General features: G+C 34.8%; 1 protein-coding gene across 1 annotated transcript; it reads right to left on the minus strand.

Annotated features, from left to right (window-relative positions):
• Positions 1–14,227: 14,227 nt before the first annotated feature.
• CFH (complement factor H) lies at positions 14,228–111,443 on the minus strand. The gene is made up of 21 exons (XM_063113730.1): positions 111,331–111,443; positions 87,312–87,497; positions 86,859–86,964; positions 83,641–83,717; positions 81,999–82,190; positions 79,922–80,092; positions 74,642–74,815; positions 70,775–70,969; positions 70,141–70,317; positions 57,021–57,203; positions 55,547–55,723; positions 47,162–47,338; positions 46,169–46,351; positions 43,257–43,439; positions 22,731–22,913; positions 22,056–22,265; positions 21,230–21,403; positions 20,363–20,539; positions 19,137–19,313; positions 15,301–15,483; positions 14,228–14,550 (listed from the first exon to the last, which is right to left on the minus strand). The coding sequence occupies exons 1-21, from the start codon at positions 111,386–111,388 to the stop codon at positions 14,351–14,353; spliced, it is 3,543 nt and encodes a 1,180-aa protein (XP_062969800.1). The 5' UTR covers positions 111,389–111,443; the 3' UTR covers positions 14,228–14,350.
• Between the last annotated feature and the right edge of the window lie 10,453 nt (positions 111,444–121,896).

Consider the following 121,896-nt stretch of genomic DNA (forward strand, 5'->3'; position numbering starts at 1 on the left):
TCCTGGAGATAATTTGCTACACTTTTCAGTTTTTTTCTGATTTTACAGTCATCTTCTTGTTTCTTGTTTCTCCCTTTTAAAAAGCAGTCATTGCTATTGTGTGTGCTATGAACCAACAGCTTCAGCATAACTAGAGAAAGTTCTAGATATACAAATATTGAAACCCCAACTTAGACCTGCTAATTTAGTAACTCTGTGGAATAGGTCAACAATATATGCTTAACTGGCCTTTCACGTGATCCTGATGCAGGCTGAAGTTTGAGAACCACTGTCCCAGGCCCTTGTTATGATGTGTCATACTTATGTCTAGCTATTCCAAGAAAAAATAAAATGATTGAAATGGTAGGCCAGTATATTAGTGTTGAATCAACATGATTACAGATCACATCATTAAAGTATGATTCCTTGGAGAGGAATCTGTTAACACTGTAAAAGAGTGGACTTGAACATGATTATGGCCTAAAAGGAAAATATTTAATAAAAGTGATTGATAAGAATGACAGATTAGGGACATGTACCAAATTTATGTGGACTTCAGAATGATTTTTCCAGAAGAGACTACTTGAAATTTTTGTGAGAAAAAAGGAGAAATTATTTAATTGGATGTTGATGAGATCATTTATAATTTTTTCAAATTATACAATCAATATTAAATAGCTTTACTTTAGGTGTTGATTGATTGCTGAGTACCAGGTGGACAGATGAAGAACTCTCTTCTGAGGCCTGTGTTGTCTCATTCATTGGTGTCTATGATTCATGTGATTACTTAGGAGAAAATCTGTACAAATTCAAAACTGACACGACAATGGAAATAGTAATAACTATGCCCCAGGAAGTTTTTGTCACTCAAAAAGAATAGGATATGCTTGAATTCAGTCATATCCAATTGCAGACTTCTGTCAAAAGAACCCAGTTTATTAGGATTGCTTGAGTGGCACAAATGTGAACAAGACTCAGTAAAAATTTTAATCCATTGTAAACTCAGTTTAAGTCAATACTGATAAAACCTCCAGAATTGCTGAAGAGATTCTACACTGCATTTGTACAATGTGAGGAGGTGGAATGGGGCTGTTCCTAGTCTTAACTGGTTTGAGATCCATGGAAGACTTTAAGCGGATCGATAAATTGACCAGATGAAGGCTCATTAATTTATACCAAATGTTTATATCAAATTCTTATTGTTTTGTCAATGGAAATATTTAGATTTTCTTTCTCAAGTGAGTAAAAGTGGATATACAAATTTCTTGATAGGATTATGGCAAAATAAATACACCTATCAACAGATATTTGTCAAGAATACAGCAAAAGAATTTGAATACAATGTGTACTTGTTGGTTGACTTGTCATATTATTATATACATTGAAATCACTGAATCATTTTACTCTAAATCATTATAAAAGTAAGTGTAAAATAGATAATAAGTACAATGATAGCCAAAAATGTCATATCACTATTTCATGTATTGAAATAGTGATATGACATTTTAACAGCAAAGTCATTTGTCTCTGAGTTTCTCTAGGATATAATAACTAGGAATGGGTTTTATGGGACCTTAGGCAAGTTCTTATACTTTGGATAAATTTAGAACAATTCAATGTAATTAAGTCAAAAACTGCTAACATTTTGTAAAGTCTCATAAAAATAGTGGTTCCTTGGTTCTATACATAGCTATTATTTTAGAATAGAATTACTGTATTAATATATTAATACTTAATAGTATTTTTAAAGTTTAATAAACAAATACATATTCTTTCAGAAACAGACTGTTATACTTTACCCAATTTGGCAATGTCATATTCCTAGGACAGAAGATGTCCTATAGGTCAGGAGAAAAACTGACTTATAAATGTCCAACATATTCTCAATTGGATGGATCCAATATTGTAACATGTATTCATGGCAAATGGGTAGGAAGGCCAAAATGCAAACATACTTTGATGAACTTTAAAAATTTATTCAGTAGTGCCTTAGGCAATAAAATGTAGAATTGTTTCTAGCATCATTAAAAAATGGACATAGATTAATTTTAGGCCAGGACAAAGTAGATTTATTACTAAAAATACAAAGATGAAATTGAAATCCAGTGGTTAATCTTACAGCCCAATGGTTCTCAAAATGTGGTCCCTGGACCAGCAGCATCAGTATCTTCTAGGAAATGGTTTGAAATGCAAATAAAAATGTATGGGTTCTATTTACCCATACTGAACCAAAAACTCTAGGGATGGGACCCTGAAACTATTTTACGCAGTCCTGCAAGTGATAACATGAACACCTCAGTTTGGGAACCATTGTTATAGCCTATCATTACTATTCATGCGTCTGAAATTCTCTGATGAACTGCACATTGTTCAGCATAATAAACTTAAATATTTGCAAATAAATTCTTAAAGATACATTTTTGTAATTATTGGCTTATTTTTTTGGTTTTCTCATATCTCCAGTTTGGATCCTTTGATTGATCATCTTCCTCTTAACTATGCTGTTCTTCAAAATATGTTCTTAATTCTTATTCTCTAAGGAAAGGCCTCTTTGTGCTATTTTCAAATGCTAAAATTAAAATTAATAATCAGCATGATTGCAAATCAAACTGATGCTGCATAATATCTTTATTCTGATGTTTATCTCTTTTCTAAATTCATGTTGAATCTATAGAACTTATAATATTTATTCTACTAAACTCAAAGGGAAGGGTTCAAAAACATTCATTATTACAGGCCTCTGAAAGGAAAAAAAAGTCTCGATCAGTGTTTTGTGAATGTTCAGGGAGAGATTCAAGACCATGGAAGTTTAAATATTACAAAAAATATTGCTTTATCTCCTTTTCCTCAACATTATATGCATGTTTGTTAAAATCAACAAAGTCTCCAATGACAGATTATCTGTTGATTTAAATTCCCCTTAAATGTATTTGTGATCCTAAATGAGGATACTAGGTGGAGACACTTTTTTTCTTTCTACACAAATGTTTCCTGTGATGACCCACCCAGAGTGGAAAATGCTATTATAGTATCCATCAAGATGACTAGATATCCATCTGGTGAGAGAGAACGTTATGAGTGTAAGAAACCTTTTGACCCCCTTCAACCTGGAGGGAAATACCAGTGCTCGCAGCAGGCCCCACTGAGGTGAGCTGAGGAGACCCATGTGGCACAGGCAGCACCTCCCCTCTTGGATCCTTAGGGAAATGACAGCACCCGCAGCAGGCCTAGGTGAGTTGAGGAGACCCACGTGGCATGGGTAGCCCCTCCCCCCTTGGACCAGGAGAGAAATGCCAGCACCCGTGGCAGGCCTCATCCAGGTGAGCCAAGGAGATCCGTGTGATGCAGTTGGCTCCTCCCTCCCTCCCCCAGAGGGAAACTCCAGCACCGGCAGCAGGCCCTGCCAAGGTGAGCAGAGACCTGCTCGGTGCTGGGGCCTCATTCTACTGCCACGGATTCTGAAAGAGAACCCAAGGTGGTATAATATAGCCACTACCACACCTACTGTCACCACCACAGTAGCAGCCAGAGCCACTCTACAGGTAACCTACAGCCCACTCGACTACACTGATATAAGAAGAGTCACCAGTAGAGCCTACAAATAGAGGAAGAAATCTTTATCCTCATAGCCAACCTCAGAGTAATAGAGGAAGCAAACCCTCTAACAAATGACCAAACATCAATGAAAAAATACTAGAACTACAAATAAACAAGGAGATATGAAACCACTGAAGGAATACAGTAATACTCAAATTTCAGACTTGATGGAACAGGGAATCCTTGAAATGTCTGAAAAATAATTCTGAGCAATGATCTTAAGACAACTGGAAGAAATCAAGAAGACTCAATTAGAGAACACAACAAAACAAGAAAATGAAGGAGGAAATTTACAAAGAGATTAATACCTTTAAAAAGAGCATAGCAGAACTACTAGATATGAAAGATTCACTCAATGAAATAAACACAACAGAGAGTTTGAACAGCAGGCTAGAGCAAGAAGAAGGAAGACTTTCAGATCTCGAAGATGGTCTTTTCAAAATAACCCAGGCAGACAAAAAAGAAAAAAGAATTAAAAATAATGAGGACAATCTAAGAGAGCTAGCAGACAACCTCAAGTGCTCTAACATCCGAATTGTGGGTATTCCAGAAGGGATGAGAAAGGAAAAGTCATAGAAAACCTATTCAAGGAAATAGTAAAAGAAAACCTCCCAGGTTTAGGGAGAGATTCAGACATTCAGATACAGGAAGCTCAAAGGTCCCTGAACAGAGTCATCCAAAAAGATCCTCCCCAAGACATATTATACTTAAATTTGTAACTCTCAAAGACAAACAGAGAATTCTAAAAGAAGCAAGAGAAAAGTGTCAAGTCACCTATAGGGGAGCCCCCATCAGACTAACAGCAGACTTCTCAACCAAAACTCTATAGGCCAGAAGAAAGTGGAAAAATGTATTCAAAATACTAAAACAGAAAAATCGCCAGCCAAGAATTCTATACTCTGCAAGGATCTCCTTTAGAAATTATAGGAAAGTAGTGTATTTCCCAAGCAAACAAAAGTTGTGGGAGTTCACCATCACACAGCCAGACCTGCAAGAAATTCTCAAGGGAGTCCTTCACCTGGAATCAGAATAATGACCACTAGCACAAATACACGAGAAAGAGCAAAACCCACCATTAAAACAAAAATGTCAGTGAGAGAGAGAAAGAAGCCGAATCATGCTACGCTAAATTTCCAACTAACATTGAAGAAGAGAAATAAAAGGGGAAGTAATGATCAAGAGATATTTAAATCATCTTAATAAAAAGCAATTAAATGATAGGAATTAAACAATACCTGTTAGTAACTACCCTAAATATGAATGGATTAAACTCCCCATTCAAAAGACACAGACTAATTAGATTAAAAAGCTAGATCCAAGTTTATGCTGTCCTCAAGAGACCCACCTCTCCTGTAGAGACAGGCACAGACTAAAAGTGACGGGATGGAAAAAGATATACTACGCAAATGGAAACTGAAAATGAGAAGGAGTAGCTATTCTTATACTGGACAAAATAGACATTAAACCAAAAAACATGAAAAGAGATAAGACCACTATATAATGATAAAAGAATATATCCAGTTAGAAGACATAACAATCATAACTATATATGCACCCAATACTGGAGCACCCAGATATATAAAGCAAACACTCTTAGACCTAAAGAAAGAAATAGGCTCCAATACATTAACAGTGGGTGATCTGAACAACCCTCTCTCAGTATGCAACAGATCTTCCAGGCAACAAATCAACAAAGAGACCAAGACTTAATCTACATCTTAGACCAACTGGACCTGGCAGATATATACAGAACCTTTCACCCAGCAACTAAAGAATATACTTTCTTCTTATTAGCTCTGGAATATTCTCCAGGATAGACCACATATTAGGTCACAAATCTAGTCACAACAAATTTTTAAAAATTGAAATCATTCAATTATCTTTTCAGACCACAATAGACTAAAACTGGAAATTGATAATGAGCAAACTCTGGAAACTATATAAATTCATGGAAACTAAACAATAGGCTCCCGAATGACCTATGGGTCCAAGAAGAAATTCAAAAGGAAATCAAAAAATTTCTTGGAACTGATGAAAAGAAAGATACATCATACCAAAACCTGTGGGATACTGCAAAAGCAGTACTAAGAGGCAAATTTATTGCAATAAATGCTTATATCCAAAGAATGGAAAGACTTCAAATAAACAACCTAACATTACACCTCAAAGAACTAAAAAAATAACAATAATCCAATCCTAAAGATAGAAAATGGAAAGAAATCATTAAGATCAGAGCAGAACTAAATGAAATAGAGACCAAAAAAAAAAGAAAGAAATAGAAAAGATCAACAGAACAAAAAGTTGGTTTTTTAGGAAAATAAATAAAATAGACAAATCATCAATAGGTTAACCAAAAAAAAAAAAAAGATAGAAGACCCAAATAACAAAAATCAGAAATGAAAAGGGAGACATTACAACCATTACCACAGAAATACAAAGAGTCATTAGAGACTATTATAAACAACTGTATGACAACGAATATGAAAATCTGGAAGTAATGGATAAGTTTCTAGACACATACAAACTACCCAAACTGAAACAAGAAGAGATAGAAAACCTGAACAGACCAATAACAAGCATCGGGATTGAAGTGGTAATCAGCAATCTTCCAACAAAGAAAAGTCCAGGTCCAGATGGCTTTATAGCTGAATTCTATCAAACATTTAAAGAGGAGTTAATACCAATCCTCCTCAAACTCTTCCAAAAAATTGAAGCAGAAGCCAGTCTCCCAAACTCATCCTATGAGGCCAACATAACTCTGATAACAAAACCAGATAAAGACACAACAAAAAAAGAAAATCACAGGCCCATATCCTTGATGAACATACATGCAAAAATCCTCACTGAAATATTAGCATTCAAAATACAGCAACACATTAAAAAAATTTTACACCATGATCAAGTGGGATTCATCCCAGGGTTATAAGGATGCTTCAACACATGAAAGTTAATAAATGTGATACATTACATCAACAAACTCAAGGACAAAGTCCATATGATTATCTCAACAGATGAGGAAAAATCATTTGACAAAATTCAACATCCCTTCATGATAAAGACTCTCAACAAATTAGGTGTAGAATGAAAGTATCTCAGCACAATAAAAGAGCCATCTATCACAAGCCTACCACCAGCATCACTCTGAATGGGGAAAAACTGAGGGCTTTTCTCTTAAGAACAGGAATAAGACAAAGATGCTCACTCTCATTATTTCTATTTAATATAGCACTGGAGGTACTAGCCAGAGCAATCAGGCAAGAAAAGGAAATAAAAGGAATCCAGATTGGAAAAGACAAAGTCAAACTGTCTCTATTTGCAGATGACATGATACTATATTTAGAAAAAAGTAAAGACTGTATCAAAAAACTCCTAGAGCTGGTTAATAATTTCAGTAATGTTGCAGGATACAAAATAAATGCCCCCAAATCTGTTGTATTTATATACTCCAATAATGAGCTAACAGAAACAGAAATCAAGAAAGTAAGCCCATTTACATCAGTCAAGAAAAAAAAATACTTAGGGATCAATTTAACCAAGGAGGTGAAAAATCTCTACAATAAGCACTACAAACCACTACTAAAAGAAATTTAAGAAAACACAAAATGATGGAAAGAAATTCCATGCTCTTGGATTGGAAGAATTAACATTTAAAAATATCTATACTACCCAAAGCAATCTACAGATTCAATGCAATCCCCATCAAAATACCAATGACAATCATCACAGAAATGGAAAAAACAATCTTAACATTCATATGGAACAACAAAGGACCCTGAATAGCCAAAGCAATCCTGAGCAAAAAAAATAAAGTCAGAGGCATAACACTACCTGACTTCAAATTATACTAAAAGCTATAGAAACCCAAACAGCATGGTACTGGCATAAAAATTGATTCTTGGATCAGTGGAGCAGAATAGACAACCCAGAAATCACCCCTCAGGTTTACAGCCATCTGGCATTTTGGCAAAGGCAACAAAAACATACATTGGTGAAAAGACTGCCTCTTTAATAAGTGGTGCTGGGAAAATGGGATCTCCATATGCTGAAGAATTAAACTAGACATGCATCTCCCTCCATATTCTAAAATAAACTCAAAATTGATCAAAGACTTTAGTATAAGACCCAAAATTGTAAAATTACTTATTGACAATGTAGGCAAAACACTTTAGGAACTAGGTCTGGGTGCAGACTTTATGAACATGAGTCCAAAAGCACAGGCAACAGAAGAAAAAATAAACAAATGGGACTATAGCAAACTAAAAAGCTTCTGCACAGCAAGGGGAACAATCAACAGAGTGAAATAACAACCTACAGAATGAGAGAAAAATTTCGGTAACTATGCATCTGACAAGGGATTAATATCCATAACGTACAAGGAACACAAGCAGTAAAAAAAAACAAATAACCCAATTAAAAAATGGGCAAAGGAGCTGAACAGACATTTTTCAAAGGAAGACATACAAATGGCCAACAGGTATATGAAAAAATGCTCAGCATCGCTAGTCATCAGGGAAATGCAAATTAAAACCACATTGAGATATCACCTCACCCCCGTTATAGTGGCTATAATCAAAAAGATGGAGCATAACAAATGCTGGCGAGGGTGTGGAGAGAAGAGAACCCTCCTACACTGCTGGTGGGACTGTAAGTTAGTACAACCACTATGGAAAACAGTATGGAGGTTTCTTAAACAACTACAGATTCATCTTCCATATGATCCAGCAATCCCACTTCTGTGTATATACCCAAAGGAATGGAAATCATCATGTTGAAGGGATACCTGCATTTCCATGTTCATTTCAGCTGACAATAGACAGGATATGGAACCAACCTAAATGTCCATCGATGGACAATTGGATAAGGCAAATGTCGTATATATACACCATGGAATACTATTCTGCCATAGAAAAGAATGAAATTCTCCCACTTGCAACAACATGGATGAACTTGGAGAAACTTATGTTGAGTGAAATAAGCAAAGCACAAAGGGATAAATACCATATGTATTCACTCATAAGTGGGAGCTAAGAGAGAAAGAAGGAAGGAAAGAAAGATCACAATGGTGTATTGGACTTTCAGAGGGAGAGGGCACACCTAGGGATACAAAGTGGGGTGGAACAAAGGGACAGGTGGAGGGAGGTCAGGGATAATTGGTTGGAGGACACGGGGTATAATAGCAATTTGTAGTAACGGGCATGCTATGCTGCCAGTATGGATCTGGCCATCACCTCTTGGGCACTAGTGGTGACAATCAGCTTTGTATCTCATGAATTTTCATAACAAATTAAAAAAATGTACTATGCAAAAAATAAATAAACAAATATATAAATAAATATAAAGAAACGTCTTTTGTAACAAATACAAATTACAGAAACTTCATTTAGTCTAGGATAAGAGTTTGTAAATACAATTCCCACTATATATCTTCTAAAAAATCAATACAAGGAAAACACGTAGGTCAAAAAGGAGAGCAAATAAATCATGTTCATGTTTTTAACTCATGTTCATGTTTTTAACATGATGAATTATTCAGGATGCTTACTTCAAACTAGCTGTCAGTTGAGAGGTCACCACAAATTCAAGCAGAACTAACTGGATGGTCATGCCACAACCTTGTATAGAGAAGGTGTAGCTTCCAATAAGACTCTGTAGAAAAGATAAGAAGGGAATGCAGAGCCTACGATTTATAGAAAAGCTAGATCACCTGGGGAAAGACAAAGTCCTGCTGGAAGTGTGAATATTTTGAAAAAGGAAATGGAACTAATAAAATAGAGGACAGATGACAAGGAAAGATCTCAAATGTGTGCAGGACAGGAGGTGGTGCTTCCGAAAGATAAGGTAGCATGGACCCGTTATCAATTTGTTGCCTCTCAGCTTTGAATCCACCCTTCCTTGCTTGTTTGCTCTGTGATAATAGGACTTGACTCTGTAAGAATGTGTCCCTTGTTTACTGGCAAATATTAAGCTTCGTTAGGAGGAGGATTACTGGAGAAGGATGGAATTTTTCTTCTTGAGTGTTTCTTCAGACTTTTGCAATGAGATTCGTTTTTCTGCAATAATTGGAGGCTAGCAGTATGCATCATATTGCCATGGGCAGCTTCCCCTGACATTCTCTTGGGTGGCCTTGCAGTGATGTGCCATTGGGTGGTCACCTAGGGAAGAAAAATTCTACAGCTGGGCAAACCAATAGAGTCACAATGCAAGTACCCAAACAAACTACAACTACAAATACTGGTGGGATCAGAATCCACATGACTATAAGAAGTATTGTAAGAAATGCCCAGTTTTCCAAATATATATTGAAACTTGCAAAGAAATAGAAAAATGTGACATAAAAAAAATTCAATAGAGAATCACTAAGAGGGCCTAAGTATTGAACTAAGCAAAAATAAAATGTAAAGCAGCTATTATAAATATGCTCTAAGAGCTACAAACATATTTAAAGAATTAAAGACATGTATAATGACAATGACTCAGCAAGTAGAACATGTTAATAAAGAGAAAGTGATTATAAAAACTATTAAATAAAAGTTCTAAATTTGCCCAGGTGACAATCTCAACTGACAATTCAATATTGTTGTGTCTCTTGGTGAAATGATTTCTCTCTTTAGAACTAAGACTATTAGACAAGCAGAGTATAAGATCATAAGGACAGGAGGAAACAATTTTGCTAGTGAATCACTATGAGTAATGAGTGGAGCCACTCTCATTCCCACCCCTTGATTCCTGGACCTGCAAATCTTAGCTCGGAATGAGGCAGCACCTTATATTGGATACTGACGTGAACAGCGACAACCTCCTCAAGCACCTTGCCCCATAGCTTAAAGTTTTTGCCACTAAGCTGACACTGTAACTAAGTCTTCCAAAAACCATCTCATCACACTATCAAATCAGCTGCTTTAGGATGCTGGAAAACATAAGAGCACTGAATTCCAAAAGCATGAGCCATTTGCTGTACTTTATATGCTGTGAAGTGAGATCCTTGAGCTAAAGCAATGCTGTGTGAAATATCATGATGGTTAAAAAGGCATTCTGTAAGTCCACAGATGGTACTTTTGGCAGAAGCATTATGTTCAGGAAGACAAATTAATATCCAGAGTAAAGGTCTAATCCAGTAAAAACAAAACATTGCCCCTTCCATGATGGAAGTGGTCCAACATAATCAACCTGTCATCAGGGACCTGGCTGATCACACTGAGAAACGTCATATTGGAGACTCAGGGTTAATTTCTTTTATTGGCAGTTTCAGCACGAAGCAGGCTGTAGACAGGTTGGCTTTGGTGAGTGGATGTCTATGTTGCACAACCTCCACCCCTGCCACCATGGTCACTTTCATCATGAACTTGTAGGGTGATGACAAGGGTGGCTGCAGAAAGAGGCTGACTGTGATGCACAGAACGGGTCATTCTGTCCACTTGGTCATAAAAATCTTTTTCGGTTGAGGTCTCCCTCTGGTGGCCATTCACATAGGACACAAATATCTTCAAATTTTTGCTCATTCAGAGAAATCTGTCTATACACCTCTTCTCCCCATGTTCTTTTCACCAATTATCCAGTAACATTTCTTCCAAGTCCCTGACCACCCAGCCAAATAGGCCACAGCCAATGAACCTGTAAACAATTTTATGTCTAACCATTTCTCCTTCCGAGCAAAATTTACCACCAGGTGCACTGCTCAGATCACTGCCTTCCCGGAGGATTTCTCTTCCCCAGTGACATTCAGAGAAGTCCCAGAAAGGGACAATATTGCTACAGATGTCCACTGTTAAACCACGCCTGCATATCACTCAGAACCATCTGCAAACGAGGCCTGAGTTTTCTCTCCCTCTGTCATCCAGTCCTAGGAACCTCCCCATGAGGCTTTAAGTGCAGGCTGGGAGAAGAAGGTCATGTGGCAGGAGCGAGGACAAGGAACGTTTAGACCACTCCGTCACGTACCTTGTGATATTACGCACTGCCCCCAAAATCTGACGAGGCCTGCCAGGCATCGTGCCTCTTTTTTGGTTGTAAGAGTATCCTGTTATTTCCTTTGGCGTAGTTTGCTCTTTATTTTCTAGTTCCTTGAGGTGTAAAGTTAGGTTGCTCATTTGAGATCTTGTTTCCTCATGTAGGCATTTATAGGTATAAACTTCCCTCTTAGAACTGCTTTTGATTCATCCCAAAAGTTTTGGTATGTTGTGTTTCCATTTTTGTTGGTCTCAAGATTTTTTTCATTTTTTTGTTTGTTTCTTCTTTGATGCATTGTTTGTTCGGGAGTATGTTGTTTAATGTCCACATATTTTGAATTTTTCAAAATTCCTCCAGTTATTGATTTCCAGTTTCACTTGTTTGGGAAAGACAGTTAAAATGATTTCAGTCTTTTTGGAAATTTTAAGATTTGTTTTGTGGCTTAATAGGTGATCTATCCTGGAGAACGTTTGTCTGAGTGCAGTGCTAAGATAAAATATACTCCAGTCTTTGAAGGTGCGTTAAGATAGAAGAACCAAGCAGGCAACTCCATATAGTTTGCAAGTTTACTATAGAGAGATTTACGTACAAGGGAAGGATTGGGCGGCTATTCATCTGGGTGCTACGCAGCTGCTTCTCCACCGGTCAGCAGAGGGGCACGGGAAGGAATTGAAACTTTTAAGGCACTTAGAGATAAAGGTGAAGTTCTGCCAAAGAGAGAGAGTCGTAGAAGCAACAGGTGTGCAGCCACATATTGCTTCCTTTGGGGGTTGCTGGTGTCACCCCACTTATCTTACACAAACATAGCATTCCATTCATTTCCCTGCCTCAGTTGCTAAGTAACCTGTGAAGGAAAAGATTGTAACTATTGAAACCAGAGCTCTGAAAGCCATTAGGATGGAGTAAGTTCTGAGCAGCATCCCCACAGCACTCCTTGCATGCTTGAGAAAAATATATACTATACTGCTTTTAAATGGAATGTTCTGTACATTTCTCTTAGATCTCTTTGGCTTAAAATGTACTTCAAGTCCAGTGTTTCCTTACTAATTTTCTGGCTGGCTGATCTATTGTTGAATATTGGGTATGAAGTCTCCTACTTTTATTATATTGCTGTGTATTTCTCCCTTTGGGTCTTCTAATATTTAGTTTTTATATTTAGCTGTTCCCATGTTGGGTGCATATATATAATTACAATCATTATATCCTCTTGATGAACTGACCCCTTTATAACTACATAGTGACCTTCTTTTTCTCTTTTTTACAGTTTTGACTTAAATTCTATTTTGTCAGATAAGTATAGCTACACCTGCTCTCCTTTGGTTTCTATTTGCATGGAATATATTTTTCCATCCATATATTACACTATGTTCTGAATGTTTGTGTTCCTCCAAAATTCATATATTGAATGTTAAGCACCATGGTAATGGTTATTAGAAAGTGGGGGCTTTTTAGGTGATTAGGTCATGAGAGTTTCATCCAAATCAGTGGCCTTGGAAAGAAAGCCCATGGAGCTTCCTTGCCCTTTGCACCTGGTGAGGACTCAGTGAGAAGGCGCAACCTATTAATCAGAGAGGAAGCCCTCGCCAGACACCAAATCAGCCGGCGTCTTGATTTTGGGCATCCCAGCCTTTAGAAATTTATGAAATAAAGTGGTGTTCTTTATAAGCCATATAGGTTATGGTAATTTATTACAGTGGCCCAAATGTACCAATACAAGTATATTCACAAGTGTTAACATTAACCACAAAGATAACTTGCCAATTTTAACAATTGTCCTTTAAATTTGAGAAATATGTCTGTCCCCAACACAATTTATTTAAATCAGGATCACTAACAAGGGGTTAGTCTTAGAACATAAGCCACCAGATTTTATGTGATAAGAAGAAACATGTTAAAATATCTTTTTATTATTATTTATATCTTTATTTTTATAATAAAGGTTTCACCTTTTTTTGAAATTAAAAATGTTTCTAGCCAAAAGTGATTTTAACTAATTAATGCTGTTTAAAATGTATGAACATAAAAACTACATTTTAGGATATTGTTATTGAAATTTCCAAAAGTTTCTACATGCAAAATATCATTAAAATGTTAATAGCCTTGAGATCATTACCAGTGAAGTCTTTATAGTTCTCAACATGTACTGACTTGCTTTTAGACATCATTTTCTTTTTTAAATAAATTACTATTCTAATTTAAAAGTGATACCCTCATACACTAATGGTAAAAAAAGTTGTAGAATAAATATAACAATAAAGGGGTTAAACAATTCTGACCCCTATTTTCACTAAACACAAATATAGTATTTTCATATTTAATGGCATTTCCCACCCATCTTTTTTTATAAACATTATTCAAAGCACAAAGTAGTGTGTGTGTGTGCCTGCCCATGCATACGGGTTTATAACATATGGGATTTTTCTCTTTTTTGTAGGTCAATATTTTCATAGTTATATACCCAATTAAGTGTTAATTCCTCTTTATGATTTGTTTGCATTGCTAAGTGTTCTAGATTGACATATTCTAGAGGTTCATTCATTTCATCTTTTTAGGTATATTTATTTATTGATAAGTAGTGGTAACATATATCTTATTATTAACATAAATTATAACAGTTTGGCTTTTATATGTTTGTTAATAATGTAATATTGAAAAAGAAGACAACAACATCATTTTCATTTATTGTGAAACAAAGAATCTCAGAGACAAAACAAAATCTTATTTATGAATAAAGTTAAGCAACACTCGCAAAATAAAATTGAGAACTCAACTGAATTAATAATAAAAATTTTGAATAAAGATGCACATTTTAACCAGAGTAACCCCTTTATTTTTCACAACGAGGATACTCAAGTTTCCCATCCTGACACCTTGTTCGAAATGAATGAGATGATGCTGCTTTATTATATCCACGTTTACATATAAATTCAACATACTCCCCAGTTTTGGAATAAAGCTTTTTTTCAGATAACCACCTTAACATAATGTTGTATTTTTCCATGATTTCTTCTGATATTACACATGCATCTGAAAGTAGAAAAAAATTATCATAGAACATTGATTCGTATACAAACTTTCCTCATACGTTTTCAGGTTCTGAAGTAGAATGCCATATAATAGTTCAAAAGTTCTTTTCAAAACACTTTGCAAACAGACTGTAAAAAATGTCATAGAGATTAAGGGTAAAACGATAAATGATATAAAAATGAGATGCTATGTTGAAAGTGTGAAAGTTAGGTGTTATTATCAAAGATTCCTAACATCATTTTAGAACCTATCATTGCTGGTTTTGTGTAAGATGTTTGCCAAAGGGTACAAACTTTCAGTTATAAGATGAATGGATCTGAGGATCTAATGTACAGCATGCTGTCTATTGTTAATGGTACTGTACTGTGTTCTAGAAATTCGATGAGAGATGAAAGAGAATAAATTTTAAGTGTCCTCGATACCCATGAACAAACACACCCATACACACACATGTTAACTACAGGTGGTGATGAATGTGTTCATGAATTTGATTGTGATACCCGTTACATTATACATATATCGAATTGTACATTGTGGATATATATAATTTTTATTTGTCAACTAAATATTTTAAAATAAAACACAATAGTTAAAAACAATTTTCTAAATTTTATTTTATATATTAATATTTGGTATATGAGTGTTCAGCATAATGGTTGTTTTTTAATCTGTGAAAATTCTAATTTAAACAGCAAAGTATTCTCATTACATTTATTTTTTCGGAATCCATGAGCATATTTAAGTACTCACGTAAGCATATTGGTGGTTCAGACCACTGCCCGTCTCTACACGTTATTGTCTTGTCGCCCTCAAGTTGGTACAGGGACTGGCACTGATACTGAACGGAAGAGCCTGAAGCATAGACTCCTAATGGAAATGAAGTGATGTCTCCATTGTCGATAGCCGGTGGGGCCCCACATTTTCCTTTGGACTCTGAAAAATATCATTTGATTTATAGAGGGACCAACTCAAAATACAGATTAAAACAAAGCGAATACAAATCCAGCGGTATTTGAATATCAAGACTTTTGTGAATTCTGGTGACAGAGATGATTGCTTAAAGAAATGTTAATCGTAGAAACTGAAAGCTACATTTCCAAGCTCCCCCTGTCACCTCATTGAAAGCAAATGTAAAGCTTAAAAAACTATGCCTGCTTTGCTGTGTTCCAGTATCTAAAAAAAAATCTTTCTTAATGAATAAATGCTGAACAGATAGATACCTAAAACAAAGTTGTTTTGTTCTTACACACAAAATACTATGGTGTTTATTGTGTCTGTAGTCATTTTTCTGATTTTCATTTCAAAAGAAACATCAACTTTTAAAAATTTTTCAAAGAAGACAAATGTAACTTTGGGGTAAAAAGGAATTTGCTTTCTGATATGGGCAAGATGAGGGGAAAAAAACATTTCTATATATGCCTTCTGCTAAGTACAACTAAAGATCCTGGACATAATATTTTTAAAAAACCGACATAAGTGGATTTTAAAAGATATAGAGAATTTGACCCGGTTGGGGACTTCAGGACTCAAGGAATGAAAGAACAGTCTCTCCTCCTATGTAGCCTGGATGGGGCACTGGAGGAGACTGCAACTCAGAAATGATATCATGTTCAGTCAGAAAAGGAAAATCCCAAGAAGAGCCTAGTCTCTTTAGTCAAAGGTCCAGCAAAGGAGTAGTCTAGCAAGACCAAAACCTTTTCTATTTAACAATATTTGACATAAACTAGAAAAACATCCTAAGAAACCAATGATCACCCTCTGCACCTCCTGACAAACAGAAGGCAAATGAGAAACCTAGACAACCACTCTCATGTTGAGCTCATGACACCTCTCCCCTTTCCTGTGGTGTCACCAGAGGCCAGGTAGGAAACCAGGACTTTCCCCTAGCATGGCAGTAATGAAACTTGCTAAACAAGAGATTTAGATAAAAGCCAGAGTATCATAATATAATACTCTATATATCCAGAATAAAATTAAATATTCAACATATTAGGTACTAGAAAACCTCAAAAGAGAAAAGACAATCAACAAAAGACAACACTGAGATGACACAGATGTTGAAATTGACAACAGTTTTAAAAACTCAGTAGGAATTATACATCTGAAAAATATAAAAGAAATTTTTAAAAAACAAACAAACACCTCACTGAATGGGCTTAATAATAGATTAAAGAAGGCAGAAAAATAAATCCATGTACTCGAATATAAAACAATACAATTGCCAAGTCCAAAAATTGACTGAAAACCAAAAAATGAACTGAGCTTCAGAGACCTTTAGAAGAAAACAAAGAATTAGAGACATAGTAAGGGGAAAGAGAGGAAAAAGGGAATGGGTTTTTAAAAATTCAAAGAAATAATGACTATAAATATTCTAAATTTGACATAAGACACAGACTACATGTTCAAGATGCTGAGTGGACTCCAAAGAGGATAAGCCCAAAAAGATTCAAGCCAATACACATCATAATAAAACTGCTCAAAGGCAGAGGAAAAGAAAAATATTTTGAAAGCAGTTAGAAACTATGCATTGTGGAATATACTATAAAGCATATATACTTCACGGGCCTGGTTTTCCAAAGCCTTGCAGTTTCAAATATTGACCTTGCAGAGGACTGGAAGTTTTCCTCAGGCTATAAGTGTCTGGTGTAAGATAAAGATTTGTGGCACAGCAAGGTTGCTAGCTCAAGGACAGACTAGTTACTGATTGTTATGTAAAGATACTGGGAAATTGCTGTAAGATCACTTCATTGTCTACTGGAATGTCATCTGACTTGTTTCACTGAAAGTTACCAGCCTATAGTGTTAAACTATAATCCCACCTATGTTTTCTTCCTGTAACTTCCTGGTCTGGAAAATAAATGCAGGAAGAGAACCCCAATTCAGGGTTAATTTCCCAAGTAAGGGATGCCTTACTTGAGCATTTCCCAGGGGAGTTAACCACTTTGGTGCTTCTCACTGCTCAGTGTAATCCTTTGTGTCACCATCACCCAGGGGAAGTGGGGTGACAAATCCGTGGGGGGGTGAAGCAACACAAAGCAACAATGCATTATTTCTAGGTGAGCAGGTATTCAAATGACAGTGGGTTTCTCATCTATGACCATGGAGGCCACAAGGTAACGGCACATTTTTCAAGTGTGGAATAAAAGAATTGTCAATCCCCAATTCTGTGTCTAGTGACACCATCCTTTAGGAATAATAGGTTAGATGAATGCATTCTCAGAGAAAAGAAAAACCAAGAGAATTTGTCTCCAGCAGACATACCTTGAAGAATAACTAAAGGAATTTTCCAAATAAAAATGAAAACATAAACAGGATATTGAGACTTCAGGAGAGAGAAAAGAACAATGTAACTGATAAAAGAGAAGTAAATATAATAGACTTTTTTTTTTTCATCATGAGATTGTTCGATTATGTTTGATGTTTGTAGAAAAAGTCTATCATTTGCTATGGTGCTGACTGTTATTTACAGGAAATACCGAAAGTATTTGTATTTAAAATGAAGGGAAGGTAATGGATCTGAATGGAAATGGTTTGCATATTTCCACTGAAGGGTAAAATGTTAATACCCGTAGAGAGGGATAAGTCACACATATGCGTGCACCTCCAAAGGTTCGTGGAAAGAGTCATATTGTCCTTCAATTCTATTTTCCATGAACTTCTTGAAGTGCCCTTGTATATATTGCAATACCTTGAGCAACACCTTAAAAAGGGGGGAAAAATTATAGAGAGACACACTCGAAAACAATAAAGACGAATCAAAATAAAAATCTTTGAAAGTGCTTCTCACGAGGAAAGGAGGAAAGGGGAAAGTGAACTGAAAAGCAGAGGAAACAAACACAAAGTGATAGACTTAAGCCCTTAAGATATCAATAATTACTTTAAATGTAAGTGGGCTGAGTATATCACTTAAAGACCGAGAACGGTACGATACATGTAAACGAGACCCAGCTGTGTGTCGTCTATAAAACTCACTTCAACATAGAAGCGTAGGTAGATCCAAGGTAAAGAACGGACAAAAACAGCAGGCAAAAATTAATTTTTTAAATTGCAAGTGGATAATATAATGCCTCCTTTGTTGCCTTTTATTCCTGAATTCTAAATATTGTAGTGCGCTGTGACCCAGCGCTCAGACTACGTTTTATGAATCCACTAATTCCCCAGACGAGCTCAGCCAGCCACTTGCCTTTAACTACGACCTACACACTGAAGGTGCCCAAACTTATATCACCTTCTATAATCATTCTTCAACTGCTTATTCCATTATCTCAAAGTGGATATCTCTTAGGGCTGTCAGACGTACATAATGTATCTCATATACATTATTTCCTCAAGAAATAAGTAAATATCTTAATGCTTGAGATAAGGAATCTGTTCCAACTGTTTCTTTAATCTAGTGAAATATTTATTTTAAAAAAAATACCATCTTACTTGGTTCAGTTAACAAAAAGAACTGAATTTTAAATATCATCCTTTTATTTACATTTGAAAAACTGTGTATCATACAAAGTACTTCACTTTATTAACATCGACGTATTTTATTCTCACTGTATTCTCAAAAAATTGGGGGAAGAAATATGATACTCTACCTTTGCATTTAGGTGGTTCCGTCCAGTTTCCATGGAGACACCTGATTTCTGGTTCCCCAAACATATCAAAAGGTTTCTTACACTCATACCGTACTCTCTCTTCAGATGGATACCTGGTCATCAGGTTCGATGCTATATTAGCATTTTCCACTCCGGGTGGATCACCACACGAAACATCTGAGTAGAAAGAAAAGTGTCTTCACCTAGTGTTCATTCTGAGTAGCAAATCAACAAATAGAATTGCAAATATATTTCAAGGGGAACCGAAAATAAACAGAAAACCTACCATGAAAGACCTTGTTGATTTTAATAGATTTGCATATAATATTGAGAAAAAAGAGATAAAATAATATTTTTTGGAAGATTTAAGCTCCATATCCTTGAATCCCTTCCCTGTCCTTCACAAAACACTGACAGAAATTTCCTTTTCCTTTTGGAGGCCAGTAAAAAATGAAAGGAATTTTTTTGACATTTCTTTTTTAGTTTATCTGAGACTAAATGTTACAAGTTTTACAAATTCTACATGTATTTAAAAAATGCCAAAACATCAGAATAAAGAGATTATGTGCCATCAGACTTTGGTTTGCAATTATCCTGAATAGTAAGTGTAATCTTAGCCCCTTAAAAATAAGCCCAAAGAGGCCTTTCCTTAAATAATAAGTCAAGAGTGGAGGACATACTTTGAAGAACACCATAGTGAAAAGAATAAGATAATCAGTCAAAGGATCCAAACTTCAAATGTGTGAAAATAACTGAAAAATAAGACTATAATTATAAAAATAACTCTTTAATAACCAATTTGCAAATGTCTAAGGATACTAGGCTGAACAGGTGTACGAACAGTAATAAGAGGTTATAGCAACGGTTCCTAAACTGAAGTGTTCGTAGAATCCCCAGGAGGAGAGGGTGAAACAGTTTCTGGGTCCCAGCCCTAGACTTATTGATTCAATATCTCTAAAATGAACTCACAAATTTTTATTTGCATTTCTAACAATTTCTCAGAAGATGCTAATGCTGCTGGTCCAGTGACCATATTCTGAGAATCCTTGGGCTGTGAGATTAACCACTGGATACTCAATTCCATCTTTTTATTTTTAAGCATAAACCTACTTTGTCTCCACCTAAAAAATTAATCTATGTCCATTTTTTAATGATGCCAGAGACAATTCTATATTTTATTGCCTAAGACACTTTAATAAATAAAATTTAAAAGTTCATCAAAGTACCTTTGCATGTTGGTTTTCCTATCCATTTGCCATTAACACACGTTACAATATTCGATCCATCCAATTGATAATATGTTGAGCATTTATAAGTCACTTGTTCTCCTGACCTATATTGTGTCTTCTCCTGACCTATGAGTATGGCGTTATCAAATTTGGGTAAATTATAACAATCCGTTTCTGAAAGGAAAATAATATGTATTTGTTTAGTATATCTTTAAAAGTACATAATATACAATAATGTCCTTCCAAAATAGTAGTTAGCTACATATAGAAACAATGAATATTCAGTATTTGTCTTATAACCTCCCAAACTATGTTGTAAGTTTTGACTTAATTACACCGAATTGTTCTAGATTCATCCAAAGTATAAGATGTGAATGATGTCAAAAACCTGAAGAGAGACGGGCAGCTATTAATAGTGGAGATTACACTTTTGGCATTCAAGTTGTTTTTGCCCATACTTCCTACCTATATTATTATGTATTTCTGATTTTTGCTTCCCTTAAATGTAATTTACCTATAGTAATTATTTCAAGAATTTTAGAAAATAGATGTTTATAGGGAAATAGCTGATAGCAGATTGAATAATACTGATGAACAGGGACCAGCTGTGTTCCAGGAACAGAGATCAGAAGTCTGAGAAAGTTTCACAGAAGATGTTGAAAGTTCACATAAGATAATGTGAAAATGAAGTAATTTGGCTCATGACATCGAACACTTTTATTACTAGAGCTATCATTTTCTGCAAGAATCCGGAAAAGGTACCTTGTGAAATTTGAGAATTACTGCTTACTTTCTTAGTGGCACTATTTATACTTTAAGTTAAAAGTATTTATCATGCATATAATGAAATGAAATACACTGTACTTATGCATTTGGGTGGATCAGTCCATTTTGCTCCTAAACATTTTACAAATGCAGGTCCATCAATTCCAAAACCTTCCATACAGTTGTATGTAATTTCTGCTCCATATTGGTATTTCTGTATCTTGTCAGATACAACACCATAAAGAATTGATGGTGGCTCGTCACAAGGAAGTCCTAAAAAAACGATAATAATAAATACGTGTTTCAATCAGAAATTTAATTTTGTGTACCAGTTTTCATATTTAGTAGTTTCATTTGAAAATAAATCATAACACAGGAACTATTATGACATCACAGAGAAGGGCGCAAATGCTTTTTAAAACCACCATTCTGCTGTCTGTCCATCTGTCCAACTGTCACAAACTGAGCAAAACCTTGAAACCAAAAATGTCAATACATTTAACAAAGAGATAGTCAATGCCTTTTTTAACCAATCATTATTGATAAACAGAAACATATTGAGGATTAATAGCTATTTTTAAAATACCATATATTGTAAGAAACCAGAAGGGACAGTATGATAACAACATGAAAATATTTTAAAACTTGATGGCAAAAACCTTCTACAATTTATATAAATTTCATTACACATCATAAATTTTAGAAAAAGAAATGCCAGAATAAAAAGTGGTTCTAAAATACATGAACAAATTGTTTTCAAAAATAAGATTAATTCACTTATGCAAACATTATTTTAATGCTAAAATATATAAATGATTATGTATATATAGAGACCTAAATTATTCTGTCCCCGACTTTGATAAGAGTAGATTATTTTTAATGAATTGTACTGTAAGTAGATTTTGAGTTTTCATACTGTCCTCACCTACACACTGCGGTGGAGAGCTCCATTTTCCCATGTTGCATGTTATCTCATTTTTTTTGGATATCGTGAAACCATTTTCACAAATATAACTTAATTTACTGCCATGTGGATAAGGCTCAGGTTCAGCTGTTTCTTTCTTTTCTTCTGAATGTTTAAATAAGTTAATGTTTCCATGTTCTATATGAGGTGGTTCAGAACATGGAATTTTTTCTATATGAAAAACAGAAACCAAAGGGTCAAGCACAAACAACATGTTTAAATTGAAAAACACAATCAAATACTATTTAAAATGTTCAAATAAGTATAATTTGAAAAAATATTATTTAAAAACAAAAAGTTTAACACTTGCAAGGATATATGTCCCCATAATATGTGTATCACTCTTCTTGCTCAATATCCCCCTACATTTGTGTCCTATTCATCATGAGGAGTAAAATATGCTTAACAGATATTTTATCTGGTGTTTATATAATATCCAAAGTCATTGTCTACATTCGGTTCACTGAAATGAAATAAGTGGTGATTAATATATGTGCCTAACTCATAATTTGCAATTTCAGGATGAAGTGCACCAGATATAGAAAAAGGTCTTTTTCTTTTGTCATTTACACAAAGCACAGGGGAGTATTAAACTCATTTGAAAGAATGTTATAAAGAAAGTTATACACTACTGACCAACACAACGTGGTATTGACTGCCAGCTTCCATTTCTGCACACCATTTCTTCTGATTCCTGAGGTAGATAATTTTCTTGGCAAAGAACAGATATTTTTTCTCCACTTTGATAATTCACTGTGGTTGTCATATTTTGAGCATTGGGAATCTGAGGTGGAGGTGGGCAGTGTTGCATTTGTACTTCTAAAAAATATCAAAATTAAACTTCTTGATTAAAATATCATAATTTAAAAATATTAAAAGGATAATTTTTAATAAGTAGAAAATTTAATAACTATGTATCGTAAATAATCCTATAATAATGTTCTATGTGTCCATAGATTATACTCTTCAGCTTCTTTACCAGTTTAATATTATCACCTTTGGTTTACATTCTCATAGTTTTTTCACTTATTCCTTCTTTAAGCGATCTTATATAACTTATGTAAAACTTAGTTTAATTATTTTTAACATTTAGGATGTTTTAAAAGAATTACACACTCAATAAAAAGCATTAAATAAAAACTGATATCAGGGTCTTTTGTAGGAATATTCATGATCAAATGTATTGGATTTGGATTAAAACCCTCACAATCATAGTTAGCAATATTGACAGCATTCTTTCTGTGACTTGCTAAAAATATAGACAATAAAATTTGAAAAGACATAGGTAAATTTGAAGAACGCTATGACTCACTTTAACCTAATCCTACAACTAGAATTTACACATATTTTTTACATGAAAATGAAACCATTGCCAAGATAGAAAATGTGTTGTGCAATAAAAGATTACATTTTAAAATATTTAAATTTTGTACAGTATTCTCTGCCAACAAAACTAAATTAGAAGCTAGTAAGAATAAGTTGTCTAAAAAAAGACAAATATTTGCAACTTAAAGAACAAACTGCTAAATAATCAATAGGTCAAAGGACAAATCACAAAGAAAATGTGAAAATATTTCACATGGAATGAAATGATATTCAAGTTCAGTTCCATTCAAAATATCTTCTAATATATTATACACACTTATTTTTGTTTGACACAGCTAAAGCAGTACTTAGAAAAAAATGGACCTTTAAAGTTATACATTTTTAAAATATGATGGTTTAAAATGTCTTTAATTTTCACCTAACAATGAGAGGAGTGAAATTAAAATCAAAGTTGTTAGAAATAAGAAAGTCAGTGAAAAAGAGAAAACTAACAAAGTAAAATAGAAAAAGAAAAATAGCAAAGCTTAAGTATAGTAAAATGTAAGAAAGCCAAAAATAAAAAAGGGAGGAAATGAAGAAAATTTAATGCTAAAACTGGTGATTTGAAAATATTAATAAAATTGGGGAAAAACTAAGAATAATCAATATAAAAAAGAGAGAGAAAATTATTGAAATCAAGAATGGAAGAGGTAAGTGACATCAGAAAGATGGTAGACTAGGAAGCCCCAACCTTCCCCCCTCCCACAGAGACACTTCAACAACAATACAGCAATCAGTTCTCTTCAGAAACCAGTTGAGAGAGTCCTGCAACCAAGGTGAGCACAAAACCAGCTACATCAAAACCAGGAGGAAAATTCATGGCATCCCATACTACCTTTCTCCAGTACAGAGTCACACAATTGAGAGAAAAGTCCAGCTCTCAGCTCCTCACTGGGGAGAAAAGAGCAGAGTACAGCTTGTGTCTAACATTCTGACATTTCAGAAGGGCTGCCAAGGGACTGGATTGTGTGTCAACTGTCTCTGAGGGCTGATAGGACAGAGCACACTCCAGATGCCTGGAGCCACTGAGAACAAACAAGAGGTCGGCAGTGTGCTGCTGCTCCAGAGGATACATGCCAAAGCAGAAAAAGGTCGATATATCTTGCAACTTCTCCCTCGGTAGGGAAGATAAAAGTGAACCATGCATCTCTCACTCCAGCTTTTTGGAGAACAAGCTGAAAAACTGGTAATTCTATCACCTGTCTTGGAGCACTGACAAGACCTAGAATTCTTTAGTTGTATGGGGCCAGAGAGAAAAATAAATAGCTAGGTAAGGGGTGTTGAACATCTATTCATGGATCAATTCCCTCTAAGAGAAAGTCAGAGATTGTAGGGGAATGAATTGTAGGGGAATTGTAGAAAAATATAACTTTAGTATACACAGTTTTATAACAAATGCTTGCTAAAAACATTTTAAGTAAAGCAGCTTCTAAGGGGCCATATAAAGGTCAGGCCTGAGCACACTAAACATTCCAAGGAAGGGAATGACCCCCACCCGGTTCCAGGAACTGACTAGTTCCTTATCTAATGGCCACCTGGCCAGACCCCAGGGAAGATAATCGATTGAGAAATGTGCTGTTCCTTATCAAGGTACCAGCCTTCTAAAGTCTACCCATAAATCTAAAGGCACCACAGATAACCAACAACTCATCCTGTCACAAGGGTCTGTCCAGAGAAACTGTATAAAAAGTGCTTGTATTGTAAGCTCAGGGTCGCTTCTGTCCAGGAGACTAAGTGACCCCAGCATGCTGGAATAAAGTCCCTCTTGCTTGATTGCATCGGTCTCAGTCTCATGGTCTTTGTGAAGTAAGCCGTCCCAGTCTGTGGGATTTGTGCATGGTGCACGGATCTTACAAGATGAGTTAAGAGACTCCTACCCACAGGGCAACTGAGAGGACATCCATGTCTGTTGGGTAGTAAAAACTGAGGCACACTCCCACTGGGATTTCACACTAGGTACTGTGAAATACAGTGAGGAAAGGAACCCCCTAACACCCAGCCTCTCTAGTGGAAAGGAGGCTTTGGATTTTAAATACAGCACCCTAACTCTAAGGTTCTCTTAATTCACTATCTCTGTAAGCAGAGGAGATTAGACACTTGCGAGTCTCTTTAGACCACAAGAAAAAGTGATGGCTTAATGCACTTCCAGGGGCTTCCTCCTCCAGAAGCAGTGCAGAGAAGGGGCTTAAAAGTGCAGCTCCCTGTTCCTCCCCAGAAGGGGTTTATGACACCCTCTGCCAGCAGCTACTTGGCAGTCTGGCTTCTAACTTGCATCAAGGAGTTAAAAAGGCAGACAAATATTGGCCACATTGGCAAGTCTAACAACTGCTAGACTTCTCAAGACTGCTCCCACAACTTGCCTTGGCAATAACTCCAGATCTGTTCATCTCTCCTTGGAAACAGTTTGTCTTCACATTTATTGCTTCAACTTTTAAAAATTTTGCCTAAATTACTCCTAGCTCTGGGAGCAGAGGGAGCAAAGTATATGTGAGTCTATTCAGACCATAGAAAAAAAGTGGCAGTTTTATATGTGCACATGCGCACTCCCAGAGGTTTGATACCTCAGGAGCAGTGCACAGGAAGGGTTTGAAAAACACAGCTCCCTGTTTCCTCTTGGAAGAGGTTTATGCCATGCACCAAGTACCCAAACTTCTGCAGCTACATCCTGAGGGACTCCATCCTAAACCTCTAGGCTCAGGGAGAAGAAGGAACTAGCCGTATGTGAGTCTCTCTAGATCACAGGACAAAAAGGTAGTTTTAAACAGGCATGGAAAAACTCCAAGGGCTATACCACCTTGGAGCAGTGCAGAATAGGGGTGGGAACATGCCGCTCCATTTTCTCTTTTGAAGGGCTTATGGTACACAATATCAGTGGCTACTTCATGGCCTGAAATCTAACAAATTTGTATCAGATAGCTAACAGGGAAAACAGCCATAACCTCCACCAGCCAAAGGCAGAGCTTGGCACGTCATAAGCCTTTCTTCCAGCTTGCCCCAGTGATAACCCAGGCCTACCCATTCTTCCTGGAAGAAGCTTGACCATTTACTTACCACTACAACTTCTGTAGCTCTCATCCACAGGACAGTTTCTTTAACTAGCCGTGAGAGTTCTTAGGGTTTGCATTTCTGAGCATTCCTCAGGAAACAAATAGGTAGTGTACAAATGACTCAATCCTAGCAGCTCTCTTCCTGGTATCAGAGGGTATAGCCTAATGTGAGTACAGGCATTTGCCACAGATCCTTTACCCGGCTCAGTGGAGAGAGTGGGAAATAAAAACCTACCCCCACCCAGCTTTACGGTGAAGAAAGAAGATACAGAAACACACAGCTAACACCACAACCCTCCTGGTTACATCTAGGTGGTCTGGTTCCTATCCTTTTGGTCTTGGGGTACTGACAGGACATGGGACATTGTAACATCCAGGGGGCCACCTAAAGCAAACAACCGTCTGGACAAACACAAGGATTTGAGAAGCATCTTGCAATCTATGACTAAACAGATTGGTGAAAACCTTTTTCTTACACAAGGACAGTTTGAGGAAACTGGGAGTGGTACTTGTCTTATCTGATGCACAGAAACCAAGTCAGAGAGTCAAGGAAAATGTAGAAAGAGCAAAATACATTCCAAACAAACAAATAAGAACAATCTCCAAGACCGACTTGAGTAAAATAAAGATATGTAATTTACCTGACAGGGAAGTCAACATAATGGTCATAAAGATGCTTACTAAGGTGAAAAATACAATGCAAAAACAAACTAAGAATTTTAAGAAAGTGATAGAAAGTACAAAAAAGTACAAAACAGAAGCCATAAATCTGAGCAATACTATACTATAACTGAAATAAAAAATTCAATAAAGAGGGCTCGTTAGTCAGCTCAGTTGGTTAGATAGCAGTGTTATAACACCAAGGTCAAGGGTTCAGATACCCACACTGGCCAGCCATGAAAAGCAAATTCAATAAAGAAATTCAATGGAACTCTAGCTCAAGGAGAGAAAGGATTACTAAACTCAAAGATGAGTCATGGAAATCATCTAGTTTGAAAAACAAAAAGAGACAAGAATAAAAAAAAGATAACGATAGCTTAAAAGATCTATTGGTATGTGAGAAGAAAGAGGAAAAACGAGACAGAAAACATATGCAAAGAAATAATGGCAGAAAACTTCCCAAGCATGGGGAAGAAAATAGAAACCCAGATCCAGGAAGTACCCCCCCCCAAAAAGGCCAAATAAGATGAATACAAGGGGACCCATACCAAGGTGAGTTATAATAAATTTATCAAATACTAAAGACAAAGAGAGAGTGCTAAAAGCAGCAAGGGTAAGGCAAATTGTTACATATAAAGGAACCTTCATAAGACTATTAGAGAATTTCTCAGTAGAAAACTTGTAGGCAAGAAGGAAGTGGAATCACAAATGCAAAATCCTGAAAAAAATAAACTGCCACCCAAGAATACTATACTCAACAATTTCATCTATTAAAAGAGCAAAAGTGAAAAAAACTTTCTCAAACAAAAGCTGAGTGAGTTTATCACCACTAGATCTGCCTTACAAGAAATTCTAAAATAATTTCTTCACACTACAGAGAGAGGATGTTACTTAGCAACATAAAAACATGTGAAAGTATAAAACTCACAGTAAAAGTAAGTGCATTGTCAAATCCAAAACACTGTAATAATGTAATGGTGGTAGGTAAGTCAATTATATCTCTAATATAAAAGTTAAAAGGCAAAACTATTAGAAATAACTTGTTCAATAAAGCTTCAATAACTTGTTAAGAAACACAAATTATAAAAATCTGTAAAGTGTGACATCAAAAATACAAAATGTAGAAGGAAAGGTAGTCAAAGTGAAGAGTTTGTTTATGTGATCAGAATAAACTTGGTATCAATGTAAAATAGCCTGTACATGATGTTTTATATAAGGCTTAGTGTAACCACAATACAAAAGCCTGTAACAGATACACAAAGAAAAAAGAAAACTGCTACAGAAAGCCATCAAATTAAAAAGGAAGCAAGAAAGACAGGAAAAGAGAGAACAGACAAACAAAAGAGAAAAAGAAAATCTCCAAAGCACATAAATACAAAAAGCCATCAAACTGCAAAGTAAGAAAGCAAGAGAAACAACAACAACAACGGATTAGCAAAACAAGCAGAAAATAATTTTTAAATGACACTAGTAAGTCCCTACCTATCATTAGTTACTTTAAATATAGATGGATTAAATTTTCCAATTAAAGGCATAGAGTTTCTAAATGTATTAAAAAGAAAACAAGACCTAACTACATGAAGCTTCACCTTACAGGACACTCATAGACTAAAAGTGAAGGGATGGAAAAATATATTCTATGCAAATGAAAACAAAAAGAAAACAGGGGTAGCTATACTTATTTTGGACAAAACAGACTTTGGAATAAAAGTTATAAAAAGATACAAAACAGGTTACTGTATAGTGATAGGAGTGAATTCATCAAGAGGACATAGTAATTGTAAGTATATACACACCCAACATTGAAGCACTTAAATATATAAAGCAAACACTAAGAGATCTAAAGGGAGGCACAGACTGCAACATAATTAAATTGAGAATTTTAACACCCCACTTTCAACATCAGACAGATCATTCAGTCAGAAAATCAATAATAAAACATTGGACCTGAACTACACTTTAGATCAAAAGGACCTAACAGACAAGTATAGAACATTTCACACTACAGAAATGAAGGCACAATTTTCTTAACAACACATGGAACATTCTTTAGGATAGATCATGTTAGGCCTAAAACAAGTTTTATCAGATTTAAGGAGACTAAAATTATATCAAGTATTATTATAAACTACAATGGTATCAAACTAAAAATCAAAAACAGGAAGAATCATAAACATTTAACAAATACATGGAAATTAAACAATATGCTCCTGAACAAATATTGGGTCAAAGAAGAAATTAAAAGGGAAATTAAAAATACCTTACGACCAACAGAAATGGAAACACAACATACCGAAACTTATGGGATGCAGCAAAAGCAGTTCTAAGAGAGATGTTTACAGCAAATAATGCCTATATCAAAAAAAAAAGAAAGAAAGAAAGATTTCAAATAAAAAGCCCATTGTTATACCTCAAGGAACTAGAAAAAGAACAAACTAAGCCCAAAGTCAGCAGAAGGAAGGAAACGACATAGATCATAGCAGAAACAAATAAGATAGAAACTAGAAAAACAATAAAAACATTAGTAAAACTGAGTCAGTTTCTTGAAAAGCTTAACAAAATTTTAAAAAGTTTAGCTAAACTAAGAAGAAATAGAGAAGACTCAAGTAAATAAAGTCAGGTAGAGAAAGAGAAATACCACATGCTCTCACTCATTACTGGGATCTGAATCCATGAATAAACACATGAACAATAAAGAGAGACAGAGAGAAAGAAAGAAACAACTATCACTGTAATACATTGAACTTTTAGAAAACTAGAGGTGAAAAAGAGGAGGGGAGGGGGGATGGATGGGGGCTAATGTGGAATTGGTCAATGAACACAAAGAATGACTGCCCATTGTAATGATGAATAAGCTACCTATACTGATCTAACCACCACACATTCTACACAATTACTGAAAATCAACATTGTACTCTGCATGTATGTATAATAAAAAATTTAAAAATTTAAAAAGAGGAACTATTCAACTGATAACAAAGAAATATAACTAATCATAACAGACTACTATAAACAATTATATGCCAACAAATTGGACAACCCAGAAAAGTATGGAAAATCCTTAGAAACATATAACCTAATAAGACTGAAACGAAATGAAATTGCAATTCTGAACAGACCGATAATGAGTAAGAAGATTGAGTTAGTAATTAAACCACTTTCATCAAAGAAAATCCCAGGACCAGATGACTTTACAGATGAATTATACCAAACATTTAAAGGAGCACTAATGTCAATACTTCTCAAACTCTACTAAAAAATTGAAGAGGAGGGAATGCTTCCAAACTCATTATATGAGGCCAGCATCACCCTGATGAAGCCAGCCAAAGACAATACAAGAAAAGAAAGCTACAGGCCAGGAGACCCTTGTAGCACTGGGGCACAGTTGAAGACCCCATGGGGAAGGGAAACACACACAACCCAGACCACCAAGGTGAGCTGAGAGCAGACCCTTGTGGTATTCGGTCCAATCTAAGAGGCTGTGGGGAGAAGGGAAATGCACACAGCCCAGGAGCCACCAGGGTGAGATGAGACCAGACCCTTGTGGCACTGGGTCCAGTCTAAGGCCTGGAGGGAGGTGCACACAGCCCAGCAGGCACCTAGATGAGCTGAGACTTGCAGAGCACCAGGAATCAGTCTAAAGTCATGGAAAGCTAGAACAGAAGCCAAGGTGGTGTAATATAGATGCTGCCACACCTTCTATCACCACAAGGACAGTTCACCACCACAGTAGCAGCCAGGGCTACTCTACAGGTCACCTGCCACTCATTTGACTATATTGATAAAATAGTCACCAGTAGAGCCTGCAAATAAAGGAGGAAGTCTTTATCCTCATAGCCAACCCCAGAGTAACAGAAAAAGCAAATCCTCTACCAGATGACCAAACATCAATGAAAAAATACTAGAACTACAAACAACCAAGAAGATATGACACACCGAAGGAATACAGTAATGCCCAAATTCCAGACCTCATAGAACAGGGAATCCTTGAAATGTCTGAAAAAGAATTCCAAGCAATGATCTTAAGAAAGCTTGAAGAAATAAAAGAAGACTCAATTAGAGAACACAAGGAAACAAGAAAAAATATCCAGAATATGAAGGAGGAAATTTACAAAGAATTTAATACCTTAAAAAAGAATGTAACAGAACTCTTAGAAATAATTCACTTAGTGAAATAAAAAACACAACAGAGAGCTTAAGCAGAAGGCTAGAGCAAGCAGAAGAAAGAATTTCAGATCTCGAAGATGATCTTTTTGAAATAACCCAGGAAGACAAAAAAAAAAAAAAAGGAAAAAAGAATTTAAAATAATGAGGAAAATCTAAAAGAGATAGCAGACAACCTCAAGTGCTCCAACATCTGAATTGTGGGTATTCCAGAAGGGGAGGAGAAAGGAAAAAGTATTGAAAACCTTTCTATTCAGGGAAATAATTAACAGAAAACTTCCCAGGGGTAGAGAGAGCTGCAGACCTTCAGATCCAGGAAGCTCAAAGGTCCCCAAAGAGATTCAATCTAAAAAGATCCTCTCCAAGACACATTATAGTCAAATTTTCAAAGCTCATAGACAGAGAGAATTCTACAAGCAGCAAGAGCAAAGTATCAAGTCACCTATAATGGAACCCCTATCAGACTAACAGCAGACTTTTCAACTGAAACCCTACAGGCCAGAAGAAAGTGGAAGGATATATTCAAAACACTAAAAGAAAAAAATTGCCAGCCAAGAATTCTTCACCCAGCAAGGCTCTCCTTCGGAAATGAGAGAGAAATAGTGTATTTCCCAGACAAACAAAAATTGTGGGAGTTCACCACCACCTGACCAGCCCTGAAAGAAATTCTCAATGGAGTCCTTCATCTGGAATCTGAATAATGAATGTCAATATCACAGACACACAAGAAAGAGCAAAACCTGCTGTTAAAACAAAAATGCCAGAGAGAAAAGGCAAGAAGCTAAATCATGCCACCTCAAATATCCAAATATTCAAATATTGAAGAAGAGAAATAAAAGGGGAAGTAAGGATCAAAAGATATTTAAAACATCTAAGCAAAAACTACAGGCCAATATGACTGATAAACATAGACGCATAGGACACTTCCTAGAACAGTGATTTAGAACTGCAGAGGGAAAGTTCTCCGGGTAGTTTAAATGTGCTCCCCCACCCAACTCCCACCTTATTCAGGCTGAGAATTCCTATCATAGAGCCAACGTTCAGATATTCAAAAGGCAAGTTTTAATTAGAAGCCAATGTTGAGAATCAAACAGATGCCTTGAAAAGAACAAACTACCCTGAAAGAATATGCTTAAATTTGGGGATGGAAAAGTTGATAGAAACATTTTGTTTTTAATTGTTTGAAATACTAAATACACCATTAAACCAATGTTACTGCATTTAGACATTTAAGCAAAATGATCACTATTTATTTGATGTACATTATCATTATTGGTGACATTTTTGCATGCAAAAACTTTGTAAGAATTTTATAATATATACAACTGCTCTTACCTTCTTCAGCAAATATAAACAAACACTCCTATGCTTATTTTTTAAGGTTATACATTCCACTTAAGGTTTCACAATGGCTAAAGAGAGGATTTTAAATATTCTTACCACAAAGAAATGATAATTATTTGAGTTTATGGACATGCTGATTACCCTGATTTGATCATTTTACAATCTAAACATGAATTAAAATATGACATTGTACATATATATTATTTGTGAATTAAAAAAATAAAACCAACTAAATAAGCAAAATTAAAAAATTCATCTTGAAGAAAAAAACAGAGTTAGGGGGCTGTTGCTCCAGAGAACCTGTGAAACAGCAGAAAGAAGCTGCCTTGGCTCAGCAGACTCTCCTTCAGTGAAGAAAGACAATAGCAGAGCATGCATCCAATGTTCTGGCTGTGCAGGTGTCCACCCAAATGAATGGTTCTCTACTTTCCCTACCTGGGGCATAGATGGGATTCAGCATACCCTTGATGGCTAGGAGTCACTGAGAACAAAAGTACAGGTTGGCACACCACTGCTCCAGAGAACTAGTGAAAACAGATAGATAACAAAGAAAGGCACACCACTGCTCCAGAGAACCAGTGAAAACAGATAGATAACAAAGAAAGCAAGAGATATGAGCTCTTAAGGAAAAAAAACATGCAAATTTCTTTAACTGGAAATTTTTTTGTAATTTTTATTTTTTCATGGCTGGACAGTACAAGGATCCAAACCTGTGATTCTGGTGTCATCACTACCACACTCTAACCAAGTGAGCTAACCAGTCAGCCCCTTAATTAGAAATTTATGCACACAAATCAAAAAAAGGTGCTTCCTAGACAATGGTTGATAGTCCCCCAAAATCTCTAGAGAGGCTGATTCATGAAAGTCTACGCTTGTACAAAGCCAGTTCATAAAGACTGGGAAAAGTGGCTGTTTTTTTCAAATATGTGGATGTCAGAGTAACAAGGAAAATGAAGAAACAGAAAACCATGACACAATTGAAAGACCAAAATAAATCTCAAGAAACTGACCCTAAAGAAACAGAGGTATATAAATTACCTGTCAAAGAATTTAAAATAACTGTCATAAAGAAGCTCTATGAGCTCAAGAAAATAATATTTGAAAAAAATGAGAATTTTATTAATAAGAAAGAAAATACAAAACAGCCAAACAGAAATGGTGGACCTGAAGACTACAGTGGCTGAACTAAATGATCTATTAGAATGGCTCAACAGAAGACTTAGTCAAGCACAAGAAAAAAATGAGTTAACTCAAAGGCAGGCTATTTGAAATCATTCAGTTACAGGCCTGAGGGACTTATGAGATAATATCAAGTGGACTAATTGTATATTATGGAACTTCCATGGAATGGAGAAAGAGATAGAATGGGTCAGAAAATTATTTAAATAAATTATGGCTTAAAACTTCCAAATATTATGAAGAAAATGGGCATCCAGATTCAAGAAACTCGAGCTCAAATCCAAGCCAAAGAAGCCTACTCAGAGACACATCAAAATCAAATTATCAAAGATTAAAGACAAAGGGAATTTTTTAAGGCAGAGAGAGAAAGGCATCTCATCAAGTACAAGGGAACTACCATAAGACTATCAGTAGATTTCTTAGTAGAAACTTTGTAGTCAGAAAGGAGGTGCGTAATATATTTGGAGTGTAGAGAGAAAAATCTTCCAACCAAGTGTATCTATCTGCAAAATTTTTCTTCAAAAAGAAAGGAGAGATAAAGACACTCCCAGATAAACAAGAGCTGAGAAAATTCATCACTGCTATACATTTCTTTCCCCCAAAATGCTAAAAAAAAAAAAAAAAATCTTTCCAGTTGAAAGGACAATAAACAGCAATATAATAGCATATGGAAGTACAAAGCTCCAGTAAAAATATGTAGATAGATACAGGATACTGTGATACTGTGATGGCGGTGTGTAAACCATTTAAAAATATGGTATTGAAGTTAAAAATATATGTATGTAAGAAATATAATTATAGCTATAGTAATCTTTTAATATATACACAATGTAAAATTGACATCACTAACAGAAAACATTTGTGGGGGTAGAAGAAGTAAAAGGGGCTCCCCGCGCGCCACCCCGTGCTTGCCACTGAGGAACTGGCATCCTGAACTCTGGCGCGCCGGGTTTTTTGAGCCGCTGTGAGCTCGAGGAGGGAAGGGAGCACGGCAGCAGACCGAGTACTGGGTTCATTACCAGGATTGATTGCAAGTAGGGAGCTTTTGCCATGACACTGGGACCCTCGGACTGTGTCAACACCACACTCGAGGCTCTAGCCCGCGCGACCGTCAGGTGCTGAGATTCATTCTGTACTATAGACTTTTCTGACTGATGAAACACTGCCAGAGCCTACTTGGACTTCTTTGCAACTTCATGCTGAGGAATCATTGACAGATAGTAACTCCACAGCATGTGGTCCAAGAGCTCCCCTAAAAGAGTGATACCACGAGATCGTTTTTGATGTTTGTATGAATGTTGAAGACAATGGAGGTAGTGAAGTTACATAAATTAAGACTTGAAACTAGGAAATAGAGACCATTCCCATTTTTGTCTGGAGAAGATATTTTCAGGTTATCTCCAGTGACAGTGGAAGCTTCAGTTAACCTCCTTCAGTTTGCTGTGCAGTGTCTAACAAGCCGCTTCACATCTCTGTGCCTCAGAATCCCCCTGTAAGATAAGATTAAAGGTTGTACAAAACTTAAAAGAAGCAACGTTTCTATTCACTTGTTATTGGACTCAGAACTCCTTTGACCTCAGAAAATGAAGATGAGGTTGCCATGGGAACTCCTGGTACTGCAGTCATTCCTGTTGTGCCTGGCAGGAGAGGCTGCTTCATTTACAGGCAACAGCTTTGAAGTGTGGAGCAGGAAAAGAACTGTTTCTTAGCTGCAAAAGCAATTTTCCAAACAGGCCGGCATAAAAGAAGATTCCTGGGAGCACCCGAGTGACGCCGTGGGACCGAGTGAGCGGCCCAAGGCAGCAGTGGCTGAGGACGGTGACGGCGATGATGCGGAGGCAGAGAGGGAGCCACCCGGCCCAGCCCAGCCCCAAGAGTGACCCCCGGCCCAGCCCTGCTCGGGGGGCGGACGCCCGCCCAGCTTCCGCCTGCCCCACCGGGCCACTCACCGGCCCTGGGGCTGTCTCCATTTTCTCAGGTGGTGGCAGCTCCAGCCCAGCTCAGCCAGGCCTGTCCTCCTCGTCCGCCTCGGCTCCTCACTGAGCCTTCCCACTTGCTTGCCCCGGCGTGGGGCTTCCCAGAGCCTGCGGGCCAGCCTCCCCTCCCACTCACTCTGCGGTTCTCTGGTGGGGCTGGTGGCGTGGGGCGTCCCCAGCCAGTGTCGGGAGGGCAAGGAAGTATGGGCTGGGCTGACTGTCACTCCACCGCACCCTGGGCTCTGGCCTCTGGTAAACTTCCTGTCACCAGGAGGCAGATACCATCTCTGCAGCCACCAGTTCGGAAAAACGCCTAACCAATTTCTGGTTAGGAATAGGGTGGTCGGAGCGTTCCCGAGTTCGCTTGAACCTGCCAGAGAGCTGACTGTGGGCAGGCACCGGACTCGGTCCATGCTGGGGGGATTCAAAGGAGAACCATGTGCTGCGGGCTCCTCCCCCAACGAGCTCACACTCTGGTGTGGGAGATAAGACAAGTACACAAATAACCGTGACACCAGGAGGAAGGTGATAAGTCCCAAGAAAGATCTACACAGTGCTACAAAGGCACCCAGAGCGACCGGTCGTCTGTGACTAGCAGAAACCTGGTAGGCATCCTGGGTGAGGCGGTGCCGAGCAGGGTCTTGAAGGCCTGGCTGATAGACGAGGGTTGCAGAAGACACATCCCAGCCCAGCCCAGTGCGCACAAAGCGGGGAGACGTCCAGCTAGGGAGACGGAGACGCGGCAGAATACACACACCGTTCGGGCCGCCACTGAGAGATCCAGCAGCCCAGCCTAGTGTGCACAGAGTGGGGAGAAGTCCGGTTAGGGAGGCCGAGACCCGACAGAAACCACACACCCTGTGGGGCCGCCAAAGTGTGATCCAGCAGCCCAGGCCAGACCGCACAGAACAGGGAGAAGTCCTGTACGGGAAGTGGAAGCTCAGCAGAGACCACACACCCTGCATTACCACCCCGTGATCCAGCAGCCCAGAGGAGTCCAAGCTGACCAGAGAGGTGGCTCACTGGAGAGGCCCAAGACCCGAGGCCACCACACACACAAGGCACTAGAGGCCAACTGAGCAGTCACAGAGGTAGCCATACCAAATTGGCAACCACAGCAACATCTTAGTTAGTCAATAGTCTCAAACTGGTGGACTGTGAAACACCCTGCCATCAAAAAATAGATACCAGAAATACAAAAAAATCAAGAAGTACACCACCAAAAGTTAATAAATCTCAAACTCTAGATCCTATAGAACAAGAAGCCCTTGAAATGACTGACAAGGAACTTCGAGTGATAATTCTAAGGAAACTGAATGAGATACAAGAAAACTCAGCTAGACATCATGATGAAACGAGGAAAAGTATACAGGACCTGAAAGAGGAAATATACAAGGAAATCAATGTCCTGAAAAAAAATGTAGCAGAACTTGCCGAACTGAAGAAGTTATTCAGAGAAATAAAAAACACAACGGAGAGTTTAACCAGCAGGCTTGTCAAAGTTGAAGAGAGAACCTCTGAACTTGAAGATGGGCTGTTTGAAATAACACAAGCAGACAAAAAAAAAGAATGAAGAATCAAAGACATTGAAGAAAATCTGAGAGAGATATCAGACAATCTTAAGCGCTCAAATATCCAAGTCATGGGTATTGCAGAAGGGGAAGAAAACGGAGATTGCATTGAAAACATATTCAAAAAAATAGTGGCAGAAAACTTCCCAGGTATAGGAAAAATCACAGATCTTCAGATCCAGGAAGCTCAACGATCTCCAAACGTATTCAACACAAAAAGGCCTTCTCCAAGACATGTCATAGTCAAATTGGCAAAACTCAGAGACAAAGAGAGAATCTTAAAAGCTGCAGGAGAGAAGCATCAAATAACTTATAAGGGAGCCCCAATCAGGCTTACATCAGACTTTTCATCACAAACCCTAAAAGCTAGAAAGAAATGGGATGATGTATTCAAAATACTAAAAGACAAAGATTGCCAGCCAAGAATACTTTACCCTGCAAGGCTATCCTTCCGAAATGAAGGGCAAATAGTATATTTCTCAGACAAACGAAAACTGTGGCAGTTCACTACCATGCGACCACCCTTACAAGAAATCCTCAAGGGAGTACTGGGTTTGGTTCCTGAAAAATAACTACCACTGCCATAAAAACCCAAGAAAAATCAAAACCCACTAGTATAATAAAAAAGGCATTCGTGAAGAGAAAACAAACAAACAAAAACACTATCTACAACCTAAGGAACCAACAAAAACAGAAACCAAACAGTAAATCAGAAAGCAAGGAACAAAAGACACCTAAGACAACCAAACAACCAATAAAATGCTAGGAATAAATCAACACCTTTCAATAACAACTCTTAATGTAAAAGGCTTAAATTCCCCAATCAAAAGACACAGACTGGCTGACTGGATTAAAAAGGAGGACCCAACTCTATGCTGCCTACAAGAGACCCACCTCACCCATAAAGACTCACACAGACTAAGAGTGAAAGGATGGAAAAAGATTTACCATGCAAACAGAAAAGAAAAACAAGCTGGAGAAGCTATTCTTATATCTGACAAAATACACTTTATACTAAAAACCATAAAAAGAGACAATGAGTGACACTACTTAATGATAAAAGGACTGATGCATAAAGAACACATAACAATCATAAATATGTACGCACCCAATGTTGGAGCAGCCAGATTTATAAAACAAATGCTATTAGACCTAAAGAAGGAAATAGACACTAATACCATAATAGCAGGGGACCTGAACACTCCACTGTCAATATTAGACAGATCATCTAGGCAAAGAATCAGTAGAGAAACACAAGATCTAAACAATACTCTAGACCAATTGGAATTGGCAGATATCTACAGAACATTCCATCCAACAACCTCAGAATATTCATTCTTCTCATCAGCACATGGATCATTCTCCAGGATAGATGACATATTAAGTCACAAATCAAGTCTCAATAAATACAAAAAAATTGGAATTGTACCATGTATTTTCTCAGACCACAATGGATTAAAACTAGAAATTAATAACAAACGAAACTCTGGAAACTATACAAACACATGGAAATTAAACAGCATTCTGCTTAATGACATATGGGTCCAAGAAGAAATCAAGCCAGGAAATCAAAAAATTTATTGAAACTAATGAAAATAATGATACATCATACCAAAACCTGTGGGATACAGCAAGAGAATTATTAAGGGGGAAATTTATTGCATTAAATGCTCACCTCAGAAGAATGGAAAGATGGCAAGTGAACAACCTAACACTTCACCTTAAAGATCTAGAAAAACAAGAACAATCGGAACCTAAATTTAACAGACAGAAAGAAATCATTAAGATGAGAGTGGAACTGAAGGAAATTGAAAACCAAAAAACAATTCAAAAGATCAACGAATCAAAAAGTTGGTTTTTTGAAAAGATAAATAAAATTGACAAACCATTAGCATGACTAACAAAAAAAAAGAAGAGAGAAGACTCAAATAACAAAAATTAGAAATGAAAAAGGCGATATTACAACTGATACATCTGAAATACAAGGAATCATTCAAGACTACTATAAACAACTACACGCCAACAAATTTGAAAATCTGGAGGAAATGGATAAATTTCCGGACACACGCAAGCTCCCAACACTGAACCATAAAGACGTAGAAAATTTGAACAGAACAATAACAATAAAGGAGATTGAAGCTGTTATCAGAAGGCTCCCAACAAAGAAAAGCCTAGGACCAGATGGATTCACAGCAGAATTTTACCAAACATTCAAAGAGGAATTGACACCGATTCTTTACAAACTATTCCAAAAATTGAAACAGACGCAAATCTCCCAAACTCATTCTATGAAGTAAACATCATCCTGATACCAAAACCTGGTAAAGATATAACCAAAAAATAAAACTACAGGCCGATATCCTTGATGAATATAGATGCAAAAATCCTCACTAAAATACAAGCAAACAGAACACAGCAACACATACATAAAATTATTCACCACGATCAAGTGGGATTCATCCCAGGGATGCAAGGTTGGTTCAACATACGCAAATCAATAAATGTAATACACCATATCAATAACCTCAAACACAAGGACCATATGATCATCTCTATAGATGCTGAAAAAGCATTTGATAAAATTCAGCACTCATTCTTGACAAAGACCCTCTATAAGTTAGGTATAGGTGGAAAGTATCTCAACATAATTAAAGCCATATATGACAAACTCACTGCCAATATCATCCTGAATGGGGAAAAGCTGAAAGCTTCTCCTTTAAGAACAGGAACTAGACAAGGATGCCCACTCTCACCACTCCTATACAACATTGTGTAGGAAGTATTAGCCAGAGCAATCAGAGAAGAGAAGGGAATAAAGGGCATCCAGATTGGAAAAGATGAAGTCAAGCTGTCCCTGTTTGCAGATGACATGATCCTATATATCGAACAGCCTAAAACCTCTACAAAAAAACTCTTGGAATTGATAAATGATTTCAGCACAGTAGCAGGATACAAAATCAACACACAAAAATCAGTAGCATTTCTTTTCTTCAATAGTGAACCTGCAGAGTGAGAAATCAAGAAAGCCTGCCCATTTACAATAGCCACCAAAAAAATAAAATACTTAGGAATTGAGTTAACCAAGGAGGTGAAAAATCTCTATAATGAGAACTACAAACCACTGCTGAGAGAAATTAGAGAGGATACAAGAAGATGGAAAGATATCCCATGCTCTTGGATTGGAAGAATCAACATAGTGAAAATGTCCATACTACCTAAAGTGATATACAAATTCAATGCAATCCCCATCAAAATTCCAAAGACATTTTTCTTAGAAATGGAAAGAACTATCCAGACATTTATATGGAATAATAATAGACCACGCATAGCCAAACCAATGCTGAGCAAAAAAAAATAAAGTTGGAGCCATAACACTACCCGACTTTAAGCTATACTACAAAGCTATAATAACCAAAACAGTATGGTACTGGCATAAAAACAGACACACTGATCAGTGGAATAGAGTAGAGAATCCAGAAATCAACCCACATACGTACTGCCATCTGATCTTTGACAGAGGCACCAAGCCTATTCACTGGGGAAGGGACTGCCTCTTCAGCAAATGGTGCTGGGAGAACTGGATATCCATATGCAGGAGAATGAAACTAGATCCATACCTCTCACCGTATACTAAAATCAACTCAAAATGGATTAAGGATTTAAATATACACCCTGAAACAATAAAACTTCTTAAAGAAAACATAGGAGAAACACTTCAGGAAATAGGACTGGACACAGACTTCATGAATACAACCCCAAAAGCACGGGCAACCAAAGGAAAAATAAACAAATGGGATTACATCAAACTAAAGAGCTTCTGGACAGCAAAAGAAACAATTAACAGAGTTAAAAGACAACCAACAGAGTGGGAGAAAATATTTGCAAAATATACATCTGACAAAGGATTAATATCCAGAATATATAAGGAACTCAAACAACTTTACAAGAAAAAAAAACAAGCAACCCAATTAAAAAATGGGCAAAAGAGCTAAGTAGGCATTTCTCTAAGGAAGATATACAAATGGCCAACAGACATATGAAAAAATGCTCAACATCACTCAGCATCTGGGAAATGCAAATCAAAACCACACTGAGATACCATCTCACCCCAGTTAGGATGGCTAAAATCCAAAAGACTCTGAACAATAAATGCTGGCGAGGTTGCGGAGGAAAAGGAACTCTCATACATTGTTGGTGGGACTGCAAAATGGTGCAGCCTCTATGGAAAATGGAATGGAGGTTCCTCAAACAATTGCAGATAGATCTACCATACGACCCAGCTATCCCACTGTTGGGAATATACCCAGAGGAATGGAAATCACCAAGTCGAAGGTATACCTGTTCCCCAGTGTTAATCACAGCACTCTTTACAATAGCCAAGAGATGGAACCAGCCCAAATGTCCATCATCAGATGAGTGGATATGGAAAATGTGGTACATCTACACAATGGAATACTACTCAGCTATACAAACGAATGAAATACTGCCATTTGCAACAACATGGATGGACCTTGAGAGAATTATATTAAGTGAAACAAGTCAGGCACAGAAAGAGAAATACCACATCTTCTCACTTATTGGTGGGAGCTAAAAATTAATATATAAATTCACACACACACACACAAAAAAAAAACTGGGGGGGTGGAGAAGATATAACAACTACAATTACTTGAAGTTGATACGACAAGCAGACAGAAAGGACATTGTTGGGGGGGAGGGAGGAGAGGGAGGAGGGAGCGAGGTTTTGGTAAGGGGCAACAATAATCAACCACAATGTATATCGACAAAATAAAATATATAAAAAAAAAAGAAAGGAAGTGAGGCCTTTGGAAGGTTATTAGATCATGAAGGCATAGACCTCATGAATGGAATTAGTGACCTTGTAAAAAAGGCCTAAGAGAGACCCCTTATCCCTCTCACTGTGTGAGGACTAAGTGAGAAGTTACCATCTGTGAACTAGGAAATAAGCCCTCACCAGACACCAAATCTGCCAGCTCCTTGATCTTACACTTCTCAGCCTCCAGAGTTGTAAGAAATAAATTTCTGTTTCTTATAAGTCAAAAAATAAAATAAATAAATAAATAAATAAAATTAAAAATTCTCTTAAGCAGCAAAAAATATATTTGTGACTATTTTGGTATTTGTTTATTCTAGCAAATAAACATTTATTCCTAAGGGGGGAAAAAAAGACTATAAGGGTAGAAATTTTGTATGCAATTGAGGTTAAGTTGTTGTCAGCTTAATACAGATTATTATTACTATAAAATGTTCTATGTAAGCCCTTAAATGTCCTCATCACAAAGACATGATTAAATTTTGTAATAATGAATGTGCTAATTATCCTGATTTGATCATCACACATTGAATACAGGTATTGATATTCAACTCTGTACCCCACAAATATGCATAATCAATTAAGTTTTAATTTTAAAAAAGAGAAATAAAGATGTGAAAAATGGGAAGATTGGAATGAACCCCATAATGTTCAATTTGAATTTGAAGTGTCAATATTACTTGGAGTTTTTAAGACAGATATAGATAAACAAATAGTTCAATAGGTGAATAGATAGGTGGATATGGATAGACAGAAACACACACATAAACTGATAGATAGTAGTTATAGGCATAGGCATGGGTACATTTACATGTAATAAAAGAAATTAGAAACAATGGCTGTCCAATAGTAATGAGCACATTAATGCCCAGATGCTAATTTAAAGCCATCAAGTTTATGTGTGATTTTTATACTATGGGTAAATAATGCACATGATAAATTAATATTCAGAAACAGCATCCTAGTTACAAATGAAGAAATAATAGAATATATTTTTGAATACATTATAAACAAGAGCTTACGTTTGCAGTTCAGTTCTGGATTCCATTTTCCATTTATACAGGTTGATTGTTTCTCTTCTGATTTTCCATTACATCTGTAACTTATTTTGGAGCTTTGATTAAATTCATTCTCACCTGAGAGTTTTGGCTCAATTAAAATAAACCTTGATTTCTCCATTTTGCACTTTTTAATTCTCTCCGTTTCTATAAAAAATATTTTCATGAAAAGAGTTATGATAACAACCAATTATATAAAAACAGCTATAGAGTCAATACGATAGTGAAATTAAGATTTATGCCTATAAATTTCACCAACGAAGTTGTTGCTGATCACATTGTATGTGATAGGCTTTTATGTATGAACATAAATCCTGCATCCAGTATTTGAAATATCAGATTGAAAAAGAGTCATAAAGATACTTTGTTCTTTGGGAACTGGAAGAGCACAAGAGGTTCACTTTTTGGATGATCTGCATAATGAAAGTCATCACATGACTAAATTTGGTCCCATATTTGAAATCTGTTTAAAGGTTCACATTCGTTTTCCTGATATATGACATCCCTATATTATTTTTAATTCACAATCCTATACTTTAAAATAAAAACATTGTCTGTGGAAATAGAATATAAAAAGTTGCTGGTTTAAATATGTTTTTTCAAGAGAGGTAACAAGAAAAATCCATCTGAGATGTACTGTGTGGAACATGAATATTTAAGCAGATCTTTTGTATGATCACAAAAAAAACCCCAAAACCTCAAATACTTGAAATAAAAAATTGTGTGCTTTAAATCATGATTTCTTTCTCATATATATGCTCCGAGAGTCTTTGAGAAACTATTTCATACTTGCATACCAGATCATCAAATAAACCAATAATAATTCCATAATAAAATTTTGCTGACTTCAGTATGAGTTAAATATGTATTATAGAAGCATCTTATATACTACATATTTCTGAAATATAATAAGCACGGAGTCCTTTTAAAATATGTCAGTGTAGGTTTCTGACATTTACTAGTGATTTGAAAGGCAGAGTCAAGTGAGGACGGACAAAGAAAAGTCAAGTAATTGGCCAGAGAACAGTAATGATTTTGTAATGTCATCTTGAAAAAAAAAAAAAAAATAGGCTAATTCAAAACACACTAAAGAGTTGAGGATTGGTCCTATTCTTAAGAGTTTTCCAGAGTACTGAGGAAGACAAAACAAGATGTTCTACAAGAGATAGTAACAGAAGGAAGATCTACAGTCAAGAGCAGTGGTGGTGGCTGTGGTAGTGTCCAAAATTAATTGGCTCCTGAAAGCATTGCTTCACTGGGAGAAAATAATTGAGAAAAGTAAAAAAGCTACACTGGAGTAAGGTCTGTGACAGCTGGAAGAGGGTTATATTAAGCTGACTATAGGTGGAAGACGAATCATAGCAAAGAAAAATTGGATCAGAAAAGAATAATAATTAAAATAGGTTTTTGGTGTACATTAGAATGAAAAATTGAGAGTTTTCATGCCTAATATTATCTTAGGTTTATCCCCCACATGAAACGAGGTGAAATTATCTGTAGAGACAGAAGAGGACAAAGATGACATTAGGTTGTGAAGGACTGGCAGTACCTTGAACAGAATGTTTTTAACAAAAATGTAAGAATTAATAAACAAGAAAATTTATTCTCATTCGACAAGTCTTATTGACTGTCTTCTTTTTGTCAGCCAGTCTTCTGGGCCTTGTGAATACACAGTACACGAAACAAGTATACATCTCTGCTGTCATGAAGCTCTGTCTTTGCCTGGGATTAATTAATGTCCAGCAATCTGATGAACAAAGGAGACTAGTCATCCAGGACTCCCTTGGAAGGCATGACCCTGAAAAACTCGAGGAAATAACTCAGTCTATGAGAAAAGTGAATGAGGCTTCCCAGGATCCCCCCAGTTAGTCATCAAAGACTTGCTCATCAAAAGGGCAGGCTGATGCACTTGCAGAGTTAAGTCCACCGCGTTTTGCTTCCTGGCCCCACCCCTGACTGCCTCAGGTCACTGAGTTTACCAATGACTGGGAGGGCCTATGGGCCATCGAACACCCCCCCCCCCCCCCCCCCCCCGCAGCACATTAACTTCTGTTTGTTGCATTTGAAACAGAATGAGAAATTATCACTGTTAGAAGCTTTGAGAGATGCAAGGTTCTTATGAGAGAGTAGCAAGTATTTTGTCAATTTTATTTCTTTGCTTTCCGGAGCTTGAAAGAAAAACTGACAGATAACAACAACGATGGTATTAATGTGAAATAGTTATATTTCCTTAGAAATTAGTGCTCCTATTTTAATCGTATGACAATTTAGAAGTAAAATTTAGCTTCACACTTATAGAGATAAATAATATTAGGGACAGAAAGATTTATACGGTTTCATTCCTCTGTAAACACATAAAGTTTGGATTCATTATATTTAAGATTGGACAATTTCAGGAATATCTCTAAATGTCAAAAATGTGGTTGTAAGTATTGTTTTACAATAAAAATATTAAACTTTGTTTTTTTATTTTTGTATTTGTGTTTGTTTTCCCCCCGAAACCTCCCTCCCTCTTCCACCCCCCCCCAACAACCTCATATCTGTTCACTTGTATCAACTTCAAGGAATTATAATTGTGGTGCCTTCTTCCCTCACCCCGCCCAGTTTATTTGTGTATTTATTTATTTAATTTTTAGCTCCCACAAATGAGTGAGAACATGTGATATCTCTCTTTCTGGGAAAAATATGAAACTTTGTTAAACGTCAATTTGAGAAGTGTATTCTCACCAACACATGTTCAAGTTCAGGTCTATCTCCACATGTACTTTCCTCTTCATGTAAGTTTTAGAGAAATGTGTTTATTCTTAAAACATAATTTACATATGAGTACAAAAAATGTTGATTTAAGTTTGAATATTTATATTTTTATATATTACCAATGCATATCGGCAACGTTGTCCACGTTCCATCAACACATTGAATTTTATTGGGCCCCCTCATCAGAGATCTAGGATTGCAGCCATATTCCACCACATCATTATGCTGATACTCTTCTTTCTTTGCTTCCATAATTTTCCCATTGGGGAGCTGAGGAGGTGGGCCACACGACTGTACTTGACCTACGGTAGAAACACTGTATAAATAATGGTTAACTTGTCCACAATTTTAAAATCCTGTGAAATGAAGAGACTTTTTAATTTTATTTATTATTTATTACATAATTTACTACAGTGTTCTTCAACAATGAAAAAAAGAAATGTGTTTACACTGAATTCATTTTTCCCAGCTGTATTACTTACACAAAAATAGCATATTGAGGTATATTTAAGGTTTTAAAATATGTATAATAATCTAAATATTTTAAAGATGCATGCAATTCAATTAGCAAAAGTGGTTGTGTAATTTATGTTAATTTTTATGTTCCATTAAACATTTTATCATAACTTTCTGAAAAAGTATTATCACTGAGGCAAGCATTTGATCAATATATTTTAACTTTTATTAACTGATATGTGTGATTGTAGTAACTATAAGCTGCTTAAGTATTGTTTAGACACACTCAATGAAACTTGAAGTAAAATCCATGGCATATAAAATGTCCATTGCTAATGGTGGCACTGTAGGAAAAACAAAAAGTAACAAAAGTTCCTCCAATCCCTGACACCATATGTATTTATGCATATTTCCCCTACAGATCTCTTTGGCAGCTGACAGGTACGGGGATCTCAACGCTGGCGCTCGGCGTTGGTGTTATTCCAGTACATATTTCTATCTCCCAATCAATGTCCTTCACAGGTATATTTCTGACTTAATGCCTTAGATTACAGGCACATTGGAAGCCCACAGAAAATTGAGAAATTTTAAGAAAATAAGAAGTTGATATTCAAAATTCTAATTCTTGTTTCAGCAATTGTAAGATAAATATTCACCTTTACATGTTGGGAGCTTAGGAGACCAGCCAAAGTGGTAGCACTGAATTGAATCTGGTCCGACTCTTTTACGTCTCCAACTGCAGGAAAATTTCAACACATCCCCTACTTTATATGTTTCTCTCTTGGGATTAGGATGTAAGTTGTTTTCTATTTCGGGAATAATGCATTTTCTTTCTAAAAACAAAACAAAACAAAACAAAAAGGTAAAATAGTTTAATGAGAATAATCATAGTTAATCATTGCCAAAGTAAATTTTATATGTGTGCTGTAAAAATGAGGTAGGTACTGGGTGATGCATATACAAAGGGGCATAAGATAAATCCTCTTCCTTGAAAAAATGTTGCATATTAGGTTTTACACATCCTCAAATTTCATAAGGGACATTCTGAGCTATATAATGGTACTGAATAGCACTACGTCCATCCTGAAAATTAATGTATAAATTCAACTTGTTTGCAATGGATTTGGTTTCATCACTGACATTCATGAAATTTAATGTTACATATTTTTGTACTCTAAACATAAAATTATTTTCTCATTAAAAAGATAATGCTACAATTTTTAAATTGCACATATACGTAAAAATTGGTATTTTTGTTTAATATACTTTGGGAAACAACATACAAAAAAAGCATTCATGATGCATTTTGAGTTAAAGGAACATTTTTTAAATCACATGATTATTGATTATGTATATTTATGGGGTACAAAACTTACCTGCACCACCTGTGCCCTGGATGTGAAGGTGAGGTCAATAGTATCATGATGCCCATTATCAAAAATTGCTATTATTGCCCCATCCCCCACCCAAATAATCCCTGACCTTCCTCCCCCCCACCCCCACTGCTGCATGCAATCCTAGGTATGACCTCTCCTTCTGCAAGTCCAACACACCACTGTGATCTTTCTTTCCTTCCTTCCTTCTCTCTTAGCTCCCAGTTATGAATGAGGACTTGTGGTATTTTTCCCTCTGTGCCTGGGCTTATTTCAGTTAACATAATTTTCTCCAAGTTCGTCCATGTTGCCGTGAATGGCAGAATTTTGTTCCTTTTTATGGCTGAGTAGTATTCCATGGTGTGTATATACCACATTTCCCTTATCCAGTCATCTGTCAGTGAATATTTAGGTTGGTTCCATATCTTGGCTATTGTAAATAGAGCTGTGATGAACATGGGAGTGCAGGTATTCCTTTGACGTGATGATTTCCATTCCTTTCAGTATATACCTAGACGTGGGATTGCTGGATCATATAGGAGATCTATCTGTAGTTCTTTGAGAAATCTACATACTGTTTTCCATAGTGGTTGTACTAATTTACAGTCCCACCAACAGTGTTGGAGTGCTCCCTTCTCACCACATTCTTGCCAGCATTTGTTATTCTGTCTTTTTGATTATAGCCAGTCTAACTGAGGTGAGGTGATATCTCAATGTGGTTTCAATGTGCATTTCCCTGATGATTAGTAGTAATGTTGAAAAATTTTTTAAGTGCCTGTTGGCCATTTGTACACATTCCCTTGAAAAATGTCTATTCAGCTCCTTTGCTCATTTTTTAATTCGTTTGTTTATTTTTTACTGTATAGTTGCTGGAGTTCTTTTTATATTCTGGATATTAATCCCTTGTCATATAATAGTTTGTGAATATTTTCTCCCATTCTGTAGGTTGTTGTTTCACTATGTTGATTATTTCCTTTGCTGTGCAGAAGCTTTTTAGTTTGATATAATCCCATTTATTTATTTTTCTTTTGTTGCTTGTGCTTTTGGGCTCTTGTTCAAAAAGTCTTTGCCCAGTCCTACTTCGTGAAGTGTTTCCCTTATATTTTCCCTTAGTAGTTTTATAGTTTCGGGTCCTATACATAAATTTTTAATTCATTTTGAGTTGACTTTGGTATATGGTAGGACACATAGGTCTAGTTTCAATCTTCTACATATGCACTCAATTTTCCCAGCATCTAGTTTCAATCTTCCACATATGCACTCAATTTTCCCAGCATCATTTATTGAAAAGACAGACTTTTCCCCAATGTATGTTTTTGTTGCCTTTGTCAAATATCAGTTGGCTGTAAGTCTGTGAATTGATTTCTGGGTACTCTATTCTGTTCCACTGGTTCGGGTATCTACTTTTATGACAGTACCATGCTGTTTTGGTTACAACAGCTTTGTGGTATAATTTGAAGTCAGGTAGTTCTATACTTGTGGCTTTATTTTATTTTATTTTATTTTATTTTATTTTATTTTATTTTATTTTATTTTATTTTATTTTATTTTATTTTATTTTTGCTCAGGATTGCTTTGGCTATTCTGTGTCTTTTCTTATTCCATATGAATGTTAGGATTGATTTTTCTATTTCTGTGAAGAATATCATTGATATTTTCATGGGGGTTACATTGAAACTGTAGATTGCTTTGGGTAGTATGGACATTTTCACAATGTTAATTCTTCCAATCCAAGAACATGGAATGTCTTTTCATCTTTTTATTTCTTCTTTAGTTTCTTTCAGTAGTAAATTCTAGTTCTCATTGTAGAGATCTTTCACCTCCTTGTTGAAATTGATACCTAGATTTTTTTTTTTTTTTTTTTTTGGTGGCTATTGTAAATGGGCTTACTTTCTTGATTTCTCTTTTTGTTAGTTCATTATTGGGATATATGAGTGTAACTGATTGGGGGGCATTGATTTTGTATCCTACAATCTTACTGAAAATATTGATCAGCTCTAAGAGTTTTATGATAGAGTCTTCAGGTTTGTCTATATATAAGATCATGTCATCTGCAAATAGGGACAGTTTTACTTTGTCTTTTCCAATCTGGATGAACTTTATTCCTTTCTCTTACCTAAATGCTCTGGATAGAGCTTCCAGTAGTATTTTAAATAGTAGTGGTGAGAGTGGGCATCCTTGTCTTGTTCCTGTTCTTAAGGAAAAAGCTGTCAATTTTTCCCCATTCAGGGTGATATTGGTGGTGAGCTTGTCATAGATGGCTTTTATTATGTTGAGATACTTTTCTTCTATACCTAATTTGCTGAGCGTCTTTATCATGAAGGGATGTTGAATTTCATCAAATGCTGATTAATGTATTAATATATTACAGATTAAAAACAAACTAAGAAACATGTTCAAGACCATATAGGAAAGCATTTTTTAGATGTCCTGAATATTTATGTTAAGTTACAATGCCTATAACTTTTTTATTATGCCTATAACTTATAGTAGGATTAATAATATGGTAATTATTCTGATTTAAATTAGACACGTGTAAATTATCTACAGAATTTTTTAAATTGTTTATATCTGCAACATTACTAAATATTATTCAAAAATCATTTTTCAAATTTAAAATCTTGCCTTGTTGCTAATTTGTAAAATTAAAAGCTGGAATTCAAAAGATAGAATTATACTAAAAAGAAAATTCACATTATTCAAAGTGAAGTATTAATGCATAATTAAAAATTTGATGTAAAATAACCCCCACCTCCTCTCCCTCTCCCATCTCTGGTAATGTCAGTCTGTTCTTCTCTATTAAATGTTCAACATATTATGTTTTTTTATTGGTTATGAATATTCATAGGGTCATGGTTGATTATTGTATCCTTCTTTGTTTCTTTTTATTTATTTGTGTCTCTTTTTGTTTTTCCTTATCTCCCACTTATAAGTGAGGACATGCAGTATTTTCTCTTTCTCTGAATGGTTTACTTCATTTAACATAATTTTCTCTAAGTTCATGCATGTTGCTCTGAATGCCAGTATTTCATTCTCTTTTTATGGCAGAGTAGTATTCTACCGTATAAATACACCACATTTTCCTTATCCAGTCATCCATTGATGGACAGTTAGGCTGGTTCCAACCCTTGTCTATTGTAAATAGAGCTGCAATCAACATGGGAGTACAGGCATCCCTTCCACATGATGACTTCCATTCCTTCGGCTGTATGCCTAGCAGTGGGAAAGCAGAATCATATGGGCAGTTCTGTCTGTGGTTGTTAGAGGAACCTCCGTATGGTTTTCCATAAAGGCTGCACCCATTTGCAGTCTCACCCATTTACAGTGTAGGAGGGCTCCCCTATCTCTGCATCCTCATCAGCACTTGCCATTCCCTGTCTTTTTGATAATGGCCAGTCTAACTGGGGTGAGATGGTATCTCACTGTGGTTTTGATTTGCATTTCCCGGATGCCCAGTGATGCTGAGCATTTTTTCATGTGTCATTCATATATCTTCCTTGGAGAAATGCCAATTCAGTTCCTTTACCCATATTTTAATCAGGCCATTTGGTTTTTTATTGTTAAGTTGTTTGTGTTTCTTGCGTATTCTGGATATCAATCCTTTGTCAGATGCATAGTTTGCAAATATTTTCTTCCACTCCATAGGTTGTCTTTTCACTCTGTTATTTGTTTCTTTGGCTGTGCAGAAGCTTTTTAGTTTGATATAATACCATTTGTTTATTTTTTCCTTCTGTCACCTGTGCTTTATTGATCGTGTTCATAAAGTCTTTGCCCAGTTCTACTTCCTGAAGTGTTTCCCCTATGTTTTCTATTAGGAGTTTTAACATAATGCTGCAAAAAAATAAATAACACACTTGCTTTTGTTTTAGCAGATTAGTTAAAAAAAAATCACAATTAAATGAGAATTGCTGGGATTCCATTCCTAAAAGTCTATTCCTAATTTCCACATAGGAATGCTTTTACTTGTATGTGTGTTTGTTTCCATTTTTTATGCTAATTTTTTATAAATTCTCTTTCTCATCATATTATGAAAAGCACTACCTTAATAAGAAAATATCTTGACTGTTGGGTATTATTCAACTGCTATATATATATATATATATCCATCATAAGTTATAAAATGTGATTTTAAAGAACAGAGTGAACAGACATACGCCAAATTAGAAACATTTGTCTTCATCCAAACGTCAAAATCATAAATCCTAGTACTAATTTGTGGAAATGTTAGTATGCATTTTTCACTCTGAGATGTATACTCCTTTAAGATTGCTGTAAACATCATTTAGCTTAAGCGGTTTATGATGACAACAATTTTTGGAAACCTTTTCCCAAATGAGAGAACTCCCCGGATATGTAAACTCCAGTATTAGTCATTTTGTGTGCAATTTTCTGCTACATTGTTGAGGAAGATTATTTGAAAAGAATAATATGCTGTTCATTCAACTTTGGAAGTCTACACTATGCTCACAAACTTGTAGCTATGGATTTACATGGTCATAAGTCTTTAAAAAACTTGCAATAAAAAGCCATTTTGGACACATCAGTTTTACTGCTACTCCAACTTCCTCCCCATCACATTCTCTTGTGATGTCTGGTGACATTGGAAAGGCCAAGAGTCATATACTCATAATTTTATATTCTTTTTAAAGAAGGCCCCTCAGAATTGTAAAAGCTTCTGACTTCATAAGGCCTGGCTCTTTCCATAATCACAGAAAACAAAATCACAATTACCTTAATCTCTCAGAATAAAATCCAAACTCGTTATGAACCAGCCCTTGCCTGCTCTTCCAGTGTTAGCAAATGTCTCTCTCCCCCATTCAATCCAGATTTTAGGTTTCATTGTTGTTGTTTGTTTATTTATTTCTTATAATGAATATTCATGAGAAACAAAGCTGATTGTCACCCCTTGTGCCCATGATGTGAGGGCCAGATTCATACTGGCCGCATGCCCATTACCACAAATTGCATTTGTACCCCGTGTCCCCCACCCAATTATCTCCAACCTCCCTCCACCGCCCCCTTCCCCCCAACACACCACTTTGTAGCCCAAGGACAGATTCTAGGTTTTACAATCTTTCAATTTTTAAAATAGGTCAAATTCTTTGCTGACCCAGCTGTTGCACATGCCCTTCTCACCATAGTGAATGGTTTTCAACCTTTCTCTGCATAGATGCTTTCCTATGCAAAATAGAGTCTCAGTTCCCCCCTTTTATCTATCTAAATCACTGGATATTTTTGTTTGTTTCTTTGAACACAGTGATATATAAAATTTAATTTAAAATTTTTTCTCTTTTGGCTTATTACTTGGCTTAATTCATTGTGTTTTATTTTTTGTTTTCACTCTTCTATACCGGAATGAAAGAGCTGGAAATGCAGACCTGTGTCTGTGTTTGTTGACATTATCTCCTATTCTACAGTAGGTGTTTGTTGACGTCATGAATGACTCATTTAACTGGGCCCTAGACGCTGCTCATCAAGTCTACCTTGTATCCATGATAAACTTACTGTCTCTCCCTCTCCTGCCACATTTTTAAACCTCTTTTCCTCTGTCTAGTGCCCCTCGTCCTACTTCGCCAGTGCCCCATTCAATCTCAGATGATCTCGTCTCATATATCAGAGCACAACAGAACGCTCCAGCTTCTGCATCTTTCCAGCACTAGATTTACACGCACATTTTCCTTCCGTCCTCCTGTGACGAAGCTGTAAGTAGTACTGTTGCCACCGAAGCCTAATTCCTCCGCAGGACCTCTGATTCCCTTGCGCTCCCATTTTCTCAGGGAACTGTGTATGTCACGTGTTCAATCCCTGCTGCTGTCTCTCTCTACTAAATCCTCTACAGCATTCAGTATGCTCTCATATCTCCCACCTTTAAATAAAAATCCTCTCTTTGGTGCATAATTTCCTCTAGCAGCATTCTGAGCTTCCTACTCGCTGCACAACCAAACTTCTCGGAAGAGAGTTATCACCACAGACTGTATTAAATTTCTTGCAAATCTCTTTTGTTTAGCAGATTCCATTTAGGTTCTGCCCCTCCTACTCCATCAAAAACCATTTCTCTTACACTTAGTGGCCTCCCTGTTGCCAAATCCATTACAGTTTTATATCTATCCAGCTGGACATATCAACTGAACTAGAAATATTCATTATGCCAACTATCATAAAAATGTAATAAGATTACAATTCTCTTGACTGTATTATATGATAAAAACTATGACAAGAAATATACATGAATTATTTAGTCTACTAGCAAAAAAATTCATTGAGATATTAGAGCAAATGTAAACATTAAAACATATTACAGATAAGAGTCAGCAAAGCTTCCAATAGTCTTGGCTTGTTGCCCACAGTACATGCGTAACACATGGTGAAATTGGAATTAGAATCCACGCAGAATGTCCCCATAAGCTTCATTATTAATCAGTCTGTGACACTTCCTCTTCCTTTAATCGTTTCCTTCTTTATACATCTATGACAACTTTCATTCCTAGATTTTTTCTCCTGTTTCTCTGGGTCCTCCATTTTCCATCTACTTTGATATCTGTTCTTCTCCTGTCTAACATCTTAAGGTTGGGATGTTCAGGGCTCAGTCTCAAGTGCTCTTCTCCTTTTGGTCTGTATTCCTTTCTAATTTAATGTTATCTTTTATACTGTGATAATCCCAAATGCACAGCTCCTTGCTAGACTTATATCCAAGTCTATATACCCAACTCTCCAGTGTACTTGTCCAATTCTGATGGGCAGCTCAGCTAGAATGTGTCCAAGTCTAGAGTTGTGTTGTTCCTACCGAAGTGCTCTCTATCTTGTCAGCACCACCTAACAAGATGGCATTTTTATTTACCTACAGGCTTATGAGAAAACAATGAAAAAAGTGGCATTGCCATTTACCTACATGCTTATGACAAAAAAATGAAAAACAGGCACGTGAGTCCCTTGATCTCACTCTCTCTCACACCCGATATGTAGTACCATCGCAAATCCAAATCCTGAGTTAACCTGAATAAACTTTCCTTTGCCTCCTACCTAGCCTCAGCTCATAAAATCCTCCCACATCTTGACTAGAACCTGCTCACTCTGATATTTCCCAAAAAGAGTTTTGTTTTCAGTGCTTTACACATACTGTTCCTTTTGCTTGGAGCACTCTACATGCCTTCATTTTCTCACAGATTCAAACCCTCTTCTAACCCTGGAAAATGGGCTGATTGGCAAACATAAAAGAGATTATGTAGTAGTTCACGGAACTTGTTAAAGTTAAACAAAGAGCTACTCTCAGAAACTGCAGAAATTAACACTCAAGGTAGAAGTTGTAAAGCAGAAACTGAACAGCAAAATAGCTGAGGAAGTCATGGCAAACAATAATTTTGGGAATGGCTGCCCAGCTTTAAATAACTAGAAAGCTTGCATTTAGGATAACGACAACAATTATACTTTAATCACAAATCTGTGATGTATCTGGCCCATAAAAAACATTCATTTAAATGCACTATTTTAGAAATATATTATCATTGGGTTTCTAAAACCCTCTCCTCCCAGTTTACATTAAATCATAGGGAGACCCATTGGTTTTCATCATTGTTTCTTTAAAATGTCTGTAGTAATTTAGATTTTTAAGCAGAACACAGATTTATTTTAATCCTAACAAAAATAATCCTGAAGAAAAACAGTACTTACCATCACATGTGGGTGTATCAGACCAACCATTGTAACCACATACTATGGAACCTTTGATATCATTGTGTCTGTTTTCATATCCATCATGGCATTCATAGTCCAATGTGTCATTGACCTTAAACCATGTGCTGTTACTTTTGGTTCTGGCATTCTTAAATAGTGGAGTTTCACAAGATTCTAATGCATAATAAAATTGAAGATGTCATTTCTAATGGAATTAAATCTAATTGAATAATTCCCATTACAAGAACAAAAAGGTTTATCAAAAAGTATGTGCTAATAAATAAGTACTATATGAAAATAATCTGATACCAGTGATAAATCATTCTCTTGAAGTAGGTACTAAAAATAAAAATATATATATGTTTTTTAAACAATATTTTTTAAAATCACTTAAACCCCCTGAAAAATTTACTTTAAGAGCATTTTTATCAATTCAATTATACTTAGGCATTTATGACAATGCTAGTAAAAAACAGGACATACAAGTGTACTACTTTTTTTAATAACCAGAATAACATTTTGTGAATTAAGTTGCGAGACTTATTAGTAGTTGTGATATGTATAAAAAAATACATTAATAAAAAGACCAATGCATTTATTACATATGACATCTTCTCTTCCATAGCAAGAAAGTCTTCTAGAGAATAATTTATCACATTTTAGTATAAAATGACTGTTAGACGGGGGGGTGACTTGGTTTTTGTTTTGTTTTCTTTTCTTTTCTTTTTTCCAGCTAGACCCCATACTAATCATAGAAATTTGAGAAAAAAAAAGAAAGAAAGAAATCAAAGCAGTACAGATGGATATCTTAAATACTCACTTCACTTAAAGTGAGTATGTTAAATATCACTTCAAAAATATCACTGAGTGGCTCTGGGATAAATAACATAAATTGAGCAATTTTTCTTAGAAAATCTTTATAAACATCTATGTAGTGTCACAGGAAAATCTTCCAACACAGCAGAAATTGGTACCATCTAGAAACATTTCTCTCTCTCCACTACTAGATGTTTATGAAGATTTTCTAAGAGGGAAATGTATTCAGAAGTGGACTTGCCCTAGAATGCCAAACATTTACATTATGAAGTTTATATTACTCTGAGATTATACACTATGGCTCCATATCTTCACTGAAAATATTACTTTTATGTCTAGGAGTAAAGACTTTGATATAAAAGGCTAATCACCAAAAAACAAATATAACAGTCTCAGCTTTACATCACAATACATATAAAGCTTCCTAACCAATTTCCAAACTACAGAATGCTTTAAAGTAGAAAAAAAATTGAATAAAAAAAGGACTGATATTCTAGCAATTAATCTTGGAAGAAAAATGATAAGTACTTTTTTCTCAAAGTTTTTATTTATGTTTTTAAATGAAACCACATCAGCCCACTCAAAGAAGAATAAAGTTAAAGTAAACTTGTGTACATCAACAGGATAACGAATACTAACACAATAAATTACTTACTAATACATTTCGGTTGAGCTGACCACCCACTTTGCAGACATGTAACTGATCCTGATATTTCACCATCTGTTGTTACATATCCTGATTTACACGTATATTGTGTTTGTTTATTTATGTCATACACAACACCCGGTTCAGAAAAAAAACCATTCTCTATTTCTATATTTGATGTTGAACATGTTTCTAAAAGGGAAACATAAAAGGAAAAGATAAACATGTGTTCAATAACATTTTATAAAGACTCAAAAAATATGACAATATAAAAATAGTGGGTTCTTAAAAATAAAAACTAAGATAATCTGAATCATCCAAGTTTTTATGTGAAAGAAGTTATGAGTTCTTAAAAATATTACATGAAGACCCGTTATGAAAATTATTTAACAAAGTAGGATTTAAAACACTCATAATCATATCTAAAATGTATTAGAAATCTGCATGTCTAATGGACCCAGAATGCTATAGCATTCCAGAACACTTAGACAATGTTTTTTTTGTTTGTTTGTTTTTTCCTAGGACTTGTTTTAAGTCTTGCCTTGTTTGGCTCTCTTAGGCAACCCCAAAACTCACGTAGCCAATTGGAGGGTCTGAGATCAGGTGATGCTCTTAGAGAATCTGTCAAAACAGCAATCACAACTTTGGCTCCAAGAATTAGAAATGTCATCATAATTGTGTGCTTCAAACCATATGAATGTTTGGAGTTCAAAGAATATGAGAAGAGCAACACACTGATTTATCTCATAAGGCCAAAATGATGATTCCTCAAATTATTATAACTTAATTTGAAACAATAAAAGAAGACTTTAGAAAGTTACTAGGTCTCTTCTGAGAACTTTTCCCAAAACTCAATCATGGATAAAGAAAAACTCAAAAGAGAAGCATTAAATATTTTGATTGAAATGATACTCAAAACATATTAAATAAAACTTCATGAGATGACAGTAAAGTAGGGCTGAGAATGAAATTTATCATTAAATGCTGTAAAATAAAAGAATAAAGACTGAAAACCAATAATTGTTTTAATTATAAAAAATTATAAATATAATCACACTCAACATAATCATAAATTTTGAAAAACTTAAAATATAAGCAGAAATCAAATAGAAAACAAAAAGTGGAGAAAACAGAGGTAAGAGATGGCTTTGTAAAAAAAGAAAATTAATAAACTGGATAAATACTATGCAAGAATAATCTGGAAAATCAAAGAATTCCAGCAACAAACAGTAAAAAAAAATGAGCTGAATAGATGAAAATATCCTTTTTTAGGCATCGGAAAACAGGCAGCACCTGACTGTAATTCCAGAGAAAAAGAGACAAAAGAGTGGAGCTTTATCATCTAAATGACTTTATGCTTGGAGGAATATTCCAGACAAGGTACAGAGAGGAACATTCCAAGTAGAAAATGACACTCTTGCTGAATAGAAGACACAAAAACCAGTGTTCTCAAAGAGGTTGGGATCACTAGAATTTGCAGGATAGAGAGCCAGGGAAGGAAAAACTTCAGAGTGAGTTAAAGAAACCTTCGCAGCAATCTCCTGGTTTCTCTTGCTGAATACTGACACACTGTAAAGAAGGGGAAATAGAGGAAAACTCCATGAGAATGGGCGATGGATAACACCAGAGGAAGAACAACTACCAGAGAAAAGTAAGGTGACAGAATCCCACAGAACACACAGCCATGGAAGACATTCAAATTTGATGATTCCGAGTGGAAAGACTCTTGAGCACCCAGATGATTTCGTAGAGACACCAGAAGAAGGCTTATTAATATTCTAAATAAACTCGTTATAGAGTAAAGGCTTATAAAACCCTGCTTAAAGAAGTTTGAAATCAAGACTTGAAAGGATCAAGTTGATCCATAACAGACTTAGCCTTCTAAAACAAAATTTAAAACAGGTAATTCTCGAGTTTTCCAACCCTAAACACTGAGAGATACAAACTATAAAAGCTCCAAGGAAGGCCTTTTCTCTTAGCCAAAAGACAAGGAGAAGGATGAAAAAAGAAAAAAAAAAGTTTTGGCAAAACTTCTTCATTCCCCCAAACACAGAATATCTTTTCAGCAATATCTACTCTACTTCAGTCAAATGTCAATGGATAAATCACATCAAAATTTGGAGAATGACCCTGAAACAGTATGAAATACACCTGTACCAGAAAAGAATATGGTTCTACTTTAAAATCCTTAGCCTCTATTCAAGACATTAGAAAAAGTAGAAAAAATTAAATTCAAAGTAAGCAGAAAAAAGAAAAGCACAAGAAAGACAAGAGCTGAAATAACAAAGTAAAAAGTAAATGTATATAAAACAAGGAAACCAAAAGCCTTGTTGTTTTACAAGATCTCTAAAACTGATAAACCTTTAGACAGACTTATCAGGGAAAAATAGAGATAAAACAAATTGGTCAAATAAGCAAAAACAGAAATGGCATCACTGCAGTTTTTACATATACTAAAAAAAAAAGGAAATATTATGAAAATGGCATGCCAATAAATTCAACTACTCAAATAAATAAACAAATGGATTTAAGTCACAAATTACCATAGCTCACTTAAGACGAAATAGATAACATGAATAAATTATATGTATTAAACAAATTAAATTTGTAGTTTAAACATGAAAAAACAGGAAAACAATGCTTAAAAAGAATGATTTTATGTTCATATAAAAATCTACACGTAAATATTCTTTAGCAGCATGCCCCACTAATGCCCAAAACAACCCAAATGTCCTTCAATGAGTGACTGGATTAACGGTAGACTGTGGTACATAATGCAATGAAATAATACTCAGCAGTAAAAAGAAAGAGCTATTGATACACTGAATTATGAATTATGAACATGAATTATGCTAATCGAAAGTCAGACTCAACAGATTACATCCTGTTTTCATATACGTAATTCTCTGGAAAAAGCCACATTATAGCTATCAGGAACAGATCAGTGATTCCTAGGGGACAGAAGTAAGGAAAACATGGTGTGAGTACAAAGAAAGAGCATGAGGAAAGTTCTGCAGTGAGAGAATTGTTACTTATCTAGCTTGCGGTGGTGCTTATATGACCAATGTGTTTTTCAAATATCATAGATCGCTGCAACAAAAAGTAAAAATAATTTTACTGTATGTAAATTTTTAAAAACTGCTACCAGTTTTTAAAACTGAAGGATTATCAAATATTTTCATCTTTCATTGCAGATGTTAGATACAGGTGTATTATTACCCTCGGATTCTTTATTTAATAGCCAAATATGGCCAGTGAAAAATGCTGATGGACCTTGGGGTTAACTGTATACTATAGCAGACTGAAAAACTAGTACATATATTCAGAAGCACCTGTCAAAATGGCCTTAACCATTCAAGTTTCAGAACAAGCTAAAGGAAATTGGTATTCTGTGATCCACTTGGCTGATGTTTTCTGTTCAGTGGCTATTTCAACAGAAATCACAGTCAATTTCCATGCGGGACACACTCCAATATATACCTACTGCACTCACTCGAGTATATTTGAATTCTTCTGTCTATTGTCACAACATGGTTACTGGAGATTTAGATTTGATTTAATTAAAAAGCACCATGATTCACGAAAGACTGAATATATATTGATGATATAATGTTGATATCTTAATCTGAAAATTGTTAAGACTTTTCAGTTATATGACAACCATAGAGTAGCTAAAGAACCTGACTAAAGTACAGAGCCTAGCATGAACAGAAAAATTCTTATGAATAAGTTGAGCAAGACAAACTAAAGACTTCTCTAAAAGAAAGAAAGGAGAGGGGGAGTGGAGATAAGAAAGGAGCTAGAGAGGGAAGGAGGGAGGAAATGGAAGGAAGGAAGGAAGGAAGGAAGGAAGGAAGGAAGGAAGGAAGGAAGGAAGGAAGGAAGGAAGGAAGGAAGGAAAGAAAGAAACAGGGAGAGAGGGAGAAAAAAAGAAAGGAAGGAATGAATGATGAGAGAACAGAAGAAAGATAGGAAGGAAGGAAGGAAGGAAGGGAGGAAGGAAGGAAGGAAGGAAGGAAGGAAAGAAACAGGGAGAGAGGGAGAAAAAAAGAAAGGAAGGAATGAATGATGAGAGAACAGAAGAAAGATAGGAAGGAAGGAAGGAAATAACTCTTCCAACTCCAAAACGAAAGCAAGAAATACAAAATTCGACAGTGTTGTTTTTATCAGGAGAAACTGTGTATCAAATCAAGGGATATGATTAGCTTCTATTAGGAAAATTGACCAGAAAAAAAAAATAAATAAATAAGATCATCAGACACTGAGTGTAGCAATGACCCACCTAGCAAGAAATCCACTAAAATCTGTTACTCCCAGTTCCAGATGATCTTGACCATGATGTATATTTATTCTGAATATGGGTTTTTACATCTGGTAACCAAAGAAAATTTCTCTACACCATTTGAGGATTGAGGCCTTAAATTACTTCTGTTTCTATGTCATCTGATGAAGGGACCCCTTTTATTGCAGGTGCAGTGCAACAATGGGCAAACATCACAACAGTAAACTCATTATATGATACCCAAAATGTAGTGGAATGATCAAAAATTAGAATGTGTGAGTTAAATACCTACTTAGTAATTTTGTTGGGTGGGATATGGTAATAAGAGACTGAAAGAATGGTTTGCGTGACTAAATGTGTGTTAAAACTTGAAAATGAAGGGACACATGTTTGGGATATTGTGGAGAAGGTAGGGAAGAGGAGTAGGGAAATTAAATAAGTGTATTCACTAGTTCTATTTTTTTTTTTTTTCTTTTACTCTGCCCGATCCCGTAGAACTGGGACCTGAATTACCTTTGGAAGTACAGAGGAAGGATCAATTGCTAAACACGACACCACTGCAATACTTCTCAATACTAAGGGCTTTAGGAGATAGTTTTTTCTCCATACCTGTCTAAGCTGGGATAAATCATTTCTGTCTCTTTTTAACAAAGTTAATAATTGAGTTTCATAACCTTGTATCCATCCACTTCTACTCCATGCTACTAGAAATGGACAAAAGGTGAAACATGCATATATCCAGACTCATACTGTCACCATGTCTGTGGCTCAATTCTCTGGCTAACCCTGATGGTCTTATCCGTGGTTGTGTGGGTGACGGAAGGATATGGGTTATAATTACTGCTGAATGAAAAAAACGGGGACCACTCAACCACAAAGGAAGACAATGGAAAAAGGAAAAATGGATCTATAAAATAACCAGAAAAAAAATAACAAAATGACACTAACAAGTTCCTATATCAATAATAACCCTCAATGTAAGTAGATCAAATGCACCAATTAAAAGACACAGAGTGGCTGAAATGGATTACAAAACAGGAACCAACAGTATGCTGCCCACCAGAAACTCCCTTTTCCTATAGATACACACCCTGACTGAAAGTGAAGGGAAGGCAAGTGTGTGCAGAAACAGGAGCTGTTTACAGTGCTGGTGGGAGTGGACATTGGTGCAGCCACTGTGGAAACACTATGGAGGTTCCGCAGAGAACTACAAATAGATCTGCCTTCTTAGCCAGCTAGCCCACTGCTGGGTCTACACCCACGGAAATGAAATCAATAGGCCAAAAAGACAGCTGCACTATTCACAACAACCAAGAGATGGAATCGACCTAAGTGTCCATCGACAGATGAACAGATGAAGAAACCGTGGTGTATACACACAACAGAGTGCTATTCAGCTCGAAACAGAAATGAGATCATTTTCATCAACATGGATAAAACTGAAAACCATCATGTTAAGTGAAGTAAGTCAAGCACGGAAAGACAAATACTGCATGATGTCACTCATACATGAAGTCTAAAATAAATAAATAAATGAAGTGGTTCTCACAGGGAGAGAGTAGAATAATGGTTTCCAACAGCGGGAGGGGAGAGGGGCTCGGGAGAGGCAGTGGTGGACGGAAGGGACAAAACTGTGCCAGCTACCCTAAGTGGATCACTGTGCAGTACATGCATGCAAGGACTGAAACAACACACTGTACTCCACAAATATGCACAAGTAAATGTTAAAATTTTTTTTAAAAAGGAAAGAAAAAGGAGGGGAAGATTGTTATCAAAAGGGCGCCAAAAAGTGCATAATGCAGAAAGGAAAAGTTTTTGTTGTTTTTAAAACTTTGAAGTAATTTATCTTTAAATTTCTTAAATTTATATATATTTTGGGGGGGTACATTTTTAAAATATTGTCTTGGTGCCATGTGAAAGACTGGTAGCAAAAGAATATAATCCTGTGGCTATATTTACAAATGCCCTTAAAGTCAAAGCTATTTTGGTACATAAATCCCCTTCCTTGTTTAAAGCTGAAAGTCAAGAATAAGTACTAGGATACTTAAATGAACAGCATTCAATCTTAAGCCATTTGCATGATGCAGCCTAATAAGGCTGATAATACCTTGTCGATAAACTCTTGCAAGAGACCTAATATTGCCTTGTGTTTTGGTTCCAATTTTACAGGTCAATGAACGCTATGAGAGGAATTCTTTTGGCAAGTGCCTTGTTGGTTGGGGGTTGGGGGTGAAACACAGGGAGAGATGTTGGTCAAAGGATATGAAATTTCATTTAGACAGGACAAATAATTTCAAGAGATCTACTGTACAACATGGTGAATATGATTAATAATATAGTGTACTCTTGAAAAGTGCCCAGATAGTGAATGCAACATGTTTTCCCCACAAACATAATAAATTTGAGGTAAAGTATATGCTAACTAGCAAGATTTAGTCATTCCATGTGTACATATGCTTCAAAACTTCATGTCGTACAAAGTAAATACATACAATTTTAAGTGTTAATTTTTTTGAAATTAAAAAATAATTTTCCAGAAGTACCTTGAGCAAAATTGCACAGGCCAGAGGTCTGAGAACAAGCCAAACTTGCCTTTAATGAAGAGATGTAAATTGAGGAAAATATGTGAATGATCCACATTAGTTGATTTACTGTGTAATTATATTAGACTAGCTTATAATGGAATCACTATTTGATGTAATATTGGTGTAACTGTTAAGATTAATTTGAAACTTATAAAGAAAGTTTATGATAATGCTGATATCAACGACCAAATTCATTGAGAGATTGAATTAAAACTTGCAACATGACTCTTCTGATAAAAATTGCTATTCCAGAGAAAAAAAATTAGTTTAGTTAAAAATGAATCAATCGTTAAATCAAATTACTCTATTGATACCTTTCATAAATTCCAAGTTGCAGTTGTGAAAGAAAGTGAAAGATTTATAAAGCATGTGCAAATTTACAAGTTTACACTGGAATATTTATTAAAACTCAAATGTTTCTTAAAAGCTATACCTACATGTCACTGGTGTTTGTCTTCCTGCTTTTTCTACTTCCTAAATATTATTAAAAATGTCTAAAAATGAATGATCATTAGTTATTTGTAATTTTTAAAACCTGACTGATGTTCAAGCAGATAACTGTGTAAAGATAGGATTATTTTACAAATGAAATGAAACTAATTATGGTTATCTCCAGGGATGCTAGGAATTCTAATATTAACCCTTGGCCAAAATAGGCATGAGATGTGGTGGTACTTATTGATTTAAAATTTGCTGTTTAAAATTTGAAATTTCCCTGGAGGCATCCTGTACAAACTTGTTTACATTATGTAAAATTATCTGGATTTCTAGTTTGCATCTGGTTTAACTGGTTACACAGATGAGTTTTAAGTATGCAAGAAAAAAATGTATAACCTACATTTACTACAATAAAAAAATACAATAAAATTAATAGTAAATTTAGCAGAGTTATAGGATAAAAAATTCAATACAGTAAATTAAAGTATGTTTCTATATAATAGTAATGGAAAATTGGAAAATAAAAATTAAAAACGTGTTTTGTAATAGTATTAAAAAACTTGTGCTAAGAAAAATTTTAACAAAATATGTACATGACCTGCATTCTTAAAATTCCAAACTTTCCTGAGAAAATTAAAGAAAATGTAAATAAATGGAGAGAAATAACATGTTCACAAGTGGGAACATGTTCACATGTTCATAACTGATATTGTAAAAATACAAATTGAATTTCTGAAATATCAATTCTCTCCAAATCGATATTCAGATTCAACTCAATCCCAATCAAAATCTCAGCAGCCTTTCTGTAGAAATTGACAAGGTGATTCCAAAATTTAAAGAAAATAAAAAATTGCTAGACAAATCAAAACTATCATAAAAATTAATGTAATAGTTTTCTACTGTTGCTGTAAAATAATTCTCCAAACTACTTATTCACTTAGACAATACTGATTTATTATCTTAACATTGTGAAGGTCAGGAATCTAACATCAATATCACTGAGCTAAAATCAAGGTGCTGTCACGACTGCATTCCTTCCTTGAGGATCCAGGGAAAATTCAGTTTCCTTTTCCAGAGGATGCCGGCACTCCCTGGTTCAAGGCTCCTTCCTTCATCTTTAAAGCCAGCAACACTGAATTTCTCTCTGACTCTTCTTCCATAGTCATCTCTCTCTCTCTCTCTCTCTCTCTTTCCTTGAGCTCACCCCAGATAATCCAGCATGATTTCTCCATTTCAAGGTCCATAATCTGAATAACATTTGCACAGTCCCTTTTGCCAGGCAAGGTCACATATTCACAGGGTCCAGAGACTAGAACACAGATAACCTTTAGGAGGCCACTGTTCTATCTATCAAAATTAAGAATGAAGTTTGAGGACTCACACTTCAATAATCAAGACAGAACATACTGATATAAAAATACATAAATACATCCATAGAAAAGAATAAAAAGTCCAGAAAACACACACACACATAAGCATATGAACATACACACATAAACAAACCTACATTCAACAATTTTTGACAAATGTGCCAGGTTACTCAGTAAGCAAAATAATAAAATTTGTAAAATCTGTCCTAGAACAACTGGAAACTCATATGAGAAAAATACATGAAATATCTGGAAATCAACACAGACATGAATGTAAAAGTAAGTGTATGAACTTTCCAGGAAAAAAAAATAGTAATACGAATTTTTACAACTTTGGGATTGGCACAAAATAAACCATTAAAAAACTGATAAACGTAAACTTCATCAATAGTTAAAATACTTGTTCCTAGAAATAAATTGCTAGAAACCCAAAAGCAAGACACAAAATGTGAGAAAACATTTGAAAATCATATATCTGATAAAGAAATTATATCCCAAATATTTAAAGAACTATTACAACTGATTTATAAGACAAACTATCCAACCGAGATGGAAAAAAAAGTAAATTTTCTCAAAGAAAGATATAACAATAGCCAAGAAACAGGTAAAAAGGTGCTTACCAGGATCAGTCAACCAGGAAAGTAAAATAAAAGCACCGTGACTTTCCAGTATAGATACTGGATAGTATAGATGCGCCATTATGGTTAAAATTTAAAAACTGACCATCCTGTTTATTAGTGAGAGTGTGAATCATCTGAAACTCTCGTACATTACTGGTGGGAATGTAAATTGATAAAACCATTTTGAAAATCAGTATGGCAGTTTTTTATAGATGTAATCTAGCACGTACCATACAAACCCAGTAATTTCACTGTTAGTTATTAATTCATGAAATAGGGGGATTCTGGTCAAGATGGAGGAATAGATGGTCCCCAGTGTCACTCTCTCCCACAAATCAACCAATTCACAACAACTAAAAAGCAACAACAGCCTGTCCCACGGGAAGGGTTTGGAGTATGGGGGTGGGAGAGACAGGCCCACTGGAGGAGCACTGGTGCACAGCGTGGACAGCTGATCTGCCTCCATTCAGCACAGGCCCACGCTGTGCAGACTGGTCAGGAATATAGAACTGCAGGGGGAGCAGTTTGTTGAGAAGACTCAGGTCCAGACCAGAGTTTCCACACAACCCAGGTGCACCAGACCTCACAAGACCCAGAAGTACCTACAAGGTTAACAATTAAAACCTGAGCTGCACAAAAAGTCTTCCCCAGGGAATCAGCAGCAAAGCAGCAATTTAGCTCAACTACAGCTCAAGTGCTGGTCCCTACAAGAAGTTCCCCCATTTTAGAAGTAAGCAAAGGACAGCAAATTAGTTCCAGTGCAGAGTTAAGTGGTGGGAACAGCAAATAACCCAACACAGAACTGAAAGAAAAAACAAAGAACCCACAACCAGAGACAAAGTCTGATATTAACTAGTAAAGGTCTCACATCAACAAAGAACACCTGTAAAATCTAGAAAGACAGGAAGCTCCCCGAGAGGGTTGCTGGCCTCAGCCATGTCCCCTGACACCCACAACCAGCCCAGCGATGATCACTAAGTAGCTGCAGGAATCACCCCAGGCTCCCAAGCCAGGGAAGTGGGGGGTCTGAGGGTCTCAGCTCCCCCCACCCACACCTGCAACCAGCCCAGTGATGACTACCGAGCTGTCACAGGAAGTGCCCTGGTCACCCCTGCAGGAATGAGGGGGGTGCAACGAACCTCTACCCCACCCTTCCCCCTTCCTCCTTCACCCACCCTATTTCCTTCCCGCTTCCCTTCTCCCCCCCGCAACTGCTCCACAACAGCATCTTAGAATGTAAAATAATAATAATATTAATAAATAAAGTTAAAAAAAGAAATAGGAAGTATATGCCCATCCACAGACTTGTCTTTAAATACTCATAAAACGTAATTGTCAAAGTCTGGAAAGAGTCCAAATGTTCATCAATAGTGGAGTAGATAAAGAAATGTTGGTACACCTGTATGATGATATACCACTCCACAATGAGAAGAACTGTTCCTCGTACAAGAAGCAATATAGAAGGATGTCACAGAAATTGTGCTGAAATAAAGAAGGCGGGTATAAAATAATACATTTTGCATAAATCCATTGATATGAAATTGTAGAAAGGCCAAACTAATCTACATTAACAACAAAAAAACCTTTGATTTCCCAAGGTATTGAAAACAGGGGGAGATTGAATGGAAAGGGAACGAGAGAACTTTCTCAGAAGATTAAAACTGTCTCCAGCTTGAATGGGTCTGTAGTTCTACAGCCATATCATTTGTCAAGGTCATTAGCCTGCACACAAAAAGAGCATGCTTGCATTTTATGGTATACAGCTCATGTTTGAATAAAGATAATTTTTTAAATGAATCTTTGAAGATTAAACATAAAGTTGTCAAAAAAAACTTTTAATGTGATTGAATAGTTTAAAGAAAAAAACCAAAGCAATCTGCCTGAAAAAGAAATGTAAAGTGAAAAAAGTGTGAAATTCTGAGAACATGTTTTGAAGAAATTCAGGCCAAATAACAGAAACTCCAGACAAAAAGAATGTAGAAAATTAAGAATATAAAGAAACAAAAACCACGCTGACCATCACACAAAAGCTCATTACAAATATTAAGCAAGATTAAAAAATCTTGTGAAATTTCAAATCGCCAACGTAAAAAGAAACTTCTTAGAGCTTAAATAAATAATACACTTGTTGTGGTCAAGAAACAGAGCTCACAGAAGCTAAAAGCCTCTCATCAGCAAAAATGTCTAATAGAAGAGTTGTTGGCAGGTATTCAGAAAAGACTAAATGCATTTAGAAGTATAACCATTCATGAACAGGAAGACTCAATATCATAAAGCTTTGAATTTTTTATATTTATTCGGAAGATCCAAGGTAATTCCAATAAAAATCTAAACAGTGTTATTAAAAAGAACTTGATAAACTGATTTAAAATGTATATGGAAGATAAAAGCCCCAAACCCCTGCTCCCCCACCCCCAAAAATAGACAGATAAAGAAAAAAGATTAGGATGAAAGATCATAATTAGATTTTCGTACTTGTTAATAATCTATAGTAATTAAGATAGAGGGGTTACTGGAACACTGTTTGAAAAATTACTTACTAATAATGCATAATGGAGTCGTCGATAATAGACAGTACATATAAATGTACGATATATGAGAAAAGTTTAATGACAGATGGCTGGAAAATGTTGGGATTCTAATATTTTTTAAAAAGGAAATTCAATTATTATCATGCATAGAAATCAACACAAAATGTTGTTGGGAGGGAGGGGGGAAAGGGAGGTGGGAGGGGGATTTGGTAATGGGCCACCTAAGCAACCACATTGTATATTGACAAAATACAATAAATTTTTTTTAAAAATCAGCACAAAATGGATTAAAAATACTGAAAGACAAAATTTTATAACATTTTAGAATAAAATACAGTATAATGTCTCTATGTTCCTAAAGAATGGAAATATTACTTTAAATAGAAACAGCAAACATTAATTATGAAACTAAAAATTGACAAATTTTAGTAAAAGGGACAACTTCTGTTTACAATTATTAAAGAAAAGAAAAATACTAGCCACAGAAAAGAAGGCATTTGCAATACACATAATTGAAATTAAGTGGAATTAATATTCAGAATTACTAAGATTCCAACAAATAAATATCAAAACTCCCCTAAAGGGAAATTAAGAAAAACATGAAACTGCATTTTGTAGATTAGAGTTATTAACTCACAATTAACCGATGAACATATCTGCTAAACTCAAGTAATAATAAAAGAGATGCAAACTAACACTAAAATGCTGTAATATTTTATAGCCACTCAGTTTGGAAATATTAAAATGTGACATCACCCATCACTAACAAGGATCTACAACAAGAAGCAACTGCTGAGATGAATGTCTATTGGTCCAACCACTACAGGAAACCTTCTAAATAGAACATGCACAATGTCCCAGAGAACCCATTCCTAGTTGTTATAAACTAGAGAAACTCAGAGACAAATAGCTTTACTGTAAAAATGTTATAACAATATTTGAATATATGAATGATATTTTTGGTTATCATTGTATTTATTTTCGATTTTAAACTGTAATTTTATAATGATTTTGAGTCAAATGATTAAGTGATTTATGAACATATTAATATGACAATTCACCAGCAACTGCATATTGTGTTCACATTCTTTTGCTGTATTCTTGACTAATAGCTTTTGACAGGTGCACTTATTTTGATATACACTTATCAAGATATTCATGTATCATTTATACAAACTTGAAAAAATAAAACCAAATAAGTCCATTGGCAAAACGCGAATCTGATATAAGCATTTTTCCCGTTAATACAGATGAGTCTGGGCAAGTCATGAACACAGTGGGGTTTCCGAGCACGTTTACTCACTGACACGGATGCATCTGGGAGGAGGGGACCAGTCATTCTCGGTACATGTCACTGTGGTCTGCTCCTCCGGAAGACTGTAGCCACGATAGCAGGTGACTTGCACAGATTCACCTTGTAGATATTTTCTTTCGTACCTTGGTTTATGTCCATTCTCCACATAACTGAAAGTACATTGTCCTAAGGACCATAAAAATGATAAATTTAAAAAAATGAAAAACATTAACATGGTCAAAATAGTAGATTAAAAATTGCCTTTACAATATCTAAGTAAGAATGCATAAACACCCAAAAATAGCATATAACGAGAAAGATTAAAGGTACTACCAGATGAAGTGTTTTTTAAAAAGAAAAAAATCAGTATTCAATATTACAGAGCTTTAGTTTTTATAATTAAAATACGTATAAATGACATAGGTATTCCTGTAAACTCTCTACCTCAATTTCTCATGGGATTTTGAAGAAGAGCTCCTCGTGGAAAAAAATTCTGAAACAGCTGTCTGGGTCTTTTTGCTCATCCACCACGTCCCTGGCACTAATTTAGTCATACAAGGCTTAATTGCAATCACTCATGTGTTCTTCTCTCTCCACCCTTTGGACGTTTTATACATGTATAATTGTAAGGAGGTTTACTTACTGCGACATGGTACCGCTGGTGACCATCCTTCTTGTGTGCAATGAATAATATCCCAGTAGCTTCCTGAAGATGTCACAAAATTTTGATCACAGTGATAATAAAAATACTTTCCTACAGGTACTGGAAAGTATGGTCTATATCGCTCTTCATTATATAGCCTTCCGTGTTTTATTTGCATAAAATCACAAGGTTTAACTTGCAATAAAAAGCAAAAAGAGTATAAATAATGTTTACCCTTAAGGAAAATCATATTAGAGATGAATTATTTAATCAATGAATTATATTCTCTTAGGGCTTCTAGCATGAGAAAAATTATAGAACTCAGATGACTGAGGTATGTGAGGAATTCTCTGCTAGTGAAGATGTCTTGTGGGCCACATGATACATAAACTTGCACGAAAATTCTCCAGGAGGAAGATTGTCAGACCTTTAACGATATTTTCTGAGTACACATATCCTAGCCCTGGTTGATGAAATGAGCTTCCTGGTTGAGAGACAAAGGTGATGATTTTACTACTCAGCTCATGTTTCCTTTTCTTTCTTTTTCGTTGTCATCTGAAATCAGAGCCCTGCTTTTCTATTCAGTCCAACCCAATGTAGTGAGATGCATTCTTTTGTTTTTGTTTTGTATTAGATTAAATTATTATTAGGCTTTTTTCCTTCTACTTACTGGAGACAGCATAGGAAACAGAGAAACTAAATTTCCCTTCGATTTGATAATACCACACAGAAAAATAACGTTGCTAATTAACATTTCAAACTAGTCATTGAGGTAAGTTTTTCATTCTATATTTAACCACAGAAATGGACCAGAAAAAAAAAAAATATATATATATATATATATATATTTTAGTATTCCAAGTATATTTTATTTATTAATTAAAATTAATTGTATTTTGTAAATTTAAGGTATACAACATGATATTATCAGATACATATATATAGTAAAATGGTTACTATAGTGGAACAACTTAACATAGTCATCTCACATGAGAACTATAGTTAATAATAGTGTATCATGTTTATGATTTTCGCTAAATAAGCAGGTTATAGATAATTGACACAAGGGCAAAAACGGGGTAACTATAGAAATATTTCTTAATATTCAAATAGCTAAGATTATAGTAAACGTTTATTTCTATTTTAATTGAAAAAAGGTGTTTTTTAAGGTGTCTAAAATATTTTCAAATTAGGTACAATATAATTACATTTGACTGATTTATTCTTAGATAGAGAAATATTTTGAGAGATATGTTTAAGTGGTATTTGGTTTATTATATTAACAGGTTTATACATAACATTTCTCAGAAACTTTGCTCTTTTTATGAGATTACCTAGAGATAATCTAGTACTTTTAATACCAAAATAGTACTAGTGTTTTTTCAAGAAATACAATTCTATTTTAAGAAACCTTATGTAACGCGTTAAGAAGAATCCCAACACACACAGACACACACCCAATATCCCTTCTTGTCTTCATCTTCCTTAAATTCACTGATTCACTTTTTTACTTGATTAGAGAAATATAAATACTTAAATTGGTTTCTACACACTCGTTATGTGAATTAAAAAATTTGAATCCTTTTTATTCTGAATATGTTTCTTTAACAAAGAATAGTGAATGATCACTCTCTGGGTGTAGTTTCTTGGCCTATGATCCATACATCATAATTCATAGATTTTATTCCTCTTTCATGAAGCATCCAATTTTGAAATTAAAATGTTTGTTTTGTCTCATTCCTTTCAGGTAACATTCAATATTTGTCCCCACCATGTTGTAAAACTTTGGAATATATTTTACTTACCTTTGGATTTTACAAATTTCATCAGGTTGGGTATCATTTATCGATAATTCTGCCTTAGGCAAGTTTGAGCCTGAATTTGCAGAAACTGACTTTTAACTTAATTAAATTTCCCATTAAATTGTAAAGGAGAGACTTGAAACCTAGTGGTCAATTTTAGAATCAGCGTGGTTATCTACCTCATTATGGTGTCTCACAGAGTATCAACAAAATAAAACAGTCCACTGAGATTTCTTTTCAGAAGCTACAAAAAGGAGGCATTATTGAAAGTAGGTATCATTACTACCACAGGCCTGAGCCCTTTCACTATTCTCTCTCATTTGCACACATTTGAATTTGCATTTCTTTTACAAAGTGGTTTTTTGAAGTAAATACAGTATTCCACATAGAGTCTGGTAAGCACTGAGATCAGCAGAACTTAGAACAGACTCATTCAGCTTCCTACACTTCTACCCATGCGGGTCGTGGCCTGTTAGCAGTCAAGGTGGTTCCATCATAATGTTGACTCAAACTGATCTTAAAACTGATTGAAATAGTCACTAATTTTTGTAACTATTGCTAATCTGTCTGTATTTGGGCAGCTAATCTCTCTGACCCAAGGCCAGGATCACAGTTAAATTCTCTTATTTGATTCAATCTAGGACAAAGATTCTTTTCAAATGATAAATATGTTCTAATGCAGATTCACTATCAACATCCCTGTATCATTCCAGTTGTGAATTTGTACTGCATTTCCCCTAACCCATTAAACTATTTGATGACACAAATAAATAATGCATCTGATAAACAGATAAGGTTATTTAATGAAATTATAAACTGATAAACCATCTAACCTGTCAATTACTTTATCTCATCCTCAAGAACCCCAGAAGGTCCATTGGGAAACGGCTTGTGGAAATCTAGATACAGCTGGGCCTTGGTTGGTCCAGATACATTTGGACTGATCTGCAGAATCATAGCCAACTATAAAATCATTAAATATTTTTCTTATAATTCTTATGTACATTGAAATTTGTTTCATACTGATAATAGCCTCCTCTCTTAGGGACTGAAATTATGCCTGAAATTAACATTAAGGTCATTGATCAATTATTTGTATCATTATGTTTTTCTTTCATAGAATATCAAGTTTAAGTGTGGTACACCTTTACAATGTACTGCCAGATAGAAAGAAAAGGAATATGACTGTAGTGACAGAAAAAAATTGAAAAAGGGCAAAGAAAACATCCCAGAAATAAAACACTCTCTTGACTTGAATGGCAATTTGCTACATGTAATGGTTTTCAAAAACTACACAAGTTTTTCAACTCTCTTCCTTCCACACTAATTCCTACACTCCCCACCCCTTGGGTTTGTGCTAGTCATACTGCCTTACTTCCAAGGACTGGATATGGCTGAAGTAACAGTGCGTGAGTAGATCACAAATGGTATCGAGGTTTCTTCCCTCCCTCTCAGATCACCAGCCCTGGAGAAAGTCAGCTGCCATTCCATCAACCCAGGGAGAGGCTCATGTGCTAAGGACCTGGGGCCTCCTCCCAAAAGCCATGTGAGTGAGCCTTGTTGAAAGCAGATCTCCCAGCCAGCTAAGCCTTCAGATGACTGTGGCCTGGGCCATCATCTTGGCTTCAACAAAGAAGACAGTCTGACTCAAAGTACCCAGCTAAGCCTCTCCCAAATTCCTGACTCATAGAAACTGGAAGATAGTAAAGGTTTGGTGCAATAAATAACCAATATACTATGTGTTAGATGGCACTGTTCATACCTAATGTTTTAATTCAGATATTGGAAGAATTTTATTAATTAGAAACATATTCATTCATACACACACAAACACACACACACACATTTAGATTAGAGTAGCAAAGACTTTTTTTTAGTTTACAAAAATGTATTTCTTATATTACTTAGAACTGGCTACTTTGAAAAGTAAAGAATGCTTCTAAAGGTTCTAGTTTACATACACAATAAGACAAATATTTGGTTTTATTGTGTCCCCATTTTTTATGTGTTTAAGTGAAAGTAATTTCAGAATTCAGAAGTAGGTCAAGATATGAATGAAACTTACAGCTACATCTTGGAGCAGGTACCCAGCCAATCTTTGTGCATTTTGCTGTATTTCCCTGGGTTGAAGGATAAAAACCATCTTTACACTGGTATCTGATTTCATCTTGAGTTCTGTATTTACTCTTTTCAGGTGAGTAAAAACCATTTGGAATATAAGGAGGTTTGCATGTTATTTCTGAAGGGAAAAAAAAGAAAAACAAGGATGTGAGAATAATGTAGAACTCAGTACCCATTAAAATTCATCAAGTATGTATGAAAATTAAAAGGTTGACTTTATTTGTCCTTGGTACAGCACAAAGTGACATTTAAATGAGCACATGCTCATGTCCTCCCTGCTCTGTCACTCATACTTCCTTTCACTCTTTCAGCTGACGTATTTGTGCCTCCTGAGCGCTTAATCCCTCTTTCTCCAAAGCCATCACATGCTTCATGATATTTCTTACCTGGCAATGACCCCAATATAGAATTTCAAATATTCCTTTCACTTTGTTGACTTCTTTTTTTCTCTTTTCTCTTAAGGACTGTTTATAAATATTCAGTCTCTTCCTTCCAGACAATTGATAGGACTGCACATTCCTGCCCTTGAAGTAAACGTGGCCATGTGATTGCTTGGGGTAATGTCATGTGAATCTTTCACTTTTGGGAGGAAGTTTTAAAAGACATCGTGTGCATTTTTAGGTCTCTTTCTGACAGCTGCAGTGATTAAAGAAGCACATGGAGAGGAAACGTCTCTCTCATCTTATTCTTAAAATTACTGGAATGTCCAGAATCCTTTCTTACCTACATTGGAAGTGAGCACGAGCAGGAAATAAACTTTAGCTTACTGAGATATTACAATATGACTTTTTACTGTAACAGGATAACCTAGTGCAGGGTTTTGAAAACCTGTTCTGTAAAGGGCTTGGTAGAGATCTCTGTCCCAACGACTCAGCTCTGCCACGGTAGCACAAAAGTCGCCATAAGCAACACATGAACCAACAATCATGCACGTGTCCCAATGAAAGCTTGCTTACAAAAGGCGGCAGGCTGCATGTGACCTAGAAGCTGCCGTTTGCCATTCTTTGACCCTGTCTGTTCTAATTTACAAAGCTCCTTCTCATGCCTTTCCATCAACTCTGCTATATCTCCCGAATGCATCAATGCTCAGTATTCTTTTTTAAATAAAATACCATCCATATTCAGTATTGTAGGAAAGTCACATCACCACCAATACTGATGCCATATTGTATTTTGGACTAGAAACCTGTAGTGGATATTTGGCATTGCCTGAAATCCATTTATATGCCCTGTGTTTACTTCCTATTCCATTTCCCAAAGTAAATGACCTACAGCATCTTCATTTTCCTCAAGCCACCCGATTGCTCCTTCCTCAACAGATGAGTCCTTGCATTCACACAAACAGTTGAAACTATCACTTGTGAGTTGCCTACATTTCAACATTTCTTCGACGTGTGCTGCTTCCACTCTGACTTAAGTCTTTCCTTCAGTCTTAGATGATAAGGTGTTTCTTTCAAATTCAGGCCAGCTTCAAACTTTTCACTTTCCTGTGGATCTTGAACCATGGTCACCCACTCTGTCTTAAGTGGATATGCAAGCTCCTCGCTAATGTACTACATCCCTCCTCCACTTCACAACCCAAATCCTTAAAATACCATTTTACAGTTGCTATTTCAACTTCCCACCTCCCGCTTATCCTGGACCCTCTGCCATCTGATGTCTGACGCCCCTATGGTGCGGCCACTGTTCTGGCAAATGTCACCGATGTGCTCCAATTTCCAAACCGAGAAACTCTTTGTATTCTACATATTACAGTGGCTGGTGTGTATTATGGACCCCTTAATATTTTGTTGAACCGAACAGATAAAAACTTCTGTAATATCTGACTCTGTTGATCGCTGAGTTTTGAAAATTCTCTAATGCCTCACGTTCTTATGATCTCCTGCTCCTCCTTCTCTTTGTCTAAATAAGACTCTTATTTTACTTTATTTTACATTTTATTTTATTTACATTTACTTTACATTTATTCCATTTTATTTTATTCTATTCTCTTTTGTATTTGGTGCTGACTCCTTATTCTGAGACAGAATAAACTTCAATATATCTCTATTGCTAACAGGATATTATATTTATATTAGTAATAATTTTATTAGAAATAATATGTGACCACCTAAACACAAGTTTTAAGTAAGATACATCTTTAGTATTTGATGTTAATTGACTAACCTTAAATGAGCCCTAAATATGTTCTTTCATTTTTTGTTTTTTCTCTCTCACTCCATTCTGCTATGGCTATCATGTTTTCAGTTACCCATTGCAGTCCAGCTTATATGTCTTGACTTAGTTTTTACTACATTGAACAACTCATCTTAATACTGTTTGCTAAAGTCAAAAGTATGAGATATAAAAACGAGTTTAACTAAGAGACTAACCAAATAACATTGGGAGAATTTGATTAAATTAATTTAGAATAGAAGGACTTCTGGTAATTACTCTCCAGCAGGAGACATAAATCATTTGCTCAGCAAAGTTCAATTCTCTGCACTTATAACCTTCCTAAAAGTAAATGACGCCATTAAAACATTGTCAGAGTATGTACCTCTGTCCAAAAAGACTATCTGTATGAATGGCGCCACTTTTTTCCTACTATTAAAAACAACCATTAGTCATTTGAAGTACAATAGTTCAAGTTTAGCACTCTATGTTGTAAATCAATAGAAAATCAAATCTGCACTGGAAACAGACAGAATTAGATCAAAGGTGCCTTTTACTTAGATTTAGCAGGTCTTGGTACCTTTTATTGTTTCTGTAAATGACTTGTTATCAGAGACTGTCCCCTATTTGGCACAAAGACCAAGGTTTTAATAATTCACCCTCAAACAAAACCTCTGACATGTGCACGCCATAGACCAGATGGGAGAAAATTTAAGTATTTTCTCCTAGATTATTTTATTTAAATGTTGTTTTATTATTTAGTTCCAAATGTCTTATAGATTTGAGGCAACAAAGAGAGTTTTGATTTATATGATTGCAAAAAAATAAAGTATATAGCTTTCTACTTCATTGCAAGTAGATCCTTGCACTGTACCAGGAACACAAAGAGAAGTATTTGTAATGCATTAGTTAAGGTACGGAGAGTGGAGTTCTCTTATCAGTAACAGACTTCTCTATATCTAGATAGTGTAAAATGTATCTCAGTAAAATGAAGCATATTGTAAGAGAGTGCATGCTTACCTAATTTGGTGTGAAGCTCTCTTTGTATTTATCTTTAGTAAACTATCTTGTGCAGGACAGTACCTAATCCCAGTGCCTTCTTTAGGCATCTCTCTCCCTAAATAAAGCAGGACCCAAAAGCATACAGTTTTGAATTTTTAGGCTTTGACTCATACTTGTGACTGAGAAATGAAAAAAAAAAAAAAAAAGGATTCTAAAAGGAGAATAAATATGGAGTCTTTGTGTGTGTGTGTGTGTGTGTATAAATGAATCAAGTGTTGAAGAAAAGCAAGCCTAGAAATTGTAGTAACATGTGTGGGAAAACCAGAGAGATTTTCCATTGTGAAAACAAATATGCACTGAGCAAGAGCTTTAAGTAGGTATCTAAGTGACCAAAAGAAAGAAGTGAGATAATTAAACAACTTGAATGAAGTAGCTATGCTACACTGAGTCACATACCCAAATAGAACTGAATTCTCAAAGTTTCCCCCTGAATTCATTGAAAACTGGAATGGTGGTTTACTATAACATTCATCTTCAATACAGGTCAAGGCCCCATATAAAATAAGTGGTTTATGAGCTATATTTTGATAACCGGATGGATAAGTCAGCTGTCTACTTAAGAGGGGCTCCGGAAGTAACACGAGTGCAGGTTACTGCCAGAGGACTTGTGCACGCTCTTGCTTTTCTTGAGTTGGACTCCACATACCACAGCCAAACATGAATCTAATGTGGGTTATCGTTGTCTCATGTTCACTAACCTCTTTCTAGAATATTTCCTTCACAATGCCTAAAAGCGGAGATCGTTCAACGGTGAGGAAGATGTGATTTCTAAGGATCTACTTGTGGGCTCAGACCAAAAGTTTCTTTTTAAAAAGTATAAAATTAACTTAAAATTAATTCTAATTTTTGTAAAAGAGGACAACTAAAATAAGATTTGTACATGGAATTACGAATCATACAATTTAAAGTTCATAGGACTCTTCAGAGTTCAAGACATTTTCCTCTCACGGTATGGCCATATCTGTAAAAGTCACCCTTTCGGAAGGTCACTGGCTCATGTATAATAACACTGTTCTTTTTTTCACTCACTGCGCAGCCCTCCTCAAAAGCTTGCTCCTTTTAGTAAATGTGAGTATCTCAAGATGGTCATTAGCACACTGTAGTGTATCTTCTTACGGAATGATTTCTTAAACTCTTCTACTACCTGTACGCTCTCTTCTAGGCCATCACAGTTTGAAACCATCCCTTTGAAGATAAGGTCGGCTGAGTAGAACACAATATTCCAGATATATTTTTTAGTGAGTGGACACAGTTGAGATTAGCCCTTTGGCTCTGTATAACATCCTGCCCTGATGAGGGTGAAGAGAGAGTTTTTTTGTTTTTCAACACCATCATTACTGTTAATTCATACTAGGCCTTGTTAATGAAAATCTTTATTCCTTCCACTTAATCTCATTGTCAGTCGAGGCTTTTCTCATCTGCTATTAATATAACTTACTTTTTAAAGCTAAATGCTGGACTTTAGAGGAGCAGTCTAATTGTTTGAGAATTATATATTATTGAGAATTAGGAAGTTACTATAGTCCTGGCTCTGCTCTAGATGTGATTTTTGAACGTGGACCAACTACTCAATAAGTTATTGAATCTTTCTGCCCCTGTTTATATTTATCTTCAGAATGACAGGATCACACCAATTAATTGCAAAATAAGCCTTATATACATAAAATTCTGTAATATATGATCTTTATAACAACTGATCTCAATAAAACTTACTTTTCTATTTTTTTTTTTTTTTTTTTTGGACCGGTAAGGGGATCGCAACCCTTGGCACGGTGTGGTCCGCACCACGCTCAGCCAGTGAGCGCACCGGCCATCCCTCTATAGGATCCAAACCCACGACCTCAGCGCTACCAGCGCTGCACTCTCCTGAGTAAGCCACGGGGCCAGTCCTTAGTTCTCTATTTTTGATAAAAAATAAATTGCTTAATTAAAATTGAACTAAATATAATTAATGTCTAGTAATTATAATAATAACATTGATTAAAAAAGAGAATAAACATAACATCACCTTCACATGAAGGATCTGGTCTCCATCCAAATTCAGTACACACAGCATCTCCTCTTTCACTGTATTCAAAACCCTGGTTACAATTATATTGTAATCGTGCATTCTCCTTATAAATTTCCTTCTGAGATAGAGCGTATCCATTTCTAATTTCTGGTACCTTGCAAGAAATTTCTAAATAAAAGACATTAAATTCCAAAATACTTATTGCATATTAAAGGACTGTGACGAGGACATAGTTTTATAGACAAAAATGATTTTGTTTTCATTTAGGTAAATCAGCCAAACAAACAAAAAAGTTCTGTTTTGACTTGACTGCTTGATGAATGATTTATCTGTTGTTCTTAATATTCTTTTTTGAAGGAAGTTAAAATTCTGATTAAAATTATGTTTCTAATTTTATTTGGTTTGAGGATCAATTAGTCCTCTTGAAATAAATGGTATCCAGCAACATTCATCATATACACATGTATGAAATTGAATGTAGATATGTGTTATGACGTTTTTCCACTGAATGCCAAAATAACACATTTTCTAGTTATTGATAATAGAGTAATTATCGACAAAACACTATGCCAAAGAAGCTAATTTAACTCATCGTCATTACATCTCTGAAAAGTGACTGACCTTCTTTTGTGTCTGCACCATGCATCCAGGTTTTCTGTCCAAAAAAATTGGCCATCATGTTTGGCACCATTTCTTTCACACATTTTTCCCTGGGATTTCAGCTGTGATAACTAGTTTCCAAAATCCTGTTCTCCCACCTTTCTAATTTATTTTCCTTGTGTATAACTTAATGACCTTTCATACAGTCACTTCATTGCTCCACTTGAAATCCTTCAATGGCTCCAAAATCAATCTGAATAAAAAGCCAAGTTCTTCAGTATTGACAATGAAGCACCTCAGCGCCATGTGTGGGTTTATCAACACTCCATCCCTGACTTACCTCCTACAGGCATCCGACACTAGAGTACTGTGGGCAAAGGACAAGGGTCAGTGGAACCTCATGTTTATCGAAGGCTTGCATTTTCCCTTTCCTCTCCATGAACTTCCTCTAGCTGGTGTGTTTTTGCCCTCCTTATATGCATCTAAAAAGATCTCATTCTTCCTTTTAAGATTTATCTTAGTCATTCTGAGAAGGTTCCACTAACCATAGAAATCTAGTCGTAAGATAAAGTCCATCCACGAGCCTCCAAAGTATACAGTAATTGCTACACTGAATATTCTCTACATCTCACTGTAAAGTAGACTTAGACTGAGAATGCGTAAATGATTTGAAGATTTTAGATGATGTTAAAAAATAAATATGACAGAAATTTCTGCCAAGTAAATATTTGTAAAATGAAGTATGTTTCTGTTAAACAAATTGACCATAATGTTCATTAAAAAGCCAAAATCACTGTTTGGTCATAACACACAGGTCAGCAGTATCATGACTAAAGAAATTTTGGCTCACAGTTCACTATAGAACTTTTTTTTTTTAATGCAGTGATGTATTTAGTGGATTCAATTCAGTTCAGCAATATTTATAGTAAACTTGCAGTGCAAATATAAAATGGTCATTCCCAAAGTGTTATTCAAAAACAGAATGTCACTATGATGCATCTGTGGAAATAAATAATGAACCTTTGGCTTCTAAATTTTTCAAAAAGTTTACTCCAGAGATCAATGTTACAACTTGCAGCAGAAATGCTTAAGATTTTATTTCAGTGTATAAGAGCCAACTGTATTGTAATTATAGTTAGAGCATGAACTTTGGTGTCAGATAACGTAGGTTTGAATCTTAATTCTTTATGTTGTGGTAATCTAGGGCATGTGATTTAACTTCTTTATACCACAGTTTCTTCAATTATAAAATAGAGGTGATAAGAGCACATAAATCATAGAATTGTTTGAAGGTAAAATGAGATGATGTATGCCATGAACTTAGATCAATTACAAGGAATAGTAAGTGCTCAAAAAATTGGCTATTATTAGTATTATTTCTATCCTTTAGAATGGACAATGTTTTGAAATGCTTATTTTCATAAGAAAAACTAAAGACATTCAAACAATCCAACAAACAGTAAGCGTATCTTACCCACACATTTTGGTGTTTCTTCACTCCACATTCCATTTTCTGCGCAATGTATTTCTTTATGGCCATCAAGCTTGAAGCCTGGGTTACACTCAAACTGTACCACTTGTGCATAAAAAGATTCCCTGTCTGGTTCCAATGAGCCACGGGCAATTCTCCCATTCTCTGGTGCTGTCACTGGTAAACACTTAACAACTGAAAAATAAATATAAAATTTTCCAGTAGAATTTGAAAACTTTTTCATTAAAAATATTTGTGTGTATGCATAAAATCATCACCAAGGTAAGATTGGAAGAAATGACTTAAATATTTTTAGAAGCGTCTGATATGCCTCTTTACAAGAGATAAATGCTGCTAAGTAGCAAAAGAATAGTAAGTTTGTCTCTGACATTTTTCTATGACAGTGAACAAAAAAAATGACTACTTTGAATGTTAGTTTGTATCTTTGTAGTAGCAATCAAATGTCTTAAATAATTAAAAATATGAAGCTTGTGATAATTATATACAAAATTTCCATTTATGCCCCATGACAATATAACTGCATTCTTAAATGATGTAAAAAATAACTTTATGAGAGTATCAACTTCAATAGAGACATTGTCTTTAATTTTCCTTCCTCTTCTCCACATCAGCGTTCGAAATAATTTGAGTACTTCTTTCTGTTGCTTTTACTTAATATTTTCTGATTTCTCTAAGCTTATGGTACTCAAACTTTATTTTACTGTAGAATGACCACAGATGCTTGTTAAAAATGGAAGTTATAGGGCGATTTTCCTGCCCTCTTACTCCAAAGACACTGATTCATTGGGCATTTTTTAGTCACGAAGAATTTTAGTTTTAACAAGCATCCCATGTGATTTCAAAATAGATGTTCCCTAGAACATTTATGTCATTCCTCTCATTTCTATAGATGAAAAAATCTTCCATTCTCCTCTTTAGTTGACAGGATTTTTGAGTAATTATCACATTTCTTCTCTGTCTCTCTCCGCTCACTGTGGAATTAGGAAATACTGTTCTGATTGATCTTTTTCATTTCCATGATGACTAGAATTTTAGATCACGAGCTCAGACCTTGGAAGCAGTATTCTGCATTTTCTCATTCTCACTGTTTGCTTTGCAGACTGGTAAGAAATAGCAGAGCTCTCCCTTCCTCCCTGTCTCTTTTCAGTAAAACTAAGACGCTGCAGAAGAACTTCCCTCGGTGGAGACTGGAGGAGAGATGACTAAATCCCACCCTGCACTTCAGCTCTGACCGTAGACCCCTGCATCTGGTGGTTATTGAATGCGTACCTCATCATTAATAAAGCCAAAATTATGATCTTTATTTAGCTAGTGACACTTACATATATTTCTAATGGTTAGAATCCAAAAGGCAAGAAAAATGAATTTCAGATTTTCTAACGTCTAATACTTTACTAGATCAAATCAGGCCATGTTCATATTTGCTTATTGAAACACAAAACAGTGTAATAATAATGACTAGATAGATAGATACCCAATCTGCAATATACTAGGAACCATAAATATACTTTGAATAAGAAATATTTCAATAGAGATTTTAAGTATATTTTAATAAAAGACATTTTTGAGAAATATTAAACATTGTAGATATTGCAATATACTTGTAAATTAACTTTACGTCTACCTTCACATATAGGAATGTCATTGGTCCATCCGTCTGGTTCACATTCACGGAAATTGATACTACCCAGCATTTGATATCTGAAAATCCAAAAGTAACATAGTGGTGAGGTAATGTGTGTTTATATCCAATTTCAAGCTTAGAACCATTCTGAACGTCCGCAAATTCCAGTTCAGGGAAAATTAACAACATATGCATTTTTCCTTGGGGTTTTTTTGTTTGTTTGTTTGTTTTTCTTTTCTTTCTTCCTCTCTCCCTTCCTTCCTTTCTTCCTTTCCTTCCTTTTCCCCTCCTTCCCTCTCTCTCTCTCTCTTCCTTCCTTTTAGATTTCTTGAATCTCTCTCTCTCTGTCTCTCTGTCTGCCTGTCTGTCTGTCTCTCTGTCTCTCTCTCTCTCTCTTCCTCTCTCTTCCTTTCTTTTTGGCCTGTAGGACCTCTACATGTGCATGGGCTTGGAATAATCCTAATCCTTAGTTCATGGCAAACACATTATTATTTCATTCACAATATTCACTTTTTATTGTCACTTAATTAGTTACATTCAATAATATAATAAGCTCTATGAACTATCATCAAAACAAAAGCTGAAACGTGATAATAACCAACAGCTAATCGTATGTTCCTCCCTTCCTCAGTCTCAGGCCATATTCGTATTATTGCCCTCCACGGTTCTGATATTTTCTGGACACTTCTGACTTTCTACTTAATCAAGGATAGTGCCAGCTGGAAGTTCTTAGTGTGTGGCTTATTTTCAGCACTTGTCACTGTCTCCCCATTTTCATCCTGGAGATTCTTTCCAGAGTGCGCTCAACCCATCCAGTGTTGGACTTATGTAATGATAGTAACCAATCAAGCCTTCCCCTTGAATCCACAATGCTCTACTTCAATGTAAGTTCCCAGGGGCAGGTGCAACATGTGAAATCATTGCCAGAGGCTTCAATATTACAATGGATGATACTGGACAAAAGTTTGTTTCTCTAAAAATAAATAGTGGGAAGATGTTTTGATAACCACAAGAGAGGTATTTTATAGAAAGGGCCTTTTATCAACTTCTAATTAATTTGTTTCCCTTATCTGCAAATAAGAATTGTTCTAGTTATTACACAAGTAAAACATTCTCCTTCAAAAAATGTTGTCTTTTATTGTTGCTGATTTATTCTTAATCCTCTAAGAGAAGAAAACATTTCAGTAGACTAAATGTTAGTCACAGAGCAAGAACCCCAGCATTGACTGTATGCCTCTGTGATATAGAGAAAGAAGAAAAAAAGATTGTCATTAAGATAATTCTCTAGCTCCTCTACTAGGCATGATGTACCCCCTTCCAACAAAGAAAGCAGATATCCTGTTCAAATTTTTCCATATATATCAAAGATTCATCCATTCTACAAAGTTCTTTCAGATATTTAGCAAAATTCTCCACAAAGCCTTCCAGGGCCTGTATACATGAGGAGAGGGAGGCGAGAGAGCGAGTTCGTGGTTGTGGAAAAGCAGTGGCTCGCGTCTCTGCAAACCAGACAAGCCAAATGCTGGAGGAACTTTTGGTAGAGGGTGTTCTCAAAACCACTTACCCACAGCATAATAAAACTGGATATCCACACTGAATATCCTGTTAATTGGCTGATATTCAACTAAAGAGATATTCAGCAGAGGAATACTGGATGGGGAAGAGGGAATTGAAAAGGGTAAGTTGACTGGCGGACACTATGGGTGTATTAAACCTTCTGTACCATCAGATTCCATAACTGGGTCAAAAGATTTACATCCCCTCAGACAGGTAAAAGCTTTCCTCAATAAAATTTTAAAATAGCATAAAATACTTGTGTTTGCTGATCCGAGATGATCTGAGGACTATATTTCACTGACAAATACCTAGCTCAGTTGAGTGGCAGGAGACAGTTGCTTTCATGTAGGGGCCACAACAGAGTTTGCCCATGAGATACACGAGATGAACAGGGAGAGAAAAGTTGAGCACAGCCAGGGTCAGAGGCAAGTGTGCAGCTAATTTCTTTCCAAAATTATAAATAATATGAATAGCCAAGATTTAGAGAATCAAGCAGAAGTCTATGAGTTTTGATCCCCTTTGCCAGGAAGTTAAAGTGGGGAGACTGGAAAGCTTAGGTCAAGATAATTGTCACCTATTTGGTTATGTGAGATAAGATCAGTAGTAATGACTGAAGGTTGGGCTAAAAACGCGTTTGAAAAAGCTCCCTCAGTTAGTGGCCAAGGAGGGACTAAATTCCTAAGAACTAATGCTTATTAGGTGTCTACAGTATCCCAGGATTTCTTCTAAGGGCTGCAAGTGCGTGTCTTATTTATTTCTCCCACCAACCCCATGACTCACGTGATATGTTTCTGCTTTTGTAAGTGAAGATATGGGAGTGAAGAGAGATTTTTGAAAATAGACAGAGATATTAAGTGACAGTTTCTAAATGCATGCTTGGTCCAGAGCCCGAGCTTTAAAGTATTATAGTTTTATTGCCTCAAATCAAATAATAATAATAATAATAATCAGATTCCATTTGTAATCTCTGGATTGTACTTATATTTATGTAGAATAAAATTCTAGTGATCTGATCCTGGTTTTCCTATGCGTGAAATTTCCCTAAATATAATGTTTTGACCTTGTAGGGAATAAGAAGAAAGAACGAACACTCGGGAGGTTCAATGATGACATGAGTCATGAGAACCCAGTGTTTAGTCCGAAGGCACAGTCTGATTCTGAACTAGCATTTTTGGTCCATGTGGTAAAAATAATTTGCTGACCACATAATCTTAAGGAATAGCAATTACAAATAAAACTTATAAGCAAGTAAAACCTTGCTTCCCTTAAATTTTACAAAGTTTTGTCTGAATAGTTACCATATAATTTTGTCATAATTCCCATTGTCTCTAACGCATTGAACTTGGTAATACTCTGCACATAAGAGAATGTACTGAAGATTTGCTGGGTGAACGCGTATTCAAGTACATACTGTTTTTCATCCTCCCATAACTACACTAGATCAGAGTAATTATAATTCATTTTCATTTGTTAATGCTATGGTGAGAATATGATATCCAAATATAATTATTTCCAGCATAGTTTAATTTTTCAGTTTACTTGTATATTACCTATAAAAATGTTTATAAAAAATATAGTAACTTTATATAATAAAAATACAAATTAGTGCAGTTCCTGTTTATGATCTCAATTATAAACCTCTTTTTATATTGACTACATACCCTTCTTCACATGTATAAACAACCTTTGCACCATATTCAAACTTATCTCCTTCTGTGAGCTTAAAGGAACCAAAGGGAGTATCCCCAGGATGTCCACAGGGCTTTTCTAAAGGAAAAAAAGGAAAGATAGAATGTTAGTTGCAGTATAACACAGTTAATACAGCAAACGTATTTTACATAGGAGTTGGGGAACAATTTGATGTTGTATTCAAGGACAGTGTTAAATATAAAGAAAATTGAGAATGGCAAACCTATTATTTTATAATTGAGCTTATCTGTATGCTTGATTTTGGAATTTTGGAGGATTATGACCCCTTTTTAAACATGATGATGCACTGTTTTGCATTGAAATGATGATAGTGATATAATTCAGCCAGTATTGCTATGATACCAAAATTAAGTATTTTCACAATAAAATTTTTTATAAATTTCACAAATTTATGAAGTACTTACTCTGACATATCCTTGCTGGATAAAGAGCCACCCATTCTCCATTCCTGCATACCATTACAATACTTCCAAGTGTTCTATATCCAGGGCGGCATTTATAGGTAGCGTGAGTGCCATCTGGATATGTTTGGTCCTTCCAGGAACCCATGAGAATTTCTGTACTTTTTCTTGGAGGAGGTTCTTTACAGTCTACAAACAATAAAAACAAAACAACTGCTTAAATTATCTATTCAAATATACAGTATATTTAGGTTATTTTTGCTTTTAAAAGTACCTATATAGTTATAGTCTATCCAAAATATATCTTAATGTATACATAGTATATATTTCAGCTTACAAAAATCAAACCAAATAATTTTGTATGAATGTCCACTATGTAAAAATAACCTAAACAACTTTCCAGATGAGTAGCTGCACTTTATATTATTCTTAATAATATAGTAATTCTTATGTTATAAGAATAATAACATTATAATTATTCTTAATAATATAATAAAATTGCTGAACAGCATTCTACTATCCTTTCATTACTTGAGGAAACATTTATTGGGCACTATTCTAAGTTCTGAAGAAAAAACAATGAAAAAACAAAATGTCCATCCTTAAGGTGTTTTTTTTTACTGTGTGGTAGAAAAGTTAGTTACTAATGGTTTCTAACTCTAGTAGGAAAGTTAGGTAGATCAATTCTATTTATAAAAATAAGGCATGGTAAGATGATACAAAATTACACGGAAACGTTTCCAATAGGTTAGAATAGGATGGAACGGAACAGTGTCTCTACTGCAAACTGGAAAACAGCAACAAATTGTGTGTCTGTGTGCTCGTGTTTAAAGGCAAGTTGTGGGATAAAAAGTATTAAATGAACTAAATCTAAGTGGAAGAGCTTGTTGTGTGCAAATATATGGTTTCTGGCCATTTCTTACCTGGTTATCTTTGCCAACTCAGGATATGGATTAAAGATCAAGCTTTCCTTGAATGGAGGAATAGTAATGGGGAAAGGAAGAACTAGACAAGTGTTTGGAAGTTGTGTCGAACTTGAAAATTTTAAAACTTTGCAGAATCAGGGTGCTCAGCTGGAGCCTAAGTAGCTTCTTAAGGACAGACTAAAATTTTCCATAGTCTCATAGAAAAAGTCCCCAAAAGCAAAAGGGACTGCTTCAAATACCCACCTGGTATCCTCACTAGAAGACTTGCCATATTGGTTTTTTATTAACATATTCATTATCACAAATTGTAATTTCTCCTTATGCCCTTTACCCAAACTATCACTCCCCAACTCCCTTCCCTTCCTCCCTCTTCATCTCTAGTATCCTTAGGTTTGTTCTCTCCTTCTGAAAGTTCAGCACATTATTGTGGTCTTTTCTTTCTTTCCTACTTTCTTTCTTTGTTTCCTTCCTTCTTTCTTAGCACCCAGTTACGAGTGAGAACATGCAGTAATTCTTTTTCTGTGTCTGGTTTGTTTCACTTAACGTAATTTTCTCCAGGCTCATCCATGTTGCTGCAAATAGCAGAATTTCATTCTCTTTTTCTGGCTGAGTAGCATTCCACATTTTCTTTATCCAGGCATCTGTCAATGGACATTTAGATTGGCTCCATATTTGGGCTATTATAAATACAGCTGCAATGAACAGTGGAGTGCAGGTGTCCCTTCAACATAATGTTTTCTATTCCTTTGGGTATATATACAGTAGTTGGATGGCTGGATCACTGGATTATGTGGTACCTCTACCTGTATTTGTTTGAGAAACCTCTGTACTATTTTCTATAATGTCTGTACTAATTTATAGTCCCACCAACAGTATAGAAGAATTCCTCTTTCCCTGCATCCTTTCCAGCATTTGCTATTCTTGGTCTTTTTAATAATGGCCATTCCAACAGGGGTGAGATGATATCTCAATGTGGTTTTGATTTTCATTTCCCTAACAATTAGTGATATTGAGCATTTTTTCAAGTACCTGTTGGCCATTTGTATGTCTTCCTTAGGAAATGTCTATTCAGCTCATTTGCCCATTTTGTAAGTGGATTATTTGGGAGTTTTTGTTGTGTAATTGTTTGAGTTCCTTATAAATTCTGGATATTAATCACCTGTTAGATATATAGTTTGTAAATATTTTCTTCCATGCCATAGGTTGTCTTTCTGCCCTGCTGATTGTTTTCTTTGCTGTGCAGAAGCTTTTTAATTGGATATATTCCCATTTGTTTATTTTTTTCTTTTGTTGTTTGTTGTTTTGAGGTCTTATTCATAAAGTCTTTGCCCAGTCTCACTTCCTGGAGTGTTTCCCCTATGTTTTTTTTTTTTTTTTAATAACTTTATATTATCAACTTTATTTAGAGTCACCAAATTTGGAAAGCTATTGCTATTTTCTTTCAACATGTTTTATTTATTTATTTTTTTAAATTTTATTTTGTCGATATACATTGTGGTTGATTATTGTTGCCCAAAACCTCCCTCCCTCCTCCCTCTCCTCCCTCCCCCCAGACAATGTCCTTTCTGTTTGCTTGTCATATCAACTTCAAGTAATTGTGGTTGTTATATCTTCTTCCCCCCCACCATTTTTTTTTTGTGTGTGTGTGTGTGTGTGAATTTATATATTAATTTTTAGCTCCCACCAATAAGTGAGAACATGTGGTATTTTCCCCTATGTTTTCTTTTACTAATGTTATGGTTTTGGGTCTTATATTTACATCTTAAATCCATTTTGAGTTGATTTCAGTGTATGATGGGAGGTACAGGTCCAATTTCATCTTTCTGCATATGGATGTCCAATTTTCCCAGCACAATCTGTTGAAGAGGCCATCTTTTCCTTAATGTATATTCTTGGTGCCTTTGTTAAAGATCTGTTGGCTATAAGCACATGTGGAGATTCCTGGGTTTCTATTCTGTTCCATTGATCTGAGTGTCTGTTTTTATGCCAGTACCATGCTGTTTTGCTTACAATAACTTTGTAATATAATTTGAATTCAGGTAGTGTTATGTCTCTGGCTTTAGTTTTTATTTTTGCTCAGGATTTCTTAGGCCATTCATGGTCATTTGTTGTTCCATGAATGTCAGGATTGCTTTTTCTATTTCTGTGAAGAAGGTCATTTTTATTTTGTGGGGATTGCATTGAATCTGTAGACTGCTTTGGTTAGAATGGACATTTTTACAATGTTAATTCTTCCAAGCCAAGATCATGGTAGATCTTTTCATCTTTTTATGTCCTCTTTACTTTCTTTCAGTAGTGTTTTGTAGTTCCCATAGCAGAGATCTTTCACCACCTTGGTTAAATTGATACCTAGGTGTTTTACTTTTTTGGCAACTATTATAAATGAGCTTACTTTCTTGATTTCTATTTCTGTTGGCTCATTATTGGAGAATATAAGTGCAATGGACTTGGGGGCATTTATTTTGTATCCTGCAACATTAACGAATTTATTAACCAGCTATAGGAGGTTTTTGATAGAGTCTTCAGGTTTTTCTCTATATACTATCCTGTCATCTGCAAATAGGGACAGTTTGACTTCATTTTTTCTAATCTAGATGCCCCTTATTTCTTTTTCTTGCCTGATTGCTCTGGCTAGTGTACCCAGTACCAAGTTAAATAGAAGTGGTGAGAGTGGTCATCCTTTTCTTGTTCCTGTTCTTAAGGGAAAAGACTTCAGTTTTTTCCCATTCAGAATGATACTGGTGGTGGGCTTGTCACAGATGGATTTTATTGTGTTGAGATACTTCCCTTCTATACCTAATTTGTTGAGAGTCTTTATCATGATGGGATGTTGAATTTTGTCAAACGCTTTTTCAGCATCTATTAGATAATCAAATGGTTTTTGTCCTTGAGTTTACTGATGTGATGTATCACATTAACTGACTTCCATATGTTGAACCATCCTTGCATCACTGGGGTGAATCCCACTTGATCACAGTGTATAATTTTTTTACTGTGTTGCTGTATTCTGATTGCTAATATTTCATTGAGGATTTTTGCATCTATGTTCATCAAGAATATGGGCCAGTAATTTTCTTTTTTTTTGGTTGTATCTTTATCTGGTTTTGGTATCAGAGTTATGTTGGCCTCAAAGAATGTATTTGGGAGAATACCTTCTGTTTCAATATTTTGGAATAGTTTGAAAAGAATTGGCATTAATTCCTTTTTAAAGATTTGATAAAATTCAGCTGTAAAGCCATCCAGACCTGAGCTTTTCTTTGTTGGAATATTGCTGATTACCACTTCAATCTCATTGCTTGTTATTGGTCTGTTCAGGTTTTCTACCTTTTCTTGATTTAGTCTGGGTAGTTTGTATGTGTCCATAAATTTATCCATATCTCCCACATTTTCATATTTGTTGTCACACAGTTTTTTATAATAGTGTGTAATGATTCTTCATATTTCTGTGGTATCAGTTGTAATGTCTCCCTTTTCATTTCTGATTTTTGTTATTTGGGTTTTTTCTTTTTTTGTTAACTAGCTAATGGTTTGTCTATTTTATTTATCCTCTCAAAAAAACAACTTTTTGTTTCTTTGATCTTTTCTATCACTTTTTGAGTCTCTATTTCATTTAGGTCTGCTCTGATCTTAATTATTTCTTTCTGTCTACTACCTTCAGGATTGGATTGTTGTTTTTCAAGTACTTTGAGGCATAATGTTAGGTTGTTTTGAATGGAATGTTTTCCATTCTTTTGATGTAAGTATTTATTGCAATATATTTGCCTCTTAGCACTGCTTTTGCATTATCCCACAGGTTTGAGTATGATGTATCTTTATTTTCATTAGTTTCAAGAAATTTTTTGATTTCCTGTTTAATTTCTTCTTGGACCAGTAGATCATTCAGGAGCCTATTGTTTAGTTTCCATGTATTTGTACAGTTTCAAGGGTTTTGTTTTTTATTGATTTCCAGCTTTAGACCATTGTGTTCTGAAAAGATACTTGGAATGATTTTGACTTTTTAAAATTTGCTTAGACTAGATTTGTGACTCAGTATCTGTTCTATCCTGGAGAATGTTCCATGTGCTGTTGAGAAGAAAGTATATTCTTTAATTTTGGGGTGAAATGTTCAGTATGTATCTGCCAGGTCCAGCTGGTCTAAGGTCTAGTTTAAATCCTGTGTCTCTTTGTTGATTTTTTACCTGGAAGATCTGTCATACTGAGAGAGTGGAGTTCTGGTCACCCACTATTAACATATTAGGGCCTATTTCTTTCTTTAGGTCTAAGAGTTTTTGCTTTCTATATCTGGATGCTCCAGTATTGGGTGCATATATGTTTATGATTGTTATGTCTTCTGGCTGGATAGATCCTTTTATCATTATACAGTGGCCTTCTTTGTCTGTTTTTATAATTTTTTGGTTTAAAGTCTCTTTTATCTGATATAAGAATAGCTACTCCTGCTCATTTTTGGTTTCCATTTGCATCTTTTTCCATCCCTTCACTTTTAGTCTGTGTGTCTCTCTACAGGTAAGGTGTGTCTCTTGAAGACAGGATATACTTAGGCCTAGGTTTTTAATCCAATCAGTCAATCTGTGCCTTTTGGATGGGGAGTTTAATCCATTCATATTTACAGTAGTTTATTGACAGGTGTTGTTTAATTCCTGTCATTTAATTGCTTTTTATTTAGATGTTTTAATTATCTTTTAGACATTACTTCCACTTTTATTTCTCTTCTTTAATGTTAGTTGGAAATTTGAGGTTGCATGATTTAGCTTCTCACTCTTTCTCACTGGCATTTTCGTTTAAATGGCAGGTATTGCTCTTTTTGTGTATCTGTAATAGTGATCATCATTATTCAGATTCCAGATGCAGTACTCCTTTGAGAATTTCTTTCAGGGCTTGTTGTGTGGGGATGAACTCACACAATATTTGTTTGTCTGGGAAATACACTATTTCTCCCTCATTTCTGAAGGAGAGCCTTGCTGGATAAAGAATTTTTGACTGGCAATTTTTTTCTTTTAGTGTTTTGAATATATCATTTCACTTTCTTCTGGCCTGTAGGGTTTTAGTCAAAAAGTCTGATTTTAGTATGATGGGGGTTCCCTTATAGATGACTTGTTACTTTTGCTGCTTTTAGAATTCTCTCTTTGTCTTTGAGCTTTGCAAATTTGACTACAATGTGTCTTGGAGAGGATATTTTTGGATTGAATCTTTTGGGGGATCTTTGAGCTTCCTGGATCTGAAAGTCTGCATCTCTCCCTACACCCGGGAAGTTTTCTGTTATTATTTCCTTAAATAGGTTTTCAATGTCTTTTCCTTCCTCCCCCCCCCCCCCACACTTCTGGAATATCCACAATTTGGATGTTAGAGCACTTGAGGTTGTCTGCTATTGCTCATAGATTTTCTTCATTATTTTTAATACTTTTTTCCTTTTTTTTTTTTTTGTCTGCCTGGGTTATTTTGAAAAGACCATCTTCAAGATCTGAAATTTTTTCTTCTGCTTGCTCTAGTCTGCTACTCAAACTCTCTGTTGTGTTTTTTATTTCACTGAGTGAATCTTTCATTTCTAGGAGTCCTGCTAAACTCTTTTTTAAGATATTTATCTCTTTGTAAATTTCTTCCTTCATATTTCAGTTATTTTTTCCTTTTCCCTTGTGTTCTAAAACTGAGTCTTCTTTTATTTCTTTGAGCTTTCTTAAGATCATTGCTCAGAATTCCCTTTCAGACATTTCAAGGATTCCCGGTTGGAATTTGAGCATTACTGTATTCTTTTGGTGGTGTCATATCTTCTTCTTTCTTTGTAGTTCTTGTATTTTTTTCATTGATATTTGGTCATCTGGTAGAGGTCTTGCTTTTTCTGCTACTCTGGGGTTGGCTATAAGAATAAAGATTTCCTCTTCTATCCACAGGCTCTTCTGGTGACTCTTCTTATATCAATGTATTCAAGTGAGTGGTAGATTTGCTGTGGCTGCTACTGTGGTGGTGAATAGTTCTTGTGGTGACTGAAGGTGTGGCCATAGACTGAGCCCCTGGTGCTGTGCAGGTCTCAACTCACTTCAGCACCTGCTAGGCTGTGTGTGCTTCCCTTCCACCCAGGGCCTTAGACTGAGCCCTGGTACTATGAGAGTCTTGGCTCACCTCGGCTTTCCGCTGGGCTGTGGGGGCTTCCCTCCTGGCCTTAGACTGTGCCCCAGTGCCACATGGTTCTCAGCTCACCATGATGGCTGCTGGGCTGTGTGCACTTCCCTTCCCTCCCGGGCCTTAGACTGAGCCCTGGTGCCATGAGGGTCTTAGCTCACCTCCACAAACTTATTAAACTTGAAGAAAATTTTATGTAGAAACATCTAAAGTAAACTATAGAGAGACAAAAGTGCATAAATAACAACAACAAACAAAACAGAGTATAATAAGTGTGTGGTGCAGAGCCAACTTATGCAATGTATGTCTCATTGGAGATTCAAAAGTAGAGGAGAGAATGTACAGAAGCAACATTTGAAGGAATAAGAGCTCAAAGGTTTGCAAAATTGATAAAAGAAATCAACTCTTCAAAATCTTAGCAAACTCCCAAAAGGGAATATACAAAAAAAACTATACTAAGGCTCTGCTGAAAACCAAAGATAAATGCTAAATCTTAAAAGCAAACAGAAAACATTTCTTTCAGGAAAACAGTAAAGATGACAGCTAAGTCTATAATTGTAAATACTGAAGCCACAAAACAGTGTCTTGACATTTTTAGAGTGTGAGAATAAAATGTCAACAGAAAACTCTAGATCTGGTGAAAATACACTCCAAAAATGAATGAGAATAAAAACACACTCTCAAATAAACAAAAGTGGAGAGAACTCAACAATAGGAGACTCACACTATTTAAAAAATACTGAAGAAACTTCCCTGGGATAAAGAAAATCGATCCCAAATATAAGCAGAGGAGCCCATAAGAAATGAGCAGAAGTGAAAAAATAAATATGTGGATAAATTAAAAGACTATGGAAAAATAGTCTAAATCGATAATTATAAATATTAAGCTATGTATGTCTTACCACATTAAAAAGAGACCGTTTAATATTTAATCAATAATAACCACGTTTTGTAGTGTTTACAACAAATTCAAGAGTAAAACATGTAACAATAACAGCAAAAATGTCAGGAATAAGCAAGAGGAATTAAATTGTGATGTTCTAGCATAGTTTAAGATGTGGTAAAGTTATTAATTTAGGGTAGACTGTAAAAATTTAAATATGCTTGTTTTAATTGCTAAGGTAATCACTAAAACAACAATATTGATATATAGATATATAATAAACTAATAGTAAAATAGTAAAGAATATTTAATTAATGTAAAACATGGCAGGAAAGGAGTAACAAAAGAACACAGAAGAGATGAGACCAGAAAATAGCAAGATGTTAGACTTAACTGTATCAGCAATTACATTAAATATAAATAGATTCACCTCTCCACTTAAAATACAAAGACAGTATGACTGGATTAAAAAAAAAAAAGAAAGAAACCCCAAGTATATGATGATTACTTTTAATAAAATTGGACATACAGGTCAAAAGTAAATGATAAAAACTAATATACAATGAAAACATTAATGAGAAGAAGAATGGTGTTATGCTAATATTAGACAAAAAATTTAAAGTAGAAAGGATTGCCAGATAAGAAGAAAGTCATTTGATAACATAAAGAAGTTACTTGAACAGACAGATGTAATAACGCTAAATGTGTTGAACAGTGTTCCCTGGAGCTGGCTCATACTGACTCACAGGAGCCAATTATACACACCTCTTGTGTTCACTAATGTCATGTTGGTAACTTGAAATTGACCATATTGTGAGGATTTACATCATGGAAATCAGCAAATTCCACAAATCAAGGGTTTTCCCTTTCCTTTTTTGAGGGGTGGCTGGAATAGTTGGGTGTTATACATTTACCAGCATGCCACTGTGCATAGACTATTAATATATGTTCAAAATATAACAGAATTAGGAAGATAAGCAAATAAATCCATTATAGTTAGAGATTTAAGCACACCTCTCCCTGTCTCTGACAGACAAGGAAATGAAAAATAAGAATATACACAATATTAAAAACATTATTAACCAAATTGAGCTTTTTTACATTTACAAAACATAGCCTTCAATGATTGCAAGATACATGATCATCCCAACATGTATATTTTATGTATGAACATGTATGTACATAGAACATTCATCAAAATAAACCATAAAGCAAGTCCCTATACATTTCAAAGGATTAAAATCACTCTAAGTATACTCACTGACCACTAGACATTGCTAACAGAAAATAACTGAAAAATTCTAAAAAATTTTGATGTTAAGAAACACTTTTAAATAACTTATGGGTTAAAGAAGAAATCACAATATAAATTAAAATATGACTTAATTAATGTTGAACTAAACAGCAAAGGAAATATGATATATGTCAAAATTTGGAGGCTGATGGTGAAGCAATGATTAGGGGAAAATTATAGTTTTAATGCATTAGAAATAAAAACAGCTGAAAATCAATTATCTAAATTTCTAACTCAAAGAACTAGGAAAAACCCTAAATCTAAAGAAACTAAAAAAAGAAAAAAACAAAACCAATAATAACAAGAGCACAAATCACTCACCACATTCTAGGTGACAACCAATGTGTTTAAGCTGAAGATTCCTAAACCTGTAGTTGCTCTGCATGGATATTTGCATCAACATTCATCCCTCATGTACAAAAATACTTCATGGGGAAGGTGAGACATCAGAAACTGCGCCTGAGTGCTGGAAGTCTCCACCAAGGTATTGTTGTGCATCCTGTGTTACTCTTTATCATATCAAGTTTCTTGAAGCTAAGTAATCTTAACAATGGATAAATCTACTATATTGTGTAAATTCGATTGACAATCTCAAATTGAAACCTACTCTGGCAGTCTTGCAACTGCAAACCTCTATGGATGAAATGGAAAACAGTTTAATCCTCACTTTATTTACAGACACACACAGACACATGCACACAAATCCCAGCTACATTAAAGAGTTAAGTTTTAAAAAATTTAAGAGAAAACATGTATCTACTTAATTCTCTTATAATTTCTTTAATTACTTGCTATATCAGATGCTGTCATTTTTTAACCCACTATTATTTTTTGTGCCATCTATCTATAATCATGTTTATTTTATTAATCTATTCAAAACACTGTGAATAAATATCAAAAACAGAGCAAATTACAAAAATAGCATTTGAATTAGTATATTTTAAAGTTAAAATTTATTTTTTAAAAAAAATAGTATATGCAAAATTTAAAGGCAATGACTGATAAATTAATTTCAATACAAAAGCACTTCTTGAAATATCGAAAGCACTAAAACTACCAAAAGAAAAATGTTAGCGTATGGTAGATCATTTACTTAAAAATGACCAATAACATGACCATTACTAATAATCGAAGACAAGAAAATTAAATGCAAATGATATTTTTAGAGCATATTCAATGATAAAATGTAAAGGAAATGTTACTCAATTTTGCAGAAAATGAGGTGATAAAAATATTATTAAATGAAATTAGAATTATAAATAACTATAATTTTACTTGTAAGCAGCTTGACAATATATATCAACAATCTTGAAATTGCTCAGATAAATTGACAAATAATTTCAATCAGAAAAAGAAAAAAAAGTAACCTAAAGCAATGATCAAAGATTTGGTGAGCTACTAATGTACAGGATATTTATTCCAACATTTTCAGTAATGGATATAATTAGAAAGAATTAGAATGTTAAAAAATGTGGATACTGTCAAATTATGGCACATTTGTCTGAAGAAATATTATTTGGCTTCTAAAAATATTTTGGAGTGTATTTAGTATTGTACATAAACATTTACATAAAATGTACATGAATAAATAAATACTATTGTCATAATAGTAAGGGGGGAAGTTAGTGTAGATTTTCTGTTTCTATTGAAGTTATATTAGATCAGGAGTCAGAAAACTGGTCTGTGAGCCAATTTGGGCCACTGCCTGTTTTTGTAAATAAAGTTTTTTTAGAATATAGCTGTGTCCTACTATTTAAATATTACTTGTGGCTACAATAGAAGAGTTGAGTAGTTGTGACAGAGCCCTTAATGGCATGTGAAGTACAAAGTATTTACTGTCTGGCTCTTTCCAGAAAAAGTTTAAGGACCTTTGTCCTACACTATTCAGATTAACTTTTTTGCTTAGGGCATCTTAATATAAAAAAAAACAAACAAACAAAAAACAGGAAAATACATTTAAAAAAATAAATGCTTTTGGGCCGGCCCCGTGGTGCACTCAGGAGAGTGCAGTGCTTGGGAGCGCAGCAGAGCTCCTGCCGCGGGTCCACGCCAAGGGTTGCGATCCCCTTACCAGTCACAAAAAAAAAAAAAAAAAAAGACAAAAAAATAAATAAATAAATAAATAAATAAATGCTTTCATAGAAGGATTTAGAAAGCTGTCAAGATGGTAAAGAATTACCAAAACAAAATCTCTGTACAATCAGAACAGCCAAACCTTTTCTGCTCTGAGGGCATTCACCATTTTGGGAAGATAAGAGCTTGCTTTTTGATAGCTTTGTTAGGCAAAAGAAGCAAAATTCAAAGTTGGAACCCTAAATGGATTCACCCTTAGGATGAGGGAGAACTAGAAGCAAACCACTCTTCACACAGATTTAGAACCCGGCTTTGAATTATTTGGGCAATCAGGGAACTTGAAAGCTTGAATTTGTTTTAAGGTGTTCTCAGATTGAATGTGCTCCTCTGCAGCCAAAGTAGATAATTGTAATCTTATCTTGAGGAAGATATTTTTTTCCTAAGCATCAGATTATTTCTACAAATGTCAAAGACATTGTCAGAGAAAAACATAGCTCCCAAGGACTATAGACTTCATAAGGAACAGAATAAATCTTTGCTATTGGAATAAATATATGAAAAATATAATCAACAATACTAATTATGTTTTTAATTTTTTTTTTTTTTTTTTTTTAGCGACTGGCCAGTTTGGAGATCGGAACCTGTGACCTTGGTGTTACAAGGCTTTGCTCTAACCATCTGACTTAACCAGCCAGCCCCCTTATTTTAAAATGTAAGAGAAAAGATTGACTAATGATATCTGTGAACAGGAAACTATAACAATGTAATAGCAGATTTTAGAAAGAACCAAGTAAATTTTCTAGAAATAAAACAAAAAAGAATAGCTCTTTAACCATCCATGAACAGTTTAAAAGCAGATTAACACAGTTTTAAAAAGCATTAATGAACTGGAGGACAGGTAAAAAAAAATAATACAGAGTGTCATATAGAGATACAAAGGGATGGAAAATATACAAGATGAGCTGAGAGTCAATGAGACTGGAAAAGGACAAGCAACGTTGGAAGCAAGTTTTTCAATTAATAAATTCAAGAATTAAAAATATTTTAAGCAGTATAAAAAATATACACCTAGATGCATCAGAGAGAATATGCAGAAAACCAAAGGAAAAAAATCTAAAACTTGCCAAAGAAAAAGATTAATTTAAAAGGAGTAGCTTAGACTCATAGCTGACTTCTCAATAGCAATAACAGAGGCCAGATGTTAAATGATCGATTCAATTTGCAGAAAGCAATAACTACCTACCTAAAATTCTATATACAAAAATAATTTTTGAAGAATAATGATTTCATTAATAAAATTTCAGAGAATTGGCCACCCTAGATTTACAACAAGGAAAAAATGTATTTTAGAAAACAGAAACTGGGAAACTGATGCCAGATATGAGGTACAGGACAAAAAAAGAAATGAAAATAGAGAAAGTGGTACACATGCAAGAAAATCTAAATAAACACTGACTAAATAAATATATACACACATATACAAACAATATATGACAATAGTGTGCAAATTGAGTAGGGCAAATAAATCAACGCCTTATAAGATCTTCACAATGTCTAAACGAATGGAAAGATTAACCAGCAGTGATAAGCTACCATCCCTAGTGATTTAATCAAACGTTAATCAGCGTGTTGCTGGGAAGGTATGTTGCCAGAGATAGTCCCAATTAGTTGACTTTAAGCCCAGTTATTACCCTCAATAATCTGGATAAGCCAGATCAAATCACTTGAAAGGTCTACAATGCGGGGCTGAGGCTTCTCTGAAAAAGAGAAGAAATTCTACTGTGAACAGCAGCTGCTTTCCCTGTGAGCTCCAGCCTGTCTATGATCTTCCCCTTTCTGACTGTTTGCCTTTTGGATTTCAGACTTGCTTATCTAGTGCACACAACTGCATTAGGTAGTTCATAAGAAACATATTTTTAGATAGCTAGGTATATAAATAGGTATATCAATTGATTAACTGCCTGATAGATAAATAATCTTCTCCTGATTAAGCTTCTCTGGTTGAACCCTGACTTACACATTAGCATTTAGACTGATAAGTTGAGAAGGCATGTGTTATCGTCTGAATGTTTGTATCCTCCTAAAATTCTAGGTTTGAACTTAATCATTAATGCAATATTGGGAGGTCATAAGTTAAAGCTCATGAATGGGATGAGAGATTTTATAAAAGAGGCCGCGCAGAGCTGCCTTGCACCTTCCACCATATGTGGTCACAGATAGAAAGTGCCTTCTGTGAACAAGAAAGCAAGCACATGCCAGACACTGAATCTGCTGACACTTTGATCTTGGACTTTCCTTTCTCTAGAACTGTGAGAAATAAAATTCTGTTGTGTGTGAGATACTCAGTTAATGAAATTTTGTTGCAGCAGCCCAAACCGACGAAGACAGCATGTTAATTGCCAAAATTATAGAATCAGAATTGAGATAAAAAATTTTCAGTCTATTTAAAAAGAAAGATTAAATAATAAAAATTAACCAATTCAAAAATGGCAAAATCACAAAGAAAAATTAAATACAGAAAAAATAGATCAAATTAGGTGTTAGATTTAAAATCAAATATATCAGTAACTTTATCAAACAAAAATAGATTAAATGATCCAGGAAAAAGTCATTGGTTTTCACACTAAATTTATAGGAGAGTGCTAAAAGCTATTTACAAGTAATATCTAAATACAAGTGCAAAAAGTTAAAAGTAAAAGGATAGAAAACTGTTTTCCATGTAAATACTATCAAGAGAAAGGTGGCTATGCTATATTACTATTAGGCAAGATAGAATGTAAGGCACAAAAGCATTTGTCAGAGGTTTTAAAAAAGTTACTTTATGATCAAAGTTTCAACTAATAAGAAAGATATATTTTTAAATGTGTAGCATCTAATAATAAAGCCAAGAGTACGTAGAGAGACAAATCCAGACATCCAGTTGGAGACTTTAGTATACCTCTCTTGATAATTGATAGGAAAAAAGCAAGAAAAATTCTATAAGGACATAAAAAATTTGAAAAACATATATAACACATAATTTATCTGTAGTGGACCTTGTACACAACAGTATTTCAGAATACATAAAATATTTACAAAACTAAATCATATTAGGTTATAATGGAAGTCCCTATAAATTTCAAAATATTGAAATCAAACAAAAACATAGGGTCGTCCCGTGGCTCACTCGGCAGAGTGCGGTGCTGATAACACCAAGGCCACGGGTTCGGATCCTAAATAGGGATGGCTGGTTCGCTCTCTGGTTGAGCGTGGTGCTGACAACACCAAGTCAAGGGTTGAGATCCCCTTACCGGTCATCTTTTAAAAAAAAAACAAAAACATATTCTCTGACCCCCGGATGTTACAAGAAAAATCTACAAAACAACAACAAAAATGTTGGGTGTGCATATTAGTAAATCTCCTTTTATGAACCAATGAAGAAATCACAAAGGAAATTAGAAATACTTTGAAATGAACAATACCAAAAGTCTACATTATAAACTTTTAGCAAAACACCTAAATAAAATAATTAAGGGAGAAAGGATAAAAATTAAGGGGGTGGCAGCATTCTCAAAAGCAACAGAAAAATAGCCATAATGGAAGAAATTAGTAAATAGATAATACAAATAACATATATAAATAAAATGGAAAAAATAATATATAAAGTGTCAATGAAGTTAAAAACTAGTTTCTTGACAAGACAAATAAAATTGATAAAATCCTGGCAAGATTCACAGCAACATGGATGAGCTTGGAGAAAATTATGTTAAATTAAATAAGCCAGGCACAGAAAGAGAGCTCACTCTAGTGGGAGCAAAGAAAGAAAGAAAAGAAAGAAATAGCACAATAAAATGTTGAACTTTCAGAAGGAGAGAACGGACCTATAGTAACTAGAGGTGGGAAAGGGGAAGGTGGAGGGGGGTTCGGGAGTAACTGAGTAAGGGACACAAAAAATAATTATGATTTGGAATGATGAACATGCTAATAATATTGATTTATCACATACTGTACACAAATACTGATAGTCAACTCTGTACCCCATGAATACATATAATCAATTATGTTTCAACTGAAAAAATAAATGAATAGAAAATGAATAAACAAAAAAATAAAAAAATAAAATTCTTGCAAGATTGATAAAGATTAAAAAAAAAGAAGGCACAATAACCATCATCCAGGAATAAAAGGAATATTACTAGAAATCTTGCAAACATCAAAAAGATTTTAACAGATTATAAACATCTGTTTGACAATACATTTGAAAATATTGATGAACAAGACAAATTCCTAGAAAAAATATAACTTAGCAAACTTCCAGAGTCCTATAAACCATGTAACCAATGCTCCAGCTTCAGTTTGTAGAAATCGTTGTCTTTACCAGCTACTTCTACAAAGCGTCCAAGGAAAAATTACCTTGGTATTAACACATGAAAAGGTTAGTAAAAAGAAAAAAAAAAAAAAGAGCAAAGAAAAGAAAAATGGTCAAAGGACTTATTTCACCAAAGAAAAAATTCACATGATGAATAAACTTACGAAAAATTGCTCAAACCAGAAATGAAAATTAAATTAAAACTGCAAATGTAATCACCGCATCAGAAAAGAGTTCACAGTGAATTTGAAATTGCAACTTACAGTGAAGTTGAAGATGTGCACTGCTGTATTAGTCAGTAAGAGCTGCTATAACAAAAATACCAGAGACTAGCATTTTTTATTTTTCTTAATAGATCTTTTGTACATGTTGCTTTCTCTTTTTGGAAAAATTTTATGGCTTAAACAACACAAATTTATTTCTTCCATTTCTGGAGGCTAGGAAGTACAAGATGAAGGTGCTAGCATAGTTGAATTCTGGTGAGGGCCACATCCCTGGTTTGCCTTTTGCCTGTGTCCTCACATAGCTGAGAGAGAGAGACAGGGATAGAGACAGAAACACAGAGAGAGACAGAGACAAAGACAGAGGGGGGCTCTAGTTTCTTTCCCTTCTTATAAGAACACTAAGCCCATCATGGGACTTCATACTCATGACCTCATCAGAACCTAATTACATCCCAAAGGCCCCACTTCCTAACACCATCCTGTCATGGGTTAGGGTTTTAACGTACAAATTTTTTTGTGGGGGTACAAATATTCGGTCCATTACAGCTATCTATTGCTCAGTAATTTTATTCCTAGGAATGTCTTCTAGAGAAACCTGTGCACACATGAACCAGATTTTATGTATGGTAATGATTATAGAAGTACAAGTTTTTAATGCTTAAAAATGGAAACAATCTCAATGTCCATCAAAAGTTGAATGGATAAAAATGTATGCTAGGTATGCAATGGATAATATACCAAAACCACAAAATAACATGGGCAGAAACAAATGATAACAAAATTAAGTACAAAGACACAAATGTGCATCGAATATTATAGGATTAGTGCATCTGTATAAAATTCAAAAACAGACATATATATTAGGGATGAGTACACAGACTGTAAAACTATTAATTAAAAGCAAAATGTAACTACCTTAAATATCAGGATAATATTTTTTTCTTTCTTTCTAGAAGAGATACAAGGGTATTGATCTGGAAGAGACCACAGTGGAGTTCTGGGATGCTGGAAATGTTCTACTTCTTGACATAGCTGATTATGACTATTTGTAATACAGTAAGTTCATATTTTATTCACTTGTGTGTGTGTCACAATAAAAATATTAAGATAATAAAATCTACATTTAAAGCATGATTCTTATTTTGTAAAAGATTAACTAAATGATATATAAAGAAAACAGACAGAAAATGAATAAGCTCATGCCTACTGATTTTAGTTGGTATTGTTAATGGTTTTAATACTGCCTTCTGCTTAAATGAGATATAGCTACCTTGATATTAGAATAATTACATTAATAAAACCCCACACATTACTTTAAAAATGGCAAATTCTATACATATTTAAGTTAATATTTTAATTGAAAATTATTTTTCTCACTTGGTTTTATAAGAGTATTTTAACATTCTTTTCCAGAATTTCTTCTAAAAAGACAAGGATAGAGAAAAAAAAAAAAAAACTTATATACACATATAAAAAAACAACAATCAACTGAGCCAAGTCTCATCATGGAACACATCCATGCAAAAATGTTTTAGAACATAAAACAGAAAATGTATTTTATGAAATTAAAAACACTTTTGTGAGATGTCATATGCACTGATTTTTCCTTGGAGATTTTACAAATTTTTAATACATTTGTATTAATGAACTTAATGATGATTCCACATAACATCGTTTTGATTTTTATAATTTCAGCAAACATATTGTATTCCACTAGATGGTGCTAATATCTTATCATTCAAACACACACACCCCACAAGCCTGTGTTTTTGTTTTTGTTTTTTAATTTTATGTCCATAATTTTACATGAAAGACTATTGTTTGATTACAGGCTGATATGTGTGTGTTTCACTTTCAAAATACAGATCCATTCCATGGCATTCACGTTCCTGCAAAAATAAATTAGTTAAATCTCAAATGGAGATGCCTCTACCAAAGGGGCAACGTAATCCATCCACAAAAAAACGCAGCACTCTCACTTCCCACAGTCAAATGCTGTTCCTTGTGGCTATTATTATATTTCCAGATAATATGTTTATATCTCTAATTCTTGGTTTTTCAAATTTAGTTAATTGTGTTAAGTTATAAAAGACAGGAAACAACTCTTTCACATAATCTTCCTACCAGCTACTTAAAATATTTACTCTGTGTATATAAGTTTAATATACACAAATAATTCTCATATCGATTACCTTTTTAAATTCAAATAATAATTAAAACTAGGGCACTTCTTTCATCAATTTTAAATGGTATCTCTGGATTCTGCTTATAAGAAAAAGATTATCGCCCTTACTCCATTTCTCCAGCTTTCTGCTTCCATCTCCACAATCTTGGTGTAAATCATGATCTGTCACCTTGATTATGAAACAACCTGCTCAGTAGTCTCCACTCCCCCAATTTCCTGTCCTTCTAGTCTCTTCTCCGCAGAGCCATAAGTGATTCTTGCAAATTTGATCACGTCACTCGCATGAGTACAATCCTTCTGTGACTTCTCGTTTTACTTATAGGACATTCCTAACTCCTTCCAGTGGCCTGGGGACCCTGTATCTGGCTCTTGCTATTCTGTCTGGTCTCAAAACTACAAAATCAATTTAGAAAAAAATAGAACAAGTGAACAGAATGAAAATAGCAAAAATACCTTACATTTAATTTCTTTCTTATTTTGTCCCTGATATATAGGAATACTATTTATATATGCACATATGATATGATCCCATTAGCTTTTCATAATCAGACATATTCAAATTTTATAAATAATGAGAAAAATTAAAGGAAATTTCAGAAGGAATATATGTATATATAACTATGTAAAGAAAATAAGTTGTCATAAGGTTTAAAAAAATACTCGAGAAAAAGCAGAAGGGAGATTATGTTGCATTTAATATGTACCTGAAAAAAATAAGATAATATTTTTAAAATTTAAAGAATGATTTTACAGTTTATTTTTAATATTTAACAGTGAAAAAGAGCATGAAGATAATTCCATGATCATAAAAGCAAATGGGGGAATGGATGATGGCCACAAGAAATGGGGCAGAATAACAAGTATGTCATTAAGCGCTGAAACAAGTTACTATCAGGACACAGCTTGAAATTCCACTGAAATCAAATTTCTTGAAATGTGTAGTGTTTAAATAGCTAATTCCGAATGCCAATTACTGTTTCAGTCCAGTTAGCTTCTTAAAATAAACAGTATAGATAGAAGGAGTTTCCATTAGACTCAACTGGTTGCCACAAAAAGCTTAGCAGTAGGGTGACATTCGAATGGGGGCCTTGAAAATACTGTAGCAGAAATTACTTATCTGAATAATTATTGATAGACTCTTGGGGATAAGTATTAAAAGAGAAAGAAAAGAAAAACAAGAAGCATTGTACCAAGTTTGACTAGCAGTACTTGTGGAAGTTAAACTGTTGGAGGAATTATAAATACAGAGAAGGTTTCAGCCCTTCAGCTGTACAGAACTACGTTTAATTCTTCGTACGTGCACTTGATGGTTCTCCAGTCTCTAACGTCCTCCTTGTTTTTCTCACCTGGCTAACTCCTCTTGTAAACTAACTCTCCAACCGCATCCCACTCCATCTACCTAGCCCAATTTGCCTTACTTGAATTATCCCATACTATCTTTTGTTTATCTTAGTCACAATAATTTCTATGATAAAATGCAATATATTAATAAAACAAAATATAATATTTATTTTTTGTTTTCTCCACTAAATAAACTTCTTTGGGAAAGTGCTTGTCATAGCACCTAGGGCATAGCAGTCACTCAAAAAGTGATTATTGAATAAACAGAAGAACAAATAATGAATGAATGAAACAGAAACAACCTGGGAGTCTTTCTGTTGTATCTGTAGATTATAGACAACCTGTGGAAAGATCAGAGAGCAGCAAATGTGAAAGAGAAGGCAATAGAAGGCTGTGTAATGCACTTAGAGCTCTGCTGCATGAACCCAGGAAACTCCAGCGTCTCTAATTCCATTATACATCTGATCTATGTGTATTAAGTTTGAATTTATCATATAGTTTTTGAAGTCAGGAATCGATTTTATTTAGCTCAAAAAAAAAATACCTTTTAGAAACCTTCAACGGAACATTTCTATAATCACTTTTCCATTACATTTCCAGTTAACAAGGTTTATGAGAAACTTGTCTCATAGGCTAAAACCTCAAAACAAATACAATGCTCTGCCAAACCTCTCTCTTTTTTTTTTTTTTTGTTTTGTTTTTCTTATTTCCTAGTTTTCTTTTCTGTTCACTTATTTTACTTTTTTTTTTTTTTCCCCAGCAGCTGTCTAGTAAAAGGATCCAAACCCTTGACCCTTCCTGTTATAACACAGTGCTCTAACCAACCGGCCAGCCCTATTATTTTACTTTCTGTGAGCCATTTTTTATACTATCTCTTTATCATTTTAAGCTGAATTGTAATACTTTTTGCCTGTTCTTCAATCACCTCATGTCCTTTTCATGCACTGTGTGCTGAGATGTAAAGTTATTAGGAAATAGGTAAAGTGCACGTTAGCTAACTGAGCACGGGATAGATTGGTTGGCAGAATCTCCAAGGCCTAGGCCTGTGGGGGGTGGTTTGTGTGGGAGGAGGAGGAGGAGGCATAGGGGGAAGAGGGGAAACCGGCAGCCACTGCAGAACAGTCAGGGACTAAGTAAATAAAAATGGATCAAAATAGGACAGCTTAGACTTTGGCTCAGATCTTAGCAACCAAAGGCCAAAACTGAAAAATACTTACGAACTGCTTTTGAACTTAAATTTGGGAACTTACTTCTACCTAAGAATAATTTTAGTTTGTAACACTTAAATATTTCAGTTTTATTTTAAAATTATACAGAGTCAGAGGAGCAACATATGCATTCCCAGGGTATGCCTGCACTTAAAATGAGCAGTTTGCCCTGGCGTGTGTGTGTCTCTCTCGCTCTCTCTCTCTCTCTCTCTCTCTCTCTCTCTCTCTCTCTCCTCTCTCTCTCTCTCTCTCTCGCCTTTCCTGCAGGCAATTTCTCTGCCCCATCTCAGCGCCCTCCCTGTAGCACCTCACGCAGCAGATCTGGCCCACCTGGGCACACCTCACCTTCCAGAATCTCTTTGTCCTGTTTTTCTGACCCTCATCACCTTTAATTTCTACCCTCCCCCACTAAAATTGTTACAAGGAAGTTTGTATTACAGGGAAGATTATAAAGAATAATACTAAATTTAACTACCCTAAGGTATTTATTCAGAGTATTTGACGTTCCGTGTAAATTACAGTTTGGTTGAATTTATAGTAATATCAAGTTGCAAAGCATTTTAGGAGAAAACATACTGAAGGCAGTTGGGGTATTGTGCAACTTTAGATCACATCATAGACATAAATACCCTTAGTACTTCCTCTGAAATGTGTGGTTGTGGGGAAGGGAGATTCTTATTTATCCCACTGAAATTCAAACACAGAATTTAGGATTATAAACCATTATCACACGTTTTCTGGATAAGACAATGGTACGTAACATTCACAAATATCCTTATAAAGATTAATTTGTAATGATTTATAGTTAATTTATATAATAGTTATGTTAACAACGTTTTCCATATGAGGCTTAACACAAATTTGAGAATGTTTTGGTACTTGAAACAATAGAATACATAAAGAAATGAATTTTCCTTCATCTGATTGGAATGTAATCCCTCAATCTTGGATCTATGTCTTTCAGGACCTGAAAGAACTATTTTGTCTTCAAAAATTGCAAGATTAGAAAACATATATCTTCCAAAACAACATAGCCAGTAATTACTTTGACATGTTTTCATAGAGTTTTAATTTATTCACTTTAACCATCCTGGAATTTCTGGGCTGTGGCCTAATTTCATACAGTATTCAATTGCTAGACCCTAAACCTAGAACATTTACTTGCAAATCTCAGTCAAAAAACATTCCAAAAAGATGAAACTACAATGTATGATGGAGGAATTATTATTCTAAACTATGTCCTTAATCCCTACCTTCTTAAAAAGGGAAAACAAATAGAAAGCTTGGTTTATAAATTCTTCTTGGCTATTATTTTTCTTTAGTGATGAATAGCATTTTTTAAAAAATGTTCACTCTCATCAGGTCAGAAGCAATTTAGGAAATGCTAAAATGTTATGTCTAGGTGAGTAATGCAGATTGTGATAGTATTTAATACAGTTTTTTCTCGGTTTCTCAATTTAATATTCAGTGCTCATAGTGAAAATAAAAACAGAAACAAATACTGAAGTATACATGAATATTAATGACCAAGCCTGCTCTGCTGAGTAAAGTTTCTGTTAGGTATGGTAGACTGGTAGAACTGATTGACATCTCAAACTGGTTTAGCAAACAAGGAATAAAATATAAGTTCTATAGCTACTAAAAATGTATAGAATTTTTCTCTGTTGGCTACTGCATTATACGTGTTTTTATAAAAATTATGAGGCTGACCTAAGCTTTGCTTTAAATACTAACGTTGTGCTTTATCAGTTAAGAAGTGGCCAGATTTATAGTCATTTTCAATATAGCATACATACTATAAATGCTCAATTCACCAGCAGAAATTGATATTCCATTAAAACAGACATTGATGAAAAATAAAATACATGTCAAATAAACAAGTAAACTATGATTTATTATGTAAATGAAGAGTTTAAATCACTATTTTAAATTATCACATATACTTTGTTGCAGCTTATTTTAAAAATGTTTCAAATTCCACTCTGTTATCACGTAAACAGTTTAATTAAACTTGGCATTGATTCTTGCTTCTTAAAATTTAGCTAGAAATAAATCTCCCTCACATGACAAATGATACCTACATAAAACCTCAACAAAGTGTACATAAACACTGGAACATTAAAAGCATTCCCATAAAATAAGAAAAGACAAAAACGTTTATGTGAAAAAATGAAAAGATGTTTGCTAAAATTGGTAATGTTAATACATTTGGAACTCTTTGCCAATAAAATAATATTTTATTTTAAAATACAAATTGTAACCCGTATGCAAGGAAATGATAGTTTACCTAGGTTAAAAAGTGGCAGAAAGGTTTACTCTTCAAAACAAAATGAAGTAATAACATATTAGAAAATATACCTGAATAAAGGCTCCATCTTACAAAAAGCATTTAGCACTTTTGAGCAAATTTTTAAAAATATTAGTAAAGGATATAACTTTAAAAATCTTCCTTTATTTTCTGGATTGGATGACTTCAAGGACAGAGGTTTTGTGTTATTTGGTAATATTTTTCAGTGCCCAGAGGCTACGTTGCAGGTACTCTATTAAAATTTGACTAAGTGAAAAGTTTTGGGAAATTTGGAATGACATGTAGTTCATATGGTTTAAAAATGTTGATCAAATATCTATCACATAACTGGTTACCTATCATGAACTGGAAAAGCAAACTTCTTCCAAGAATAAACTTTTTAATCTATCAAGAAGCAGTAATAAAATTAAATGTAATTATGAATCCAGAAATTGTCTTACTGATATCAGAAAAAAGCTCATATCCTCATATTCACTATACGAAAAGAATGCACTTTGAGAATATTTCTTACATACAACTACAGGAAAAAAAATCCTATTAAACAACTTAGATGTTGCAAATACTGTATATTCAATTGTGTTTCAAATTTATATATTTTCATTCTGATAATACAAATATTGCTTGTCTACAACACTTTTAAGGCCAGGGTACTATCAGTTGTAAATGATAAATACATTTTTCTTTAGGAAGAGTTAAAATTATATCTGAAATAAATCCTATCATTATATGACTTGAAAGCTTTTATTGACTATGTATATTCACATACTTAATACTTTCACATAAAGCATTTTGGTGAAACTTATAAGTAAAAAAAGTAAATTACATTTTGTGATAATTACAAAGGAAATGATTATGCCAGATTACAGTTTTTGAAAACATTGATTAAAACATTTTCTTAAATTTCACATTAAATAAAATTGTAATGAATAATCACACGTGCCACTCAAATAAACTAACGTATGTTTTAAGCTTACCAATGTCAAAAGCCACTCAAATGTTAATCTACAGAATAGTAACAAAAACACATTTTATGGACCAAATTTTTATTACCACTTTGAAAACCACAGAGACCAAATGTTTTACAATATAGTTATAGAAAAAAAGTCTTTTCATCTTACCTTCTGCTACACAAACAGCCCATAACATAAGCCAAATAATTTTTGCTGGAAATCTCATTTTTTCGGATCTTTTAGGGGTACATTTACTAGCTGGCACAGCTGACACCACACAGTTCCCCTTTGCTAAAAATTGTGATTACTGCAGGAAAGTATTTGCTCCAAAAGGAAGTTGAAACCAGATGCTCCGCCCATCAGAAACTTTTGCAAGATAAACAAACAACAACAAAAAAATCAACTACAAACTCCAGCTGGGCTAGAGCTTGACCTGATTCTCACTGCACTCTCACTGAGAGTTAATGCTGTGACCTGCTGTTTGATTTGTTCTTAAAAACCCGGGTATATTCTCCATTGGAACAAGTTCAGATTCTTGGAATGTGCAAAGCAGCAGCTGGTGATATCCCCTGGATTTCATAAATCCTCCAATTGTCCAAACTATTCAGGTTTATTGGGTATAAGCCTCAGAACAGAAAATAATAGAAGCTCGTTTAAAAAGCCTCTGAGTTCCTGGAGTAAATATTTTAGTAGCTGAAGCACATGATGTTTAAAGTAAAACTAAACTCATTTCAAAGGAGTGAGATAAAAAAAAATTTTTTAAATCATTTGCAGAACTTAGTTTAGGCAATGTTTTCACAATCAACACCCAGGCAATTTGAGTAAACTTTACCAAGAATGCAGGGCTGGCTGGTTTGGGGGTCTGCTTTTCCAGCAATTCATTATATTAGTTTTCTAAAGACTGTATATGTGTGTGAAGCAACTGGGTTACTCTCATTTGATAAAAATGAGATTAATAATTCAAAAATCAAGAAATTAAAATGCTGATTTTTAAAACTTTGTATTGAGATATAATTTGTATAAAAAGAATAGGAACAGATGTTTTGCTGAGTATGGAGAAGGTGGAGACAACTTCACTTCACTGAACATCACTGTCTCCCAGAAAACCCCAGTATTCATTTCCAGTTAGTAATTCCCCATCCACCAGTGCCCTGTCCCACCCCCACACAGGGTGACCATTCCTGATCTCGAAGAACATGAAATATGTTTGCCTGTTTTTTGTACTTTATATAAATGCAAAAGACGCTACTTTTTTGTTTACAATCTTTCACTAAAAATTATGTTTGGGACATTAAACCATGTTGTTGGATGTAGTTATAGATTGTTAATTCTTATTGCTGTATAATATCCCATCATTTTAATATACCATATTTTATTTATCCTTATGCCTGTTTATGGTTATTTGAGTAGATTACAAGTTGGAGTTAATTCAAATACTGCTGCTATGAATATGTTATTACGTGGTTTTAAAATTTGATGAGATTTTCTTTATGGCCCATCATGGTCAATATTCTACCTGTTTTAGTAGGTCATTTGTAATTTTTTTGTTCAAATTGTCTATATTTTTATTATGTTTTTATTTGATTATTCTAGCAGATATTGAAAGTATGTATTAAATCTTCCACGATAAATGTGGATTTGTATATTTATCTTTAATTTTGTCAACCTCTTTATGCATTCTAAAACTATGATGATACTTGCATACATATTTAGAATTGTGATCTCCTCCTCTTGGATTGGTCATTTTATTCTATAAAATGTCCCTCCTTTTCTCTAATTTTTCTTCCATTGTAATTTTTTACACCTTTTCTTTTCTTTTTCCTTGTGTTTTCAAAAAATTAATTAGGGTAGAAGAGCCAGACTTAGTCTTTTATTCTGAGACAAATAAGAAATAAAATAGCATGTTAATTAATTAAGCAAATATGAATTTTCAGCTATCATTCTGAAGTTAAAAGTCATTTAACTGGTAACACATATTGGAAAAAAAGATCATCTAAACTTCCTCTTTATTATTTCCTTAGTTTTATCTCTCTGAATATGAATACAAATATCTTGCCTGGTTTAGATTTTCAATTGCGTTTTTTTTTAATGTAATGGTAATTTTAACCAATTGGATAGTGTTCTTGAAAGTTATCAAGATTAGTATTATTGAGTGTTAGTTATATGCCAGGCACAGATCTAAGCACATTTACTCAATAATTATGACAACACAATGAAATGGGAGACTATTGCTATCTCAGATGTACACTCCTAGGTGAATGAACTGAGCCCAGAACACTTAAGCAATTCCCTCAAGGTCACAAAATATTGCTAGATCCAGGTATCAAACCCAGTGGACTGCTCCCCACAATCTTAAGTGTATCGCTCTTGGCTCTGCCTCTAATCTGGTTTGCTTCCTATGCTGTTAAATTTATATAAATTCAACTGTTGGTAACTGATCTATTTAAAAATACAGTAAGATATTTACATATGTGCTCTACTGTATGCTTCACGTTTACCTATTTTTAAATAATTATACATATATGACTGTAGAGGCTTTTCATGTATACACAAACAGAAACACACACATTTATGTGTGTATGGAGAATTTAAAGTATAAGGAGTGCTTTTAACGTAGAAATTTTTACCGTATTTGTGATTGTTAAATGTACAATGCAACTTTACTATTCAAGTGGGAATAATGCTCTTGCATTAATTTCAACAATTATCTTTCAGAGTATTATTTTTACTGTTTTTTCCTTTCTTCTATTTGATTTCAAAGACTGATAAAGCATCACATAAGTGTTTTTGTTCACTGTTTATTCCTAATCAATACATTTTTTTCCTAGTTTATTTGTATATAACACAGTTGATTGTACATATCTATGGATACAGAGTTGAATATTATTGCCTGTGTGCAATATGTGATGCTCAAATCAGGATAATTAGTATATTCATCATTATACACTGTAATCATTTTTCATGGCCCTTTACGAATTCTTTCCTTACCCCCTTTTCCCCTGCCCCTTTCCCAACTCTGGTAACCTCAGTTCTGTACTCTCCTTTTGAAAGTTGAACATATTATTGTGATTTTTGAATCTTACTTTTTAAAAAAATTATTTGTTTATTTTTTAGCTCCCACTTATGAGTGAGGACATGTGGTATTTCTAGTTCTGTGCCTGGCTTATTTCACTTAACATTATTTTCTCTAAGTTCATCCATATTGCTGTGAATGGCAGAATTTCATTCTTTTTTATGGCAGAGTAGTATTCCAATGTGTATATATGCCACATTTTCCTATCCAGTCATCCAATGATAGACGTTTAGTTTGATTATATCTCTTGGCTACTGTAAATAGAGCTGCAAAAAGCATGGGGGTATAGGTTTCTCTTCAATACCATGATTTCCATTCCTTTGGGTATATAACCAGCAGTGGAATTGCTGGATGTTATGGCAGTTCTATCTGAAGTTGCTTAAGGAACCTCATACCATTTTCTATAATGCCTGCACTAATTTACAGTCGCACCAACAGTGTAGGAGCATTCCTCTTTCTCTGCATCCTCACCAGCATTTGTTGTTCTCCATCTTTTTGATAATGCCAGTCTAACTGGGGTGAGGTGATATCTCAGTGTGGTTTTGATTTGCATTTCCGTGGTGCTGTGTGACGCTGAACATTTTTTCATGTGTCTGTTGGCCATCTATACATCTTCCTTTGAGAAATGCCTGTTCAGCTCCTTTGCCCATTTTTGAACTGGGTTATTTGTTTTTTCACTGTTAAGTTGTTTGAGTTCCTTGTGTATTCTGTATAGTTAATCCTTTGTCAGATACATAGTTTGCAAATATTTTCTGCCATTTTGTAGGTTGTCTGTTGCTCTATTAACTGTTTCTTTTGCTATGCAGAAGCTCTTTAGTTTGATATAATTCAATTTGCTTAATTTTCCTTTTGTTGCTTATGTTTTGGAGGTCATATTCACAAAGCCTGTGCCCAGTCCTACCTCCTGAAGTGTTTCCTCTATCTTTTCCTTCAGGAGTTTTACTGTTTTGGGTTCTATATTTAAGTCTTTAAACTATCTTGAGTTGATTTTGGTATATAATGAGAGGTATGGGTCTAGTTTCATTCTTCTACATATGGATGCCCAGTTTTCCCAGAATTATTTATTGAAAATGCAGTCTTTTCCCCAGTGCAAGTTCTTGGTGCCTTTGTCAAAGATCAGCTGGCTGTAAGCACATGGGTTGATTTCTGTGTTCTCCATTCTGTTCCATTGGTCCAAGTATCTGTTTTTATGCCAGTACCATGCTGTTTTGGTTACTATAGCCTTGTAGTATGGTTTGAAGTCAGGTAGTGTTATGCTTCTGGCTTTATTTTTTTTGCTCAGGATTGCTTTGGCTATTTGTGGTCTTTTGTTGTTCCATATGAATGTTAAGATTGTTTTTTCTATTTCTGTGAAGAATGCCATTGGTATTGTATTAGTCCATTTCTGTTGTCTATAACAAACTACCTGAAACTGGGTGATTTATAAGAAAACAAAATTTATTTGCTTAAAGTTTCTGAGGTTGTGAGCCCAAAGTGCAAGTCCCACAAGAGTCTTGGTGGTGGTGACAGTGATAGCAAGGTATCCCATTGCAGAAATGGTGGAGCAGAAAGAGCAGGAGAGACTAACCTCTTCATTCACTCTCTTTTTAAAGCTCTCAGAACTACACCCATGACCACCATTTTTAATCCATTCATTATGGCATGATCCTGCAATCTAATAACCTTTCAAGGCCCAATCTTTCAGTTAGCATAATAGGATTTCCTACCCTCAACAGTTACAGTGAGGATTAAGCTTCAATTAGGTTGCGGGGGACAGGGGGCATCCAGTGTACAGCAGGCATTTTGATGGGGATTGCATTGAATCTTTAGATTGCTTTCACAGTATGGACATTTTCACAATGTTAATACTTCCATCCCAAGAGCATGGAATGTCTTTCCATCTTTTTGTGTCCTCTTTAATTTCTTTCAAGAGTGATTTGTAGTTTTCATTGTAGATATCTTTCACCTCCTTGATTAAATTTATTTCTAGGTATTTTTGTGTGTGTGACTATTATAAATGGGCTAGCTTTCTTGTTTTATTTCTTTTCAATACTTTTCATCTAAAAAGTTTGTTACAAATAGATTTAGAAGAATGTAATAAAATTACCAATATATTATTAATATTCATTTTAGCACATTCTCAACAAGTATATACTATGTACATGTAGGGCATGAAATTAGGCAAAATTTATAAGACTTCGGAGATGCAAATTTGTATTAGAGAAAACCCCCATATTTTAAAAATTAGAAGCAAGTGACTATGCTAATTAATAAATGAATATTTTGATCAATAAGTACCAGAGGAGTTTAGAGGAAAGAGAAATTACTGAGCACTGAGCTTGATCTGGGGTTGTCTGAAGAATACTTGGATATTACACTGTAGTTTGCAAGATTACACCTGAACAAAGATTCTGAAGTACAGGAAAGCGTAGAGACTATTCTAGAACTAATAAGAAGACAAAAACTGAAGCAGTGGTTTTGCACAAGGAAGTACGGGAAGAAATAAGAAGAGCTGTGAATAAGGAGAGGTTTGAATTTCAGATTAAAAAATTAAATTATTTTATAGACAGTAAAACATCTGTGATAGATCTAATCAAGGAAAAAGAATGCAGGTAATGTAGTAGTTAAGTAACATTGCTTTGGCAGTCGTTAGAATGGATGGAGGGAAAAGGACTCAGAGGAATGGATACAAATTAAGCAATTTACTGAACAAATTCATAATATAACAATCACACAAAATCTGGATATGAAGAAAAAGAGGAAAAACTGATAATTATAATCAAGGCTTGATTACCTGAGAACTAATGAAGGTTAAACTTCAGGGCTCCTCATTGGAACAGACATCATCAAGGACCTGAAAGGGCTCCTAGTGATGTTTCTGCATTGTCTCATTTTTTGTAAAAACTGAAAAGTCATCTTAATTGCAAGAAAATAAGCAAGCTCCTGTCTTATTTTACTCAGATTTCCTCCTCATTATACTCCCACTGAATCAGTTGACATTAGAAAGTCAAGCATTTGGAAGACTCAACTGAAAAGTCACACACAGAATGCTTTTAGTTTGAGATTAGTGTATATAATTTGGTAACTTATGCCCATCCAAGTGTAAGAATGGCTTCTAGGAATATTATTACCACCACCGTGCCAAATCAGTTGCCATCAAGACACAAAGAGGTTGGGTCTGCAGACATAGCACATATAAATATGTTGCATATTGCCTGGCACCAGAAGTCTAGGAGTATTGAAAACAAAACAGCATTTAAAAATATGAAAGATATCATAGAACACATAAAATTTTAAGTAGATAATTCAGTTCTCATTGATGCCTAGTAAGAATGAAAGTTTTTCATGTCATAATGATATATTGACCTCAAAGAAAATACCGTAAATCTTGTAACATGTCTTTAAAATGAAGACATTGAGAACAAATTAGTTTACAATGTCTCAATTGAAAGAGTATTTAATATTAATAATATAAGAAATATTTTAATGCTCTGTAATCTTGGAGTTCATTATATCAAGAAAATTTGACCGATCTTTTCTAAAATTTGACAACAATTCTAAAAATTTATAGATATTATAAGTCATAAGTGATTAACCTGAAATTACTTTCCTAATATGTCTGTGTCAAGTTGCAAATTTAAATCAAACATTCTAAAGATTGAATTATTTTTTATTTTATCTATAGTGAAAGTATTCCAAAATTATGTCATATGAAGAAATAATCCAAAGAGAATTCAGCCAAAATATAAAAATTAAAAGTATCATCGAGTTTATTAGACCTAATATACAAATTTTGTTTCTATGATATCTCATTGTGGTTTTAATTTGCCTTTTCCAGATGATTAGTAATGTTGAGTATTGTTTCATAAAACTGTTAGCCCATTTGTATGCCTTCTTTTGAGAAACTTCTGTTCATGCCCTTTGCTCATTTTTTAATCAAGTTTTTTTCTTGCTATTGAGTTGTTTGAGTTCCTTATATATTTTGGATATTAATTCTTTACCAGCTGTATGGTTTGCAAATATTGCCTTTCATTCCATAAGCTGTCTCTTCACTCCATTAATTGTTTCCCTTGCTGTGCAGAATCTTTCTGTTTGATGGAATCCCATTTGTCTATTTTTGCTTTTGTTGCCTGTGCTTTCAGAGTCATATTTTAAAAATATATATCTATTGCAATGTTGTAGAGCTTTTAATCTATGTTTACTTCTAGTAGTTTTAAAGTTTCAGGTCTTTAAGTCTTTAATCCATTTTAGGCTGATTTTGGTATGTGTTGTAAGATAAGAATTTAATTTTATTCTTCTGCAAATGGATGTCCAGTATTCCCGGCACCACTTACTAAAGAGACTGTCCTTTCTCCATTGTGTGTTCTTGGCTCCTTTATCAAACCTAATTGGCTGCAAATGCATCAGTGTATATCTGGATTTTCTATCCTGCTCCACTGGCCCATGTGTTTATTTTTATGCCAGTACTATGCTGCTTTGATTACAATAGCTTTATATTTTGAAATTATGTAATGTGATGCCTCCAGTTGTATTCTTTCTGCTCAAAATTGTTTTATTTATTTGGGGTCTTTTGTGGTTTCATGTAAATTTTAGCATTTTTTACTATTTCTGTAAATAATGGCATTACAATACTAATAGGGATTGCGTGTAATCTGCAGATTACTTTGAGTACTGTGGACATTTTAACAATATAATTCTTCTAATCCATGAACATGGGATATCTTTCCATTTATCTGTGTTTTCATCAAGTTATTTCATCAGTGTTTTATAGTTTTCAGTTCACATTTCTTTCACTTTTTGGTTAAATTTATACCTATTTTATTTTTTGTTGTTGCTGTTATAAATGATATATATATATATGTATATTGGACAGTTTATTGCTAGTGTATAGAAGCTACTGTATGATGACATACTATTATTGTATGTTGCTTTTGTATCCTACAATGTTTTACTGAATTGTTTATTGATTCTAAGAGTTTTTTGGGTGGAGGTTTTAGGGTTTTCTATTAATAGGATCACACCATCTACACATAGGAACAGTTTCGACTTTGTCCTTCCCAATTTGTATGTCTTTTATTTGTTTATTTTTCTTGCATAATTGCTCTGGTTAAAACTTCCAGTACTATGTTGAAGAGAAGTGATGAGAGTGGGCTTCTTTGTTTTATTCCTAATCTTATAGCAAAAGCTTTCAACTTTTCATTTTAAAGTATTGTTAGTTTGCCTTGTATGGATGGCCTTTAATGTGTTAGAGTACATTACTTGTATACCTAATCTGTTGAGATTTTTTATTGTAAAAGAAGTTTGGATTTTGTCAAAGGCTTTTTCTGCATCTATTGATATGATCATATGGCTTTTGTTCTTCATTCTATTATTGTGGTGTATCACATTTATTGTTTGCATATGTTGGTCCATCCTTGCATTCATGGGATAAATTTCACTTGACCACGGTGAACGATTCTTTTAATATATTGTTGAATTCTGTTTGCTAGTGTAGTCTTGTGGATTTTTGCATTTATGTTAATCAGAGACATAGGCCTATAATTTTCTTTTCTTGTAGTGTCCTTGTCTGGCTTTGGTATCAGGGTAATCCCGTACTAATAAAATAAGTATGCAAGTATTTCCTCCACTTCAATTTTTTTTAAAGAGCTTGAGAGGCATTGATATTAAGTTTTATTTAAATGTTTGGTAGAATATAGCTATGAAGCCATCAATCCTGGGCTTCTCTTTGATGGGAAACTTTTAGTTATTAATTCAATCTCCTTATCCATTATTAGTCTATTCAGATTTTCTATTCATGATTCAGTCTTGGTAAGTCATATGTGTCTAAAAATTTATACATTTCTTCTAGGTTATTCAATTCATTAGTGTGTAATTGTTCTTAGTAGTCTCATGAATTTTTGTATTTCTGTAGTATCAGTTGTAATGTCAGCACTTTCATTTCTGGTTTTATTTGTTTGAGTCTTCTCTCTTTTTTTCTTAATCTACATAAGGCTTGTCAATTGTTTATCTATTCAAAAGATCAACTCTTAGTTTTATTAATCTTTTTCTATTGTTTCTACTCTATTTTATTTATTTTTTCTCTGATCTTTGTTATTTCCTTTCTTCTGCTGAGTTTAGGCTTATTTTCTTCTTTTCTTAGTTCCTTGAGATGTAATGTTAAATTGTTTATTTGAGATCCTTTTTTCTTTTCTGATATAGACATTTATTGCTATGAATTTACCTCTCAGAACTCCTTTTTCATCTTTCCATAAGTTTCACAATGCTGCATTTCCATTTACTTTCCTCTCAAGGTATTTTTTGATTTTCCTTTTGTTTTATTTTTTACTCAATATTTGTTTAGGAGCATGTTGTTTAATTTCCACATAATTTTTAATTCTCCATGATTTCTCCTGTTATTGATTCCTAGTTTCATGTCATTGTGATTGGAAAAGATTGTTGATATTATTTCATTCATCTTAAAATTGTTATGACTTATTTTGTGGCCTAACATATTATCTATCCTGGAGATGTTCCATGTATACTGGAGAAGAAGGTGTATTCTGTTGCTATTGGATGGAATGTTTCTTTATGTCTTTTAGGGCCATTTATTCTAAAGTGTAATTCAAGTCCAATGTTTCTTTATTGATTTTCTGTCTGGACAATCTGTCCGTTGATGCAAATGAGGTGTTGAAGTTCTCTACAATTATTGTATTGCAGTCTATCTCTTCATTTCAGATCATTTAATGATTGGTGAATACATTTAGATGCTCTCATGTTAGGTACATATATATTTATAACTTACATTGTCTTAATTAATTGGCTTTTTTATTATTATATAATGACCTTCTTTGTCTCTTTTTACAATTTTTTTCTTAATGTCTACTTTGTCTGATATAAGTATTGCTACCTCTGCTCTCTTGTATTTTCCATTTGCTTGGAATATGTTTTTTCATCCTTTCACTTGTAGTCCATGTCCCCAGGGGGCAATGCACCACTTCAGCTCAAGCCCAGGGAGCATGACTGCTCTAGGTGGCCAAAGCACCTTTTCTTTGGATACCAGGCATTGCTTCAATTCTGGTACAGGGGGACAAGTTGCAGCAGTGACTGGAAGAGATATGTAGAGCAGTTCCACCAAAGCCACATTACCCCAGGAGGCAGCGTGCAACTTTAGCTGTTGTTCCCAGGTGCAGGGTGCAGTAGAGACTGGGAGTGTTATATGGAGTGACTCTGATAAAGCAGTTTCTTCAGGAGGCAGTAGGTAGCTTTAGTTCAGGTCTTTAGGGTCAGTTGCAGCAGCAACTGGGAGGGGAAGTTGGAGCAGTATATTAGTCTGTTTGGGTTACTTATAACAGAATATCTCAAACTGGGTAATTTATAAAGAAACAAAATTCATTTCTTAAATTTTTGGAAGCTCACTTGTGAAGCTCTTGTTCTGGATAGGGTCCAACAGCAACCAGGGCATCACTTGGCAAGAATGGACTAAACCAGAGTGAGCTAAATTTCTCACTTGCTCTCCTTATCAAGCTATCAAAACCATGCTCATTACTCCATAATTGAGTCAATTCATTCACATGGGCACAGTCCTCACAATCTAATCACCTCCTAAAGGCCCTACCTTTGAAATTCCTTAATTGGATTTCCCACCCTCTTAACACTGTTACAATGAAGATGAAGTTTCCAATACATGATCTTTAAGGGACATT

Source organism: Cynocephalus volans, chromosome 11 (assembly GCF_027409185.1).
Source record: "Cynocephalus volans isolate mCynVol1 chromosome 11, mCynVol1.pri, whole genome shotgun sequence".
NCBI lineage: Eukaryota > Metazoa > Chordata > Mammalia > Dermoptera > Cynocephalidae > Cynocephalus > Cynocephalus volans.

Coding starts and splice junctions, on each gene's coding strand:
- CFH (XM_063113730.1), bottom strand. CDS start 111,388: ATGAGATTTCCAGCAAAAATTATTTGGCTTATGTTATGGGCTGTTTGT. Junction 22,914..43,256: donor TCCAGAACTGAACTGCAAAC/GTAAGCTCTTGT, acceptor GATATTTTTTAG/AAGTACAAATGCAACACTGC. Junction 21,404..22,055: donor CTCTCCACCGCAGTGTGTAG/GTGAGGACAGTA, acceptor TCGTTTTTTTAG/GACTTCCTTGTGACGAGCCA.